General features: G+C 42.9%; 1 protein-coding gene and 1 pseudogene across 1 annotated transcript; both read left to right on the forward strand.

Annotated features, from left to right (window-relative positions):
- Nucleotides 1-14,393: 14,393 nt before the first annotated feature.
- Nucleotides 14,394-70,263, forward strand: LOC129813362 (estrogen receptor beta-like; annotated as a pseudogene).
- LOC129813364 (estrogen receptor beta-2-like) lies at nucleotides 70,024-95,665 on the forward strand. The gene is made up of 4 exons (XM_055865716.1): nucleotides 70,024-70,039; nucleotides 76,830-76,968; nucleotides 80,631-80,780; nucleotides 95,431-95,665. The coding sequence occupies exons 1-4, from the start codon at nucleotides 70,024-70,026 to the stop codon at nucleotides 95,663-95,665; spliced, it is 540 nt and encodes a 179-aa protein (XP_055721691.1).
- Nucleotides 95,666-144,179: the final 48,514 nt, after the last annotated feature.

Genomic DNA, 144,179 nt, shown 5'->3' on the forward strand with positions numbered 1-144,179 from the left:
TAACATGTTATACAATACATTTATGTTTTGTTCGAAAATGTGCAAATTTGAGGTATAAATCATAGTTTTACATTGCAGCTACCATCAAAAAGATCACCAAAGCAGCCAGAATAATTACAGAGAGCAACGTGAAATACCTAAATACTCATCATAAAACATTTTTGAAAAATACATGGTGTACAGCAAATGAAAGATAAACATCTTGTGAATCCAGCCAATATTTTCCGATTTTTTAAAGTGTTTTACAGCGAAAACACAATATATATTTATATTAGCTCACTACAGTAGCCAAACACACAACGTAATTTACTCCCCGCAAAAATAGCTTGCACAAAACCGACAAAATAGAGATAAAATTAATCACTAACCTTGAACAAATTCATCAGATGACAGTCTTATAACATCATGTTATATAATACATTTATGTTTTGTTCGAAAATGTGCATATTTAATGCTGCAAATCCTGATTATACATTGTGAATACGTAGCATTGATTCACCTGAATCTCCAGAGTTATTTTGGACTCTCACCTAATCTGACCAAAGAACTCATCATAAACTTTACATAAAAATACTTGTTGTATGGCAAATGAAAGATACACTGATTCTTAATGCAACCGCTGTGTTAGATTTTAAAAATAACTTTACCATAACATACAGCTTGCGTTATAGCGAGACAGCGCTCACCAAAACGGCGGAGAATAGGACTCAACATTTTACACAGAAATACGAAATAACATCATAAATGTTTTCTTACTTTTGTTGAGCTTCCATCAGAATGTTGTACAAGGAGTCCTTGGTCAGAATAAATCGTTGTTTGGTTTTAGAATGTCCATTTCTTCTGTCGAATTAGCAACCTTACCTAGCCATGTGGCGCGAACATGCCCATCAACTCTTGGCGCAAAGAACAGAAAATTCCAAAAGTCCCAATAAACGTTGAATAAACTGATAAAACTCGGTTGAAAAAACCTACTGTGTGATGTTATTATCACATGTATCAAATAAAATCAGAGCCAGAGATATTCGCCGTGTAAACCGAACGCTTTTCAGAAGGCAATGTCGAGGTCCGCGGCACGCATTGGTAGACAAAGAAAATTCCTGACCTGCCACTCCAAAGCTCTTGTTCGGCCTCAGATCAAGCTAGACACCCCATTCCACCTCCCACTGCCTGTTGACATCTAGTGGAAGGCGTATGAAGTGCATGCATATCGAGAAATAAAAGCCAGTTGAATAGGCAGGCCCTGAAACAGAGCCTCGTTTTCAGATTTTTCACTTCCAGTATGGAAGTTTGCTGCAAAATAAGTTCTGTTTTACTCACAGATATAATTCAAACAGTTTTAGAAACGTGAGAGTGTTTTTATTCCAATAGTAATAATACTATGCATATTGTATGATCTAGAAAAGAGTACGAGGCCGTTTCATTTGGGCACGATTTTGATGTAATGTCCTTAAAACAAGTCAAAATGAGGCTCAGTAGTGTGTGTGGCATCCACATGCCTGTATGACCTCCCTACAACGCCTGGTTATGCTCCTGATGAGATGGCGGATGGTCTCCTGAGGGATCTCCTCCCAGACCTGGACTAAAGCATCCGCCAACTCCTGGACAGTCTGTGGTGCAACGTGGCATTGGTGGATGGAACGAGACATGATGTCCCAGATGTGCTCAATTGGATTCAGGTCTGGGGAACGGGCGGGCCAGTCCATAGCATCAATGCCTTCCTCTTGCAGGAACTGCTGACACACTCCAGCCACATGAGGTCTAGCATTGTCTTGCATTAGGAGGAACCAAGGGCCAACCGCACCAGTATATGGTCTCACAAGGGGTCTGAGGATCTCATCTCGGTACCTAATGGCAGTCAGGCTGCCTCTGGCGAGCACATGGAGGGCTGTGCGGCCCCCCAAAGAAATGCCATCCCACACCATGACTGACCCACCGCCAAACCGGTCATGCTGGAGGACGTTGCAGGCAGCAGAACGTTCTCCACGGCGTCTCCAGACTCTGTCACGTCTGTCACATGTGTGTGTGAACCTGCTTTCATCTGTGAAGAGCACAGGGCGCCAGTCGCGAATTTGCCAATCTTGGTGTTCTCTGGCAAATGCCAAACGTCCTGCATGGTGTTGGGCTGTAAGCACAACCCCCGCCTGGGGACGTCGGGCCCTCATACCACCCTCATGGAGTCTGTTTCTGACTGTTTGAGCAGACACATTCACATTTGTGGCCTGCTGGAGGTCATTTTGCAGGGCTCTGGCAGTGCTCCTCCTGCTCCTTCTTGCACAAAGGCGGAGGTAGCGGTCCTGCTGCTGGGTTGTTGCCCTCCTACAGCCTCCTCCACGTCTCCTGATGTACTGGCTTGTCTCCTGGTAGCGCCTCCATGCTCTGGACACTACGCTGACAGACACAGCAAACCTTCTTGCCACAGCTCGCATTGATGTGCCATCCTGGATGAGCTGCACTACCTGAGCCACTTGTGTGGGTTGTAGACTCTGTCTCATGCTACCACTAGAGTGAAAGCACCGCCAGCATTCAAGTGACCAAAACATCAGCCAGGAAGCATAGGAACTGAGAAGTGGTCTGTGGTCACCACCTGCAGAACCACTCCTTTATTGGGGTTTCTTGCTAATTGCCTATAATTTCCACCTTTTGTCTCTTCCATTTGTACAACAGCATGTGAAATTTATTGTCAATCAGTGTTGCTTCCTAAGTGGACAGTTTGATTTCACAGAAGTGTGATTGACTTGGAGTTACATTGTGTTTTTTAAGTGTTCCCTTTATTTTTTTGAGCAGTGCATATATATTTTAGGCTACAAGCCTCAACTTTATGGCTTATCTGTACATGCGCCAATTAGCCTACACGGCAATCGCCAAATAATAATTTGGGAACAGGCAGAAAAAGTTACCGTCAATCCACAGAGGAAAAAAGACATTTTCCAAGTTTCATTCAATAAGACAAAAGCTGAGAAAGGAGAGTTGAAAAAAGAGAAGGCAGGGCCAGAAAAGTCATGTTTGGGAAAGATTTTATGAATTGATAAAATAGGATTATAGCAGCGCTGGCAATGTTATGTGTGATGATTATGAGGCGCTATGTTATGTGTGACGATTATGAGGCGCTATACAAATTCCACAGTCACAAGAAGGGACTTCAAGTAGGCCTATGCTATGTCAAAGGAACTGTAGCCTACTGTTCAGAGGGGTTAAATGGCAACTGAAATCTGTACACGGACTGTAGATCTATAACCTCTCACATAGCCTTAATAATAACTCCTGCAGACTTAAGCCATTCTTGCAGTAAATTATACACCAAATGTAGTCCAAATGTGGACTTGGGAACAGGAGTGGAAAAGTCTGATTTCTTTCTTTCTGCATCTTGAGATGGTGTCAGCATCATACAAGCTAATAGTATTTTAACCACATAAAATAGTCAGGTTTGTAGGCCTCCTTGCTCGCACACGCTTTTTCAGTTCTGCACACAAATTTTCTATGGGATTGAGGTCAGGGCTTTGTGATGGCCACTCCAATACCTTGACATTGTTGTCCTTAAGCCATTTTGCCACAACTTTGGAAGTATGCTTGGGGTCATTGTCCATTTGGAAGACCCATTTGCGATCAAGCTTTAATTTCCTGACTGATGTCTTGAGATGTTGCTTCAATATATCCACATAATTTTCCTTTCTAATGATGCTATTTTGTGAAGTGCACCAGTCCCTCCTGCAGCAAAGGACCCCCACAACATGATGCTGCCAACCCCGTGCTTCACGGTCGGGATGGTGTTCTTCGGCTTGCAAGCCTCCCCCTTTTTCTTCCAAACATAACGATGGTCATTATGGCCAAACAGTTCTATTTTTGTTTCATCAGACCAAAGGACATTTCTCCAAAAAGTATGACCTTTGTCCCCATGTGCAGTTGCAAACCGTAGTCTGGCTTTTTTATGGCGGTTTTGGAGCAGTGGCTTCTTGCTTACTGAGCAGCCTTTCAGGCTATGTCGATATAGGACTCGTTTTATTGTGAATATAGATACTTTCGACCCGTTTCCTCCAGCATCTTTACACGGTCCTTTGCTGTTGTTCTGGGATTGATTTGCACTTTTCGCACCAAAGTACCTTCATCTCTAGGAGACAGAATGCATCTCCTTCCTGAGCGGTATAACGGCTACGTGGTCCCGTGGTGTTAATAGTTGCGTACTATTGTTTCTACAAATTAACATGATACCTTCAGGCATTGATGAACCAGACTTGTGGAGGTCTACAATTTTTTTTCCGAGGTCTTGGTTGATTTCTTTTGATTTTCTTTTGATGTCAAGCAAAGAGGCACTGAGTTTGAAGGTAGGCCTTGAAATACATCCACAGGTACACCTTCAATTGACTCAAATTATGTCAATTAGCCTATCAGAAGCTTCTAAAGCCATTACATAATTTTCTGGAATAATCTGTCTGTAAACAATTGTTGGAAAAATTACCTGTGTCATGCACAAAGTAGATGTCCTAACCAACTTGCCAAAACTATAGTTTGTGACGTGGTTGAAAACGAATTTTAATGACTCCAACCTAAGTGTATGTAGTAAACTTCCAACATCAACTGTATTTGCTCTTTATCAAAAAACAGCAGGACTGACAGCCACTTAGCTGTTGTTGTCGGAATAATTAATGTGGTGGTCTTCCAACATGGCCACCAGGAGGTGTCGTACGTCAACTGCAAGCCCTCTATACACAGCAGATATTTCTATGTTACATGTTTAGTGTTAGTGGATTGAATACATATTTTTGCTCAGATTTACTTCCTGAAGTGTTTCCATTCCCCTTTCATATTGGCTATGATGGGACCAGAGTTTTTCTAATCAGGTCACCGGGTTTTAAAAAACTCTTGGAAAAACTTTTGGACTTCGGGAGGACGAAAACGCAGTCAGCCTGCAGCAACCTGTCACGCCCTGACCTTAGTTATCTTTGTTTTCCTTATTATTTTGGTTAGGTCAGGGTGTGACGAGGGTGGCATGTGTGTTTTTGTCTTGTCTAGGGGTTTTATATATCTATGGGGTTTTGGTATTGTATAGGGTTTATGTATGTCTAGGTGTGTGTAGTTAGTCTCGGCATATGTATGTTTATGGTGGCCTAGATTGGTTCCCAATCAGAGGCAGCTGTTGATCGTTGTCTCTGATTGGGGATCCTATTTAGGTTGCCATTTTCCAGTGTAGTTTGTGGGTTATTGTCTATGGTTAGTTGCCTGTGTCTGCACTTGTTTATATATAGCGTCACGTTCGTTTTGTTGTTTTGTATAGTTTGTTTAGTGTTTCTTCGTTAATAAATAGAAGAATGTTTTCACATCACGCTGTGCCTTGGTCTCCTCCATTCAACGAACGTGACAGAATAACCCACCAAACAAGGACCAAGCAGCGTGAAAGGGAGGAACAGCACTTGGTGGAAAAATGGACCCGGGAGAAGGATGAGTGGAAAACAACCTGGGAGGAAATAGAGAGGTGGTCGATCGATCCAGGGAGAGTTCCGGAGCCCGCCTGGGATTCAATGGAACAGTGCGAGGAGGGATACAGGAGAATGGAGGAACGGAGACGATATAAAGGTAGGCGGCTAGCACGGAAGCCCGAGAGACAGCCCCAAGATTTTTTGGGGAGGGGGTACATGAGGAGATTGGCTGAGTCAGGTAGGAGACTTAAGCCAACTCCTCGTGCTTACCGTGGGGAGCGTGTAACTGGTCAGGCACCGTGTTATGCAGAGATGCGCACAGTGTCTCCAGTGCGCTATTCTAGCCCGGTGAGCTCTATTCCAGCTCCTCGCATTGGCCGGGCTAAAATGAGCATCCAGCCAGGAAGGAGGGTGGATATCCTGCGCCGGTTTTAAATACTGTGTCTCCGGTGAGTCTACACAGCACAGTGCGTCCTGTGCCAGCGCCCTTTATTGAAAGTGCAAAAATAAACATCCAGCCAGGACGGGTTGTGTCAGCTCTACACTCCAGACCTCCAGGACGTCTCCACGGTCGCGTGTATCCTGTTCCTCCTCCCCGCACTCGCCCTGAGGTGCGTGTCCTCAGCCCGGTACTACCAGTTCCGGCACCACGCACCAGGCCTACAGTGCGCCTCCAGGGTCCAGTATGCCCTGTTCCTCCTCCCCGCACTCGCCCTGAGGTGCGTGTACCCAGCCTGGTACCACCAGTTCCGGCACCACGCACCAGGCCTACCGTGAGCCTCTAGGGTCCAGTATGCATTGTTCCTCCTCCCCGCACTCGCCCTGAGGTGCGTGTCCCCAGCCCGGAACCACCAGTTCCGGCACAACGCACCAGGCCTACAGTGCGCCCCGTCTGTCCTGAGCCGCCTGAGCCGCCCGTCTGTCCTGAGCCGCCTGAGCCGCCCATCTGTCCTGAGCCGCCTGAGCCGCCCGTCTGTCCTGTGCCGCCTGAGCCGCCCGTCTGTCCTGAGCCGCCTGAGCCGCCCGTCTGTCCTGAGCTGCCTGAGCCGCCCGTCTGTCCTGAGCCGCCTGAGCCGCCTAAGCCGCCCTTCAGTCAGGAGCCGCCTGAGCCGCCCTTCAGTCTGGAGCCGCCCCTCAGTTCTGAGCCGCCCCTCAGTCCTGAGCCGCCCCTCAGTCCTGAGCCGCCCCTCAGTCCTGAGCCGCTACTCAGTCCGGAGCTGCCACTCGGTCCGGAGCCGCCTTTCAGTCAGGAGCCGCCTGAGCCGCCCTTCAGGCAGGAGCCGCCTGAGAACCCTTCAGTCCGGAGCCGCCCCTTAGTCCTGAGCCGCCCCTCAGTCCTGAGCAGCCCCTTAGTCCTGAACCGCCCTTCAGTCAGGATCCCCTGAGCCCCTCAGTCCGGAGCTGCCCCTCAGTCCTGAGCTGCCCCTCAGTCCTGAGCAGCCCCTCAGTCCTGAGCCGCCCCTTAGTCCTGAACCGCCCTTCAGTCAGGATCCGCCTGAGCCGCCCTTCAGTCCTGAACCGCCCCTTAGTCCTAAGCCGCCCCTCAGTCCTGAGCCGCCCCTCAGTCCTGAGCCGCCCCTCAGTCCTGAGCCGCCCCCAATCCTGAGCCGCTCCTTAGTCCTGAGCCGCCCCTTAGTCCTGATCCGCCACTCAGTCCAGAGCTGCCACTCGGTCCGGAGCCGCTCTTCAGTCAAGAGCCGCCTGAGCCGCCCATCAGTCAGGAGCCTCCTGAGCCGCCCTTCAGTCCGGAGCCGCCCCTCAGTCCGGAGCCGCCCCTCAGTCCGGATCCGCCCCTCAGTCCGGATCCGCCCCTCAGTCCTGAGCCGCCCTTAGTCCCGAGCCGCCCCTCAGTTCTGAGCCGCCACTCAGTCCGGAGCCGTCCTTCAGTCCGGATCCGCCCCTCAGTCTCGAGCCGCCCCTCATTTTCGAGCCGCCCCTCAGTCCCGAGCCGCCCCTCAGTCCGGAGGCGCCCCTCAGTCTCGAGCCGCCCTTAATTCCGAGCCGCCCCTCAGTCCCGAGCCGCCACTCAGTCCTGAGCCTCCGCTCAGTCCTGAGCCGCCCCTCAGTCCGGAGCTGCCACTCGGTGCGGAGCCGCCCTTCAGTCCTGAGCCGCCACTCAGTCCGGAGCTGCCACTCGGTCCGGAGCCGCCCTTCAGTCCGGATCCGCTTGAGCCGCCCTTCAGTCAGGAGCCGCCTGAGCCGCCCTTCAGTCTGGAGCCGCCCCTCAGTCCGGAGCCGCCCCTCAGTTCTGAGCCACCCGTTAGTCCTGATCCGCCACTCAGTACAGAGCTGCCACTCGGTCCGGATCCGACCCTCAGTCCCGAGTCGCCCCTAGTCCTGAGCCGCCCCTCAGTCCTGAGCCGCCCCTCAGTCCTGAGCCGCCGCTCAGTCCTGAGCCGCCACTCAGTCCTGAGCCGCCCCTTAGTCCTGAGCCGCCACTCGGTCCGGAGCTGCCACTCGGTCCGGAGCCGCCCTTCAGTCAGGATCCGCCTGAACCGCCCTTCAGTCCGGAGCCGCCCTTCAGTCCGGAGCCGCCCCTCAGTCCGGAGCCGCCCCTCAATCCGGAGCCGCCCCTCAGTCCGGAGCCGCCCCTCAGTCCGGAGCCGCCCCTCAGTCCCGAGCCGCCCCTCATTCCCGAGCCGCCCCTCAGTCCGGAGGCGACCCTCAGTCCGGAGGCGACCCTCAGTCCGGAGTTGCCCGTCAGTCCGGAGGCGACCCTCAGTCCGGAGGCGCCCCTCAGTCCGGAGGCGCCCCTCAGTCCGGAGGCGCCCCTCAGTCCGGAGGCGCCCCTCAGTCCGGAGGCGCCCCTCAGTCCGGAGGCGCCCCTCAGTCCGGAGGCGCCCCTCAGTCCGGAGGCGCCCCTCAGTCCGGAGGCGCCCCTCAGTCCAGAGGCGCCCCTCAGTCCAGAGGCGCCCCTCAGTCCAGAGGCGCCCCTCAGTCCAGAGGCGCCCCTCAGTCCAGAGGCGCCCCTCAGTCCAGAGGCGCCCCTCAGTCCAGAGGCGCCCCTCAGTCCAGAGGCGCCCCTCAGTCCAGAGGCGCCCCTCAGTCCAGAGGCGCCCCTCAGTCCAGAGGCGCTCCTCTGTACAGTAGCGCCCTCTACGATGGTCTTCAGTCCGGGGCCCGCTGCGAGGGTCCCCGCTCCAGAGGTCAACGTCCAGCACCCGTAAGAAGGCCCACCCGGACCCTCCCCTTTAGTGTCAGGTTTTGCAGCCGGAGTCCGCACCTTTGGGGGGGTACTGTCACGCCCTGACCTTAGTTATCCTTGTTTTCTTTATTATTTTGGTTAGGTCAGGGTATGACGAGGGTGGCATGTGTGTTTTTGTCTTGTCTAGGGGTTTTATATATCTATGGGGTTTTGGTATTGTATAGGGTTTATGTATGTCTAGGTGTGTGTAGTTAGTCTAGGCATATGTAGGTCTATGGTGGCACAGATTGGATCCCAATCAGAGGCAGCTGTTGATCGTTGTCTCTGATTGGGGATCCTATTTAGGTTGCCATTTTCCAGTTTAGTTTGTGGGTTATTGTCTATGGTTAGTCGCCTGTGTCTGCACTTGTTTATATAAAGCGTCACGTTCGTTTTGTTGTTTTGTATAGTTTGTTTAGTGTTTCTTCGTTAACCTCTACTTCCTCACAAACCCGGGTCCGGGAGCACCCCCATCAGTAAAAAAAGCTGACTAGCATAGGCTAGCATAGCGTCACAAGTAAATAGTAGCATCTAATTATCATTAAATCACAAGTCCAAGACACCAGATGAAAGATACACATCTTGTGAATCCAGCCATCATTTCTGATTTTTAAAATGTTTTACAGGGAAGACACAATATGTAAATTTATTAGCTAACCACGTTAGCAAAAGACACCACTTTTTTTACTCCACCCTTTTCTTACTGCATCATTAGCTATCACAAATTCGACCAAATAAAGATATAAATAGCCACTAACCAAGAAACACTTTCATCAGATGACAGTCTGATGACATATGCTATACAATAAATATGTTTTGTTAGAAAAATGTGCATATTTCAGGTATAAATCATAGTTTACAGTTGCAGCCACCATCACAACTCTCACCAAAGCAACTAGAATAACTACAGAGACCATCGTGTATTAGCTAATTACTCATCATAAAACATTTCTTAAAAATACACAGCGTACAGCAAATGAAAGACACAGATCTTGTGAATCCAGCCAATATTTCAGATTTTCTAAGTGTTTTACAGCGAAAACACAATATAGCGTTATATTAGCTTACCACAATAGCAAACATCACAACAGCATTGATTCAAGCCAAAAATAGCGATAACGAATAAACCACCAAAATATATTAATTTTTTCACTAACCTTCTCATAATTCTTCAGGTGACAGTCCTTTAAATCATCATATTACACAATGCATATAGAGTTTGTTCGAAAATGTGCATATTTAGCGCCAAAAATCGTGGTTATACAATGAGAAAAGTAGCAAAGCTGCCCAGAAAATGTCAGGAGAAATCTTTGGAGAGGCACCTATTCTAATCAGTAACTATTCCAAAACTTGACTAAAAATACAGGTTGGACAGCAATTGAAAGACAAATTAGTTCTTAATGCAATCGCTGGGTTCCATTTTTAAAATTAACGTTACTTCAAAATACAGCGTGCGATAAAGCGAGGCTGCACTTCAATTAATGGCGGCTTATGCATTTGACATTTTTCAACAGAACAACGAATAGTCAGCATAAATAGTTCTTACTTTTTGATGAACTCTCATCAGAATCTTGGGAAAGGTGTCCTTTGTCCAAAAGAATCGTTGCTAGGTTGTATAACGTCCTCTTCAACGTTGCAATTAGCAGTAAACATTAGCATGAGAGAGAGAGATACCCAACCCCCTAGAAAGCCAGGAAATGAAATACCCGAAAATGGCAATATACTGACATAAACTGATATAATTCGGTTTAAAATAACAAGATTATGATGTCTTTAACTTCTTATGGCTGCAAGGGGCAGTATTGAGTAGCCAGTTAAATCGTGCACATTTCAAACGGCCTCGTACTCAATTCTTGCTCGTACAATATGCATATTATTATTACTATTGGATAGAAAACACTCTCTAGTTTCTAAAACCGTTTGAATTATTTCTCTGAGTGAAGCAGCACATTTCCTGACCAGGAAGTGGAATGTCAGAAATCGATGCTTTGTTCAACTTCATGCCTATACATGGGCAATGAACGTAAGAGTCTACGTACACTTCATACACCTTCCCCTGGTTGTCAAGAGGATGTGAGAGAAGAGATTTCATGTCAATCTTGGTCTGAGGTGGAATTAAAGCTCTTTGTATGACGTGACCGTCCATTTCCTGATTCTGGAGCTCGCGAAAGAGGACATGGATTTGCCTTCTGTTTAGCTGTCGTTATGGACGACTAACATCTCCGGTTTAGATTTTATTTGATACATGTGACCATATCATCGTAAAGTATGTTTTTTCAATATAGTTTAATCAGATTATTGAAATTTTTTCGGGAGTTTTGCCGTGTTCCGTTCTCTGACTTTGTTGACGTTGGAGAGATCCGTGTCACTTGGCAAGTGCCCATGCTAAATCAAGAGGGAAATTTGCCGTTCCAGATCCAAACAACGACTGTTCTGGACAAAGGACACCTTGTCCAACATTCTGACGGAAGATCACTAAAAGTAAGAAACATTTTATGATGCTATTTCTAATATCTGTCGCGCATGTGAACTGGTCGTCGGCGCCCAAGTGTTTCTGGCTATTGTGGCTACGCTAATATAACGCTATATTGTGTTTTCGCTGTAAAACACTTGATAAATCGGAAATATTGTCTGGAATCACAAGATGCCTGTCTTTCAATTGCTGTACACTATGTATTTTTCAGAAATGTTTTATGATGAGTATTTGGTTATTTGGCGTTGGTGTCTGTAATTTTTCTGTCTGCTTTCGGTGCAATTTCTGACTGTAGCTGCAATGTAAACTATGATTTATACCTGAAATATGCAAAAAAAAATAAAAAAACATATGCTATACAATAAATATGTTATCAGACTGTCATCTGATGAGGTTGTTTCTTGGTTAGTGGCTATTTATATCTTTATTTGGCCGAATTTGTGATAGCTACTGATGGAGTCAAAAACTGATGGAGTAATAAAAGTGGAGTCTTTTGCTAACGTGGTTAGCTAATAGATTTACATATTTTGTCTTCCCTGTAAAACATTTTAAAAATCGGACATATTGGCTGGATTCACGAGATGTGTACCTTTCATATGCTGTATTGGACTTGTTAATGTGTGAAAGTTAAATATTTAAAAAATATATCTTTTGAATTTCGCGCCCTGCACTTGAAGTGGCTGTTGTCATAAATGTACCGACGTCGGGCTTGCACGCCAAACAGGTTAAAGCCTATATCGATTAAAAACACAGCCGGAAATTTCTAAGATCTATAACCGATGGTTCTAGTACAATATACCAAGGTCCTCAGTGCGTCAGAGCGAAGAGGGAAAAGAACAGACACGTCTTTGCCAAGTGATTTATAACCTTTGAGATCTACGTAGAGACTCCATTTCAAGTCTCCCTATTCGCTAACATCCAGGGGAAGGCGTATGCAGTGCATCTCAACCAATAGAAGACAGGCAGATTTATACACAGGTCTCAGAACAGCCAGCAAAATTCTGCATTCTCACATACACATAGGAAAATTGCTCTAAGTCCAGTTATATTTCACTCACAGATATAATTCAAACGGTTTTAGAAACTAGAGAGTATTTTCTATCCAATAGTAATAATAATATGCATATTGGACGAGCAAGAATTGAGTACGAGGCAGTTTAATTTGGGAACATCATTATTACAAAGTGCTAACAGCTCCCCCTATTGACAAGAAGTTAATAAATAGAAGAATGTATTCACATCACGCTGCGCCTTGGTCTCCTCCATTCAACGAATGTGACACAACCTTGCACTTCATATTAATTATATTGTAATTATATTTTAAAGAAAGACAAGGGGGTTTCCTACACAGACAAAGAGAAAGCCGGTTTGCATATAGTCCTGTCTTACAGAACTGTAGGCCTAATAAAACATTTACTCACAGTCTGTGGCAGCTAGATAGCCTAATCAGCCCACATTTTATCCAATTCAAATTTCCTCACAAACAAATGGGCTATAAATACAAAACGTTACCGCTTCGTTTACCCTGATCAACTGTAGCCTACATTTGATCAGACTGAAAAATAGTCTGGCTTCCATGCAATACAGCATGTCAGATTGCTAATGTTTAGGTGTAGGCCTATAAGCTGCTACATTTATGTAAGAGTTTTTGCTTGTGTCTGCGAGTGATGTGTTCTAACGCTTGCAAGTAATACCAAAGGAAAGTGGAGTGCGCCTTTATATTTGTGCGTTGCATCGGCCCGCGCCGATTTTCGTGAATCTGATTTGGTCAAGACACACAAAGAGCCTGCAGCAGCACTCTGATGTGAAGAAGTGATTCAGTTTAAGAAAAAACGCACTTTGTCCCTCTTTTAACACTATACATCGATATATTTGATTAAACTAAAGCAAAAGTGTTGTGGTGCTGCCTTACCTGATTGAAAAGTGCTGTAGAAAATTCTTCCTCGCCACCTTTTCCGGCGGCCCTGACTGTGCTGTCCTCTACCTGTGCTGTTGGTAGCTGTGTTATTCACTTTGACACTGATTAACGTGTTGATGGCCTGTTTGTCCCAGCCTAATAATACAGTATTTACCTACAGTACATGTAAAAACTGAATACCTACATAAAAACTCCTTATGTTGCACTTAGTTCTATTATTTATATATGAGTATTGAACATGTTCTATTATTCAATATAAGTAGGCCTATAGACTTTGTGCAAACTTGGATTCATACCACATGGACAGTCCATTTTACGTGCTTCTCATCCATGTGACCCAGTGTTTTACCCCACATGCATAAAGTTAGGGCCATAACCTACGTCCAGTAAATCAAGGCAATGGCTAGCTACCTAGCCTGGCTTTTTTTTAGGCTACCATAGCCTGTTTTTTAATATCCAGCTGAACATATTGAACAGAGCAAAAATCTATCAAGTCAGTCACACACACACACACACACACACACACACACACACACACACACACACACACACACACACACACACACACACACACACACACACACACACACACACACACACACAGCATGTTTCTTGAGGTCTTCGTGGTGCAGAGGGTGTCACGCTGACCATAGAGAGCCTGTAATTCTGTATGTTGGTTAGGTCGGGGTGTGACTAGGGAGAGTCATTTAGGTAATTATATATCTATGTTGGCCTGGTATGATTCCCAATCAGAGGCAGCTGTTTATCGTTGTCTCTGATTGGGGATCATATTTATGCAGCCATTTCCCCTTTGTACTTTGTGGGATCTTGACTATGGATAGTTGCATGTTAGCACTATTGTTAGCTTCACGGTTCGTTTGAGTTTTATTGTTTTGTTTTGCTGTGAGTTTCACTTAGAAATAAAAATGTGGAACCCAGATCACGCTGCTCTTTGGTCCACTTATTATAACGATCGTGACAGAGGGAGATGTAACGTATGGACAATCTCGCCGATTCCAAGGATTATAACATTTAGGGGACAAATTAATAAATTCAGGGAATGAATTAATATATTGAGGGAATTAATAAAAACAAAACAGAGGGAACAAATAAAAAAAACCTGAGGGAACTGATTAGCCTGGCTGTTTTTTTTTCTTCGTCACCATGACTCCTAAGGGACTCCTTAAATTAATTCAAATAATGATCAAATAGATTTTGTATAGGAGGATGAGTGAAGATAACATTATTGTTGAGTGACTTGGTGTGCACTTTAGAATATCTATGTGGTATTTGAGTGTGACTCCATATCCACTTTCTCTATCCTGCTCTCTATCCCACTCTCCATCCCTCCCTCCATACTGCAGATGGACTTCTCTCTGACTGGGCCCAGTGAGCTATGCAATAGACATCAGCAGCAGCAGCCACAACTTCAGCCTAATGTTATCCCCAGCATGGCCTGTTTTCCTGGGAGTGGGACTGACACTTCTCCCCTGCTCCAGGTCCAGAAGGTGGGCTCCAACAAGGCCCCTGGACTCCTGCCCACTATTTACAGCCCCCTCAGTGGCATGGAGAGCTCCAGCCTCTGCATCCCCTCTTCCCACACAGGCAGCAGCCATGATTACAGCCCTGTAGCCTTCTACAACCACTCTACGCTGGGCTACAGCAGAACAACCATCTCCGACAAGCCCTCTCTGTGTCCCCCTCTCTTCTGGCCCCCGCATGACCACAGCCAGCACAACATGCCCCCGCTGACCCAGCACTGTCCCCAACCCTTGCTGTTCAGCAATCCCAACCAACACGCCCCCTTTGAAGAGCCTAAACCCCTCAACCTCACCACTAGCAGGTAGCCACGGTCTTCAAGCATCTGACAGTGACACACCTTCCGTTTGTATCTTTCAATCTTTACACCTGTCTTATTTGACCTTTGCTTGTCTCCTGTAACATCTTAGATGGGTAAACAAAAGGAGACAGCCTCTTAGCAAAACATAGGCAACCCATTTTGTAGTTTGTGTGTTAAACAGTGTGATGTTCCTTCTCATAGCTCTCCTCTCCACCCTACCAAGCTGCCGAGGAAGAACTTCTGTGCCGTATGTAATCACTACGCTTCGGGCTACCATTACAGCGTGCAGTGTTGTGAGGGCTGCAAGGCCTTCTTCAAGAGGAGCATCCAAGGTAGGACCACTAAGGGAGCTGTGTGGTGTCAGTACAGTGTCTCTGCCCTGGGAACTGGGGTCATGGTGTCCACTGCAGGGTCTGATCACTGTGTTCTCTGCTGAAACCTCATTATATCCTGTTTTGGATTATCTGCAGTAAATTATGTATTAATATGGTTCATGTAGGTCGATCAGATGTGATGTATACAATTCATGTAATATCTCTCAATGTCTAGCTCTATCTTTTCTAGGGCACAAGGACTACATTTGTCCTGGGACTAACCAGTGCACTATCAACAAGAACCTCCGTAAAATGTGCCGGTCCTGCCGCCTACGCAAGTGTTATGAAGTGGGCATGAAGAAGTGTGGTAGGCAGCCATCGTCCTTATCTACTCTCTCTCACTAGCTGGGTTGTGAAACCCAACCTCATGTAGTCAAATGTGAGCTGTGAGCCTGTGAGCTTGTAGAAGTATCTGTAGGAGTAAAATCCATCAGTTGTTTGTCTGTGCTGTTTTTCAGGTATGAGGCCGGAGCACTACAGTTTCATGGGGGCGAGGCACAGGCGTGTACCTCAGGGGCGGGGGGCACCAGGCAGGCTGGTGGGGGTCGGTGCCAGGGCCCAGTGGAATCTGGAGGGGGGGCTCCCTCTCCCTGCTGGAAGTGCACCACTCATCCCTGACCCCTGAACAGCTGATATCCTGCATCATGCATGCGGAGCCGCCAGAGATCTACCTGATGGAGGACCTAAAGAGGCCCTTCACTGAAGCCAGCATGATGATGTCACTCACCAAACTGGCCAACAAGGAGCTGTTCTTCATGATCAGCTGGGCCAAAAAGATACCTGGTGAGTGTGTGTGAGTGTGTGTGTGTGTGTGTGTGTGTGTGTGTGTGTGTGTGTGTGTGTGTGTGTGTGTGTGTGTGTGTGTGTGTGTGTGTGTGTGTGTGTGTGTGTGTGTGTGTGTGTGTGTGTGTGTGTGTGTGTGTGTGTGTGTGTGTGTGTGTGTGTGTGTGTGTGTGTGTGTGTGTGTGTGTGTGTGTGTGTGTGTGTGTGTGTGTGTGTGTGTGTGTGTGTGTGTGTGTGTGTGTGTGTGTGTGTGTGTGTGTGTGTGTGTGTGTGTCAGCTTGCGTGCAGCACATGTTCAAGGTTTGGTTGATGCCCCAAGTTTATATGTGAGATACAGTAGGTATGTCTAAAGAAAGAAAGACTACCTGGCTGACTGTAGACCCTTCACACCCTACCCTATTTCTATATCTACTAACTGTGATCAGTACTGTAGTAGTTGGCCCTTAGCCTTCTCATTAACCCACGTACTGCAGCCAGCCATATGGCTGTGTAGTCCTGAGGGACAGGAAATCACACAGGCTAGGAAGGAGTTACTCCTCTCCTCTCCTCTCTACCCTGCTGCAGAGCATTGTTCCCCCCTCACTCAGGGTTGTAGAAGTGAGCCCATCAGGTTCCCTCTCAGGGGAGATGTGTCTGAGTTCACACACTCTTTTGTCTGAAATGGGGCTTTGGGGGTTTGGTGACATAAGGAGATGTTAAAATGTGCTTGTATTGTCAGTTATAAAGAAGAAGAAAAACTCTACAGACTAGCTGTGCATTGTGGATTTGTTCCAGAGAGCACTGCAGTTTCATTTATGAAGGTGCCTCAGCATTCGGCTTTGTTCCAATATCCATCTGTCAGTACTTGTCCAGCTAAGACTGTTGTGCGCTTTAGGGTGTTCCTAGTCTGTCAGGGCTTTACTATGCATTTCATCTGTCCTTTATTAGTCCCTTTAAATGTAGGGAGTGAATGTTATTTATTTTAAAGGGTTACATGGAGAAAATCGAAACTCTGAAATAAAATGGATGGCCCTCCCTTCAGCAAAATATATTTTACCTAAACCCTCCCTGAACACTTCAAAAAACAAACAAGTGACCCTCCCATATACCCCAAATAATATTTAACACAAAGTGGATAGCAGAGAACATGTTTACCGTTTACCCTCACTTCTTGGACAGACCAGAGCCTTCGTCCTGTCAGCATTACATGGCAACGCTGGAATTTTGATAGCACACAGGGCTGCGAGCCAGAAGGTTGTTGGTTTGCAGACCACTTTGGACAAAAGTAAGGGTAGAAAGACCTCCTTCCTAGTAAAAGCATTGCATGAATCAATCATCGTATTTGCAGGTCCGAGAAAAAACTGCCTTTTAATTAAATGATATGTAATTTTACATATTAGTTGAATACATTTTTAATACCACACAAATGACCGAAATTACAGGCTAAGAATGGACAGAGATAGGCCTAGGTGTTTATCTTATCACATTTCTCCAATGCCAAATTAGTGTCTTGTTTGCAACGAAACTTTCCCTGTAATGAAATCTGAGAATCAATCAATCAAATGTATTTATAAAACCCTTTTTACATCAGCCGATGTCACAAAGTGCTATAAAGAAACCCAGCCTAAAACCCCAAACAGCAAGCAATGCAGATGTAGAAGCACGTGGCTAGGAAGTCGTTAGGAATCTGAGCATGGTACTTTCAAAAGTTAGGCCTGCCAATGCAGAAAAATGTAAGCTTTAACTGCTGGCCTCTCTTCTACCGTGGCTTAACCCAATGAGAGAATGTCACAAGTGTTTCCCTAAATGCTATCTGTGTTTAAATATCTTCTATTGTACAGAAAGTGAATAGCTTAATCATTTGATAGTGACATAATTAGATTACTTCCCTGAATGTCAAAGAAACAAAACAATGATATCCCCAAGTGCATCAGAGTCAAGTCTTTCCCGGGTATTTTACAGCTTGTTTCTAGCATAAAGCATTGCGGATCAAAGCAATGTTATAGACCACTTTATATAATCAGATCTGTTTAATTTTCTTCAAAATATTAAACTCTAAGGATCCGCCCCTTTTTTTCAATTTGGCCTAAAATGACATATCCAAATCTAACTGCCTATAGCTCAGGCCCTGAAGCAAGGATATGCATATTCTTGGTACCATTTGAAAGGAAACACTTTAAAGTTTGTAGAAATGTGAAAGGAATGTAGGAGAATATGACACAATAGATCTGGTAAAAGATAACACAAAGAAAAAAAGAAAAAAACGTTCTGTTGTATTTTTTTGTACCATCATCTTTGAAATGCAAGAGAAACGCCATAATGTATAATTCCAGCCCAGGTGCAATTTAGATTTTGGCCACTAGATGGCAGCAGTGTATGTGCAACATTTTAGACAGATTTTTATTTTATTTATTTTTTATTTAACCTTTATTTAACCAGGTAGGCTAGTTGAGAACAAGTTCTCATTTGCAACTGGGACCTGGCCAAGATAAATCATAGCAATTCGACACATACAAAAACACAGAGTTACACATGGAAAACAATGAACCATTGTATTTCTGTTTGAAATGTTGTATCAGGACTGCCCAAATGTGCCTAATTTGTTCATTAATAACTTTTCATGTTCAAAATTGTGCACTCTCCTCAAACAATAGCATGATATTATCTCACTGTAATAGCTACTGTAAATTGGACAGTGCAGTTAGATTAACAAGAATATAAGCTTTCTGCAAATATCAGATATGTCTATGTCCTGGGAAATGTTCTTGTTACTTACAACCTAATGCTAATCGCATTAGCCTACGTTAGCTCAACCGTCCCGTGGAATGGACACTGATCAGCTAACAAGGAGTAGGCCTGTGCTTTTTGACATTTTCTTTAATAAAAGGTAGGCCTATAGCATACCCTCTCATACCCATCAATATGAGTCTTGGTTTTTACAGCCCTTCACTGACACTGAGGTAGACTATTTAGTTAAAGAGTGCATGGTGGTGGGTGAAGGAATTGATATTGATATAGCAGCCTATCGCCTAATTCCGTCTGTCAAACATGTAGGCCTACCTCTTATTTCTTAAACAGCAAGAAATAGGCTCCTTCACAAAGCCCTCTTGTTAGTAAAGTGTAATGCAGCCTAGTTTTATTTACACCATCCCAACAGCTATCTTAGAAATAAAACTTTGCTCCCTGCTTCTCCAAGCATTCACTTCGTAGCCTATAGCACTCAACCTCAACTCTGAACCTCGAAGCCAGTTCCACTGCATTTTTTCATTGTTGCCTCTAATCAGGGACTGATTTAAACTTGGGACACCAGGTGGGTGAAATTAATTATCAGGTAGAACAGAAAACCAGCAGGCTCCGTACCTCGTAGGATAAGAAACACCTGTGCCTATAGGCTATGTATCATTTGATTGAGACCACACTAAATAGCCTATAGGCGGGGTGTGTTGAGTTCAATTGAATGTTTGTTACGTTGCATAATGGTTTGTACTGAAAGATATAAGATGGCGATCGGCAAATTCGGCATTGGTGGCAGCACTTTTTTAAAACTTTGTTTGTTTTAAACATCACTGGAAAAGAAATTTGGGAATGTGCGCAGTTGATTCAACAGCACGCATTCTAAACATATGAATCATCTAAAATGCAGCGATACTAGCTTTGGGCATGGGGTCAATGAAACTTACCTTTGCTGTCGGTGTGCTGTACCTGCGGGGATATGTGATCATCGAAGGTGGAGTGGGACCAGAGGACTCACCTACAGTGGTTGCTCCACTAAAAGTTTTGCTATTATGCTGCAGGACTGAGAGGTAATTTGTGGGTACCCAGTATGACTACTTCATTGCTCCAGACCAGCGCAAGGGGATGTTAGAGCACTGACTATGCGTTTGGGTCCTACTGTGTCTCTAACTGACAATGAATGGGTGAAATAAACCTAAATAGAAACTGATAATTATGCAGGACTTCAGTATTACTTATTAAAACTGTTGTTACACTAAGGTTTTTATTCCTTTTATTTTGCTCTTAATGTAGTACTGTAGCCCACTCCTGACCGGTCACATTGTACAGTGCCTGAGTGGCGCAATGGTCTAAGACACTGTAGGTTTTTGATTTCTTTCCCTCTAAAAACAGAAAAAAAATATTCTAAATAACAAACTGGCTTTATTTACAAATTAGTAACAATGTCTCACCCCATGTTCAAGACTGGCCTTTTCTCACAAAATTTACATTATTTGAAAACAAAATCATCTCCAAAATATTATTTTTTAAACAAAGCGAAAATTATTAATTTTGAATTCTTTAAAAGTCCCTTGGATATTCTCACAGATATATTATTAACCATGATATTAGCAGAACAATACCGTTCAAAAGTTTGGGGTCACTTAGAAATGTCCTTGTTTTTGAAAGAAAAGCAAATTTTTTGTTCATTAAAATAACATCAAATTGATCAGAAATACAGTGTAGACATTGTTAATGTTGTAAAGGACTATTGCAGCTGGAAATGGCTGATTTTGAATGAAATATCTACATAGGCGTACAGAGGCCCATTATCATCAACCATCACTCCTGATTAAAGAAGCAATAAAACTGGACATCTTTAGACTAGTTGAGTATCTGGAGCATCAGCATTTGTGGGTTCGATTACAGGCTCAAAATGGTCAGAAAAAAAACTTTCTTCTGATATTAATATTAATACATTAAATATATTAATATATTAAAATATTAAGTTCTGCTTTTCTGATGTATCAAATACTTATGTCATGCAATAAAATGCAAGTTAATTACTTAAATCATACAATGTGATTTTCTGGATTTTTGTTTTAGATTCCGTCTCTCACAGTTGAAGTGTACCTATGATAAAAAATTACAGAGCTCTACATGCTTTGTAAGTAGGAAAACCTGCAAAATCGGCAGTGTATCAAATACTTGTTCTCCCCACTGTATATTACTCTTACAGAATTTCCACGTGGGCGAGGATTTTGGAAATTTAATCAAAGCCTACTAGATGATAAATTGTTTAGAACTAGGACAGAAGAATTTATAACTGACTTTTTCAGACATAACATAGGTACAGCAGATCCCTGTATTGTATGGGACACTTAAGTGTGCCTTTAAAGGCAATGCAAATCAGTACTCTTCTATAAAACAAAAGCAATTTAGATCAAAAGAGTCCATATTATTAACAAAGGAAAATGAAGGACTAACAGTACAGTACAGGAAAAACAAAAAGAAATGGAGGCACTTATTCAAGAAAGATCCAGTGTAATATATTATACAAATAAAGCAAACTGGATGGAATATGGGGGAAAATGCACCAAATTATTTTTCAATCTTCAATATAGAAATGCTACCAATTTTTTTTAATTAAAACTTGTTACAAATGATGGAGTCACGCATGATTCACCAAATTATATTTTGAAAGAGGAAGTAAAGTACTTTAACAATATATTTTAGTTTCAGGCTCCTCCATCTCCACTATCTGAAACTAATTGTATGGATTTTTTCCCTAATAATAATGTAAAATTGACATCTGTACAGAAAGACTCATGTGAAGGCCAAATTACAGAGGAGGAAATGCTTGATGCAATTGGGGCCTTTAAAGATGGGAAAACTCCAGGGCTGGATGGCATACCAGTGGAAATATACAACACTTTTTTTGATATACTCAAAGGACCATTATTAGCTTGTTTGAACCACTCCTATATAAATGGTAGATTATCAGACACGCAACAAGAAGGTCTGATATCATTATTACTGAAACAGGACCCCAGTGGTATATACACTGCTCAAAAAAATAAAGGGAACACTTAAACAACACAATGTAACTCCAAGTCAATCACACTTCTGTGAAATCAAACTGTCCACTTAGGAAGCAACACTGATTGACAATAGATTTCACATGCTGTTGTCCAAATGGAATAGACAAAAGGTGGAAATTATAGGCAATCAGCAAGACACCCCCAATATTAGCAAGACACCCCCAAGACACTTCTCAGTTCCTATGCTTCCTGGCTGATGTTTTGGTCACTTTTGAATGCTGGCGGTGCTTTCACTCTAGTGGTAGCATGAGACGGAGTCTACAACCCACACAAGTGGCTCAGGTAGTGCAGCTCATCCAGGATGGCACATCAATGCGAGCTGTGGCAAGAAGGTTTGCTGTGTCTGTCAGCGTAGTGTCCAGAGTATGGAGGCGCTACCAGGAGACAGGCCAGTACATCAGGAGACGTGGAGGAGGCCGTAGGAGGGCAACAACCAAGCAGCAGGACCGCTACCTCCTCCTTTGTGCAAGGAGGAGCACTGCCAGAGCCCTGCAAAATGACCTCCAGCAGGCCACAAATGTGCATGTGTCAGCATATGGTCTCACAAGGGGTCTGAGGATCTCATCTCGGTACCTAATGGCAGTCAGGCTACCTCTGGCGAGCACATGGAGGGCTGTGCGGCCCCACAAAGGAATGCCACCCCACACCATGACTGACCCACCGCCAAACCGGTCATGCTGGAGGATGTTGCAGGCAGCAGAACGTTCTCCACGGCGTCTCCAGACTCTGTCACGTCTGTCACATGTGCTCATGTGCTCAGTGTGAACCTGCTTTCATCTGTGAAGAGCACAGGGCGCCAGTGGCGAATTTGCCAATCTTGGTATTCTCTGGCAAATGCCAAACGTCCTGCACGGTGTTGGGCTGTAAGCACAACCCCCACCTGTGGACGTCGGGCCCTCATACCACCCTCATGGAGTCTGTTTCTGACCGCTTGAGCAGACACATGCACATTTGTGGCCTGCTGGAGGTCATTTTGCAGGGCTCTGGCAGTGCACCTCCTTGCACAAAGGCGGAGGTAGCGGTCCTGCTGCTGGGTTGTTGGCCTCCTCCACGTCTTCTGATGTACTGGCCTGTCTCCTGGTAGCGCCTCCATGCTCTGGACACTACGCTGACAGACACAGCAAACCTTTTTGCCACAGCTCGCATTGATGTGCCATCCTGGATGAACTGCACTACCTGAGCCACTTGTGTGGGTTGTAGACTCCGTCTCATGCTACCACTAGAGTGAAAGCACCGCCAGCATTCAAAAGTGACCAAAACATCAGCCAGGAAGCATAGGAACTGAGAAGTGGTCTGTGGTCACCACCTGCAGAACCATTCCTTTTTTGGGGGTGTCTTACTAATTGCCTATAATTTTCACCTTTTGTCTATTCCATTTGCACAACAGCATGTGAAATTTATTGTCAATCAGTGTTTCTTCCTAAGTGGACAGTTTGATTTCACAGAAGTGTGATTGACTTGGAGTTACATTGTGTGGTTTAAGTGTTCCCTTTATTTTTTTGAGCAGTGTATATATATTTACCCCAAAAATATGGACGATTGGAAATGATGCAGACAATTACATTGGAAGCAACATTCTTTCCGCAATATTAGGCTGATCCACCCCTTAAAAAGAAAAAAAAGGAAAAGCAAAATAAATAAATACGCACACTCCCACATCCATTACATTGTATCTTAGTCTCAGGGATGAGATCATTCTCCTCAAGGCCAATAAATCCTCTTACCTTCCGGACTGGTCAGATTCACCCAACATTAGAACTACAACTAAATAAACAACGTTCAATGCTTAACAAACCCCAATGTTATAGTTTTTTGGGCTACAACACAAATATATAATTCTGACAAACAAAGTGGGACGTGTGTAATTTTGAGCCATAAACCTTTTGTTTACTGACAATTCAAAAGGTGCTTTGTCAGCAGTCAGTGTTTGATATGGCCAAAATTCAAAGTCAAACCTAAAAAAAAACAAATCAATAAGGAATTTAAAAATACAAGGACTGTATGTTTGAAGCAAACATTAATATCGGTATTATTGTATTTTCAGATAGCTCATAGATTTATGGGATGTCAACCTCTCAGCAAATTAAAGGGCGAAGATACTGTAATAAGAACACAGATGTCCCGCGTGCCCACACAACATGGGGATTCTTTAGATAAATAGCCCGGTACTGTAACCTACTCCCGACCGTCAAGTTGTACAACGCCATATTTTCTGTTCCAGCCTAACGGAAACCCAGAGGGTTTTATGTTTTTCTTGGAATAGAAACACCATAATATTAATCAAATCAAATTTCTTAAAATCAGTCCCATTGTCACGTTCCTGACCTATTTATGTTAGTTGTTATGTGTGTTAGTTGGTCAGGACGTGAGGTTGGGTGGGCATTCTATGTTATTTGTTTCTATGTTGGTTTTGGTTTGCCTGGTATGGCTCTTGATTAGAGGCAGGTGGTTTGCGTTTTCCTCTAATCAAGAGTCATATTTAGGTAGGGCATTCTCACTGTTTGTTGGTGGGTGATTGTCTCCTGTGTCTGTATGTATGTTCGTACCACATGGGACTGTAGCGTTTGTTTGTTTTGTTTCGTTTCGATGTCGTCTGTTTCCTGTACGTAAGTTTATGTTTAGTTATGTAAGTTTATGTTCAGGTTTCGTCAACGTCGTTTTCTTGTTTTGTAGTTTGGAAAGTGTTTTGTTTCGTTTCGTGTTGCCATCGCATTTATAATAAAGATGGCTTATTTCCCAAATGCTGCGTATTGGTCTGAAGATCCTTCTCTCCTCACCTCATCCGAGGATGAGGAGAGCACAAGCCGTTACAGAATCACCCACCACGCTAAGACCAAGCGGCAAGGGAAAATTAAACGGAGTAAGGGACAGGAGAGAAAGGAGCAATGGACATGGGATGATGTTTTGGACGGAAAGGGTTGCTTCACTTGGGAGGAGATCCTGGCTGGGAGGGATCGCCTCCCATGGGAACAGGTGGAGGCACTGAGGAGAGCAGAGGCTACCGGGGAGAGGAACCGGAGCTATGAGGGAACGCGTCTGGCACGGAAGCCGAAAAAGCCCGTAAGTAATTCCCAAAAATTTCTTGGGGGGGGGCTAGGAGGTAGTGGGCCAAGGGCAGGTAGGAGACCTGCGCCCACTTCCCAGGCTTACCGTGGAGAGCGGGAGTACGGGCAGGCGCCGTGTTACGCAGTAGAGCGCACGGTGTCTCCTGTACGAGTGCATAGCCCAGTGCGGGTTATTCCACCTCCCCGCACTGGTAGGGCTAGATTGAGTATTGAGCCAGGTGTCATGAGGCCGGCTCAACGCCTCTGGTCTCCAGTGCGTCTCCTCGGGCCGGCATACATGGCACCGGCCTTACGCATGGTTTCCCCGGTTCGCCTACATAGGCCGGTGCGGGTTATTCCACCTCCCCGCACTGGTCGGGCGACCGGGAGCATTCAACCAGGTAAGGTTGGGCGGGTTCAATGCTCAAGAGTGCCAGTACGCCTCCACGGTCCGGTATTTCCGGCACCACCTCCCCGCCCCAGCCTAGTACCTACAGTGTCTACACTACGCACTAGGCTACCAGTGCGTATCCTGAGCCCTGTTCCTCCTCCACGCACTCTCCTTGTAGTGCGTGTATCTAGCCCGGTGCCTCCAGTTCCGGCACCACGCACTAAGCCACCTGTGCGTCTCAGAGCCCTGAACACACTGTATCTTCTCCCCCTACTAATCCTGATGTGCTTGTCCTCAGCCCGGTGTCACCAGTGCCGGTACCTCGCATCAGGGATAGAGTAGGCTTTGAGAGTACAGTGTGCCCTGTCCCTGCTCCCCGCACTAGTAGGAAGGTGCTTGTCATTAGCACGGTGCCTCCAGTTCCGGCACCACGCACCAGGTCTACAGTGCACCGTATCCGGCCAGAGCCATCCGTCTCCCCAGCGCCATCTGAGCCATCCGTCTCCCCAGCGCCATCTGAGCCATCCGTCTCCCCAGCGCCATCTGAGCCATCCGTCTCCCCAGCGCCATCTGAGCCATCCGTCTCCCCAGCGCCGTCTGAGCCATCCGTCTGCCATGAGCCTGCAAAGCCGCCCGTCTGCCATGAGCCTGCAAAGCCGCCCGTCTGCCATGAGCCTACAGAGCCGTCAGCCAGACAGGAGCCGCTAGAGCCGTCAGCCAGACAGGAGCCGCTAGAGCCGTCAGCCAGACAGGAGCCGCTAGAGCCGTCAGCCAGACAGGGTCTGCCAGAGCCGCCAACCAGACAGGATCTGCCAGAGCCGCCAACCAGACAGGATCTGCCAGAGCCGCCAACCAGACAGGATCTGCCAGAGCCGCCAACCAGACAGGATCTGCCAGAGCCGCCAACCAGACAGGATCTGCCAGAGCCGCCAACCAGACAGGATCTGCCAGAGCCGCCAACCAGACAGGATCTGCCAGAGCCGCCAGAGAGCCATGAGCAGCCAGAGCCGTCAGAGAGCCATGAGCAGCCAGAGCCGTCAGAGAGCCATGAGCAGCCAGAGCCGTCAGAGCGCCGTGAGCAGCCAGAGCCGTCAGAGCGCCGTGAGCGTCGAGAGCCGTCAGCCTGCCATGAGCGTCGAGAGCCGTCAGCCTGCCATGAGCGTCGAGAGCCGTCAGCCTGCCATGAGCGTCGAGAGCCGTCAGCCTGCCATGAGCGTCGAGAGCCATCAGCCTGCCATGAGCGTCGAGAGCCGTCAGCCAGCCATGAGCGTCGAGATTCGTCAGTCAGCCATGAGCTGCCCTTCAGCCTAAAAAGGCTAGATACCCAGAACTGCCCATCAGTCCAGAGCTGTCTCTCTGTCCGGAGCTACCTTTCAGTCCGGAGTTGCCCCTCTATCCTGATCTCCCTCTCTATCTTTATCTACCTCTATATTCTTATCTATCCCTCTGTATTGATTTATCTCTCTGTCCCGGTGTTGTCCTTATTGGGTATGTTATTAAGAGAATTTTGTGGGAGAGAAAAGAGGGTGGACATTCTTGGAGGGAGGAAGTTAGGATGGATTATGGTGGGGTGGGAACCGCGCCCGGAGCCTGAGCCACCACCGTGGTTAGATGCCCACCCAGACCCTCCCCTAGTCCTTGTGCTGGTGCGTCCGGAGTTCGCACCTTGTGGGGGGGGTACTGTCACGTTCCTGACCTATTTATGTTAGTTGTTATGTGTGTTAGTTGGTCAGGACGTGAGGTTGGGTGGGCATTCTATGTTATTTGTTTCTATGTTGGTTTTGGTTTGCCTGGTATGGCTCTTGATTAGAGGCAGGTGGTTTGCGTTTTCCTCTAATCAAGAGTCATATTTAGGTAGGGCATTCTCACTGTTTGTTGGTGGGTGATTGTCTCCTGTGTCTGTATGTATGTTCGTACCACATGGGACTGTAGCGTTTGTTTGTTTCGTTTCGTTTCGATGTCGTCTGTTTCCTGTACGTAAGTTTATGTTTAGTTATGTAAGTTTATGTTCAGGTTTCGTCAACGTCGTTTTCTTGTTTTGTAGTTTGGAAAGTGTTTTGTTTCGTTTCGTGTTGCCATCGCATTTATAATAAAGATGGCTTATTTCCCAAATGCTGCGTATTGGTCTGAAGATCCTTCTCTCCTCACCTCATCCGAGGATGAGGAGAGCACAAGCCGTTACACCCATATACTTTATTCTTACAAAAAAAAAAAAAATCTCTACTACAGCCGATATTGAAGGCTATCAAATGCTTCTCAAAGATGCCCTCTGGTGGTCAAACTAGCACTAACTGGCATTAATGGTACCAGTGGTTGGCACTTAAATAAAGTGCCATAGAATTCTATGGCACCATGCAAACTGTGTTGCAGTATGCTGCAACTTTTATAGGACGAACCACTGTAGGATGGAGAGTGCACCAGATGAGGGGGGCTCCACAGTAGCGCAGAGGCGATAGACTGGGGATGCGGTGGTGTGGACAACGGGGCAGCGGAAGGTGGGCTGGCAATGCGTGAACATGGGGAGGGGTGCTCCATAGCGGCAGAGAGGCCACCAGAGGCAGTGCGCAGGGAGGCGAGTTACAAGTGGATCGAGAATTCAGCAAGGCCTTTGGGAAGAAAGGTTTACATTTTGTGCAATTAAATGTCTGAAGCTTACTACTGAAGATTGATGAGATACGCCTGTTGGTTCGCAAATCAGAGGTGGGTGTCTTATGTTTTACAGAGACATGGTTGGATTAATCTGTTTGTGAAATTGAGATGGACAATTATTCTGTCAGGAAGGATCGGAACGGTGATGAGATATGTGCCTTTGTTTATAACATTGCTTATAACATCAGATCTGATTTAATGATCTGGAGATTGTCTGGCTGGATATCTGCCTTCCCAAAACCAAGACGATTTTGTTGGGGGTGTGTTACAGTCCGCCCAATCAGAATGCATTCTATGAAGGTCTTGGAATTGTGTTGTCAAACTGTAATGATGTCTGCAAAAAGGATAGCCCAACCCACAATGTATTTATGCACTTCTGTAGATAATTTGCTCTGACCCAAATGATAAAGATCCCACCAGGATATGTGAAACAGTGCAAAGTTCGATTGACTTAATATTGGCGTCTGATAAATCCAAAATATCTGAGTAGAGTAATAGTCTATGGAATCAGTAATAATTGTATTACATTTTGCACAAGGGAGTTTTTAAAGATATATTTAAGTGTCACAAAACTGTTAGAATCGAAGACAAAAAAGAAACTGTGTTGAAATGTTTAGGGAGCAAGTGGGTAAAATTGACTGGTCACCTTTGCTGGGTAGTGTAGTTGTTGACCGTGTGAAGCCTTTAAATGTAGATTCCTTGAGGTGGTGAATGTGATGGCTCCCATTAGAGGGGTCAGAGTAGAGCAAAGATCTAGCCCATGGTTTAGTCATTAGATTCTAGAATCTATCAAAGCAAGGAATAAGGCCTTTAAGAAATGTAATAACTCTCAAGAGCAGCCTGATGTTATCCTATATAAATGTCACAGAAATGGATGCACAGAGCAGGATGGAGGAAGCTAAGAGGGGTTACTTTGCCGATAAAATCATTGAGAACAAAAATTACCCTGAAAAGCTTTGGAAATAATTTAAGGAACTAGGCTGTAGTAGTTCTACCAAAAACGAACTAAACAGTATTGGACTGAACATCAGAGGGGAGATGGTATATGAAAAAGAAGATTTGCCAATGATCCAACACTTTTGTTTCTGTTGCCAGCAGGCTGGTTAGCAAGCTGCTAGCAGACTTTACATGCTCCAAAGCCACAGGCCTGGATAATATTCCTGCACGTTTTCTTAGAGATTCTGCTGAGCAAATTGCCCCTTGTTTTACACATATAGGTCATCTCTCTGTTGAACATGGCATCTTTCCCAGGGACATGAAACAGTTTAAAGTTATAACTCTGTTTAATAAGGGGATAAAGTATGACCTGGGATTTATCCTCAGTATAACATCAACAATCCTGGAGAGAGCTGTACATTAGCTAATGTATGAATGTGTCAACAAACAAAGTCGAATGTATGATTTTGTGTCAGGGTTTGGAAAAACATAGTCCACTGATTCATGTCTACTTTACTTGACTGACATCATCAGGAAAGAGATTGATGAGGGAAAACTCTGCTGAATGGTACTGCTGGACCAACAGAAGACCGACGAAACAGTTAACCACTGTTTTCTCATTTCCAAACTGAAGGAACTGGGGTTTAGCAGTATCCCTCTAGGCTGGGTAAAGTCCTACTTGTCAAGTAGGGAGCAAGAGGTTAAAAGGTTAATGGTTTGTAATGGAAATTACCATCAAGGACTCAAGTCAATTAGTAAATGAACTGTATTACAGGTTGTTCAGAAGCTGCGCCAGGGGGCTGTCCCCGAGCACATTTTATGCTAGGACATGATTCATCCTCAGCACAAGGGAGGAGGTTTGGGTGCAAAAGAGAATGTGGAACAAGACACCTGCTGCTGATAAAGTTCTCAGAGGCTATTTCTGGGCGTTCACCCAAGCTCAAAGTTCTCTCTTAGTTATTGTCTGCTAAAGGGAACTAGTTATAAAAGGGAACTAGCACAAAGGGAACTAGTTATAAAATATGTCATGAAGCAAATATGTATTACATTATAGCAACCAATACATACAATCAAATAGCGAGGGTAAAAAAAAAATCCACCACAGGTTCACTGTCTCAGGCAAAACCAATGATTTGTGGTGAACCGCAGGGAGCGTGCTTGGGGGTCTTACTGTTTTTACTTTATATAAAGGATATGAAGATGCTTGTTCTTGCCGACTTTTCCTTTAAAACTTCTTATGGCTGCAGGGTGAATATTGAAAAAACTGGAAAATATGCGCACATTTTCAAACGGCCTCTGAAGAAATTTTTGATCTTCCAATATGCATATATTTACTACTATTGGATAGAAAACAGTCTATAGTTTCTAAAAACGTTTGAATTATTTCTCTCAGTTGAACAGAACCATTTTTACATCCCATTTCCTATCCAGAATTGAGATTTCCAAAATGCGACGTCTCTCTTTAAGACCTTGTCTATAAAAGGTCATGTAACTTAGGACCGTAGAAACACGTCACACGCCTTCATCTGGGTGTAATGCGGAAGTGAGAGAAGAAAGGAGTCGAATATCTCTTCCAGGGGCTGAACACAACATCATCTAGTGAGACCTGCGCAGTTTAATTTTTTTTCTGGGCGCGAGTTAGAACCTGGACTCGGCTCCTGGAATACGCTCGTTAAAGGTGAATATGACCTCTGGCTACGATATTATTTGATACATGTCACAAAATCATCCTAAAGTATGTTTTTCAATATACTTTAATTATATTATTGCAATTTATTCTGGACTTTAGACGTGATGCTTTGGAAGAATTTTTTGAAGAAGGAGAGGTAAGCGCCGCACGGCCATTGTGCTTGCTAAACCAAGAGGGAAATAGTTCGTTCTGGAACCCAACTAAAGACTGTACTGGACAATGGACCCCGTTACAACATTCTGATGGAATATCAACAAAGATAAGGACCCAATTTGGGATGCTTTTTCATATATCTGTCGAACTGTGCTATGCTAGCGCTTGACTAGAATCAATGCTGCCGTATGCTAGCTAATGTTGTAAGCTAATATAACGATATATTGTGTTTTCGCTGTAAAACACTTCAAAAATCGGAAATATTGGCTCTATTCACACGATATTTGTCCTTCATTAGCTATCCACCATATGTTTTTCTGAAATGTTTTATGAGGTGTAATTAGTAGTTGACGTTGGTGTCTGTATTTTCTCTGGCTACTCCCGTGTGATTTCAGACTGTAGCTATGATGTAGCTATGATGGGAGCAGTAATGTAAAACTGATTTATTGCTAAAATATGCACATTTTATGAACAAAACATAGATTTATTGTGTAACATGTTATAGGACTGTCATCTGAGGTAGTTTTTTCTAGGTTGTTTAGGTTGGTTCTAGGTTATTTAGGTTGGCTTGTGCATGCTACTTGAATCCTACTTGTGCTTCTCCTACTTGTCTGTCCTCTTTTTTATTTGGTGGTGAGCTAACATAAATATATGTGGTGTTTTCTCTGTAAAACATTTAAAAAATCGGACATGTTGGCTGGATTGACAAGATGTTTATCTTTCAAATGCTGTATTGGACTTGTTAATGTGTGAAAGTTAAATATTTAAAAAAAATTGATTTTGAATTTCGCGCCCTGCAGCTGAGCTGGATGTTGTCATAATTGTACCGGTGTCGGGCTTGCAGCCCAAGAGGATCACTCAACACTTCCGGTGTCTCATAAAAGTAAAACTGTTGGAGAGCATATTTAGCACACTTACTAACATTAGCAAATGGCTTGGAGATAATAAGCTACACTACTTGACCAAAAATATGTGGACACCTGCTCGTCGAACATCTCGTTCCAAGATCATGGGCGTTTAATATGGAGTTGGTCCCCCTTTTGCTGCTATAACAGCCTCCTATTTTCTGGGGAGTCTTTCCACTAGATGTTGGAACATTGCTGCGGGGACTTGCCTCCACATCAGTGCCCGACCTCACAAACATTAGCGAGGTCGGGCACTGATGTTGGGCGATTAGGCCTGGCTCGCAATCGGCATTCCAATTCATCCCAAAGGTGTTTGATGGGGTTGAGTTCAGGGCTCTGTGCAGGCCAGTCAAGTTCTCCCACACCAATTTTGACAAACCCTTTCTGTATGGACTTTGCTTTTTGCATGGGGGCATTGTCATGCTGAAACAGGAAAGGGCCTTCCTCAAACTGTTGCCATGCTGTGGCATTAAGATTTCCCTTCACTGGAACTAAGAGCCTAGCCCGAACCATGAAAAACAGCCCAAGACCATTATTCCTCTCCCACAGAACTTTAAAGTTGGCGCTATACATTCGGACAGGTAGCGTTCTCCTGGCATCCGCCAAAACCAGATTAGTCCATTGGACTGCCAGATGGTGAAGCTGCTCCAGTGTCCAATGGCGACGAGCTTTAAACCACTCCAGCGGACGCTTGGCATTGTGCATGGTGATCTTAGGCTTGTGTGCGACTGCTCGGCCATGGAAGCTCCCAACGAACAGTTATTGTGCTGACGTTGCTTCCAAAGGCAGTTTGGAACTCAGTAGTAAGTGTTGCAACTGAGGACAGCTTTTTTTTTTTTTTTTACATGCTACGCACTTCAGCACTCTGCGGACTCGTTCTGTGAGCTTGTGTGGCCTACCACTTTGCGGCTTCTAGAAGTTTCCGCTTCACAATAGCAGCACTTACAGCTGACCGGGGCAGCTCTACCAGGGCAGAAATTTGACGGACTGACTTGCTGGAAAGGTGGCATCCTACAGTGCCATGTTGAAAATCACTGAGCTCTTCAGTAAGGCCATTCTACAGCCAGTGTTTGTCTATGGAGATTGCATGGCTGTGTGCTCGATTTATACACCTGTCAGCAACGGGGTGTGGCTGAAATTGCCAAATCCACCAATTTGAAGGGAGGTCCACATACTTTGTGTATATATAGTGTATCTCTGGACTTAGGTAAAACTAAGGCAATTCTTTTTGGGTCCAGACCTAATTTTGTAGGTTCTCTGAAATCAGAGTGGAGTTAGGGGGTGAGGTGCTGATTACTAAAACCTTTGTTAGCTAGCAGGGATGCATCCTTGACAGTTGTGAGCATGGCCACTAAAGTGCTAGGGAAGGTTAATGCCAGGACTACATTTTTGGCTAGAAAGTCCAAGCTGCTTGATAAGGATTCCATGACAGTGCTAGCCACTGCCCTCATTCAATGCCATTTTGAATACACTAATACTTCCTGGTTAGGGGGCTTATATATGTTTCTGAAGGGGAAACTCAAAATAATTCACAATAAGCTCATCAGGGTAGTGTTGAAGGTGAGTCCACGTACTCACGGGCAGGAGCTGCTTTCAGGAACTCAACTGGATGCCTGTTGAGGCTAAGGTGTTCCAGATTATACTGGGTTTGGTTATCAGGAGTATTGATGATTCTGCGCCCAGATATCTAGCTGATTACTTTCCCCATGTTAGGGATGCACACAATCACAGTACCAGATCAGGTGATGCTAATGTGGGCTTATACAGGCTCAGGAGTAATGCTGGGAAAGATACTTTATTGTATACTGGAGTCTCAGAGGAATGTGTTGCCTCTAACCATAAAAACAACATCCTCTCTGGGCAAAAACAATTTGATGTCTTCTGTGTACCTTGCGATGCAACTGCAATGATATCATAGATGTTCTTCTTCGTTTTTAGGTTTTATTATCTCGCTGTAATACTGTTTGCAACCGTGTTGGATCTTACCTTGACGTCTTGTCTCAAGAGGACCAGAATGGAAATAAGTCCCAGACGTTATCGTGTATTATCCTCAATGATTTTACTCGTGTGCATGTATGGCTTTTCAAGTTTTGTGTGTGCTTGTTTATTTAAATGGTTGAATTAATAAACATAACTACATTTATATTGTGCGTCCAGTGTAGAATGAGAGATGGGGCATACGTCGATATACAATACCAGTCAACTACTACTACCTTCTACAAGGTTTATTTTTAATTTTTTAATTACTATTTTCTACACTGTAGAATAATAGTGAAGACATCCACGCTATGAAATAACACATAGAATCATGTAGTAATCAAAAATGTGTTAAACTAATAAAAATATATTTGAGATTCTTCAAAGTAGCCACCCTTTGCCTTGATGAAAGCTTTGCACACTCTTGGCAATCTCTCAACCAGCTTCATGAGGTAGTCACCTGGAATGCATTTCAATTAATCTGGCTCTGGCGTTCCGCCAGCGGAACTCCTCCCACATTCCACTGAAAAGGCAGAGCGCGAAATTCAAAAGATATTTTTTAGAAATATTTAACTTTCACACATTAACAAGTCCAATACAGCAACTGAAAGATACACATCTTGTGAATCCAGTCAACATGTCCGATCTTTTAAATGTTTTACAGCGAAAACACCACATATTAATGTTAGCTCACCACCAAATGCAAAAAAGCACAGCACAGGTAGCATGCACAAAGCCAACCTAACTAACCAAGAACCAACCAAACTAACCAACAAACAACTTCATCAGATGACAGTCTTATAACATGTTATTCAATAAATCTATGTTTTGTTCGAAAAATGTGCATATTTCAGGTATAAATCAGTTTACATTGCAGCTACAATCAGAAATTGCACCGAAAGCAGCCAGAATAATTGTCAGAGTCGTGTATATAGGTGGCAGGGAAGTCAGGCGCAGGAGAGTCAAACGGAGGGTAAAATGGAGTCTTTTAATGAAAGTCCAAATATATGCTCCATAACACTAATAAGAAACGAACAAACAAAATATGGGTACGAAGACCCGTCGCGCACCTATACACATAAAAAACAATACTAACAAGAAACAATCTCTGACAAAGACATGAGGGGAAAGAGGGTTAAATACACAAGAGGAAATGGATGGGATTGAAAACAGGTGTGTGGGAAGACAAGACAAAACCAATGGAAAATGAAAAATGGATCGATGATGGCTAGAAGACCGGTGACGCCGAACACCGCCCGAACAAGGAGAGGCAACGACTTCGGCAGAAGTCGTGACAGTACCCCTCCCCCCTGACGCACGGCACCGGCCTCAGGGACGACCCGGAGGGCGAGGTGCAGGGCGATCCGGATGGAGGCGGTGGAATTCTTTTAACATGGAAGGATCTAAAACGTCCTCCACCGGAACCCAGCATCTCTCCTCCGGCCCGTACCCCTCCCAGTCCACGAGGTACTGAAGGCCCCTCGTCCGACGTCTCGAATCCAAAATGGATCGAACAGAGTACGCCTGGACCCCCTCGATGTCAAGAGGAGGCGGAGGAACTTCACGCACTTCAGCCTCCTGGAGCGGGCCAGCCACCACTGGCCTGCGGAGAGACACATGGAACGAGGGGTTAATACGGTAATTAGTGGGCAGTTGTAACCTATAACATACCTCGTTCACTCTCCTCAGGACTTTAAACGGCCCCACAAACCGTGGACCAAGCTTCCGGCAGAGCAGGCGGAGGGGCAGGTTTCGGGTCGAGAGCTAGACCCTGTCCCCTGGTGCGAACACCGGGGCCTCACTGCGGCGACGGTCTGCGACAATTTTCTGGCGCCTTATGGCGCGCTGAAGGTGGACGTGGGCTGCCTCCCAGGTTTCCTCAGCGCGCCGAAACCAATTGTCCACCGCAGGAGCCTCGGTCTGGCTCTGATGCCAAGGAGCCAGAACCGGCTGATACCCTAATACACATTGAAAAGGAGTGAGGTTAGTGGAGGAGTGACGTAGCGAGTTCTGGGCCATCTCTGCCCAGGGCCGAACTTCGCCCACTCCCCCGGCCGGTCCTGGCAATAGGACTGCAAAAACCTGCCCACATCCTGGTTAACTCTCTCCACCTGCCCATTACTCTCGGGGTGAAAACCTGAGGTAAGACTAACCGAGATCCCCAGACGTTCCATGAACGCCTTCCAGACCCTTGATGTGAACTGGGGACCCCGATCAGACACTATATCCTCAGGCACCCCATAGTGCCGGAAAACGTGTGTAAACAGGGCCTCTGCAGTTTGTAAGGCCGTAGGGAGACCGGGCAAAGGGAGGAGACGACAGGACTTCGAAAACCGATCCACAACGACCAGGATCATGGTGTAACCCTGTGAAGGTGGAAGATCAGTCAAAAAATCCACCGGCAGGTGCGACCACGGCCGTTGAGGAACGGGTAAAGGTTGAAGCTTACCTCTGGGCAGGTGTCTAGGAGCCTTGCACTGGGCGCACACCGAGCAGGAGGAAACATAAATCCTCACGTTCTTGTCTAAAGTGGGCCACCAGTACCTCCCATCAAGACAGCGCATCGTCCGACCTATCCCAGGATGACCAGAGGGAGGAGGAGAGGGCTCTGCACGTGACGCCCGCTCAATGTCCGCGTCCAGCTCCCACACTACTGGCGCCACCAAACACGAAGCTGGGAGTATGGGAGTGGGATCCATGGACCGCTCCTCTGTGTCATACAGCCGAGACAATGCGTCTGTCTTGACGTTCTGGGAGCCTGATCTGTAAGTAAGGGTAAACACAAACGAGTGAAAAACATGGCCCACCTTGCCTGGCGAGGATTCAGTCTCTTCGCCTGCCGGATGTACTCCAGATTGCGGTGGTCAGTCCAGATGAGAAAAGGGTGTTTAGCCCCCTCAAGCCAATGCCTCCACGCCTTCAAGGCTTGTACGACAGCTAACAGCTCCCGGTTCCCCACATCATAGTTTCGCTCCGCCGAGCTGAGCTTCTTCAAAAAGAAAGCACAGGGGCGAAGTTTCAGTGGCACACCCGAACGCTGAGAGAGCACTGCTCCTATCCCAGCTTTGGATGCGTCCACCTCCACTATGAATGGCAAAGAGGGATCCGGATGAGCCAACACAGGCACCGAGGTAAACAGAGTCTTCAGTTGTCCAAAAGCCCTGTTCGCCTCAGCCGACCACTGCAAGCGCACCGGGCCCCCTTTTAGCAGTGAGGTAATGGGAGCAGCCACCTGACCAACACCCCGGATAAACCTCCGATAGTAATTGGCAAACCCTAAAAAACGCTGCACCTCCTTTACCGTGGTTGGAGTCGGCCAATTACGCACGGCTGTAATGCGGTCACTCTCCATTTCCACTCCTGAAGTGGAAATCCGATGCCCTAGGAACGAGATGGATTGTTGGAAGAACAAGCATTTCTCAGCCTTGACATATAGATCATGCTCCAACAGGCGACCAAGCACCCTGCGCACCAGGGACACATGCTCGGCGCGTGTAGCGGAGTATATCAGAATATCATCGATATACACCACTACACCCTGCCCATGCAGGTCCCTGAAGATCTCTTCTACAAATGATTGGAAGACTGATGGAGCATTCATCAACCCATATGGCATGACAAGGTACTCATAATGACCTGAGGTGGTGCTAAATGCCGTCTTCCACTCATCACCCTTCCGAATACGCACCAGATTGTACGCACTCCTGAGATCCAATTTTGTTAAGAAGCGTGCCCCGTTCATTGACTCAATAACTGTATTTATCAGAGGTAACGGGTAACTGTGATTTTTTTTTTTTTACCGTGATTTTATTGAGACATCGATAATCAATGCACGGGCGTAAACCACCATCCTTCTTCTTCACAAAAAAGAAACTCGAAGAGGCTGGTGAAATGGATGGCTGAATGAACCCCTGACGCAGGGATTCAGAGATATATGTATCCATAGCCACCGTCTCCGCTTGCGACAGGGGATACACGTGACTCCTGGGATATGCAGCGTCTACCAGGAGATCTATCGCACAATCCTCCCGTCGATGGGGTGGTAATTGAGTCGCCTTTTTACAGAAGGCAAGAGCCAAATCGGCATATTCGGGGGGAATGCGCATGGTTGAGACCTGGTCTGGACTTTCCACCGTAGTAGCACCAACGGAAACCCCTAAACACCTACCTGAGCACTCTCGCGACCACCCTGTGAGAGCCCTCTGTGACCAAGAAACAGTGGGGTTATGACAAGTTAACCAGGGTAGGCCTAGCACCACAGAATACACAGGAGAATCAATAGGGAAAAGACTAATCTTCTCCTTGTGACCCTCCTGCGTTATCATACACAAAGGTGCGGTGACCTCCCTGATAAACCCTGAACCTAATGGTCGACTATCTAAGGCATGAATAGGGAAAGGCATATCCACAGAAACAATAGGGATCCCTAAACTATGAGCTAAATCTTTATTAATGAAATTGCCAGCTGCGCCTGAATCTACTAGCGCCTTATACTGGGAATGCAGGGAAAAATCCGGAAAAGTGACAGAGACAAACATTAGTGCGACAGAGGGCTCTGGATGAGAATGGTGCCTACTCACCTGGGGTGATGCCAGAGTGCCCTGCCTGCCTTCTCTATTCCCAGAGGAACCAACCCGGCACCGACCAGCAGTGTGATCTCTGCGACCATAGATGGTGCTCGAGCGGGAACCCCCTCCGGTCTCCCTGCGCATCATCCCTCCCAATTCCATAGGTTCGGGAGAGAGGGTGCGGGAGGAAGGAACAACCAGACCCCGATCTAGACGTCCACGAGTAGCCAGCATGTTGTCCAGCCTGATGGACATGTCCACCAGCTGGTCGAAGTTGAGGGTGGTGTCTCTACAGGCCAGCTCCCGACGGACGTCCTCGCATAGACTACAGCGGTAATGGTCGATCAGGGCCCTTTCTCTCCATCCAGCGCCGGCAGCCAAGGTTCTAAACTCCAAAGCAAACTGCTGTGCACTCCTCGTCTCCTGCCTCAGATGATAGAGGCGCTCACCCGCCGCTTTGCCTTCGGATGGGTGGTCGAATAACATCCGGAAATGGCGGATGAACTCCTCAAAATGGTCTCTACACACAGCGCTGGCCCACTCCCGGGCTTTCCCGGTGAGGCATGAGACGAGGGCGCAACTCTTCTCACGGTCCGATGGTACTGGGGAGACCGTGGCCAGATACAACTTAAGTTTAAGGAGGAAACCCTGGCAGCCGGCAGTATCTCCGTTGTATCCAATGGGTAGGGGTAAATGGATTTTGTTCGGTTCAGGAGGGGAAAAAGTGTTCAAGGAATACCCTGGTTGTGGGAGTGGAGGCGCTGGAGAAACTCCCTGTCTCTCCCAGCGGTCCATATTCTGGACAATGCGATCCATGATTGCGCTCAAACATTCAATCTCCTCCGTTTGTTCCCGGACGCGTTCCTCCACCTCCATGAGCGTAGTGTCCTCTCCTGCTGACTACATATATTGGTCAGAGATTGTCAGAGTCGTGTGTATAGGTGGCAGGGAAGTCAGGCGCAGGAGAGTCAAACGGAGTGTAAAATGGAGTCTTTTAATGAAAGTCCAAATACATGCTCCATAACACTAATAAGAAACGAACAAACAAAAATATGGGTACGAAGACCCGTCGCACACCTATACTCATAAAAAACAATACTAACAAGAAACACTCTGACAAAGACATGAGGGGAAACAGAGGGTTAAATACACAATAGGTAATGGATGGGATTGAAAACAGGTGTGTGGGAAGACAAGACAAAACAATGGAAAATGAAAAATGGATCGATGATGGCTAGAAGACCGGTGACGTCGACCGCCGAACACCGCCCGAACAAGGAGAGGCAACGACTTCGGCAGAAGTCGTGACAATAATTACAGACACCAACGTCAAATACCTAAATACTCATCATAAAACATTTCTGAAAAATCGATCGTGTACAGCAAATTAAAGACAAACATATTGTGAATCCAGCCAATATTTCAGATTTTTTTAAGTGTTTTACAGCGAAAAACAATATAACATTATATTAGCTTACTACAATAGCCTACCACATTACCGCATTCATTCATCAAGGCACGTTAGCGATAGCAATAGGCACGTTAGCGATAGCGAATAAACCAGCAAGATATATCATTTTTGACTAACCTTGATAAGCTTCATCAGATGACAGTCCTATAACATCAGGTTATACATACACGTATGTTTTGTTCGAAAATGTGCATATTTAGAGCTGAAATCAGTGGTTATACATTGTGCTAACGTAGCATCTTTTTCCCACAACGTCCGGATATTTTTCTGACACTTTTTCTGACACACATATTCTGACCAAATAACTATTCATAAACATAACTAAAAAATACATGTTGTATAGGAAATGATAGATACACTAGTTCTTAATGCAATCGCCGTGTTAGAATTCTAAAAATAACTTCATTACGACATCCAGCTTAGCTATAGCACCCCAATAGTGGAACAAACTCCCTCACGACTCCAGGTCAGCGGAGTCAATCACCACCTTCCGGAGACACCTGAAACCCCACCTCTTTAAGGAATACCTAGGATAGGATAAAGTAATCCTTCTAACCCCCCCCCCCTTAAAAGATTTAGATGCACTATTGTAAAGTGGTTGTTCCACTGGATATCATAAGGTGAATGCAACAATTTGTAAGTCGCTCTGGATAAGAGCGTCTGCTAAATGACTTAAATGTAATGTAAATGTAAATGTAATGTATAGCGAGAGAGTACCCAAAAGCTGGGCGCAAACGACTAGTACAACATGTTCGACAGATATATGAAATAGCATCCTAAAATGGGTCCTACTTTTGCTGATCTTCCATCAGAATGTTGTACAAGGGGTCCTTTGTCGGGAACAATCGTTGTTTGGTTTAAGAAAGGCTTTTTTCCCTCTCGATTTAGCAAGCACACTTGCCAAGTGGCGCGAATCTCTCCATCGTCAACAAACTCAGAGAACGGAACACGGCAAAACTCCCGAAAAAAATTCAATAATCTGATTAAACTATATTGAAAAAACATACTTTACGATGATATTGTCACATGTATCAAATAAAATCAAAGCTGGAGATATTAGTCGTCCATAACGACAGCTTATCAGAAGGCAAATCCAGGTCCCTTCTCGCGCTCTTGTGAAAACAGGAAACTGGTGACACGTCATGCCAAGAGCTATTATTCGAGCCCAGATCAAGTTACACAATCAATTTCTTCTCTCACTGCTTGTCGGCATCTAGTGGAAGACGTATGAAGTGCATCTAAACAAATAAATATCAAGGACTTTAATAGGCAGCCCCTAAAACAGTGCATCGATTTCAGATCTTCCACTTCCTGTCTGGAAGTTTGCTGCCAAATGAGTTCTGTTTTACTCACAGATATAATTCAAACAGTTTTAGAAACTTGAGAGTGTTTTCTATCCAATAGTAATAATAATATGCATATTGTATGATCTAGAATAGAGTACGAGGCCGTTTAAATTGGGCACGATTTTTTCCCAAAGTGAAAACAGCGCCCCCTATTAAGAAGAAGTTTTAAGAGGCTCCTCTGTCCTCCACTCATTACCTGTATTAATCGCACCTGTTTGAACTTGTTATCAGTATAAAAGACACCTGTCCACAACCTCAAACTGTCACACTCCAAACTCCACTAGGATCAGCGTGCCGCTAGCGGCACACCCCCCCCCCCCCCACTGAAAAACCAGTGCCGCGAAATTCAAAGAAAATATATTTTTTAAATATTTAACTTTCACACATTAAAGTCCAATACAGCTAATGAAAGACACAGATCTTGTGAATCCAGTCAACATGTCCGATTTTTAAAATGTTTTACAGGGAAGACACAATATGTAAAGATGTACATCTATTACCTAAAAACACATTAGCATAATCCACCATCTTTTATTTGTCCACCAACACCAGTAGCCATCACCAATTCGGCTAAACTAAGATATTTATAGCCCCTAACCAACAAAAAAACTCATCAGATGACAGTCTGATAACATATTTATGGTATGGGATAGGTTTTGTTAGAAAAAAGTGCATATTTCAGGTAGATGGCATAGGTTACAATTGCACCCACCGTCACAAATGGACTAGAAAAACTACATTGAGCAACGTGTTTACCTACTTACTAATCATCAAACATTTCGTAAAAATACACAGCATACACGAATCGAAAGACACAGATCCTGTGAATACAGACAATATTTCAGATTTTCTAAGTGTCTTACAGCGAAAACACAATAAATCGTTATATTAGCATAGCACATAGCACATAGCAGCCCAGCATTGATTCTAGCCAAAGTGGGCGACAACGTCAACATCGCCAAAAATATATTAATTTTTTCACTAACCTTCTCAGAATTCTTCAGATGACACTCCTGTAACATCATATTACACAATCCATATAGAGTTTGATCGAAAATGTTTATATTTAGCCACCAAAATCATGGTTAGACAATGTGAAATGTAGCTCAGCTGGTCAGAAAATGTCCTTGCGCCACTTAGACAGTGATCTACTCTTATACATAAATACTCATAAACGTGACAAAAAAATATAGGGTGGACAGGGATTGATAGACAATTTAATTCTTAATACAATTGCGGAATTACATTTTTTAATTTATCCTTACTTTTCAATACAGTTTGCGCCAAGCGAAGCTACGTCAAAAAACATGGCGTCCTAAGCCACTAAAATGTTTCGACAGAAACACGATTTATCATAATAAAAATGTCCTACTTTGAGCTGTTCTTCCATCAGTATCTTGGGCAAAGGATCCTTTCTTGGGAGTAATCGTCTTTTGGTGGAAAGCTGTCCTCTTGCCATGTGGAAATGCCAACTGCGTTCGGGATGAACTGAAAGCGTGCCCAGCTATTCACAGCGTTAAAGAAATAAATGTCCCAAAATCGCACTAAACGGATATAAATTGCTATAAAACGCTTTAAATTAACTACCTTATGATGTTTTTAACTCCCATAACGAGTAGAAACATGACCCGAGTAATATTACCCCCTTCACTAATGCTTGGAACAGGTGCGGGCCGGTGTCCTCTAGGCGCATGACGCAGCTCCAAAAGAATGACTAGCCTCAGGGTTTTTTCATTTGTAGTGCCTGTGAACGCGCAATCGACCCCATTGAAATCGTCATCACGTAAAGGCATCCAGGGGAAGACGAAAGCAGTGTCTGTATAGTCATAGCAATAACAGTGCCCTTTTAACTGACTTCAGAACAGTGGCCAACATTTCTGAAATCTGACTCCATGTCAGGGAAATGCTGTAGAATGGGCTCTGTTCCACTTAGAGACAAAATTTCAACTCCTATAGAAACTATAGACTGTTTTCTATCCAATAATAATAATAATATGCATATTGTACGATCAAGGATTTTGTGGGAAGCCGCTTCAAAAATTACCCAATTAGCATAAATAGTCTCAACAGCGCCCCCATCCTCAACAGGTTAAGAAGAAGTTTTAAGAGGCTCCTCTGTCCTCCACTCATTACCTGTATTAAATGCACCTGTTTGAACTTGTTATCAGTATAAAAGACACCTGTCCACAACCTCAAACTGTCACACTCCAAACTCCACTATGGCCAAGACCAAAGAGCGTCAAAGGACACCAGAAACAAAATTGTAGACCTGCACCAGGCTGGGAAGACTGAATCTGCAATAGGTAAGCAGCTTGGTTTGAAGAAATCAACTGTGGGAGCAATTATTAGGAAATGGAAGACATACAAGACCACTGATAATCTCCCTCGATCTGGGGCTCCACGCGAGATCTCACGCCGTGGGGTCAAAATGATCACAAGAATGGTGAGCAAAAATTCCAGAACCACACGGGGGGACCTAGTGAATGACCTGCAGAGAGCTGGGACCAAAGTAACAAAGTCTACCATCAGTAACACACTACGCCGCCAGGGACTCAAATCCTGCAGTGCCAGACGTGTCCCCCTGCTTAAGCCAGTACATGTCCAGGCCCGTCTGAAGTTTGCTAGAGAGCATTTGGATGATCCAGAAGAAGATTGGGAGAATGTCATATGGTCAGATGAAACCAAAATATAACTTTTTGGTAAAAACTCAACTCGTCGTGTTTGGAGGACAAAGAATGCTAAGTTGCACCAAAATAACACCATACCTACTGTGAAGCATGGGGGTGGAAACATCATGCTTTGGGGCTGTTTTTCTGCAAAGGGACCAGGACGACTGATCCGTGTAAAGGACAGAATGAATGGGGCCTTGTATCGTGAGATTTTGAGTGAAATCCTGCTTCCATCAGCAAGGGCATTGAAGATGAAACGTGGCTGGGTCTTTCAGCATGACAATGATCCCAAACACACCTCCCGGGCAACGAAGGAGTGGCTTCGTAAGAAGCATTTAAAAAAAAAAAAAATTTAATTAAATTTTTAAAATTTTTATCCCCTTTCCCCCCAATTTTCGTGGTATCCAATCGCTAGTAATTACTATCTTGTCTCATCGCTACAACTCCCGTACGGGCTCGGGAGAGACGAAGGTCGAAAGCCATGCGTCCTCCGAAGCACAACCCAACCAAGCCACACTGCTTCTTTAACACAGCGCCCCTCCAACCCGGAAGCCAGCCGCACCAATGTGTCGGAGGAAACACTGTGCACCTGGCCCCCCTTGGTTAGCGCGCACTGCGCCCAGCCCACCACAGGAGTCGCTGGAGCGCGATGAGACAAGGAAATCCCTACCGGCCAAACCCTCCCTAACCCGGACGACGCTAGCCCAATTGTGCGTCGCCCCACGGACCTCCCGGTCACGGCCGGCTGCGACAGAGCCTGGGGGCAAACCCAGAGACTCTGGTGGCGCAGTTAGCACTGCGATGCAGTGCCCTAGACCACTGTGCCACCCGGGAGGCCCGTAAGAAGCATTTCAAGGTCCTGGAGTGGCCTAACCAGTCTCCAGATCTCAACCCCATAGAGAATCTTTGGAGGGAGTTGAAAGTCCATGTTGCCCAGCAACAGCCCCAAAACATCACTGCTCTAGAGGAGATCTGCATGGAGGAATGGGCCAAAATACCAGCAACAGTGTGTGAAAACCTTGTGAAGACTTACAGAAAGCGTTTGATCTCTGTCATTTCCAACAAAGGGTATATAACCTGTCTAGGATCAGCGTGGCGCTAGCGGCACACCCCCCCCCCCCCCCCCCACTGAAAAACCAGTGCCGCGAAATTCCAAAAAAATATTTTTTTAAAATATTTAACTTTCACACATTAAAGTCCAATACAGCTAATGAAAGACACAGATCTTGTGAATCCAGTCAACATTTCCGATTTTTAAAATGTTTTACAGGGAAGACACAATATGTAAAGATGTACATCTATTACCTAAAAACACATTAGCATAATCCACCATCTTTTATTTGTCCACCAACACCAGTAGCCATCACCAATTCGGCTAAACTAAGATATTTATAGCCCCTAACCAACAAAAAAACTCATTAGATGACAGTCTGATAACATATTTATGGTATGGGATAGGTTTTGTTAGAAAAAAGTGCATATTTCAGGTAGATGGCATAGTTTACAATTGCACCCACCATCACAAATGGACTAGAATAATTACAATGAGCAACGTGTTTACCTAACTACTAATCATCAAACATTTCGTAAAAATACACAGCATACACGAATCGAAAGACACAGATCCTGTGAATACAGACAATATTTCAGATTTTCTAAGTGTCTTACAGCGAAAACACAATAAATCGTTATATTAGCTTAGCACATAGCAATTAGCAGCCCAGCATTGATTCTAGCCAAAGTGAGCGATAAAAGTCAACATCGCTAAAAGATATTAATTTTTTCACTAACCTTCTCAGAATTCTTCCGATGACACTCCTGTAACATCACATTACAACATGCATATACAGTTTGATCGAAAATGTTTATATTTAGCCACCAAAATCATGGTTAGACAATGTGAAATGTAGACAAGCTGGTAAAGAAAAAGTCCTTGCGCCACTTAGACAGTGATCTACTCTTATACATAAATACTCATAAACGTGACTAAAAAATATAGGGTGGACAGGGATTGATAGACAATTTAATTCTTAATACAATTGCGTTATTACCTTTTTTAATTTATCCTTACTTTTCAATACAGTTTGCGCCAAGCGAAGCTACGTCAAAAAACATGGCGTCCTAAGCCACTAAAATGTTTCGACAGAAACACGATTTATCATAATAAAAATGTCCTACCTTGAGCTGTTCTTCCATCAGTATCTTGGGCAAAGGATCCTTTCTTGGGAGGAATCGTCTTTTGGTGGAAAGCTGTCCTCTTGCCATGTGAAAATGCCAACTGCGTTCGGGATGAACTGAAAGCGTGCCCACCTATTCACAGCGTTAAAGAAATAAATGTCCCAAAATCGCACTAAACGGCTATAAATTGCTATAAAACGCTTTAAATTAACTACCTTATGATGTTTTTAACTCCTATAACGAGTGAAAAGATGACCGGAGAAATATAACAGGCTAAACTAACGCTTGGAACAGGAGAGGGTCGGTGTCCTCCACGCGCGTTACGCAGCAAGAAAAGACTTGCTAGCTACAGGGTTTTTTCATTTGTAGTGCCTGTGAACGCGCAATCGACCCCATTGGAATCGTCATCACGTAAAGGCATCCAGGGGAAGACGTAAGAAGTGTCCGTATAGTCATAGCAATGACAGTGCCCTTTTAACTGACTTCAGAAGAGTGGCCAACATTTCTCAAATCTGACTCCATGTCAGGGAAATTGCTGTAGAATGGGCTCTGTTCCACTTAGAGACAAAATTTCAACTCCTATAGAAACTATAGACTGTTTTCTATCCAATAATAATAATAATATGCATATTGTACGATCAAGGATTTTGTGGGAAGCCGTTTAAAAAATTAGCCAAATTAGCATAAATAGTCTAAACAGCGCCCCCATCCCCAACAGGATAACAAAGTTTTGATATAAACTTTTGTTATTGACCAAATACTTTTTTTCCACCATAATTTGCAAATAAATTCATTAAAAATCCTACAATGTGATTTTCTGGATTTTTTTTTCTCATTTTGTCTGTCATATTTGAAGTGTACCTATGATGAACATTACAGGTCTCTCTCATCTTTTTAAGTGGGAGAACTTACACAATTGGTGGCTGACTAAATACTTTTTTGCCCCACTGTATATATCATAATAAGCAACTAATTAAAAAATACTGAAGAATATTGAAATTTTGTCAATTTCAGATTACATGACCCTCCCCTGGACTAGCATTGAAAAAGCATGACCCTCCCCCATTTTTCTCCCTTCAGAATACAATGAGCACTAACTGCCTCCACTTTCTTTTCATCTGTGTGTGTGTACTATAGGCTTTGTAGAGCTGAGTCTGACGTACCAGATACACCAGTTGGACAGTTGCTGGTTGGACGTGCTGATGCTTGGTCTGATGTGGAGGTCTATCGACCACCCTGGGAAACTCATCTTCTCAGCAGACCTAAAGCTCAACAGGTACACATTCCTGAATTTCACTACTAAGCTCCAGTAAGAATAAGATGAGAATGATGTTGGTTACAGTATCTTCGCCCTTTAAATTGCTGAGAGGTTGACATCCTATAAATCTATGAGCTATCTGAAAATACAATAATACCGATATTAATGTTTGCTTCAAACATACAATCCTTTTTTTATTTTTTATTTATTTATTTAACCTTGATTTAACCAGGTAGGCAAATTGAGAACACGTTCTCATTTACAATTGCGACCTGGCCAAGATAAAGCAGAGCAGTTCGACACATACAACAACACATAGTTACACATGGAGTAAAACAAACATATAGTCAATGATACAGTGAAAAAAAAATAAGTCTATATACAATGTGAGCAAGTGAGGTGAGATAAGGGAGGTGAAGGCAAACAAATATATGTATAAATAAATAAAAATATAAAAAGGCCATGGTGGCGAAGTAAATACAACACAGCAAGTAAAATAAAAACTAAAAACACTGGAATGGTTGGTTTGCAGTGGAAGAAAGCGCAAAGTAGAGACAGAAATAATGGAGTGCAAAGGAGCAAAATAAATAAATAAATACAGTAGGTAAAGAGGTAGTTGTTTGGGCTAAATTATAGATGGGCTATGTACAGGTGCAGTAATCTATGAGCTGCTCTGACAGCTGGTGCTTAAAGCTAGTGAGGGAGATAAGTGTTTCCAGTTTCAGAGATTTTTGTAGTTCGTTCCAGTCATTGGCAGCAGAGAACTGGAAGGAGAGGCGGCCAAAGGAAGAATTGGTTTTGGGGGTGACCAGAGAGATAAACCTGCTGGAGCGCGTGCTACAGGTAGGTGTTGCTATGGTGACCAGCGAGCTGAGATAAGGGAGGACTTTACCTAGCAGGGTCTTGTAGATGACCTGGAACCAGTGGGTTTGGCGACGAGTATGAAGCGAGGGCCAGCCAACGAGAGTGTACAGGTCGCAGTGGTGGGTAGTATATGGGGCTTTGGTGACAAAACGGATGGCACTGTGATAGACTGCATCCAATTTATTGAGTAGGGTTTTGGAGGCTATTTTGTAAATGACATCACCGAAGTCGAGGATTGGTAGGATGGTCAGTTTTACAAGGGTATGTTTGGCAGCATGAGTGAAGGATGCTTTGTTGCGGAATAGGAAGCCAATTCTAGATTTAACTTTGGATTGGAGATGCTTGATGTGAGTCTGGAAGGAGAGTTTACAGTCTAACCAGACACCTAGGTATTTGTAGTTGTCCACATATTCTAAGTCAGAGCCGTCCAGAGTAGTGATGTTGGACAGGCGGGCAGGTGCAGGCAGCGATCGGTTGAAGAGCATGCATTTAGTTTTACTTGTATTTAAGAGCAATTGGAGGCCACGGAAGGAGAGTTGTATGGCATTGAAGCTCGCCTGGAGGGTTGTTAACACAGTGTCAAAAGAAGGGCCAGAAGTATACAGAATAGTGTCGTCTGCGTAGAGGTGGATCAGAGAATCACCAGCAGCAAGAGCGACATCATTGATGTATACAGAGAAGAGAGTCGGTCCAAGAATTGAACCCTGTGGCACCCCCATGGAGACTGCCAGAGGCCCGGACAACAGACCCTCCGATTTGACACACTGAACTCGATCAGAGAAGTAGTTGGTGAACCAGGCGAGGCAATCATTAGAGAAACCAAGGCTGTCGAGTCTGCCGATGAGGATGTGGTGATTGACAGAGTCAAAAGCCTTGGCCAGGTCAATGAATACGGCTGCACAGTATTGTTTCCTATCGATGGCGGTTAAGATATCGTTTATGACCTTGAGCGTGGCTGAGGTGCACCCATGACCAGCTCTGAAACCAGATTGCATAGCGGAGAAGGTATGGTGGGATTCGAAATGGTCGGTAATCTGTTTGTTGACTTGGCTTTCGAAGACCTTAGAAAGGCAGGGTAGGATAGATATAGGTCTGTAGCTGTTAGGGTCAAGAGTGTCCCCCCCTTTGAAGAGGGGGATAACCGCAGCTGCTTTCCAATCTTTGGGAATCTCAGACAACACGAAAGAGAGGTTGAAAAGGCTAGTAATAGGGTAGGCAACAATTTCAGCAGATAGTTTTAGAAAGAAAGGGTCCAGATTATCTAGCCCGGCTGATTTGTAAGGGTCCAGATTTTGCAGCTCTTTTAGAACATCAGCTGACTGTATTTGGGAGAAAGAGAAATGGGGAAGGCTTGGGCGAGTAGCAGAGGGGAGGGCAGTGCTGTTGTCCGGGGTAGGGGTAGCCAGGTGGAAAGCATGGCCAGCCGTAGAAAAATGCTTATTGAAATTCTCAATTATAGTGGATTTGTCGGAGGTGACAGTGTTTCCTATCTTCAGAGCAGTTGGAAGCTGGGAGGAGGTGTTCTTATTCTCCATGGACTTTACAGTGTCCCAGAACTTTTTTGAATTTGTGTTGCAGGAAGCAAATTTCTGCTTGAAAAAGCTAGCCTTGGCTTATCTAACTGCCTGTGTATACTGGTTTCTAGCTTCCCTGAAAAGTTGCATATCACGGGGGCTGTTCGATGCTAATGCAGAACGCCATAGGATGTTTTTCTGTTGGTTAAGGGCAGTCAGGTCAGGAGAGAACCAAGGGCTATATCTGTTCCTGGTTCTAAATTTCTTGAATGGGGCATGCTTATTCAAGATGGTGAGGAAGGCATTTTTAAAAAATGTCCAAGCATCCTCTACTGACGGGATGAGATCAATATCCTTCCAGGATACCTCGGCCAGGTCGATTAGAAAGGCCTGCTCGCTGAAGTGTTTCAGGGAGCGTTTGACAGTGATGAGTGGAGGTCGTTTGACCGCTGACCCATTACGGATGCAGGCAATGAGGCAGTGATCGCTGAGATCTTGGTTGAAAACAGCAGAGGTGTATTTGGAGGGCAAGTTTGTTAGGATGATATCTATGAGGGTACCCGTGTTTACGGAATTGGGGGGGTACCTGGTAGGTTCATTGATAATTTGTGTGAGATTGAGGGCATCATGCTTAGATTGTAGGGTGGCTGGGGTGTTAAGCATGTTAAAATTTAGGTCGCCTAGCAGCACGAGCTCTGAAGATAGATGGGGGGCAATCAGTTCACATATAGTGTCCAGAGCACAGCTGGGGGCTGAGGGTGGTCTATAGCAGGCGGCAACGGTGAGAGACTTGTTTTTAGAGAGGTGGATTTTTAAAAGTAGAAGTTCAAATTGTTTGGGAACAGACCTGGATAGTAAAACAGAACTCTGCAGGCAATCTTTGCAATAGATTGCAACACCGCCCCCTTTGGCCGTTCTATCTTGTCTGAAAATCTTGTAGTTGGATGAAAATGTCAGAATTTTTGGTGGTCTTTCTAAGCCAGGATTCAGACACGGCTAAAACATCCGGGTTGGCAGAGTGTGCTAAAGCAGTGAACAAAACAAACTTAGGGAGGAGGCTTCTAATGTTAACATGCATGAAGCCAAGGCTATTACGCTTACAGAAGTCATCAAAAGAGAGCGCCTGGGGAATAGGAGTGGAGCTAGGTACTGCAGGGCCTGGATTCACCTCTACATCACCAGAGGAACAGAGGAGGAGTAGGATAAGGGTACGGCTAAAAGCTAAAAGCTATGAGAATTGGTCGTCTAGAACTTCTAGAGCAGAGAGTAAAAGGAAGTTTCTGGGGGCGATAAAATAGCTTAAAGGAATAATGTACAGTCAAAGGTATGGTAGGATGTGAATACAGTGGAGGTAAACCTAGGTATTGAGTGATGATGAGAGAGATATTGTCTCTAGAAACATCATTGAAACCAGGTGATGTCATCGCATATGTGGGTGGTGGAACTGTGAGGTTGGATATGGTATAGTGAGCAGGGCTAGAGGCTCTACAGTGAAATAAGCCAATAAACACTAACCAGAACAGCAATGGACAAGGCATATTTACATTAAGGAGAGGCATGCTTAATCGAGTGATCAATAAGGGTCCAGTGAGTAGAGGTTGGTTGGGGTCACGGCGATCCAGACAGCTGGCCGGGTAGATGGCTATCGGTAGCAAGATAGCATAGTATGGAAGTCTATTTGTAGATACCTCGTGCGTTTCCGTCGGTAGGTTAGTGGGGTTCCGTGTGGTAGAGGGGATCAATCCAAATTGGCAAAATAGATATAGTGACCCAAGAAAAAAAAAAATAATAATAATAATAATAATAATTGTTCGATATTCTTATTCAGATAGCAGCCGATGAGACAGCTAACGGTTAGCGGGCCCCAGATGAGCGTTCAGGTAATGTCGGGACGGAGGTGCCAGTTGGATAACTCCCTCGGGCAGATAACGTCGGCAGTCAGTCGTGAAGGCCCGGTGGGGCTCCGTATCTGCAGCAACAACAAAACAAAAACAAAAAAAACGGGTCCGGATAGGTGACTGTAGCCCAGGAATGGCTGATGGAACTCCTCAGCTGGCTAGCTCCGGAATGATTTGAGTTTGCTCCGGGATCGACGTAAGCCAATAGTCACACGGTTTGCAGCTAGCTAGCTGAGACCAAGACCAAGGCCATGGAGGAGTACATTGAGGACTTTCTGGCTGCTGGGAGCATTCATACTTTTGCGTCCCCTGCCGGCGCAGAGTTCTTCTTTTTGGGAAAAGAGGACAAGACCATGCGTCGATGTATCAACTACCGGGTCCTCAATGACATCACGGTGAAGTTGGACCTTCGGAATGCCTACCATCTAGTTCAGATATGCAAAGGAGACGAGTGGAAGACGGCCTTCAACACAGCTAGTGAACACAATGAGCACCTGGTCATGCCGTTTGGACTCACCAACGCTCAAGCAGTGTTCCAGGCCCTGGTCAATGATGTGCTCCATGACATGAATAGATCTCTTTTTGTCTATCTCAACGACATCCTTGTTTTCTCCCGTTCTGCTCAAGAACACGTCCTCCATGTCCGTCAAGTCTTTCAGAGCCTCCTAGAGAACTAGTTGTTTGTGAAAGCTGAGAAGTGCGAATTCCACCACTCCACTATCTCCTTTCTGGGATACATCATCACTGAAGGGAGTGTTCAGATGGTTCCTGAAAAGGTGAGAGTGGTGGTGGATTGGCCGCAACCTACATCCAGAGTGCAGCTGCAGCGTTTCCTGGGATTTGAACATTTCTACCGCCGCTTCATTCAGGCTACAGCACCCTGGCGGCTCCCCTCTCTGCACTCACTTCTCCTAAGGTGCTGTTCACATGGTCTCCAGCTGTTGACAGGGCGTTTTTGGACCTCAAGCGTCGGTTTACTATCGCCCCCATCCTCATCCGTCTGTCAGTTTGTGGTTGAGGTCAACGCTTCTGACATTGGAGTGGGGGCCGTCCTGTCCCAGCGGTCTGCCCAGGACCAAAAGCTGCATCCCTTTGCCTTCCTGTCCCATTGTCTCAACCCCGCTGAGAGAAACTATGGCGTAGGTAATCGGGAACTTCCGGCGGTCAAGATTGCATCGGAGTGGAGGCACTGGCTGGAAGGGGCGGAACATACATTTTTGGTGTGGACCAATCATAAGAATTTAGAATGCACTGCCAAGCGCCTTAATTCTAGGCAGGCCCGTTGGCCTGTCTATATGTGAGTGTGTGTCTATATGTGAGTGTCTGTAATACTTGTCTAAGGAGGTGCATGGCTTTTGAGTATAGTAGGTGTGCACATGTGCTGCTATATCTATTTGCCAATCTTTGAGTTTACATGTCTGAACTGTTACACAAGTGTACATGTCTGTGAGTGTGTGCTATACAATATGTATAATATGTCTCTTTCACTCTGTGTGTGACTGTGTGCTTGTAGAGAAGAGGGGAACTGTGTGAAGGGCATCATGATTATATTTGACAAGCTACTGGCAGCCACCACCAGGTTTCGAGAGCTGAATCTCCAGAGAGAGGAGTATGTCTGTCTGAAAGCCATGATCCTCCTCAACTCCAGTAAGTCAAATGATCAGTACTTCTGTACAGTGACATGTGGTGAGATCGGAGGCTAGGTAGGCACTGGCTATTATCAAAGCCAGATTTACTCACAAATAAACCTTGATGAAGCCCGAGTTCACCATACAACAGATAGCTCCAACATTCAGTGACATAGGCTATTAACCGAAATTGACAAACAATTTTCACTAAATGTAAGTACAGTACCACTGTAGCCAAGATACACAAGCAATAGCCTCCGATGGTGGCATATTTCATATCATCCGACAAAATGTATAACCAATAGGTGGCACTAAAATACCAATATAAGCACACATTTAATCCGAGTAGTTTGCAATGCAAACTCCTTAGCCTTTCAGAATGAATATAAAATTCTTCCAATGAACCGCATGCATCATGCACATACACACATGATAATAATAATAATAACATTGTGTGAAATATTATTATACACACACATATATAATAAATAAAGTTCTAACGAAATGTCCATATCAACAAAAAATGCAGTTCAAAAGATTAAAAGTGTCTCATCAAAACAAAATTCTAGCTTGATAAATCAAATGCATCAAAGGGATGTTGTCTATTTTTATGTTTCATGTTCATTCAACAGTAACCTAACCCGCAAATTGCAAAGTATTTAGGCTTAACTTTACTTGTAAATGAAGTCCATTCATCTGTCCTTCAGGGTGAACCTCTCTGTGAGAGCGTTGCAGGGCCAAGGATGACAAAATGATCAAACCTTGCTTTCATTTGAAAGCTACCATTGTCCAGAATGTTGTAAACCAGTCCTCATCTCTGATCGGCTGTCTGCTCTGGGTTGCTGTGTCTGTTAAGCCGAGATCCGATTATTTTCTGTTCCTTCCTCTGATGAAGGTCAGGAAGCAGAGCTATTGCTCTCCCTCTGAATTATACCAAGATTTCCTTAGAAATCCAACTCAGAAAATTGTTTGAGGTGCAGTATACTACCTATATGTGAGGTTGTTTTTGCTAGCTAGCTAGCGTTGTTCAGTTCAAAGGATGTGAGTGCCTAATTATGTACAGTGCATTCGAAAAGTTTTCAGACCTCTTGACTTTTTCAAATTTTGTTACATTACAGCCTTTTTCTAAAATTGATTAAATTGTTTTTTTCCCACAATCAATCTACACAAAATACTCCATAATGACAAAGCAAAAACAGGTTTTTAGACATTTTAGCAAATGTATTAAAAAGGAAAAAATTATCACATTTACATCTCAGTACTTTCTTGAAGCACCTTTGGCAGCAATTACGACCTCGATTCTTCTTGGGTATGGCAATACAAGCTAGGCACACCTGTATGTGGGTTTCGTTCTTCTCTGCAGATCCTCTCAAGCTCTGTCAGGTTGGATGGGGAGCGTCACTGCACAGCTATTTTTAGGTCTCTGCAGAGATATTCGATCGTATTCAAGTTCGGGCTCTGGCTGGGCCACTCAAAGGCATTCAGAGAATTCTCCCGAAGCCACTCCTGCGTTGTCTTGGCTGTGTGCTTAGGGTAGTTGTCCTGTTGGAAGATGAACCTTTGCCCCAGACTGAGGTCCCGAGCGCCCTGGAACAGATTTTCATCAAGGGTCCCTCTGTACTTTGCTCAGTTCATCTTTCCCTTGATCCTGACTCGTCTCCCAGTCCCTGTCCCTGAAAAACATCCCCACAGCATGATAATGCCACCGCCATGCTTCACCGTAGGGATGGTGCAAGTTTTCCTCCAGACGTGACACTTGGCAATCAGGCAAAATAGTTTAATTTTGGTTCATCAGACCAGAGAATCTTGTTCCTTTAGGTGTTGAATCCTAAATGTTGAGTCCTTTAGGTGCCTTTTGGCAAACTCCAAGAGGGCTGTTTTGTGACTTTTTACTGAGAAGTGGCTTCTGTCTGGCAACTCTACCATAAAGGCCTGATTGGTGGAGTGCTGCAGAGATGGTTGTCCTTCTGGAAGGCCAGCATCCCGGAGCCGCCTCTTCACTGTTGACGTTGAGACTGGTGTTTTGCGGGTACTATTTAATGAAGCTGGCTTCCAGTTGAGGACTTGTGAGGCATCTGTTTCTCAATCTAGACACTCTAATGTACTTGTCCTCTTGCTCAGTTGTGCAACGGGGCCTCCCACTCCTCTTTCTATTCTGGTTAGGGCCAGTTGGCGCTGTTCTGTGAAGGAAGCAGTACACAGCGTTGTAAGAGATCTTCAGTTTCTTGGCAATTTTTCGCATGGCATAACCTTCATTTCTCAGAACAAGAATAGACTGATGAGTTTCAGAAGAAAGGTCTTTGTTTCTGACCATTTTGAGCCTGTAATCGAACCCACAAATGCTGATGCTCCAGATACTCAACTAGTCTAAAGATGGACAGTTTTATTGCTTCCTTAAATCAGGACAACAGTTTTCAGCCGTGCTATTTCTGATCAATTTGATGTTATTTTAACCTGTCTAGGACTAGGGTGCCGCTAGCGGCACCCCCCCCCCCCCCCGCCCCCACTGAAAAGGCAGAGCCTCGAAATTCAAAAAATATATATTTTTTAAATATTTAACTTTCACACATTAAAGTCCAATACAGCTAATGAAAGACACAGATCTTGTGAATCCAGCCAACATGTCCGATTTTTAAAATGTTTTACAGGGAAGACACAAAATGTTAAGATGTAAATCTATTACCTAAAAACACATTAGCATAATCCACCATCTTTTATTTGTCCACCAACACCAGTAGCTATCACCAATTCGGCTAAACTAAGATATTTATAGCCCTTAACCAAGAAAAAAACTCATCAGATGACAGTCTGATAACATATTTATGGTATGGGATAGGTTTTGTTAGAAAAAAGTGCATATTTCAGGTAGATGGCATAGTTTACAATTGCACCCACTGTCACAAATGGACTAGAATAATTACAATGAGCAACGTGTTTACCTAACTACTAATCATCAAACATTTCGTAAAAATACACAGCATACACTAATCGAAAGACACAGATCCTGTGAATACAGACAATATTTCAGATTTTCTAAGTGTCTTACAGCGAAAACACACTAAATCGTTATATTAGCATAGCACATGTGCAAACATTACCCCAGCATTGATTCTAGCCAAAGAGAGCGATAACATAAACATCGCCAAAATATATTATTTTTTTCACTAACCTTCTCAGAATTCTTCAGATGACACCCCTGTAACATCATATTACAACATACATATACAGTTTGTTCGAAAATGTGCATATTTAGCCACCAAAATCATGGTTACACAATGACAAAGTAGCCCAGCTGGTGAGAAAATGTCCGTGCGCCATATTAGACAGTGATCTACTCGTATACATAAATACTCATAAACGTGACTAAAAAATATAGGGTGGACAGCGATTGATAGACAATTTAATTCTTAATACAATCGCGGAATTACATTTTTTAACCTGTTGAGGCTGGGGGCGCTGTTGTCACTATTTATGCTAATCGTGTAATTTTTGAAACGGCTTCCCACAAAATTCTTGATCGTACAATATGCATATTATTATTATTATTGGATAGAAAACAGTCTATAGTTTCTATAGGAGTTGAAATTTTGTCTCTAAATGGAACAGAACCCATTCTACAGCAATTTCCCTGACATGGAGTCAGATTCTTGACATTTTGGCCCCTGATCTGGAGTCAGTTAAAAGGCCACTGTTATTGCTATGAGTATACGGACACTGCTTAAGTCTTCCCCTGGATGCCTTTACGTGATGACGATTTGAATGGGGTCGATTGCACGTTCACAGGCACTATAAATGAAAAAACCCTGTAGCTAGCAACTCTTTTTTTGGTGCGTCACGCGCGTGGAGGACACCGACCCGCACCTGTTCCAAGCATTAGTGTTGGGAGTAATCTTTCTCCGGTCATGTTAAGACTCGTTATAGGAGTTAAAAACATCATAAGGTAGTTAATTTAAAGCGTTTTATAGCAATTTATAGCCGTTTAGTGCGATTTTGGGACATTTATTTCTGAAACGCTGTGAATCGCCGGGCACGCTTCCAGTTCATGCTGAACGCAGTTGGCATTTCCACATGGCAAGAGGACAGCTTTCCACCAAAAGACGATTAGACCCAAGAAAGGATCCTTTGCCCAAGATACTGATGGAAGAACAGCTCAAAGTAGGACATTTTTATTATGATAAATCGTGTTTCTGTCTAAAAATGTTAGTGGCTTAGGACGCCATGTTTTTTGACGTAGCTTCGCTTGGCGCAAACTGTATTGAAAAGTAAGGATAATTTAAAAAATGTAATTCCGCGATTGTATTAAGAATTAAATTGTCTATCAATCGATGTCCACCCTATATTTTTTAGTCACGTTTATGAGTATTTATGTATAAGAGTAGATCACTGTCTAATATGGCGCACGGACATTTTCTCACCAGCTGGGCTACTTTCCCCATTGTCTAACCATGATTTTGGTGGCTAAATATGCACATTTTCGAACAAACTGTATATGCATGTTGTAATGTGATGTTACAGGGGTGTCATCTGAAGAATTCTGAGAAGGTTAGTGAAAAAAATAATATATTTTGGCGATGTTGACGTTATCGCTCACTTTGGCTAGAATTAATGCTGGGGTAATGTTTGCACCTGTGCTATGCTAATATAACGATTTATTGTGTTTTCGCTGTAAGACACTTAGAAAATCTGAAATATTGTCTGTATTCACAGGATCTGTGTCTTTCGATTAGTGTATGCTGTGTATTTTTACAAAATGTTTGATGATTAGTAAGTAGGTAAACACGTTGCTCTATGTAGTTATTCTAGTCCATTTGTGACGGTGGGTGCAATTGTAACCTATGCCATCTACCTGAAATATGCACATTTTTCTAACAAAACCTATCCCATACCATAAATATGTTATCAGACTGTCATCTGATGAGTTTTTTTCTTGGTTAGGGGCTATAAATATCTTAGTTTAGCCGAATTGGTGATAGCTACTGGTGTTGGTGGACAAATAAAAGATGGTGGATTATGCTAATGTGTTTTTAGGTAATAGATGTACATCTTTACATATTGTGTCCTCCCTGTAAAACATTTTAAAAATCAGACATGTTGGCTGGATTCACAAGATCTGTGTCTTTCATTAGCTGTATTGGACTTTGATGTGTGAAAGTTAAATATTTAAAAAAAATGTTTTTTTTGAATTTCGCGGCTCTGCCTTTTCAGTGGGGGTGGGGGGGGAGTGCCGCTAGCGGCACCCTCAGCCTAGACAGGTTAAATTATCCTTACTTTTCAATACAGTTTGCGCCAAGCGAAGCTACGTCAAAAAACATGGCGTCCTAAGCCACTAACATTTTTCGACAGAAACACGATTTATCATAATAAAAATGTCCTACTTTGAGCTGTTCTTCCATCAGTATCTTGGGCAAAGGATCCTTTCTTGGGTCTAATCGTCTTTTGGTGGAAAGCTGTCCTCTTGCCATGTGGAAATGCCAACTGCGTTCGGGATGAACTGGAAGCGTGCCCAGCGATTCACAGCGTTTCAGAAATAAATGTCCCAAAATCGCACTAAACGGATATAAATTGCTATAAAACGCTTTAAATTAACTACCTTATGATGTTTTTAACTCCTATAACGAGTAAAAACATGACCGGAGAACTATAACAGGCTAAACTAACGCTTGGAAAAATAGCAGGTCGATGTCCTCCACGCGCATGACGCAGCTGGAAAGGAGCTCCTACCTACAGGGTTTTTTAATTTATAGTGCCTGTGATTGCGCAATCGACCCCATTCAAATCGTCATCACGTAAAGGCATCCAGGGGAAGACGTAAGCAGTGTCCGTATACTCATAGGAATAACATTGGCCTTAAAACTGACTCCAGAACAGTGGCAAAAATTTCTGAAATCTGACTCCATGTCAGGGAAATTGCTGTAGAATGGGTTCTGTTCCACTTAGAGACAAAATTTCAACTCCTATAGAAACTATAGACTGTTTTCTATCCAATAGTAATACTAATATGCATATTGTACGATCAAGAATTTTGTAGGAAGCCGTTTCAAAAATTACACGATTACCATAAATAGTGACAACAGCGCCCCCAGCCTTAACAGGTTAATGGACAAAAACTGATTTTCTTTCAAAAACAAGGACATTTCTATGTGGCCCCAAACTTTTGAACGGTAGTGTATATTTTGGAAGAGGTGTTGATCATCACTATTTGGCCCATATAGATCAATTAGCCAGATCTGGTTTTAGTCCAATAGCATATCAAAAATAATCCATCTTCCTTGAGGAACTGTTTGCACAGTTTGCACAATCGGATCAACATTTTTATTAATTAGTATAATTACCCCTTTTGATTTTCTTTGCCCATGACAAAAATATATTTCTCCCTCCCAGTTCTTTTCCCACCCAACCTCATCTATATTTGTAGGTTAAATCAATCAATAAAATGTATTTATAAAGCCCTTCTTACATCAGCTGACAAAGTGCTGTACAGAAACCCAGCCTAAAACCCAAAACAGCAAGCAATGCAGGTGCAGAAGCACGGTGGCTAGAAAAAACTTCCTAGGCCGGAACCTTCTTCATAGGCCGGAACCTAGGAAGAAACCTAGAGAGGATCCAGGCTATGAGGGGTGGCCAGTCCTCTTCTGGCTGTGCCAGGTGGAGATTATAACAGAACATGGCCAAGATGTTCAAATATTCATAGATGACCAACAGAGTCAAATAATAATAATCACAGTGGTTGTAGAGGGTGCAACAGGTCAGCACCTCAGGAGTAAATGTCAGTTGGCTTTTCATAGCCGATCATTATATCTCTACCACTCTTGCTGTCTCTAGAGAGTTGAACACAGCAGGTCTGGGACAAGGTAGCTAGTCCGGTGAACAGGTCAGGGTTCCATAGCCGCAGGCAGAACAGTTGAAACTGGAGCAGCAGCACGACCAGGTGGACTGGGGACAGCAAGGACTCATCAGACCAGGTAGTCCTGATGCATGGTCCTAGGGCTAAGGTCCTCCGAGAGAAAGGAAGAAAGAGAAAGAGAATTAGAGAGCATACTTAAATTCACACAGGACACCGGATAAGACAGGAGAAATACTCCAGATATAACAGACTGACCATATCCCCCGACACAAACTATTGCAGCAGGTAAAAATGTATTACTATTGTAACCAGTTCTTTATGTCCATTACATACAATACACATTTCATGTAGTCCTCATTATATCCTGTTTAATTCCGACAAAAAAGGATGAAGGAAAAAGGAACATAGATTCTAACGGCCGCTAATGACTGCAACTAAAAGTGAGTTTTAGGCATAACACTACCCATAAAGTCACACTTAAGTTTGACTTACAATCGACCCTGACATAGCCATGGCACGATAGCCAAGAATACATGCAGTACTGACAATCCAGAACAACCCACACACTTTTTGTTTTTATTGCAGGGTCATTGCTCTATCACCTCAGCTGTTTTACACCTAGGCCTATATCATTAGGATCAAGAATATAAAAGGTAGTGCAAATAGCTTATATAGAATAATAAACCAGGTCGCTCGAGCCCTGAACGCTGACGGCTGAGAGGCGTGGTACATCAGATTGTACACCACCGGCACGACAAAGCACTAATATTTACCGCTCTAACTATGCCGACAACCAGCCTCAATAGCAATAAGGCACCTCTCGCCACCTCTTGTGGTATATTGCCTACACACCACAGCCAAGGCCTGCATCCCGGCACGTCGTGTTGCGTCGTGCGTAGAACAGCCCCCAGACGCGGCATATTGGCCATTGTTTGTAGGACATTGTTTTTGCACCAGCAACAGTCATATTTATTACCATGGAGCTGCCCAAAATCACAGCTGGCGAGAAGGATGAGGAAATCCGCCGACTCCCATGCTTCACAGAATTCGGAGAACCTTTTATGGACGGGCAAGAGGAAGGATAACTTGAGGCCGTTGCTCCCGACGCTTGGTGCAGGCGTTCGACAGATGGAGAAGCCCTGCTCGATCCAGACCAGGGACGGAAGGTTGCCAACATTGACTTCGAAATTGTAGTAGTAGGCACTGCGGCCGCAGATACCCCCAGCGACGAAGGTGCAGGAAGATCAGGCTCCAGGACGGCGAAACTTTGTTGTTTGTATCTGCTCTCGTTGGGAGTATAGACTGCTTTGCGGGAGTCCGCAGTCTTCGGCTTCCATGGCTCGTGTTATGCCATCATCGTTGATTGCCTTGCTCCTCTTGCCGGGCTCCTTCGACTCTGCTATCAGACGGGGGAGCTCCGGGCAACACCGGCAAGTCGGATAACGACAAACGACAAGGCGGAGATGCATCCAACAAGCGTGAATGTCGTCCAGCCACCAGCATAGAAAATGTAAACATTCCACTCTTTTTTCCCCATTTTCTTACGTAGGCTGGAGACCTGCGTGATCAAGGAAGCCACCGTAAGCCTATAATTCTCGGCAAGTAGACCATTGCCGCATTGGAGTGATCTGGTTTGTCCCGAAACAAAGTGTAGTAGATTTAGCTTCTACAGTGCTTGAACCGTTCATTTATTTCTCCAGACAAAGATGGTTCCATTGCAAGACGTCATTAGCTTAATGGCTAGCAGCTTAGCGTCCCTGTCAAGCAGGCTTCCACCTGCATGTCAACTTCTTATGGCTGCAATCCTGTTAACCTGTTGGGGATGGGGGCGCTGTTTAGACTATTTATGCTAATTTGGCTAATTTTTGAAACGGCTTCCCACAAAATCCTTGATCGTACAATATGCATATTATTATTATTATTGGATAGAAAACAGTCTATAGTTTCTATAGGAGTTGAAATTTTGTCTCTAAGTGGAACAGAGCCCATTCTACAGCAATTTCCCTGACATGGAGTCAGATTTGAGAAATGTTGGCCACTCTTCTGAAGTCAGTTAAAAGGGCACTGTCATTGCTATGACTATACGGACACTTCTTACGTCTTCCCCTGGATGCCTTTACGTGATGACGATTCCAATGGGGTCGATTGCGCGTTCACAGGCACTACAAATGAAAAAACCCTGTAGCTAGCAAGTCTTTTCTTGCTGCGTAACGCGCGTGGAGGACACCGACCCTCTCCTGTTCCAAGCGTTAGTTTAGCCTGTTATATTTCTCCGGTCATCTTTTCACTCGTTATAGGAGTTAAAAACATCATAAGGTAGTTAATTTAAAGCGTTTTATAGCAATTTATAGCCGTTTAGTGCGATTTTGGGACATTTATTTCTTTAACGCTGTGAATAGGTGGGCACGCTTTCAGTTCATCCCGAACGCAGTTGGCATTTTCACATGGCAAGAGGACAGCTTTCCACCAAAAGACGATTCCTCCCAAGAAAGGATCCTTTGCCCAAGATACTGATGGAAGAACAGCTCAAGGTAGGACATTTTTATTATGATAAATCGTGTTTCTGTCGAAACATTTTAGTGGCTTAGGACGCCATGTTTTTTGACGTAGCTTCGCTTGGCGCAAACTGTATTGAAAAGTAAGGATAAATTAAAAAATGTAATAACGCAATTGTATTAAGAATTAAATTGTCTATCAATCCCTGTCCACCCTATATTTTTTAGTCACGTTTATGAGTATTTATGTATAAGAGTAGATCACTGTCTAAGTGGCGCAAGGACTTTTTCTTTACCAGCTTGTCTACATTTCACATTGTCTAACCATGATTTTGGTGGCTAAATATAAACATTTTCGATCAAACTGTATATGCATGTTGTAATGTGATGTTACAGGAGTGTCATCGGAAGAATTCTGAGAAGGTTAGTGAAAAAATTAATATCTTTTGGCGATGTTGACTTTTATCGCTCACTTTGGCTAGAATCAATGCTGGGCTGCTAATTGCTATGTGCTAAGCTAATATAACGATTTATTGTGTTTTCGCTGTAAGACACTTAGAAAATCTGAAATATTGTCTGTATTCACAGGATCTGTGTCTTTCGATTCGTGTATGCTGTGTATTTTTACAAAATGTTTGATGATTAGTAAGTAGGTAAACACGTTGCTCTAAGTAGTTTTTCTATTCCATTTGTGACGGTGGGTGCAATTGTAACCTATGCCATCTACCTGAAATATGCACTTTTTTCTAACAAAACCTATCCCATACCATAAATATGTTATCAGACTGTCATCTAATGAGTTTTTTTGTTGGTTAGGGGCTATAAATATCTTAGTTTAGCCGAATTGGTGATGGCTACTGGTGTTGGTGGACAAATAAAAGATGGTGGATTATGCTAATGTGTTTTTAGGTAATAGATGTACATCTTTACATATTGTGTCTTCCCTGTAAAACATTTTAAAAATCGGAAATGTTGACTGGATTCACAAGATCTGTGTCTTTCATTAGCTGTATTGGACTTTAATGTGTGAAAGTTAAATATTTAAAAAAAATATTTTTTTTGAATTTCGCGGCACTGGTTTTTCAGTGGGGGGGGGGGGGGGTGTGCCGCTAGCGCCACGCTGATCCTAGACAGGTTAACGGGATGATATGACAACAGCCAGTGAAAGTGCAGGGCGCCATATTCAAACAACAGAAATCTCATACTTAAAATTCCTCAAACATACAGTACATGTATATTATACCATTTTAAAGGTAATCTTGTTGTTAATCCCACCAAAGTGTCCGATTTCAAATAGGCTTTACAGCTAAAGCACTACAAACGATTATGTTAGGTCACCGCAAAACCACAGAAAAACACAGCAATTTTTCAGCCAAAGACAGGAGTCACAAAAAGCAGAAATAGAGATAAAATTAATCACTAACCTTTGATGATCTTCATATTTATATCCAAAAACCTCAGTTTACATTGGTGCCATGTTCAGAAATGCCTCCAAAATATCCGGAGAAATTGCAGAGAGCCACGTCAAATAACATAAATACTCATCATAAACTTTGATGAAAGATACATGTTTTACGTAGAATTAAAGATACACTTGTTCTTAACCTTTCGCGAGTATCTACCCCGGGTCCGGGAGCACCCCCCACCCCCCCCACACTGAGTAGCATCGCTAGCATAGCGTCACAATTAAATAGTAGCATCTAAATATCATTAAATCACAAGTCCAAGACACCTAATGAAAGATACAGATCTTGTGAATAAAGCCACCATTTCAGATTTTTTAAATGTTTTACAGGGAAGACAAAATATGTAAATCTATTATCTAACCACGTTAGCAAAAGACACCACTTTTCTAACTCCATCAGTTTCTTATTCCATCAGGTGCTATCACCAATTCGGCTAAACTAAGATATTGATAGCCACTAACCAAGAAAAAACCTCATCAGATGACAGTCTGATTACATATTTATGTTAGGATAGGTTTTGTTAGAAAAATGTGCATATTTCAGGTAGATATCATAGTTTACAATTGCACCCACCATCACAAATGGACTAGAATAAATACATAGAGCAACGTGTTTACCTAATTACTAATCATCAAACATTTCGTAAAAATACACAGCATACACTAATCGAAAGACACAGATCCTGTGAATACAGACAATATTTCAGATTTTCTAAGTGTCTTACAGCGAAAACACAATAAATCGTTATATTAGCATACCACATATGCAAACGTTACCAGAGCATTGATTCTAGCCAAAGAGAGCGATAACGTAAACATCGCCAAAATATATTAATTTTTTCACTAACCTTCTCAGAATTCTTCAGATGACACTCCTGTAACATCATATTACAACATACATATACAGTTTGTTCGAAAATGTGCATATTTAGCCACCAAAATCATGGTTAGACAATGACAAAAGTTGCCCAGCTGGTCAGACAATGTCGTGCGCCATATTAGACAGTGATCTAGTCGTATACATAAATACTCATAAACGCGACTAAAAAATATAGGGTGGACAGCGATTGATAGACAATTTAATTCTTAATACAATTGCTGATTTACATTTTTTAAATTATCCTTACTTTTCAATACAGTTTGCGCCAAGCGAAGCTACGTCTAACAAGATGGCGTCATAAGCGATTAACATTTTTCGACAGAAACACGATTTATCATAATAAATTGTTCCTACTTTGAGCTGTTCTTCCATCAGAATCTTGGGCAAAGAATCCTTTCTTGGGTCTAATCGTCTTTTGGTGGAAAGCTGTCCTCTTGCCATGTGGAAATGCCAACTGTGTTCGGCATGAACTGGAAACCTGCCCGGCGCTTCAAAGTGTCTCAGAAATAAATGTCCCAAAATGCGCACTAAACGGATATACATTGCTATAAAACGGTTTAAATTAACTACCTTATGATGTTTTTAACTCCTATAACGAGTAAAAACATGACCTGAGAAATATTACTGGCTACACTAATGCTTGGAAAAAGAGCAGGTCGGTGTCCACCGTGCGTCCGGTGCATCTGGAAAAGAGTTCCTACCTACAGGTTTTTTTCATTTATAGTGGCTGTGATTGCGCAATCGATACCATTCAAAGCGTCATCACGTAAAGGCATCCAGGGGAAGACGTAAGCAGTGTCCGTATCCTGATAGCGTTCACAGTGGCCTTTAAACTGACTCCAGATCAGGGGCCAAAATGTGTGAAATCTGACTCCATGTCAGGGAAATTGCTGTAGAATGAGTTCTGTTCCACTCAGAGACAAAATTCCAACGCCTATAGAAACTAGAGAGTGTTTTCTATCCAATAATAGTAATAATATGCATATTGTACGATAAAGAATTGAGTAGGAAGCCGTTTAATCTGTAATGCAATTATGCTAATGAGAAAACAGCACCCCCTGTAGTCGCAAGAAGTTAATGCAACCGCTGTGTCAGATTTCAAAAACACTTTATGGATAAAGCAAACCATGCAATAATCTGAGATGGTGGTCAGAAGAAAATGAAATTATCTGCCATGTTGGAGTCAACAGAAATCAAAAATAACATTATAAATATTCCCTTACCTTTGATGATCTTCATTAGAATGCACTCCCAGGAATCCTAGTTCCACAATAACTGTTTGTTTTGTTCGATAATTTCCATTATTTATGTCCAAGTAGCTACTTTTGTTAGCACGTTTTGTACACAAATCCAAACGCTCGTGCAGGTCCAGCCGAACGTCGGACAAAACCTTCAAAAAGTTATATAACAGGTCGAAGAAACTTGTCACACTAAGTATTGAATACATCTTTAGGATGTTGTTATCATAAATATTCAATAACGTTCCAACCGGAGAATTCCTTTGTCTGTAGAGAAGCAATGGAACGCAGGTTGCTATCATGTGAAATGCTCATGCCCAGAACCTGGCTCTCTGCCAGACCACTGACTCAAACAGCTCCCATCCGGCTCCGCATCACAGTAGAAGCCTCATTCAAGGTTCTACAGACTGTTGACATCTAGTGGAAGCCTTAGGAAGTGCAACATTACCAATATCCCACTGTGTATTCAATAGGGGCTGGGTTAAAAATCGACCAACCTCAGATTTCCCACTTCCTGTTTGGATTTCTTCTCAGCTTTTTGCCTGCCATATGAGTTCTGTTATACTCAGACATCAATCAAAGAAGTTTTAAGGTACATGAAAGTTCACATGTTCCAGAAGGCCTTTCTGACAAAAAACATTTGATTTAAAACATTGCGTTCAAATGGCTCTCCTGTGAAGTAGTGACCTGCGTCATATGCCTAGTTTACTGAAACGGGTCACAAATCTGACGGTCAGTAGCGGTGTTTGAGTAAAATCACTGAGGAAGCCACGCCAAGCCAGTAAAAAATACATATTACAACCTATGTTGTGATAATTGCGTTAGTTGCTCTATAACCCATTCGTTCATACGCGACATATACAATAAGGCCGTGATAACAAAAAGACAACAGTCACACATACCAAACAAATTTCTCTACACATACCTTTGTTTCATCACAAAACTGAGCATAATCTGTCTGGTGAAGTTCACAAAGCAAATATTGCATACAAACAGTTATCTCCTGCAGCATGGCCAAGCAAGTACATTTTTTTGACAGTTAACTTAACAACTACTGATTTACAACCACAGAGTTACCGCAAGTCAGCACAAAGACAACAGGAACATCGCTATTCCATCACTATTTCAACTTAAACATCATCAAATCAACAAGGCTATATATACAGTACCAGTCAAAAGTTTGGACACACCTACTCATTCATGGGTTTTCTTTATTTGGACTATTTTCTACATTGTAGAATAATAGTGAAGCCCTCAACTATGAAATAACACATATGTAATCATGTATTAACTTCTTGAGAATACAGGGGGTGCTGTTTCGCATTAGCATAATTGCCTCTACAGATTAAACTGCCTCTTATTCAATTATTGCTGTTACTATATGCATATAACCATATGCCATTGGATAGAAAACAAGCTATGGTTTCTAAAACCGTTCCAATTTTGTCTCTGAGTCAAACACAGGTCATTTCACAGCACTTTCCCTGAGCCAGAAGAAGATTGCAAGATGTGTATGCTCGCTTCAAAGCTCTGCCTATATATGGTCACGCGACCTATGACCCGAAACACACTTCCTTCTTCTTCCTCTGGGTGTCTGGAAGACGTCAGAGGAGAAATTTTTTGTTTATCTTGTACTGACGTGAAATAAGACCTATTTCTTTAGCGTGACCGACAACTTCCGGTTTCTGAGATGCGCGTTTTCAGAGGTGCCATTGTCTTTTGTTATGCTGACGTTACGGATGAAAACTATCTCCGTGTCGAAGTTTGTTTGATACATGTGACCATATCACCGTAATGTATGTTTTTTCAATATAGTTTAATCAGATTATTAGAATTTTTTCGGGAGTTTTGCCGTGTTCCGTTCTTTGAGTTTTTTAACTTTGGACATGGACCGTGCCAGTCGACCAGTACCCAGGCTAAATGAAGAGGGGAGGTTGCCATTGTGAATGGATTGAACGACTCATCAGGACTAAGGACACCTTGATCAACATTCTGATGAAAGACCAGCAATAGTAAGACCCAATTTACGATGTTATTTCATATATCTGTCGTGCATGTGAACTGGTCGGGCGCGTCCAGCCGGTTCTGGCTGGCCTGGTTATGCTAATTTAGCGATACATTTTGTTTTCGCTATAAAACATTTAAAAAATCTGAAATATTGTTTGGATTCACCAGATGTTGGGCTTTCAATGTCTGTACGCTGTGTATTTTTTCTGAAATGTTTTAAGACAAGTAATTAGTTATATAACGTTGGTCTCTGTAATTGTTCTAGCTGCATCAGCACTATATCAGATTGCAGCTGCAATGTAGAACTGTGATTTATACCTGAAAAATGCACATTTAAAAAAAAAAAACTATGCTATACCATAAATATGTTATCAGACTGTCATCTTATAAATTTGTTTGTTGGTTTGTGGCTATCAATATCTTAGTTTAGCCGAATTGGTGATAGCACCTGATGGAGTAAGAAACTGTTGGAGTAAGAAAATGGTGTCTTTTGCTAACGTGTTTAGCTAATAGATTTACATATTTTGTCTTCCCTGTAAACATTTAAAAAATCTGAAATGGTGGTTTTATTCACAAGATCTGTGTCTTTCATTGGGTGTCTTGGACTTGTGATTTAATGATATTTAGATGCTACTATTTAATTGTGACGCTATGCTAGCGATGCTAATCAGTGTGTGGGGGGGGGGGGGGGTGCTCCCGGATCCGGGTTAGGTACTCTGTAGAGGTTAACTAAAAAAGTGTTATATTTTATATTTGAGATTCTTCAAAGTAGCTACCCTTTGCCTTGATGACAGCTTTGCACACTCTTGGCATGTTTTGTAAACTCATGCTTAAGTTCAAGGTCTAAATACGCATAGAGAGAAAAGTGCATAAAAAGGTAATTATGGTCCATTTACATACACTTAACTCGGGTCGGTATTCCCCCCTAAATGAAAAGTCAGTTTACATGTGGTGTTTGTGTCCACCTGTAGACATATGTTCTACCTCTCCGGAGATGGCAGAGGATCTGGAGAGCAGGGGGAAGCTGCAGCTTCTGTTGGACTCAGTGACAGATGCCCTGGTGTGGGCCATCTCCAAACAAGGCCTGTCCTTCCAGCTGCAGTCAGCCCGCCTGACCCATCTCCTTATGTTGCTCTCAGACATCCGCCACGTCAGGTAGACTACAGCTACACCAGTTACAGCTATGTATCACTAGCAGCAAAAATAGCCTGCCTTAAGACTCTACTTAGTTACTATCTGTTCAGACATTCATCAACACTTTTTTGGATCAAAGTGACACACTTGTATGTTTTTAGTTGTTTGTCAAAACTACATTTCCATGCTCCTCCTCTCCACTGTCTCATTAGTGGCAAAGGCATGAAGCACCTCTCCGACATGAAGAATAATAATAGTGTGCAGGTCTCCGACCTGCTCTTGGAAATGCTCACCAACGGAAGCCGTATGTCCGCACCTCATGACCCCTCTAATCACGACCTCACCGTGCTCCCAGCAGCCCAAGCCCCTGCCACTACCCAGGTTCCAGCCTCTGCTGTGGACCCCCAGTTCCAGCCACATTCCCTACAGCCACCATCCCAAACACTTGAGAGCAGTAAATAAGCCAAACGCTTGAGAGCAGTAAGTAACTCATGAAGTTGGGTTAGCCACTGAAGACGTAGAATGTATATTTACCAATACTCCATGAATCATAATCCAATGTGTTCTCCTTCTCCAGGTACATCCACCCAGGGTGCTGGCCAGCTGAATACGTAAGTGAGAGGGATAGTGACAGAATACAGCGTGGGACATGGGTGGAGACTTCCTGAGACAGCACCCTACAGGGGTGACTGGACTGAACGAGAGGCCAGACTAGCACTAGGACAAGTGATGGATCTGACCGAAGTCCACTCTCTGGGACAGTGGACATCATTCTCAATAGACTGACAAAAACTGCAGAATGTGTCATTGTGAAGTAAATGTCAGTTTTATCATTTTCAGATTTTTGGGTCTATGGAACAAATATGATTTGTAACAGTGAATTGACGTATTTTTGATTAATGTATTTTTTGTGTGATTTCCTTATAAATATGTTTTTGGTAAGTGTACTTATGCATCTTGATCATGCTCTGTCCCTCCTGTAATGATTTGGTGCTTGTGCTGTTTATCTGATGTTCAATGTCAAAGCCATGTTTGTATTGATAGAAATGACAATCTCTGGATGTGGGTTATCGAGACATTTTAGACCTAATGGAATTTCAACCAAACATCTTAATAAAAGCAGCTGTAAAATATGAATGTAGTTATATTGACATGAGCACAGATCATGGAAAACAATGTAATTGTTAAGTAAAAATGACTTCAAACTATTCATCATCCATAAATAAGCATTAAAAAATACATCTAACACACCATTGTACATCTGTACACACCATTGTTTTCTCTATGTTCCATTGTACTACTGAGCAGTACAGAGTGACTTGACTATTTACACTAATAATGCATCAGTGTAAATTAATTGTTTTACACTGTTCGCTGATCAGTTCCATCTTGAATATTGTCGTGACTTTTCTTTCATTCATTTGATGACTGTTATTTGTGACTCACAACCTGGATTCGGTCTTATGTAGCAAAATTTGAAATTGTGTTTTTTACAGTGGATAAAAGTAGAAACTCAGAGCTACAAAATGGTATATTATAGACAGCATTGTTGAGGAACAATGGGAAAGTAATTCTGCTTTAAAAGTTGATAAACTTGTAAACTCACTTTTGAGAAAATGGCCTTTGAATGTTTTGGTATCTAGTGAAGAGCTCTTCTTTGTCTACACCCATTCAGTATCGTTCACACCCTCTTAAGCTTTAGACCCACCCATCTCGTTTCGCCCTCGGAGCGTTCAGAGTGCACACTCGACGCTCTGGCCGATGATTTGTTTACCTATGGATAACATGAAAGCAGCCTAACCAGCCCTGCTGGCAACAATTTCAGTACGCTTTTTTTGCAGACGTTTACTGACACCGGCCATATTCAACTCGTGTTATACACTTTAGCTTAACTTCTACTTCATCACAATCCCGGATCCGGGAGCACCCCCATCAGTAAAAAAGCTGACTAGCATAGCCTAGCATAGCGTCACAAGTAAATACTAGCATCTAAATATCATTAAATCACAAGTCCAAGACACCAGATGAAAGATACACATCTTGTGAATCCAGCCATCATTTCTGATTTTTAAAATGTTTTACAGGGAAGACACAATATGTATTTCTATTAGCTAACCACGATAGCAAAAGACACAACTTTTTTTTCCACCATTTTTTTCCTGCATAGGTAGCTATCACAATTTAGACCAAATAAAGATATAAATAGTCACTAACCAAGAAACAACTTCATCAGATGACAGTCTGATAACATATTTATTGTATAGCATATGTTTTGTTCGAAAAATGTGCATATTTCAGGTATAAATCATAGTTTTACATTGCAGCCACCATCACAAAATCTCACCAAAGCAGCTAGAATAACTACAGAGACCAACGTGAATTACCTAAATACTCATCATAAAACATTTCTTAAAAATACACAGTGTACAGCAGATGAAAGACACAGATCTTGTGAATCCAGCCAATATTTCAGATTTTTTAAGTGTTTTACAGCGAAAACACAATATATCATTATATTAGCTTACTACAATAGCCATCCACACAACAGCATTGATTCAGGCCAACAATAGCGATAACGAATAAACCAGCAAAAGATATACATTTTTTCACTAACCTTCTCAAACTTCTTCAGATGACAGTCCTATAACATCATATTACACAATACATATAGAGTTTGTTCGAAAATGTGCATATTTAGCGGCACAAATCGTGGTTATACAATGAGAAAAGTAGCCAAGCTGCCAACAATATGTCGGGAGAAATCTTGGGAGAGGCACCTAATCTAATCAGTAACTAATCCTAAACTTGACTAAAAAATACAGGTTGGAAAGCAAATGAAAGATACATTAGTTCTTAATGCAATCGTCGTGTGAGATTTTTAAAATTAACATTACTACGACATACAGCGTGCGTTAAAGCGAGACCGCACCGAAATATGAGTTTTACATTTTTCAACAGAACAACGAATTAACATCATAAATAGTTCTTACTTTTTGATGAGCTCCCATCAGAATCTTGGGCAAGTTGTCCTTTTTCCAAAAGAATCGTTGCTCGGTTGTAGATTGTCGCCTTCAACGTTGGAATTAGCAGTAAACATTAGCCATGTGGGCCAGACGTGCCCAACTCCCTAGAACGCAGCACAAATAAATACCCGAAAATCGCAATATACTGATATAAACTGATATAACTCGGTTTAAAATAACAACCTTATGATATCTTTAACACCTATATCGAATAAAATCAGAGCCGGATATATCTAAGGGCTATAACGGGAGCTTTCTAGAACGCCATCCTGAGGTCTGTCTTGCGTTATGGCGAAGGGAAGAAAGAGAGGACCCCACGTTGCCAGCCCATTTATAAGGCCTCAGATCTGCCTAGCAACTCCATTTCAATTCTCACTATTTGCTGACATCCAGGGGAAGGCGTATGCAGTGCATCTCAACCAATAGAAGACATGCAAATGAATAAACCGACCTCAGAACAGCCTGCAGATTTCAGATTTCTCACTTCCTCATAGGAAAATTGCTCCAACTCGAGTTCTGTTTTACTCACAGATATAATTCAAACGGTTTTAGAAACTAGAGAGTGTTTTCTATCCAATAGTAATAATAATATGCATATTGTACAAGCAAGAATTGAGTACGAGGCAGTTTAATTTGCGAACGAAATTATTAAAGTGCAAACAGCACCCCCTACTGAGAAAAGGTTTTAAATTAGCTTACCACAATAGCCAAACACACAAATGCATTTAGTATCAGCATAAGGTAGCGATCGCAAAAACCAGCAAAAAATATAAAACGAATCACTAACCTTGACCAACTTCATCAGATGACAGTCTTATAACATCAGGTTATACAATACACTTATGTTTTGTTCGAAAATGTGCATATTTAGAGCTGCAAACCGTGGTTATACATTGTGAATATGTAGCATCGATTCACCAGAATGTCCAGAGCTATTTTGGACACTCACCTAATCTGACCAAAGAACTTATCATAAACTTTACTAAAAAATACATGTTGGACAGAAAATGAAAGATACACTGGTTCTTAAACTCTAACGCCTCACAAACCCGGATCCGGGAGCACCCCCATCAAAAAAGCTGACTAGCATAGCCTAGCCTAAAGCCACAGGGATATCATATCATAAAATGTTCATGAAATCACAAGTCCAAGACACCAAATGAAAGATACACATCTTGTGAATTCAGCCAACATTTCTGATTTTTAAAATGTTTTACAGGGAAGACACAATATGTAAATCTATTAGCTAACCACGTCAGCAAAAGACACCACATATTTCAGGTATAAATCAGAGTTTACCATTGCAGCCACTATCACAACTCTCACCAAAGCGACTAGAATAACTACAGAGACCATCGTGTATTAGCTAATTACTCATCATAAAACATTTCTTAAAAATACACAGCGTACAGCAGATGAAAGACACAGATCTTGTGAATCTAGCCAATATTTCAGATTTTCTAAGTGTTTTACAGCGAAAACACAATATAGCGTTATAGTAGCTTACCACAATAGCAAACATCACAACAGCATTGATTCAAGGCAAAAATAGCGATAACGTATAAACCACCAAAATATATTAATTTTTTCACTAACCTTCTCAGAATTCTTCAGATGACAGTCCGATAACATCATATTACACAATGCATATAGAGTTTGTTCGAAAATGTGCATATTTAGCGGCACAAATCGTGCTTATACAATGAGAATAGTGTCCAAAACCTCAAGCAATCTGTCCGGCGCCATCTTGGAGAGGCCCCTATTCTAATCGAAAACTATTCATAAACTTGACAAAAAAAATACAGGTTGGACAGCAATTGAAAGACAAATTAGTTCTTAATGCAATCGCTGGGTTACATTTTTAAAATTAACGTTACTTCAAGCATACAGCGTGCGCTAAAGCGAGACCGCACCATAATTCATGGCGGAATTATAATTTGACATTTGCCAACATAAGTACGAATTAACAGCATAAAGACTGCTTACTATTTGTTGAGCTTCCATCAGAATCTTGGGCAAGGTGTCCTTTCTCCAGAACAATCGTTGCTAGGTTGGAGAATGTCCTCTTCCACGTTGCAATTAGCAGTAAACAATAGCATGAGAGAGAGAGATACCCAACCCCCTAGAACGCCAGAAAATGAAATACCCGAAAATCGCAATATACTGACATAAACTGATATAACTCGGTTTAAAATAACAACATTATGATGTCTTTAACACCTATATCGAATAAAAACCGAGCCGGATATATCTAAGAGCTAAAACAGGAGCTTCTAACACGACATGCCAAGATCCTCCCTGCGTCAGAGCGAAGAGTCAAAAGAGGGGACACCTCGTTTCCAAGCAATTTATAAACTTTCAGATCTGCCTAGAGACTCCATTTCAAGTCCCTCTATTCGCTGACACCCAGGGGAAGGCGTATGCAGTGCATCTCAACCAATAGAGGACAGGCAAATTAATAAACTGTTCTGGGAACAGTGAGCAGATTTCAGCATTTTCAAATCCTCATAGGAAAATTGCTCTAAGTCCAGTTCTGTTTCACTCACAGACATAATTCAAACGATTTTAGAAACTAGAGAGTGTTTTCTATCCAATAGTAATAATAATATGCATATTCTACAAGCAAGAATTGAGTACGAGGCAGTTTAATTTGGGCACTATTTTTTCCAATGGTGAAACAGCGCCCCCATATTGACAAGAAGTTAATGCAACCGCCGTGTTAGATTTGTAAAAATAACTTTACCATAACAAACAGCTTACGTTATAGCGAGACAGCGCCCGCCAAAACGGCGGATAATAGGACTCAACATTTTACACAGAAATACGAAATAACATCATAAATTGTTCTTATTTTTGCTGAGCTTCCATCAGAATCTTGTACAAGGAGTCCTTGGTCAAGAATAAATCGTTGTTTGGTTTTAGAATGTCCTTTTCTCCTGTCGAATTCGTGCCACAATGCTAGCCAATGTTGATGACGTTCCCAATTTCTCTCGACGCAGAGAACGGAAAACCCCAAAAGTCCCAATAAACGTTAAATAATCTGATAAAACTCGGTTGAAAAAACATTCTTTATGATGTTATTATCACATATATCAAATAAAATCATAGCCGGAGATATTAGCCGTGTATACCAAACGCTTATCATAAGACAATATGGAGGTGCTTTCCGCGCCTAGGTAGAGAAAGGAAATTCTGGACATGTCAATCCAAAAGCTCTTGTTCGACCTCAGATCAAGCTAGACACCCCATTCCACCTTCCACTGCCTGTTGACATCTAGTGGAAGGCGTATGCAGTGCATGCATATCCATAAATATAAGGCAATTCAATAGGCAGGCCCTGAAACAGAGCCTTGTTTTCAGATTTTTCACTTCCTGTCTGGAAGTTTGCTGCCAAATGAGTTCTGTTTTACTCACAGATATAATTCAAACAGTTTTAGAAACTTGAGTGTTTTCTATCCAATAGTAATAATAATATGCATATTGTATGATCTAGAATAGAGTACGAGGCCGTTTAAATTGGGAGCAATTATTAGGAAATGGAAGACATACAAGACCACTGATAATCTCCCTTGATCTGGGGCTCCACGCAAGATCTCACGCCGCGGGGTCAAAATGATCACAAGAATGGTGAGCAAAAATCCCAGAACAACACGGGGGGGACCTAGTGAATGACCTGCAGAGAGCTGGGACCAAAGTAACAAAGCCTACCATCAGTAACACACTACGCCGCCAGGGACTCAAATCCTGCAGTGCCAGACGTGTCCCCCTGCTTAAGCCAGTACATGTCCAGGCCCGTCTGAAGTTTGCTAGAGAGCATTTGGATGATCCAGAAGAAGATTGGGAGAATGTCATATGGTCAGATAAAACCAAAATATAACTTTTTGGTAAAAACTCAACTCGTCGTGTTTGGAGGACAAAGAATGCTGAGTTGCATCCAAATAACACCATACCTACTGTGAAGCATGGGGGTGGAAACATCATGCTTTGGGGCTGTTTTTCTGCAAAGGGACCAGGACGACTGATCCATGTAAAGGACAGAATGAATGGGGCCTTGTATCGTGAGATTTTGAGTGAAATCCTGCTTCCATCAGCAAGGGCATTGAAGATGAAACGTGGCTGGGTCTTTCAGCATGACAATGATCCCAAACACACCTCCCGGGCAACGAAGGAGTGGCTTCGTAAGAAGCATTTCAAGGTCCTGGAGTGGCCTAACCAGTCTCCAGATCTCAACCCCATAGAGAATCTTTGGAGGGAGTTGAAAGTCCGTGTTGCCCAGCAACAGCCCCAAAACATCACTGCTCTAGAGGAGATCTGCATGGAGGAATGGGCCAAAATACCAGCAACAGTGTGTGAAAACCTTGTGAAGACTTACAGAAAACGTTTGACCTCTGTCATTGCCAACAAAGGGTATATAACAAAGTATTGAGATAAACTTTTGTTATTGACCAAATACTTTTTTTCCACCATAATTTGCAAATAAATTCATTAAAAATCCTACAATGTGATTTTCTGGATTTTTTTTTCTCATTTTGTCTGTCATATTTGAAGTGTACCTATGATGAACATTACAGGTCTCTCTCATCTTTTTAAGTGGGAGAACTTATACAATTGGTGGCTGACTAAATACTTTTTTGCCCCACTGTATATATCATAATAAGCAACTAATTAAAAAATACTGAAGAATATTGAAATTTTGTCAATTACAGATTACATGACCCTCCCCTGGACTAGCATTGAAAAAGCATGACCCTCCCCCATTTTTCTCCCTTCAGAATACAATGAGCACTAACTGCCTCCACTTTCTTTTCATCTGTGTGTGTGTACTATAGGCTTTGTAGAGCTGAGTCTGACGTACCAGATACACCAGTTGGACAGTTGCTGGTTGGACGTGCTGATGCTTGGTCTGATGTGGAGGTCTATTGACCACCCTGGGAAACTCATCTTCTCAGCAGACCTAAAGCTCAACAGGTACACATTCCTGAATTTCACTACTAAGCTCCAGTAAGAATAAGATGAGAATGATGTTGGTTACAGTATCTTCGCCCTTTAAATTGCTGAGAGGTTGACATCCTATAAATCTATGAGCTATCTGAAAATACAATAATACCGATATTAATGTTTGCTTCAAACATACAATCCTTGTATTTGTACATTCCTTATTGATTCGTTTTTTTTAGGTTCTTGAGTTAAGTTTGACTTAGAATTTTGGCCATATCAAACTCTGACTGCTGACAAAGCACCTTTTGAATTGTCAGTAAACAAAAGGTTTATGGCTCTAAATCGTACACGTCCCACTTTGTTTGTCAGTATTATATATTTGTGTTGTTGCCCAAAAAACTATAACATTGGGGTTTGTTAAGCATTGAACGTTGTTTATTTAGTTGTAGTTCTGGTGTTGGGTGAACCTGATCAGTCCGGAAGGTAAAAGGATTTATTGGCCTTGAGGAGAATGATCTATATGGGGGTTTGTGTACCACTTGTCTATATGGGAGTGTGTGTACTAATTGTCTATATGTGAGTGTGCGTACTACTGGTCTATATGGGGGTTTGTGTACCACTTGTCTATATGGGAGTGTGTGTACTAATTGTCTATATGTGAGTGTGTGTACCACTTGTGTCGTGACTTTACTTTCATTAAGGCAACAGACAAAATCCTTTGTCCTCTCAGTGTGGAGGATTGGAATGTGTGAGTGGGCCCTATGGAGAATCTAACTCTAACAGTAACATGCAATAAATGGGTTTTGGGACATTATATTCCATCAGCCAAAATGGTGGTAATAACGATAGATGGAATATGAAAATGAATGTCATTTTTGTTATGTTATTAAAAGTTAAATGATGACGTTATAACGAAAACATTTTAACTTGAAGAGTTTCCATAATATGCACATGATGTTTACATATTGTACGTTGTGTGGAAAATGTCCAGATTAAAGAGAACGTTTTTGTAAAAGTGAACTGTGAAATTAGTTGTCTAAACTTGATTAGAGTACAATCTTGATGACTTGCCTCGTAACTACATACGCCCAGAGAACTTGCCATGAAGGCGGAAACACCCAATTCTACCCTGGGTTATAAAACATGTGAGTTAAGAATTTACACATCAGACTAGGTGACCACGTGCTGCAGCCAAGGTCCGAGTAGTCGCAATCCCAAAACACAACACAAGGTTTCAAGACGTTACTAGAGTAATTCCGTGTACTATCAGGCAGCATGTCACAACGGAGACCTCCCGGAAGCTCAGTAATTCCCTTGCCAGTGATGATTTTGTACAGCCTACCCCGGCTTCCCGAGAACCCCGCTTACCTCTTCCTGAGCGCTATGTTGGGGACCCTGGAAACTGCCGGGCGTTTCTTTCCCAGTGCTCCCTTATCTTTGAGCTGCAGCCCTCTTCGTTCCCTTCGGAGGTGAGGAAAGTATTCGATCATCTGGTGTCCGGGAGAGATGCGGCCTGAAAGCTACTTTGATTACGTCAAGAACCAACCCCGTAGTGTGGCAGACTAACGCACGTTGGCTGCCGAGAGTGCCTAGAACCCAGAGTCTCTGTTTGATATCTTTCTTCATGGACTATCCGAGGAGATTAAAGTTGAGCTCGCAGCTCGGTAGTTACTTCTGGACCTCGACTCCCACATAGCCTTAACAATACGGCTCGATGGACGTCTATGGGAGCGCAGGAGGGAGAGGAGGCCTGTTTCCGGCCCTACTCGTTCATCCAAGGCTACTTGCTCGCTCCCCGACGCCTGCGTTTCCGAGAGGATCCAAAGGCACTCGAGTCCCCTAAGGAAACATTGGTCACAAGTGACTCATTTTCTACTGTGCCTACGCAATGGGGCAGAGCTAGGTAAGAGTACTATGGTGGGTCATACTGGGAGTTTTCTTACTCCCATTACTCGTACTCTCCTCCATGTTATCCTGCTGTGGGGTGACCCATCTAAAGTGCTCATTGACTCTGGAGCTGAGTTTTATGGAAGCTACTCTGGTATCAGAGCTGGGTATCTCCACACAACTCTTCTCTGTTCCCATGGATGCCAGAGCACTGGACGGACGTACCATATGCAGGGTCCCTCATAGTACGGTGCCCATTAACCTGCGTGTGTCGGGTAATCACAGTGAGTCCACACAGCTTCTTCTCATTGAATCTCCCCATGCTCCTGTTGTTTTGTGATTCTCATGGCTCCAGAGGCACAACCTCGTTATTGACTGGACCACTGGTTCTATCCTGGGTTGGAGCCCGTTCTGCCACTCACAACACCGCCTTGTGTGTGGCTATATTCCCTGTCTGGCCCTGAGACCAAGGCCATGGAGGAGTACATTGAGGACTTTCTGGCTGCTGGGAGCATTCATACTTTTGCTTCCCCTGCCGGCGCAGAGTTCTTCTTTGTGGGAAAAGAGGACAAGACCATGCGTCCATGTATCAACTACCGGGTCCTCAATGACATCACGGTGAAGAATCGCTACCCTCTACCACTCCCCTCCTCGGCTTTTGAACCTCTCCAGGGGACAACCATCTTTTCCAAGTTGGACCTTCGGAATGCCTACCATCTAGTTCAGATATGCAAAGGAGACGAGTGGAAGACGGCCTTCAACACAGCTAGTGGACACAATGAGCACCTGGTCATGCCGTTTGGACTCACCAACGCTCAAGCAGTGTTCCAGGCCCTGGTCAATGATGTGCTCCATGACATGAATAGATCTCTTTTTGTCTATCTCAACGACATCCTTGTTTTCTCCCGTTCTGCTCAAGAACACGTCCTCCATGTCCGTCAAGTCTTTCAGAGCCTCCTAGAGAACTAGTTGTTTGTGAAAGCTGAGAAGTGCGAATTCCACCACTCCACTATCTCCTTTCTGGGATACATCATCACTGAAGGGAGTGTTCAGATGGTTCCTGAAAAGGTGAGAGTGGTGGTGGATTGGCCGCAACCTACATCCAGAGTGCAGCTGCAGCGTTTCCTGGGATTTGAACATTTCTACCGCCGCTTCATTCAGGCTACAGCACCCTGGCGGCTCCCCTCTCTGCACTCACTTCTCCTAAGGTGCTGTTCACATGGTCTCCAGCTGTTGACAGGGCGTTTTTGGACCTCAAGCGTCGGTTTACTATCGCCCCCATCCTCATCCGTCTGTCAGTTTGTGGTTGAGGTCAACGCTTCTGACATTGGAGTGGGGGCCGTCCTGTCCCAGCGGTCTGCCCAGGACCAAAAGCTGCATCCCTTTGCCTTCCTGTCCCATTGTCTCAACCCCGCTGAGAGAAACTATGGCGTAGGTAATCGGGAACTTCCGGCGGTCAAGATTGCATCGGAGTGGAGGCACTGGCTGGAAGGGGCGGAACATACATTTTTGGTGTGGACCAATCATAAGAATTTAGAATGCACTGCCAAGCGCCTTAATTCTAGGCAGGCCCGTTGGCCTGTCTATATGTGAGTGTGTGTCTATATGTGAGTGTCTGTAATACTTGTCTAAGGAGGTGCATGGCTTTTGAGTATAGTAGGTGTGCACATGTGCTGCTATATCTATTTGCCAATCTTTGAGTTTACATGTCTGAACTGTTACACAAGTGTACATGTCTGTGAGTGTGTGCTATACAATATCTATAATATGTCTCTTTCACTCTGTGTGTGACTGTGTGCTTGTAGAGAAGAGGGGAACTGTGTGAAGGGCATCATGATTATATTTGACAAGCTACTGGCAGCCACCACCAGGTTTCGAGAGCTGAATCTCCAGAGAGAGGAGTATGTCTGTCTGAAAGCCATGATCCTCCTCAACTCCAGTAAGTCAAATGATCAGTACTTCTGTACAGTGACATGTGGTGAGATCAGAGGCTGGGTAGGCACTGGTTATTATCAAAGCCAGATTTACTCACAAATAAACCTTGATGAAGCCCGAGTTCACCATACAACAGATAGCTCCAACATCCAGTGACATAGGCTATTAACCGAAATTGACAAACAATTTTCACTAAATGTAAGTACAGTACCACTGTAGCCAAGATACACAAGCAATAGCCTCCGATGGTGGCATATTTCATATCATCCGACAAAATGTATAACCAATAGGTGGCACTAAAATACCAATATAAGCACACATTTAATCCGAGTAGTTTGCAATGCAAACTCCTTAGCCTTTCAGAATGAATATAAAATTCTTCCAATGAACCGCATGCATCATGCACATACACACATGATAATAATAATAATAACATTGTGTGAAATATTATTATACACACACATATATAATAAATAAAGTTCTAACGAAATGTCCATATCAACAAAAAATGCAGTTCAAAAGATTAAAAGTGTCTCATCAAAACAAAATTCTAGCTTGATAAATCAAATGCATCAAAGGGATGTTGTCTATTTTTATGTTTCATGTTCATTCAACAGTAACCTAACCCGCAAATTGCAAAGTATTTAGGCTTAACTTTACTTGTAAATGAAGTCCATTCATCTGTCCTTCAGGGTGAACCTCTCTGTGAGAGCGTTGCAGGGCCAAGGATGACAAAATGATCAAACCTTGCTTTCATTTGAAAGCTACTATTGTCCAGAATGTTGTAAACCAGTCCTCATCTCTGATCGGCTGTCTGCTCTGGGTTGCTGTGTCTGTTAAGCCGAGATCCGATTATTTTCTGTTCCTTCCTCTGATGAAGGTCAGGAAGCAGAGCTATTGCTCTCCCTCTGAATTATACCAAGATTTCCTTAGAAATCCAACTCAGAAAATTGTTTGAGGTGCAGTATACTACCTATATGTGAGGTTGTTTTTGCTAGCTAGCTAGCGTTGTTCAGTTCAAAGGATGTGAGTGCCTAATTATGTACAGTGCATTCGAAAAGTTTTCAGACCTCTTGACTTTTTCAAATTTTGTTACATTACAGCCTTTTTCTAAAATTGATTAAATTGTTTTTTTCCCACAATCAATCTACACAAAATACTCCATAATGACAAAGCAAAAACAGGTTTTTAGACATTTTAGCAAATGTATTAAAAAGGAAAAAATTATCACATTTACATCTCAGTACTTTCTTGAAGCACCTTTGGCAGCAATTACGACCTCGATTCTTCTTGGGTATGGCAATACAAGCTAGGCACACCTGTATGTGGGTTTCGTTCTTCTCTGCAGATCCTCTCAAGCTCTGTCAGGTTGGATGGGGAGCGTCACTGCACAGCTATTTTTAGGTCTCTGCAGAGATATTCGATCGTATTCAAGTTCGGGCTCTGGCTGGGCCACTCAAAGGCATTCAGAGAATTCTCCCGAAGCCACTCCTGCGTTGTCTTGGCTGTGTGCTTAGGGTAGTTGTCCTGTTGGAAGATGAACCTTTGCCCCAGACTGAGGTCCCGAGCGCCCTGGAACAGATTTTCATCAAGGGTCCCTCTGTACTTTGCTCAGTTCATCTTTCCCTTGATCCTGACTCGTCTCCCAGTCCCTGTCCCTGAAAAACATCCCCACAGCATGATAATGCCACCGCCATGCTTCACCGTAGGGATGGTGCAAGTTTTCCTCCAGACGTGACACTTGGCAATCAGGCAAAATAGTTTAATTTTGGTTCATCAGACCAGAGAATCTTGTTCCTTTAGGTGTTGAATCCTAAATGTTGAGTCCTTTAGGTGCCTTTTGGCAAACTCCAAGAGGGCTGTTTTGTGACTTTTTACTGAGAAGTGGCTTCTGTCTGGCAACTCTACCATAAAGGCCTGATTGGTGGAGTGCTGCAGAGATGGTTGTCCTTCTGGAAGGCCAGCATCCCGGAGCCGCCCATATAGATCAATTATCCAGATCTGGTTTTGGTCCAATAGCATATCAAAAATAATCCATCTTCATTGAGGAACTGTTTGCACAGTTTGCACAATCGGATCAACATTTTTATTAATTAGTATAATTACCCCTTTTGAGTTTCTTTGCCCATGACAAAAATATATTTCTTCCTCCCAGTTCTTTTCCCACTCAACCTCATCTATATTTGTAGGTTCAATCAATCAATAAAATGTATTTATAAAGCCCTTCTTACATCAGCTGACAAAGTGCTGTACAGAAACCCAGCCTAAAACCCAAAACAGCAAGCAATGCAGGTGCAGAAGCACGGTGGCTAGAAAAAACTTCCTAGGCCGGAACCTTCTTCCTAGGCCGGAACCTAGGAAGAAACCTAGAGAGGATCCAGGCAATGAGGGGTGGCCAGTCCTCTTCTGGCTGTGCCAGGTGGAGATTATAACAGAACATGGCCAAGATGTTCAAATATTCATAGATGACCAACAGAGTCAAATAATAATAATCACAGTGGTTGTAGAGGGTGCAACAGGTCAGCACCTCAGGAGAAAATGTCAGTTGCCTTTTCATGGCCGATCATTCAGAGTTAGAGACAACAGGTGCAGTAGAGAGAGGGTCGAAAACAGCAGGCCAGGGACAAGGTTTGACGTCCGGTGAACAGGTCAGAGTTCCATAACAGCAGGCAGAACAGTAGAAACTGGAGCTGCAGCACAACCAGGTGGACTGGGGACAAGGCCGAGTATAGCCCACGAAGATCTCCCCAACGGCACGAACCCGAGTGGGGCGCCAACCCGGACAGGAAGATCACGTCAGAGACTCAACCCACTCGAGTGACGCACCCCTCCTAGGGACGGCATGGAAGAACACCAGTAAGCCAGCAAATAAGCCCCGTAATAGGCTTAGATAGAGGCAGAGAATCCCAGTGGAGAGAGGGGAACCTGCCAGGCAGAGACAGCAAGGGTGGTTCGTTGCTCCAGTGCCTTTCCATTCAGCTTCACACCCCTGGGCCAGACTACACTCAATCATAGGACCTACTGAAGAGATGAGTCTTCAAAGACTTAAAGGTTGAGATAGAGTCTGCGTCTCTCACATGGGTAGGCAGACCATTCCATAAAAATGGAGCTCTATAGGAGAAAGCCCTCCCTCCAGCTGTTTGCTTAGAAATTCTAGGGACAATATGAAGGCCTGCGTCTTGTGAGCGTAGCATACGTGTAGGTATTTACCGCAGGACCGAATCGGGAAAGATAGATAGGAGCAAGCCCATGTAATGCTTTATACGTTAGCATTAAAACCTTTAAATCAGCCCTAGCCTTAACAGGAAGCCAGTGTAGAAAGGCTATCACTGGAGTAATATGATCAAATTTTTTGGTTCTAGTCAAGATTCTAGCAGCCATGTTTAGCACTAACTGAAGTTGATTTGGTGCTTTATCCGGGTAGCCGGAAAGTAGAGCATTGCAGTAGTCTAATCTAGAAGTGACAAAGCATGGATTAACTTTTCTGCATCATTTTTGGACAGAAAGGTTCAGATTTTTGCAATGTTACGTAGATGGAAAAAAGCTGTCTTTGAAACAGTCTTGATATGTTCGACAAAAGAGAGATCAGGGTCCAGAGTAACGGCAAGGTCCTTTACAGTTTTATTTGAGATGACTGTACAACCATCAATATTATTTGTCATATCCAACAGAAGATCTCTTTGTTTCTTGGGACCTAGAACTAGCATCTCTCTTTTGTCCGAGTTTAAAAGTAACTGAAACACAGGCTTCCAGGGAGGGCAATTTTGGGGCTTCACCATGTTTCATCGAAATGTACAGCTGTGGATCGTACGCATAGCAGTGAAAGTTAACATTATGCTTCTGAATTTCATCACCAAGAGGTCAGATATATAGTGAAACAGTACAGGTCCTAAAACGGAACACCGGAATTTTCAGATGATTTGCCAGAGGACAAACCATCCACAGAGACAAACTGATATCTTTCCGACAGATAAGATCTAAACCAGGCCAGAACTTGTCCGTGAGACCAATTTTGGTTTCCAATCCCTCCAAAAGAATGTGGTGATCGGTGGTATCAAAGCAGCACTAAGATCTAGGAGCACGAGGATAGATGCATAGCCTTGGTCTGACGCCATTAAAAGGTTATTTACCACCTTCGAGTGCAGTCTCAGTGCTATGAAGGGATCTAAAACCAGACTGAAGCGTTTCGTATAAATTGTTTGTCTTCAGGAAGGCAGTCAGCTTCTGCGCAACAGCTTTTTCTAAAATGTTTTGAGAGGAATGGGAGATTTAATATAGGCTGATAGTTTTTTTATATTTTCTGGGTCAAGGTTTGACTTTTTCAATATTGGATTACTTTATTACTGCCACTTTTAGTGAGTTTGGTACACATCTGGTGGATAGGGAGCCGTTTATTATGTTCAACATAGGAGGGCCAAGCACAGGAAGCAGCTCTTCAGTAGCTTAGTTGGAACAGGGTCCAGTATGCAGCTTGAAGGTTTAGAGGCCATGACTATTTTCATCATTGTGTCAAGAGATATAGCATTAAAAAACTTGAGTGTCTTCCTTGATTCTAGGTCCTGGCAGTGTTGTGCAGACTCAGGACAACTGAGCTTTGGATAAATACGCCTGTCACGACTTCCGCCGAAGTTGGTCCCTCTCCTTGTTCGGGCGGTGTTCGGCGGTCGACGTCACCGACCTTCTAGCCATCGCCAATCCACTTTTCATTTTCCATTGGTTTTGTCTTGTCTTTCATCACACCTGGTTCCAATTCCACCAATACACATGCTGTGTATTTAACCCTCTGTTCCCCCCATGTCTTTGTCCGTAATTGTTTGTTGTAGTGCTTGTGCACGGTATGCTGGTATTACCGGGTTTTGTTTGACCCATTTATTGTATTATTCTGTTGACGGTGGTTTCTGGTTATTAAACACAACCGTTGTAAATCAGTTTCTGCTTTCCTGCGCCTGACTTCTCTGCCGCCAGTAACATCACATTACAACACCAATTTAAAGAGGAGTCCGTAATTTGCTTTCTAATGATCATGGAGTTATCATCAAAGAAGTTCATGAATTTATCACTTCAGAAGTGAAAGCCTGCTAGGATCTCATGAATTCATCACTGCAGAAGTGAAAGCCATCCTCTCTTGGGGAATCCTGCTTTTTAGTTAGCTTTGCGACAGTATCAAAAATAAATGTTGAATTGTTCTTATTTTCCTCAATTAAGTTGGAGTGAGTGCTCTTCGATACTACATGGTACTGTCTTTCCAAGCTAATCGGAAGATTTCCAGTTAGGTGTAGCGCCATTTCCAATTTTCTGGAAGAATGCCTCAGGGCTCGGGTATTTTCTGTATACCAGGGAGCTAGTTTCTTATGACAAATGATTTTTTGTTTTTAGGGGTGAGACTGCATCTAGAGTATTACGCAAGGTTAAATTAAGTTCTTCAGTTAAGTGGTTAACTGATTGTTGTACTCTGACGTTCTTGGGTAGGTGGAGAGAGTCTGGAAGAGCATCTAGGAATCTTTGGGTTGTCCGAGAATTTATAGTAAGGCTGTTGATGATCATTGGTTGAGGTCTGAGCAAATAATTTATTGCGATTGCAAACATAATAAAATGGTGATCCGATAGTCCAGGATTGTAATTACTGCATGTGCAACTCACATATATTTTAGGCTGTGTTACATATCATATCCATAGGGTAGGTCAAAGCATTACAAACTTTACATTATTAAGTGAGACAAGACGTTAACCTGTTTGGGCTGCAGGGGCAGTATTGAGTAGCCTGGATAAAAGGTGCCCATTTCAAACGGCCTCGTACTCAATTCTTGCTCGTACAATATGCATATTATTATTACTATTGGATAGAAAACACTCTCTAGTTTCTAAAACCGTTTGAATTATATCTGTTATAAAACAGAACTCATTTTGCAGCAAACTTCCTGACAGGAAGTGGAAAATCTGAAATCGATGCTCTGTTCTAGGGCCTGTCTATAAATGTCCTTGATATATATCAGTATACATGCACTTCATACGTCTTCCACTAGATGTCGACAGGCAGTGAGAGAAGAAATGGAGTGTATAACTTGATCTGGGGTCGAATAAAAGCTCTTTGTATGACGTGTCACCAGTTTCCTGTTTTCTGGAGCGCACGAGAAGGGACCTGGTATTGCCTTCTGTACAGCTGTCGTTATAGACGACTAATACCTCCGGCTTTGATTTTATTTGATACATGTGACAATATCATCGTAAAGTATGTTTTTCAATATAGTATTATTAGATTATTGAATTTTTTTCGGGACGTTAGGCGTGTTGCTTTGTCTGCGTATGTTCAGGAAGGAGAGCTTTGCGCCACTTTGCTAGCTTTCCGTGCTAATTGACTGGAGAACAGGACATTCTAAATCTAAACAACGATTGTTCTGGACAAAGGACCCCTTGTACAACCTTCTGATGGAAGATCATCAAAAGTAGGACCCATTTTATGATGTTATTTCATATATCTGTCGAACATGTGTACTAGTAGTTTGTGGCCAGGTTTTTGGCACGCTCTCGCCATAACGTAAACTGCATATCGTAATGAAGTTATTTTTAGAATTCTAACAAGGCGATTGCATTAAGAACTAGTGTATCTATCATTTCCTATACAACATGTATTTTTTAGTTATGTTTATGAATAGTTATTTGGTCAGAATATGTGAGTGTCAGAAAAATATCCGGACGTTGTGGGAAAAAGATGCTACGTTAGCACAATGTATAACCACTTATTTCAGCTCTAAATATGCACATTTTCGAACAAAACATAAGTGTATGTATAACCTGATGTCATAGGACTGTCATCTGATGAAGCTTATCAAGGTTAGTCTAAAATTATATATCTTTTGCTGGTTTGTTACGATCGCTAACTTTTGCTGCTGGGGAATGGCTTGTGTTTCTGGCTATTGTGGTAAGCTAATATAATGCTATATTGTGTTTTCACTGTAAAACACTTAAGAAATCGGAAATATTGGCTGGAATCACAAGATGCCTGTCTTTCATTTGCTGTACACCATGTATTTTTCAGAAATGTTTTATGATGAGTATTTAGGTATTTCACGTTGGTGTCTGTAATTACTCTGGCTGCTTCGGTGCTATTTCTGATGGTAGCTGTGATGGTAGCTGCAATGTAAAACTGATTTATAGCTCAAATATGCACATTTTTCGAACAAAACATAGATTTATTGAATAACATGTTATAAGACTGTCATCTGATGAAGTTGTTTGTTGGTTAGTTTGGTTGGTTCTTGGGTAGTTAGGTTGGTTTTGTGCATGCTACCTGTGCTGTGAAAAATGTCTGTCCTTTTTTGTATTTGGTGGTGAGCTAACATAAATACACGTGGTGTTTTCGCTGTAAAACATTTTAAAAATCGGACATGTTGGCTGGATTCACAAGATGTTTATCTTTCAAATGCTGTATTGGACTTGTTAATGTGTGAAAGTTAAATTTCTAAAAAATATATTTAGAATTTCGCGCCCTGCACTTGAGCTGGCTGTTGTCATAAGTGTACCGACGTCGGGCTTGCAGCCAGAAGAAGTTAACTTCTTCAGGCTGCAGGGTGAATATTGAAAAAACTGGAAAATATGTGCACATTTTCAAACGGCCTCTTAAGAAATTTTTGATTTTACAATATGCATATATTTACTACTATTGGATAGATAACAGTCTATAGTTTCTAAAAACGTTTGAATTATTTCTCTAAGTGGAACAGAACTATTTTTACAGCCATTTTCCCAGCCGAATTGAGATTTCCAAAATGCGATGTGGTTCTTTAAGACCTTGTCTATACAAGGTCATGACACTTAGGACCGTAGAAACACGTCATACGCCTTCATCTGGGTGTAATGCGGAAGTGAGAGTTGAAAGGAGTCGAATATCTCTTCCATGGACTGAATACCACATCTTCTTGTGAGACCTGCGCAGTTTAATTTTTTTTCCGGGCGCGAGGCAGAATCTGGACTCGGCTCCTGGAATCCGCTCGTTAAAGCTGAATATGACCTCTGCCTACGATATTATTTGATACATGTCACAAAATCATCCTAAAGTATGTTTTTTCAATATACTTTAATTATATTATTGCAATTTATTCTGGACTTTAGATGTCATGCGACGGAAGAATTTTTTGAAGAAAGACAGATTAGCGCCGCACGGCCGTTGTGCTTGCTAACCAAAGAGGGAAATATTTCGTTCTGGAACCCAACTAAAGACTTTACTGGACAATGGACCCCGTTACAACATTCTGATGGAAGATCAACAAAGATAAGGACCCAATTTGGGATGCTTTTTCATATATCTGTCGAACTGTGCTATGCTAGCGCTTGACTAGAATCAATGCTGCCGTATGCTAGCTAATGTTGTAAGCTAATATAACGATATATTGTGTTTTCGCTGTAAAACACTTCAAAAATCGGAAATATTGGCTCTATTCACACAATATTTGCTTTTCATTAGCTATCCACCATATGTTTTTCTGAAATGTTTTATGAGGTGTAATTAGTAGTTGACGTTGGTGTCTGTATTTTCTCTGGCTACTCCCGTCTGATTTCAGACTGTAGCTATGCTGTAGCAATGATGGGAGCAGTAATGTAAAACTGATTTATAGCTAAAATATGCACATTTAATGAACAAAACATAGATTTATTGTGTAACATGTTATAGGACTGTCATCTGAGGTAGTTTTTCTAGGTTCTTTAGGTTGGTTTTAGGTTATTTAGGTTGGCTTGTGCATGCTACTTGAATCATAATTCATACATCATAATCATAATCATACGTGTCTGTCCACTTTTGTATTTGGTGGTGAGCTAACATAAATATATGTGGTGTTTTCTCTGTAAAACATTTAAAAAATCGGACACGTTGGCTGGATTGACAAGATGTTTATCTTTCAAATGCTGTATTGGACTTGTTAATGTGTGAAAGTTAAATATTTAAAAAAAATAGCTTTTGAATTTCGCGCCCTGCACATGAGCTGGATGTTGTCATATTTGTACCGACGTCGGGAGAGCCCGCCTAACAGGTTAACTGTCAGGAGTTAATTGGACTTGACATGGGGAGAGTCATTGTGAGATGTTTTGAAAACTAAGGTGGGAAAATTGCTTTACAAACTTGTTCTGTACTGTGAAGTTAATCTGAATATGTTCTTCATATTATCACATAGGCAGCATGCCTATATATTCTCATATGTTTGTTCTGCTGTAGCCTACACTGATTTATTTGAAGTTACAATTTCCTATTTTTTATTTAACCTTTCTGGCGCAGGCGTTCCGCTAGCGACCCACCTCGACAACATCCGGTGAAATTGCAGAGCGCCAAATTCAAAATACAGAAATAGTCATAATAAACATTCATATAAAATACAAGTGTTATACATCGACTTAAAGATGGATTTCTTGTTAATCCAGAGGCATTGTCAGATTTCAAAAAGGCTTTACGGCGAAAGCATACCATGCGATTATCTGAGGACAGACCGCCGCTTACAAAAGAATACAAACATTTTACAACCAAGTAAAGGAATTACAAAAGTCAGAAATAGCGATAAAATGAATCACTTACCTTTGAAGATCTTCATATGGTTGCAGTTACAAGAGTCCCAGCTACACAATAAATGTTAGTTTTGTTCAATAAAGTCCCTCTTCATATCCCAAAAACGTTGTTTTGTTGGTGCGTTTTGTTCATTAATCCACTGGCTCCAAGGCGGTCAAAACATGCAGACAATTACATCCTAATAGTACCGGTAAAGTTTGTCGGAAAACATGTCAAAGGATGTTTATAATAAATCCTCAGGTTGTCAGTTGTCTAAATAATCGATAATATTTCAACCGGACAATAGCTTATTCAATAGAAAGGAAAAATAACGAAGAGCGCACAATCGGTCACGCGTGCCAACCAGCTCTTCATTCTTCCTCAGTCCACTGAGAAAAAGGGTCTCATTCTTCTTCATTTTTCAGAAAACAAGTCTGAAACAATGTCTAAAGACTGTTGACATCTAGTGGAAGCCATATGAAATGCAATCTGGGTCCTAACCCATTAGATACTGTATAGGCATTCAATTGAAAATACCCACATCAAAAGAATCCCACTTCCTGGATGGATTTTCCTCAGGTTTTCGCCTGCCATATCAGTTCTGTTATACTCACAAGAAGTTTTTAACTAGGCAAGTCAGTTAAGAACAAATTTACAGTGATGGCATACCAAAAGGCAAAAGGCCTCCTGCGGGGACGGGGCCTGGGATAAAAAAATAACAATAATTAACATACAATATAAATATAGGACAAAACACATGTCACAACAAGAGAGACAATACAACACTACATAAAGAGAGACTTAAGACAACAACATAGCAAGGCAGCAACACATGACAACACAGCATGGTAGTAACACAACATAACAACAAGATGGTAGCAACAGAACATGGTAGCAGCACAAAACATGGTACAAACATTATTGGGCACAGACAACAGCACAAAGGGCAAGAAGGTAGAGACAACAATACATCACACAAAGCAGCCACAACTGTCAGTAAGAGTGTCCATGATTGAGTCTTTGAATGAAGAGATTGAGATAAAACTGTCCAGTTTGAGTGTTTGCTGCAGCTCGTTCCAGTCGCTAGCTGCAGCGAACTGAAAAGAGAAGCGACCCAGGGATGTGTGTGCTTTGGGGACCTTTATGGCTGCAATCCCGCTAACGGGATCGATATGACAACAGCCAGTGAAAGTGCAGGGCGCCAAATTCAAACAACAGAAATCTCATAATGAAAATTCCTCAAACATACATGTGTTTTATATAATTTTAAAGGTGATCTTGTTGTTAATCCCACCAAAGTGTCCGATTTCAAATATGCTTTTCATTGAAAGCACTACAAATTATTGTGTTAGGTCACCACCAACTCAAAGAAAAATTCAGCCATTTTTCCAGCCAAAGAGAGGAGTCACAAATCGTAGAGATAAAATGATTCACTAACCTTTGATGATCTTCATCAGACGACACTCATAGGACTTCATATTACATAATACATATATGTCTTGTTCGATTAAGTTCATATTTATATCCAAAAACCTCTGTTTACATTGGCGCCGTGTTCAGAAATACCTCCAAAATATCCGGAGAAAATGCAGAGAGCCACGTCAAATAAAAGAAATACTCATCATAAACTTTGATGAAAGATACATGTTTTACATAGAATTAAAGATACACTTGTTCTTAATGCAACCGCTGTGTCAGATTTCAAAAAGCTTTACGGCAAAATACAATATTCAATTATCTGAAAACAGCGTTCAGCCACAAAAGCAAGCCATACAGTTACCCGCCCAAATTGTGCAGTCAAAAAATCTCATAAAAAGCATTAGAAATCTTCACTTACCTTTGCTGATCTTCGTCGGAATGCACTCCCAGGATTCCCACAAGAAATGTTTGTTTTGTTCGGTAATGTCCATCATCTATGTCCATAATAGCTATTTTTGTTGCGTGTTTGGTATACAAATCCAACATCAGGAAAGCGCGTTCACTAAAACCTGAAATGTCCAAAAGTTCCGTAACAGTCCGTAGAAACATGTCAAACGATGTATTGAATTAATCTTTAGAATGTTTTTAACATACATCTTGAATAACGTTCCAACCGGAGAATTACATTGACTTCAGATGAGCGATGGAACGGAGCTCCCTCTTATGTGAACGCACATGGTGAAAATATGGTCACCTCATGGCAGTGGTGACTCATTCCTGTCTCCTTCGGGACCCCCTTCACAATAGAGTCGTCAGACAAAGTTCTATTGACTGTTGACATCTAGTGGAAGCCGTAGGAAGTGAAAACTCATCCATATCTCGCTGTAATTTCAATGGGAGCTTGGTTGAAAATCTACCAGCCTCAGACAAAATCCAAACAGGAAGTGGAACTTCTCAGGATTCTGCCTGCCATATGAGTTCTGTTATACTCACAGACATAATTCAAACAGTTTTAGAAACTTCCGAGTGTTTTCTATCCAATAATAATAATAATATGCATATATTAGCTACTATGACTGAGGAGCAGGCCATTTACTCTGGGCACCTCTGTGCACCTTTCATCCAAGCTACTCAATACTGCCCCTGTAGCCATAAGAAGTTAACAGAATGTGACTGGCAGAACGGGTGTTGTATGTCGAGGATGAGTGCTGCAGTAGATATCTCAGATAGGGGGGTGTGAGGCCTAAGAGGGTTTAATAAATAAGCATCAACCAGTGGGTCTTGCGACGGGTATACAGAGATGACCAGTTTACAGAGGGGTATATAGTGCAGAGATGTGTCCTATAAGGAGCATTGATGGCAAATCTGATGGCCGAATGGTAAAGAACATCTTGCCGCTCGAGAGCACAGAGGAGTACCTGCCGATCGATAAATTATGTCTCCGTAGTCTAGCATGGGTAGGATGGTCATCTGAATCAGGGTTAGTCTGGCAACTGGGGTGAAAGAGGAGCGATTACGATAGAGGAAACCAAGTTTAGATTTAACTTTAGCCTGCAGCTTAGATATGTGCTGGGAGAAGAACAGTGCGCCGTCTAGCCATACTCCCAAGTACTTGTATGAGATGATTACCTCAAGTTCTAAACCATCAGAGGTAGTAATAACACCTGTGGGAAATGAGGCATTCTTCTTACCACATGACTTTTGCTTTGGAGTTGTTCAGAACAAGGTTAAGGGTAGAGAATCTTATTGGACACTAAGAAAGCTGAGTATACGACTGTATCATCTGCATATAAATGGATGAGAGAGCCTCCTACTGCCTGAGCTATGTTATTGATGTAAATTGAGAAGAGCGTGGGGCCTTGGATATTTGTGATATTTGTTTTACTGCTACATTGATGTCATGAAAATTATATGACATTCGGGTCTTGTAAGCCCCACAGCTGAGTATGTGTGCGTATGCATTTGGCTGGTGTCCTGCAGTAATGTCTAAAAATGTTGATATACACTGGTGTCTAGAAAATTAGGCTAAAAGAAATTCGGACTTGTGTAAGCCCCGCAGCTACAATCAAGTACATGGGCATACTGCAGTGAGGTCTAAAATGCTTTGAATGAATCAACACTGTGGAGAGTGCTGTCCATTTCACCACCATAGATAGTAGGCTACTTGGCTGTTTACTCTGTCTTCTTCAGCTGCTACATTGTGTTTGTCACTTTTCTTCTCAATGCTCGCTATGTGTTCCGTGACCTCCCGATTTATAAATTAAGCTCTGACTATAATCAACATAGTAATTCACATTTCCTGTTGCTGCAGGATTATTTTCCTTCTGTAGCAAACTGGCTCAAATTAAGATCTTACATCTGTAGTATGGCTAACAAAAAGATGAAAGAAATTACACATCATTATGAAGTGGAGTTTCATAACCCCGACTGTGGTAGGCCTGATCAACGGCGATGATGAGTCAGCCTACAGGGAGGAGGTCAGTGATCTGACAGTGTGTTGCAGGAGCATCAACCTCTCCATCAATGTCAGCGAAACCAAGGAGCTGATTGTGGACTACAGGAAACGGGGGGGGCGAGCACGCCCCATCCACATCAACGGGGCAGCAGTGGAGCAGGTAGACAGCTTCAAGTTCCTCGGTGTCCAAATCACTAAAGACTTAAAATGGTCCAAACACACACGGACAGTCGTGAAGAAGGCGCAACAGTGCCTTCAGGAGGTTGAAAAAGTTTGGCATGGGCCCTCAAATCCTGAAAAGTTTCTACAGCTATACCATTGAGCACATATTAACTGGCCGCATCACTGCTTTGTATGGCAATAGCACCGCCGTCGATCGCATGGCGCTACAGAGGGTTGTGCGGAATACTGGGGCCGAGCTCCCTACCATCCAGGACCTCTATATCCAGCGGTGTGAAAAGAAGGCCCGGAAAATCGTCAAAGACTCCAACCACACAAGCCATATTTTCTCTGCTGCCGCATGGCAAAAGGTACCAGTACATCAAGTCTGACACTAACAAGCTCTTGAACAGCTTCTATCCCCAAGCAATACGACTGACGAATAGCTAACAAAATAGCTACACAGACCGAGTTTACCTCGTATCTTTTATTGACCTTTTATTTCAGTATTTGCACTGTCTACGCACACTCACAGGGCCCTACACACTCACAGGGCCCTACACACTCACTGGGCCCTACACACTCACACACACGGTCAATCCAACACAAACACTTACTCCATCATTTGCTCACTAAAACATAATATGCACATATTTATACTGACTCTACACACCACCACACCCACTCACATGCAAGCTGCTGCTACTCTGTTGATCTTATATCCTGTTGCCTAGCCTCCTTACCCCAATACATATATACCTCCATCACTCCAGTATCACTGCACTTGCAAATATGGTATTGAAGCTGACTTTTTAAATATTTCCTGAATATAGTATGCTTACCTACTTTATTGTGTGTTTCTTATTATTCCTCGCGTTTTTTTCTTTCTAGTATTACATTTTTATTGATTTTTGCATTGTTGTATTTTGAGTTTGCAAGAAAGGCATTTCATTGTACTTGTGCATGTGACATTAAAACTTAACTTGAAACCAGATATTTATAAAACACTCACTATACTTGAGTGATTCACTGGGTATTTTTTCTTTACAGTTTGTAAACTTACTGTAACACCCCTGCTGACCGCCTTGAACCCTTTGTGGGTCAGTGACGACAGCACAGTCAGGGAGTTAGCCAGAGCCTCCCTCTTACTTGACCTACGGAGGAGGAAGGTCCCATTGGCCACGGACATTGAGGACAACTTCCTGCACTTCTGGAGGAAGGCCAACGGACAATTGGACACTCGTGCTGTGGGCTTTGGAGTCTGGTCAGACTGGCCGGACCTCAATGACCTGTGCAACCGGACTGGAGTAGAGCTCAGATGGACACGGACTCACTGTTAAGGTGATGCTGCAAGTTCAAACAGCAAAATATAATCTAGCACTCTGGTACCCTGGAAATAATGACATTTTGTATTCTACTTGAGTCAAATGTAATGGAGTCTGTTGCCCATATTGTGAATGGTTGCTATGCATACAAGGATTTGTACATTGTTAGACATGATCGCATTGTTGACCTGATAGTCAGCGAGGTGAGACAGGTACTCTCATCAACAGAATACACCAATAAACATTATTGTGTAAGTGGAAGCTGGTTTGATGTTGATGTGCTTTTCTGTGTGCCAAATACACCAGATGTTGTTGTGAGGGAAGGGCAGGGGGAGGTGCTCATTTTGGAAATGGGCTGCTCATTTGATGGCTACATGGAGCAGGTATTTGCCGACAAGCTTCTTAAATACCAGCCCCTCATGGCATGCTTGGACAGCCTCGGGTGTAGGTGCAAGCTGGTGGCGCTGATATTTGGCATGAACACCGGTAGGTAGCCTAGTGGTCAGAGTGTTGGGCCAGTAACCGAAAGGTGGATTGAATCCCTGAGCTGACAAGGTAAAAATCTGTCATTCTTCCCATGAACAATGCAGTTAACCCACTGATCTCCGATAGGCCGTAATTGTAAATAAGAATTTGTTCTTAACTGACTTGCCTAGTTAAATAAAGGTTCACATTTTTTTTCTAAGTGCGTGGCCTCTACTTTGAGGCCTGCCAAAAACTAGGGCAAAGCAGTTGGCTAGGTACTGCTCTGTTTCAGCTGTTGTGGGCAGCCTAGCTGTTTGAAGAAGGGGGTGCTTTCTGTACCCTTCAGTGCCACGCATACAGGGACCTTTTTTAATGTCAATTTGATTGGTGGTTTCAAATTCAAATAGTGTGCAATGTCCCCCATCCAAGCCCTGTTGTGCACCCATGATTCCACTGATGTATTCCGGACAGACCATCCAACTGTTTCATGAACGGCAAACTGATTGCACCGTATCACAACTTTACTTCACATATCACAGACTGACTTGGCATCTCAGGAGGAAACCACATGGAGGAAAATCGACAATGTAGAGCAGGGGTGTCAAACTCATTTCGCATCGTGGGCCACATACGGCCTAGGGAGATGTCAAGTGGGCCGGACCATTAAAATTATACCATACTCTGCTATAAATAACCAAAATATCATGTCTTTCCTTTGTTTTGGTGTAAAGAAGCACAAGAACATTAGGAAAAAATTGAAATTTAATGAACTACCCTTTTACAAAACATTTCATGAAACACCTCATATTTCCTTAGACAAATGTGCAATTTACTTTTATCATTCACAAATATGCATTGCAACTGATCCCACTGATTGTACAAAGGCACAAAACTTTAATTGGTACTGAAAAATATAGTAATGCACTTTAAGATTAAATGAGACTTTTAAAGAAAGGAATTTTTAAACCACTTACACATACGCATATAAAATCTAAATGTAATCCCTGCGTACACCTTACAAACTAAGGAGAGTGATTTTAAATGTGTAATGAAGAAAGTGTTCGCCTGTCCTGTAAATCTGTAAACTTCATACATGAAACATACATACACATACAATACATACTGAAAATTTATGGAGTTGTATGAACAGTAGAATTCCATCACACAACTCTGCTATAGTATTCCTCGTCAGGCTAATATTGGCAAAAGCTTGTCGCTTCTCGGGACATACAAGTTCAGCCGCCTTCATCATGCATCGTTTAACAAAGTCACCGTCGGAATACGGCTTCGATGCTAATGCTATTTCGCTAGCAATTAGGTAGCTGGCTTTTACCGCTGCTTCACTGACTTCTCGGCTCTGGATGAAAGTTGACTGCTGTTTCCTCAGACCCGCCAGCAATTCGTTAATCTTATCTCTTCTCAGTTGTCCTTGCAAGCCGTCATATTTTTCGCTGTGATGAGTCTCGTAGTGGCGTCGAATATTATATTCCTTCAATACCGAAACTTGTTGCAAACACACCAAGCACGAAGGTTTTCCGTGCATCTCTGTAAATAAATAGGACGTGGTCCATTTTTCTTTGAAAATTCTACACTCCTTATCTACTTTTCTCCGTTTGGATAACGACATTTTGGCTAATGAGGGTGTAGCGGAGAGGTAGAGACCAAGGTATTAACAACGTCGTAACAAGCAGCAGATGGCGCATTGATACCGTCTGCTGTTTTCAGTCTGTCTCAGTGATGCGGCTTGTCTTCTACTCTGATGGAAAGAGTGCGCCCCTTAGCGGATAATCCATGAATTGCAGCGAATTAAAAATATTAATTCCATGTCTTTTATGCATTTTTTCCACTTTCAAATTATCCTGCGGGCCTGATCGAACCTCCTTGGGGGCCGGTTCCGGCCCGCGGGCCGTATGTTTGACACCCCTGATGTAGAGGCTCAATGGCTCCCTCTACTGAAACCACATCCTGAGATCTCATCTCAGCTGATTTGTTTCTTGTACATTTATTTTAGTGATTATTCTTGACATTTAAATTAATCCTGCATGGAGAGTAATTCACAAGAAATATAGGTTGCAGAGGATTACATTGTTTCATCTCTGTGTTTGGTACCGTTCTAAAAATCACTTGCATCAGATGAGCTTCCTGGAAACATGGAGCAGACCAATTACATCCAGAATTATTCAGCAGACTACCAGACTGGTTGGTCTGGAGAACCCAGAACTGGAACAAAAAACAATCTCTTCGTCCACGGTGTCACACAGACAAATAGGTTGCTGGCCGCTCTCTAATTAGGCCTACAAGAGAGGCTACACTCTCAATGGGGACTCACTAAAAATAAAATAAAATTGTATTTGTCCGGTACACATATTTAGAAGATGTTATAATGAATGTAGAGAAATGCTTATGTTCCTAGATAAAACAGTGCAGTAATATCGAACAATACAAAACAATATAAATATATATGTATATGATGTCGTGTATAGACATTATGCCCAGTTTATGAGTAGAAACGGTGTGTGCAGCAGTAGTTATATAGGATGATTAGAATACAGCATATACATATGAAGTGGGTAAAACAGTATGTAAACATTATTAAAGTGACAAGTGTTCAATGACTATGTACAGTGCCTTCAGAAAGTATTCACACCCCATTACTTTTTCCACATTTTGTTGTGTTACAGCCTGTATTTAAAATACATTATTTAGAGATGTTGTGTCACTGGCCTACACACAATACCCGATAATGTCAAAGTGGAATTATGTTTTGAGACATTTTAAACATGAATTAAAAATGAAGAACTGAAATGTCTTGAGTCAATACGTAGTAAACCCCTTTTTCACAGCAAAGGGGTTTAGGATAAAAATACATGAAAAAGAACTAAGGGCAGGCAAGTTCAGGAGTAAAAATGTGCTTAACAAGTCACATAATAGGTTTCATGGACTCACTCTGTATGCAATAATAGTTTAAGATGATTTTTTCATGATTACCTCATCTCTGCACCTCACACATACAATTATCTGTAAGGTCTCTCAGTCGAGCAGTGAATTTAAAACACAGATTCAACCACAAGACCAGGGAGGTTTTCCAATGCCTTGCAAAGAAGAGCACCTATTGGTAGATAAAAATATATATAATTTGAAAGCAGACATTGAATATCCCTTTGAGCATGGTGAAGTTATTAATTACAATTTGGATGGTGTATTAATACACCCAGTTACTACAAAGATACAGGTGTCCTTCCTAAGTTGCCAAAGAGGAAGGAAGCCACTCAAGGATTTCACCATGAGGCCAATGGTGACTTTAAAACAGTTACAGAGTTTAATGGCTGTGATGAGAGAAAACTGAGAATGGATCAACAACATTGTAGTTACTCCACAATACTAACCTAAATGACAGAGTGAAAAGAAGGAAACCTGTACAGAATAAAACATATTCCAAAACATGCATCCTGTTCGCAATAAGGCACAAGTAAAATTGCAAAACATTTGGCAAAGAAATGAACTTCATGTCCTGAATACAAAGCTTTAAGTTTGGGGCAAATCAAACACAACATATCACTAAGTACCACTCCTCATATTTTCAAGCATGGTGGTGGCTGTATCATGTTACGGGTTGCCTTTCAACAGCTGTCACGCCCTGACCTTAGAGATCCTTATTTATTCTCTATGTTTGGTTAGGTCAGGGTGTGACTCGGGTGGGACAATCTATGTTTTCTATTTCTTTGTTGTTTTTACCTAGTGTGGTTCCCAATCAGAGGCAGCTGTCTATCGTTGTCTCTGATTGGGGATCATATAGTAGTTGTCATTTTCCGTTTGAGTTTTGTGGGGTGTTGTTTTCCGTTTAGTATCTGTGCCTGAAGGAACTGCTCGCTTTCGTTTTTGTATTCGTTATTTTTGTTTGAGTGATTCTTGACAATAAAGATCATGAACACTTTCCACGCTGCGCTTTGGTCCACTATTCCTTATGACGACAAGCGTTACAACAGCAAGGACGAGGGAGTTATTTTAGGATAAAAATACATGGAAAAGAACTAAGGGCAGGCAAAATCCTAGAGGAAAGCCTGGTTCAGTCTGCTTTCCACCAGACACTGGGAGACAAATTTACCTTTCAGCAGGACAATAACCTAAAACACAAGGCCAAATATACACTGTAGTTATTTACCAAGACGACAGTGAATGTTCCCGAGTGGCCTAGTTACAGATTTGGCTTAAATCAGCTTTAAAATCTAAGGCAAGACGGATGTCTAGCAATGTTAAACAACCAAGTTTACAGAGATTGATGAATTTAAAAAAAAGAATGTGCAAAAATTTTAAAATCCAGGTGCGCAAAGCTCTTAGTGACTAACCAGAAAGACTCACAGCTATAATCGTTGCAAAAGGGAATTCTAACATGTACTGACTCAGGGGTGTGAATACTTATGTAAATGAGATATAGCTGTATGTTTTAATCAATCCACCTTTGTTAACTCAAACATTATGCATTTAATTTGTTTAATCCCAGGATTTTTCTGATAATTAAAAAAAATGTGGGAGCAAAATCACACACTTAAGCCTCCAGATTCTCAAAAGAAACACTCATGATAGAAGATGTGTTACCAAAACAAAGGAAGACTATTAAAGAGTGTGTGTGTGCCCAAAATGTTTATTCATCTCCCAGAGAAAAATAGATGTTAGAGAAGATTTCTAGAAGACTGTATCGACCAAAATCCAACACTAGAGGGCAGCCTTTCCATACAGAAAATGAATATGTGTCGATACAGTTATTTCGGAAAGTATTCAGACCCATTGACCTTTTCAACATTTTATACATTACAGCCTTATCCCAACATGGATAAAAGTCAATTTTTTTCTCATCAATCTACACACAAACAAAAAATTTCTGCAGCATTGAAAGTCCACAAGAACACAGCGGCCTCCTGTCACGTTCCTGACCTATTTCTGTTAGTTTGTTGTATGTGTTAGTTGGTCAGGACGTGAGTTTGGGTGGGCATTCTATGTTTTCTGTTTCTATGTTGGTTTAAGGGTTGGTATGTCTCTTAATTAGAGGCAAGTGTTTTGCGTTTTCCTCTAATTGAGAGTCATATTTAGGTAGGTTGTTTCACAGTGTTCGTTGTGGGTGGTTGTCTCCTGTGTCAGTGTTTGTCGCACCATACGGGACTGTTCGGTTTGTTTTTTGTACATCGTCATTTTGTGTAGTCTATTTTTCCCTGTTCGTGCGTTCTTCGTGCTTATGTAAGTTCGTCGTCCAGGTCTGTCTACTCCGTTTGTTGTTTTGTTAGTTATAGTGAAGTTCGTGTTTTTTCGTCTTGTCTTTAAATAAATTATGTGTTCACAACCCACTGCGCCTTGGTTCCATCACTACTCCTCCTTTTCGGTTGAAGAAGAGGAGGACTACCGTTACAGAACCACCCACCAATCCAGAATCAAGCAGCGGTGTAATCAGAGTAAGGGACAGCGCAAGGAGGAGGAATGGACTTGGGACGATGTTTTGGACGATAAAGGTTGTTACACATGGGAGGAGATCCTGGTTGGAAGGGATCGCCTCGCATGGGAACAGCTGGAGGCACTGAGGAGAGCAGAGGCAACCGGAGAAGGGAACCGGCGTTATGAGGGGACGTGTCTAGCACGGAAGCCCGAAAAGCCAGTGAGTTCCACCCAAAAATGTATTGGGGGGGCTAAGAGGTAGTGGGCCAAGGGCAGGTAGGAGACCTGCGCCCACTTACCAGGCTAACCGTGGAGAGCGGGAGTACGGGCAGACACCGTGTTACGCAGTAGAGCGCACGGTGTCTCCTGTACGTGTGCATAGCCCAGTGCGGGTTATTCCACCTCCCCGCACTGGTAGGGCTAGATTGAGCATTGAGCCAAGTGCCATGAAGCCGGCTCTACATATCTGGCCACCAGTACGTCTCCTTGGGCCGGCTTACATGGCACCAGCTTTACGCATGGTGTCCCCGGTTCACCTACATAGCCCGGTGCGGGTTATTCCACCTCCCCGCACTGGTCGGGCGACGGGGAGCATTCAGCCAGGTAAGGTTGGGCAGGCTCGATGTTCAAGGGAGCCAATACGCCTGCACGGTCCGGTATTTCCGGCGCTACCTCCCCGCCCCAGGCCAGTACCACCAGTGCCTACATCACGCACCAGGCTTCCAGTGCGTTTTCAGAGCCCTGTTCCTCCTCCACTCACTCTCTCTATGGTGCGTGTCTCCAGTCCAGTGCCTCCAGTTCCGGCACCACGCACTGAGCTACCTGTGCGTCTCCAGAGCCCTGTACACACTGTTCCTTCTCCCCGTACTCGTCCTGATGTGCGTGCACTCAGCCCGGTGCCACCAGTGCCGGTACCACGCACCAGACAAATAGTACGTTTTGAGAGGCCAGTGTGCCCTGTCCCTGCTCCCCGCACTAGGCTTGAAGTGCGTGTCTCCAGTCCGGTGCCTCCAGTTCCGGCACCACGCACCAGGCCTACAGTGCGTATCAGCCGGCCAGAGTCTGCCGTCTGCCCAACGGCGTCTGAACTGTCCGTCTGCCAAGCGCCGCATGAACTGCCCGTCTGCCATGAGCCTACAGAGCCTTCCGCCAGACAGGAGCAGCCAAAGCCTTCCGCCAGACAGGAGCAGTCTGAGCCATCCGTCTCCGCAGCGCCATCTGAGCCATCCGTCTCCCCAGCGCCATCTGAGCCATCCGTCTCCCCAGCGCCGTCTGAGCCATCCGTCTCCCCAGCGCCGTCTGAGCCATCCGTCTGTCCCGAGCCATTAGAGCCGCCCGTCTGTCCCGAGCCGTCAGAGCCGATAGTCAGTCAGGAGCCGCTAGAGCCAGTCGTCAGTCAGGATCTGCCAGAGCCGCCAACCAGACAGGATCTGCCAGAGCCGCCAACCAGACAGGATCTGCCAGAGCCGCCAACCAGACAGGATCTGCCAGAGCCGCCAACCAGACAGGATCTGCCAGAGCCGCCAACCAGACAGGATCTGCCAGAGCCGCCAACCAGACAGGATCTGCCAGAGCCGCCAGCCAGCCAGGATCTGCCAGAGCCGTCAGCCAGCCATGAGCGTCCAGAGCCGTCAGCCAGCCATGAGCGTCCAGAGCCGTCAGCCAGCCATGAGCGTCCAGAGCCGTCAGCCAGCCATGAGCGTCCAGAGCCGTCAGCCAGTCATGAGCTGTCCCTTAGCCCAGAGCGGCTATTTATTCAGAACTGCCCCTCAGTCCAGAGCTGTCTCTCTGTCCGGAGCTGCCTTTCAGTCCGGAGTTGCCCCTCTATCCTGAGCTACCTCTCTATCCTGAGTTACCTTACTATCCTGAGCTATCCCTCTGTCCTGAGCTATCCCTCTGTCCTGAGCTATCCCTCTGTCCCGGTGCTGCCCCTGGTGTCGATGTTACCAAAAGGATTTAGTGGGGGTAAGATGAGGGTGGTCATTCATAGGGGGAAATGGAAGCTGGGATTGACTATGGTGGGGTGGGGACCTCGCCCGGAGCCTGAGCCACCACCGTGGTCAGATGCCCACCCAGACCCTCCCCTAGACTTTGTGCTGGTGCGCCCGGAGTTCGCACCTTATGGGGGGGGTTATGTCACGTTCCTGACCTATTTCTGTTAGTTTGTTGTATGTGTTAGTTGGTCAGGACGTGAGTTTGGGTGGGCATTCTATGTTTTCTGTTTCTATGTTGGTTTATGGGTTGCCTGGTATGGCTCTTAATTAGAGGCAGGTGTTTGGCGTTCCTCTAATTAAGAGTCATATTTAGGTAGGTTGTCTCACAGTGTTCGTTGTGGGTGGTTGTCTCCTGTGTCAGTGTTTGTCGCACCATACGGGACTGTTCGGTTTGTTTGTTCATCGTCATTTATGTGTAGGCTATTTTCCCTGTTCGTGCGTTCTCGTGTTTTATTGTAAGTTCGTATGTCCAGGTTTGTCTACTCCGTTTTGTTATTTTGTTAATTAGTCAAGTGTATTTCGTTTTCGTGTTTTTCCGTCTTTACTTTAATAAATATTATGTCTTCACAATCCGCTGCGCCTTGGTTCCATCACTACTCCTCCTTTTCGGTTGAAGAGGAGGAGCACCACCGTTACACTTTTGTTATTGACCAAATACTTATTTTCCACCATAATTTGCAAATAAATTCATTAAAAATCCTACAATGTGATTTTCTTTTCTCATTTTGTTTGTCATAGGTACACTTCAACTATGATAAATTACAGGCCTCTCTCATCTTTTTAAGTGGGAGAACTTGCACAATTGGTGGCTGACTAAATACTTTTTTGCCCCACTGTAAGTTAAATAATCTGTCTGTAAACAATTGTTGGAAAAATGACTTGTGTCAAGCACAAAGTAGATGTCCTAACCAACTTGCCAAAACTATAGTTTGTTAACAAGAAATGTGTGGAGTGGTTGAAAAACGAGTTTTAATGACTCCAACCTAAGTGTATGTAAACTTCCGACTTCAACTGTAAATACCTTTTCACTCCCTTCCTTTCCACATGGGCCCCATGTGGCCCCATGCGGCCCCATGTGGAAAGGAAGGGAGTGAAAAGGTATTTACAGTTGAAGTCGGAAGTTTACATACACTTAGGTTGGAGTCATTAAAACTCGTTTTTCAACCACTCCACACATTTCTTGTTAACAAACTATAGTTTTGGCAAGCCAGAGATTCTGAACAAAACCCGGTAAAAATCCAGACAGAGTGAAAATAACAGTTTACCAAGGACCCTGTTAATTCACTCACCTTCAAGAACTAGTCCCTTCTGTCTCAAGCAGGCTACACTGTCACCCTCAGTGATAAGCTACCAATAGCGGTATTGGTAGCTTATCACTGAGGGTGACAGTGTAGCCTGCTTGAGACAGAAGGGACTAGTTCTTGAAGGTGAGTGAATTAACAGGGTCCTTGGTAAACTGTTATTTTCACTCTGTCTGGATTTTTACCGGGTTTTGTTCAGAATCTCTGGCTAACATTTGCCTCTACTCACCCATCTTATGGTTAGTAGTCTGGGACACTGCCTAGTAGCAAATAGCCTCAGCCATAAAAGAAACGTCCCTTTTTCAGGACCCTGTCCTTCAAAGATAATTTGTAAAAATCCAAATAACTTCACAGATCTTCATTGTAAATGGTTTAAACACTGTTTCCCATGCTTGTTCAATGAACCATAAACAATTAATGAACCTGCACCTGTGGAACGGTTGTTAAGACACTAACAGCTTACAGACGGTAGGAAATTAAGGTTACAGTTATGAAAACGTAGGACACTAAAGAGGCCTTTCTACTGACTCTGAAAACACCAAAAGAAAGATGCCCAGGGTCCCTGCTCATCTGCGTGGAGGCATGATGACTGGCAATAAATTGCAATGTCCGTACTGTGAGACGCCTAAGATAGAGCTGCAGGGAGACAGGATGGACAGCTGATCGTCCTCGCAGTGGCAGACCACGTGTAACAACACCAGGAAGGCACAATCACTCCATCAGTGCTCAGACTGTCCGCAATAGGCTGAGACAGGCTGGACTGAAGGCTTGTAGGCCTGTTGTAAGGCAGGTCCTCACCAGACATCACCGGCAACAACGTCGCCGGACCAGACAGGACTGGCAAAACGTTCTCTTCACTGACGAGTCGCGGTTTTGTCTCACCAGGGGTGATGGTCGGATTCGGAATTTATCGTTGAAGGAATGAGCGTTACACCGAGGCCTGTACTCTGGAGCGGGAGCTCAATCTCATTGAGCTCGGGCCATTCCCCCCAGAAATGTCCGGGAACTTGCAGTTGCCTTGCTGGAAGAGTGGGGTAACATGTCACAGCAAGAACTGGCAAATATGGTGCAGTCCATGAGGAAGAGATGCACTGCAGTACTTCTTAGGGATAGGCGTCCCGATAGGCGTCCCGCTTCCGTTGAAACTGGAGGGCTCGCAATTCAAATAAATTATCATAAAAATTATGGATATTAAACATTTAGGTACATATAAGCGTCTTATATCAGTTGAAAGCTTAAATTCTTGTTAATCTAACTGCACTGTCCGATTGACAGTAGATATTACAGCGAAAACATGCCATGCGATTGTTTGAGGACGGCGCCCCACATCAAAATATTTTTCCATCGGCACAGGTTTCATAAATTCACAAATAGCGATAAAGTTTTCACTTACTTTTTGAAAATGTTCCTCTGATTTATCATCCAAAGGGTCCCAGCTATAACATGTAGTGTCATTTTGTTAGATAAAATCCTTCTTTATATCCGAAAAGTCAGTTTAGTTGGCGCCATCAATTTGAGTAATCCACTTGTTCAACATGCAGAGAAAGGAATCCAAAAATCTACCCCTAAACTTTGTTTCAACAAGTCAAAATACATTTCTATTTACTCCTCAGATACCCTAAAATGTAATCAAACTATAATATTTATTTCAGAAAGAAGTATGTTCAATAGGAAACCAATTTTAGCAGGTTCGTCCTGTCTTCATTGTGGGCGCAAACACGAATTTCCAAGACTGTGTCCCTGTATTAAAACTGATATTTCTTATTCGTTTTTTAAGTTACAAGCCTTGAACATAGACTGCTGACACCCTGTGGAAGCCATATAAATTGCATCCATGGAGCTAATATTCAGTATGACCTTATACTTGGCATTCTAAGAGCATGGTCTCTCTCAACAACAAAAATATTACGGTTGGTTTTTCTTTGGATTTTCTCCTACATTATTTTAACATTTCTACAAACTTCAAAGTGTTTTCCTTCCAATGGTACCAATTATATGCATATACGCTTCAGGGCCTGAGCAACAGGCAGTTTACTTTGGGAACATCATTCAGGCAGAAATTGAGAAAAAAGAGGCCTAGCCCTAAGAAGTTTTAATGCAGCTGGTGGCCACACCAAATACTGACTGTTACTTTTGATTTTGACCCCCCCTTCGTTCAGGGACACGTTATTCAATTTATGTTAGTCACATGTCTGTGGAACTTGTTCAGTTTATGTCTCAGTTGTTGAATCTTGTTATGCTCATACAAATATTTACACATGTTAAGTTTCCTGAAAATAAACGCAGTTGACAGTGAGAGGACGTTTCTTTTTTTCTGAGTTTAGTGTCACAGCTTTAAGAGTGCAATCAACAGATTTGGCTTGAGCTATGGCAAACCAAGAGAGTTAATCAAAACACAGCTTGTCTACTTTAAGTAGCATGTGAATCTACACCACTATCATAAGAGATAAGCTCTCAGCTGTTAATATAGGTTATTATGGAGCCTATAGCATGTGTTAGGGTGTGTGTGGGAACAATCCCAGTGAGTAAGCTATGTGAGGCTCTAGGCCCCCAGTGCAGAGCGTGACTGTGACATACACCTGCGGTCAGGTTACCTGCCTGCCGTCTTGGGAGTCTCTGGGTATTTGGCGTAGCTGAAGAGAGTGTACGGCACAGTCTGTTCCCTGCCGACACAGGGTGAGCCTCCCTCCCTCCCGATACTCACAGCCATTCTGGAGGCAGCCGGGGCAAGCCCAGGCATGCAAGCTGACCCTGTTGGAGATCTAGCCTCCAGAAGAATGTGTTTTTGTGTGTTCTTGTGTATGTATGTATGTATGTATGTATGTATGTATGTATGTATGTGTGTATGTATGTACGTATGTGTGTATGTGTGTATGTGTGTGTGTGTTTAGGCGTGAGTGAGAGACAAGGTTTATCTACACACAGTACCAGTCAAACGTTTGGACACACCTACTCATTCAAGGGTTTTTCTTTATTTTTGAAGATATCAAAACTATGAAATAACACATTTGGAATCATGTAGTTAACAAATCAAAAAATATTTTAGATTCTTCAAAGTAGCCAACCTTTGCCTTGATGCCAGCTTTGCATACTCTTGGCATTCTCTCAATCAGCTTCATAAGGTAGTCACCTGGAATGCATTTCAAATAACCTTGTTAAAAGGTGTGCCTTGTTAAAAGTTAATTTGTGCACTGTCTTTCCTTCTGAATGCGTTTGAGCCAGTCAGTTGTGTTGCGACAAGGTAGGGGTGGAATACAGAAGATAGCCCTATTTGGTAAAATACCAAGTCCATATTCTGGCATGAACAGCTCAAATAAGCAAAGAGAACCGACAATCCATCATTACTTTAAAACTTCTTATGGCTGCAATCCCATTAACGGGATCGATATGACAACAGCCAGTGAAAGTGCAGGGCGCCAAATTCAAACAACAGAAATCTCATAATTAAAATTCCTCAAACATACATGTATCGCATACCATTTTAAAGGGAATATTGTTGTTAATCCCACCAAAGTGTCCGATTTCAAATAGACTTTTCAGCGAAAGCACCACAAACGATTATGTTAGGTCACCACCAACTCAAAGAAAAATTCAGCCATTTTTCCAGCCAAAGAGAGGAGTCACAAAAAGCACAAATAGAGATAAAATTCATCACTAACCTTTGATGATCTTCATCAGATGACACTCATAGGACTTCATATTACACAATACATATATGTCTTGTTCGATTAAGTTCATATTTATATCCAAAAACCTCTGTTTACATCAAATCAAATAAAATGTTATTTGTCACATACACATGGTTAGCAGATGTTAATGCGAGTGTAGCGAAATGCTTGTGCTTCTAGTTCCGACAATACAGTAATAACCAACAAGTAATCTAACCTAACAATTCCACAACTACTACCTTATACACACAAGTGTAAAGGGATAAAGAATATGTACATAAAGATATATGAATGAGTGATGGTACAGAACGGCATAGGCAAGATGCAGTAGATGGTATAGAGTACAGTATATACATATGAGATGAGTAATGTAGGGTATATAAACAAAGTGGCATAGTTTAGTGGCTAGTGATACATGTATTACATAAAGATGGCAAGATGCAGAAGATGATATAGAGTACAGTATATACATATACATATGAGATGAGTAATGTAGGGTATGTAAACATTATATTAAGTGGCATTGTTTAACGTGGCTAGTGATACATTTTTACATAATTTCCATCAATTCCCATTATTAAAGTGGCTGGAGTTGAGTCAGTATGTTGGCAGCGGCCACTAAATGTTAGTGGTGGCTATTTCACAGTCTGATGGCCTTGAGATAGAAGCTGTTTTTCAGTCTCTCGGTCCCTGCTTTGATGCACCTGTACTGACCTCGCCTTCTGGATGATAGCGGGGTGAACAGGCAGTGGCTCGGGTGGTTGTTGTCCTTGATGATCTTAATGGCCGTCCTGTGACATCGGGTTGTGTTGGTGTCCTGGAGGGCAGGTAGTTTGCCCCCAGTGATGCGTTGTGCAGACCTCACTACCCTCTGGAGAGCCTTACGGTTGTGGGCGGAGCAGTTGCCGTACCAGGCGGTGATACAGCCCGACAGGATGCTCTCGATTGTGCATCTGTAGAAGTTTGTGAGTGCTTTTGGTGACAAGACGAATTTCTTCAGCCTCCTGAGGTTGAAGAGGCGCTGCTGCGCCTTCTTCACAACGCTGTCTGTGTGGGTGGACCAATTCAGTTTGTCCGTGATGTGTACACCGAGGAACTTAAAACTTTCCACCTTCTCCACTACTGTCCCGTCGATGTGGATAGGGGGGTGCTCCCTCTGCTGTTTCCTGAAGTCCATGATCTGCTCCTTTGTTTTGTTGACATTGAGTGAGAGGTTATTTTCCTGGCACCACACTCCCGGGGCCCTCATCTCCTCCCTGTAGGCTGAATTGTCATTGTTGGTAATCAAGCCTACTACTGTTGTGTCGTCTGCAAACTTGATGATTGAGTTGGAGGCATGCGTGGCCACGCAGTCATGGGTAAACAGGGAGTACAGGAGGGTGCTGAGCACGCACCCTTGTAGGCCCCCTGTGTTGCGGATCAGCGAAGTGGAGGTGTTGTTTCCTACCTTCACCACCTGGGGGGCGGCCCGTCAGGAAGTCCAGCACCCAGTTCCACAGGGCGGGGTTAAGACCCAAGGCCCCGAGCTTAATGATGAGCATGGAGGGTATTATGGTGTTGAATGCTGAGCTATAGTCAACAAACAGCATTCTTACATTGGTGTTCCTCTTGTCCAGATGGGACAGGGCAGTGTGCAGTGCGATGGCAATTGCATCATCTGTGGATCTATTGGGGCGATAAGCGAATTGAAGTGGGTCTAGGGTGCAAGTAAGTTAGAGGTGATATGATCCTTGACTAGTCTCTCAAAGCACTTCATGATGACAGAAGTGAGTGCTACGGGGAGATAGTAATTTAGTTCAGTTACCTTTGCTTTCTTGAGTACAGGAACAATGGTGGACATATTGAAGCATGTGGGGACAGCAGATTGGGATATTGAATATGTCCATAAACACTCCAGCCAGCTGGTCTGCATATGCTCTGAGGACGCTGCTAGGGATACTGTCTGGGCCGGCAGCCTTGCGAGGGTTAACACTCTTAAATGTAATACTCATGTCAGGCATGGAGAATGAGAGCCCACAGTCCTTGGTAGCTGGCCCCGTCTGTGGCACTGTGTTATCCTCAAAGCAGGCGAAAATGGTGTTTCGCTTATCTGGAAGCAAGATGTCTGTGTCCGCGACATGGCTGGTTTTCCCTTTGTAGTCCGTGATTGTCTGTAGACCCTGCCCCATACGTCTCGTGTCTAAGCCATTGAATTGCGACTCCACTCTGTCTCTGTTCTGACGTTTTGCCTGTTTGATTGCCTTTCGGAGGGAATAACAACACGTTTATTCCCAGTCACCTTGCCATGGTTAAATGCGATGGTTCGCGCTTTCAGTGTTGCGTGAATGCTGCCATCTATCCACTGTTTCTGGTTTGGGTATGTTTAATTAGCCACGGTGGGTACAACATCTCCTATACATTTCCTGATAAACTCAGTCACCGTATCCGTGTATTCATCGATATTGTTTTCAGAGGCTACCCGGAACATATCCCAGTCAGCATGATGAAAACAATCTTGGAGCATGGATTCCGATTGGTCAGACCTGAATTGTATAGTCCGTAGCACGGGGTACTTCCTGTTTGAGTTTCTACCTATAGGAAGGGAGGAGCAATATGGAGTCGTGATCAGATTTGCCTACAAGGGAGGGCCTTGTAGGCATTTCGAAAAATTGAGTAGCAGTGGTCCAATATTTTCTCAGAGTGAGTGCTACAGTCAATGTGTTGATAAAACTTTGGTAGCATTTTCCTGAGATTAGCTTTGTTAAAATCACTGTCTACAATAAATGCAGCCTTAGGATACTGTATTTGGTTTGCATGAAGTCCAGTGTAGTTCTTTGAGGGCCGTCGTGGTATCCGCTTGAGGGGAAATATACCCGGCTTTGACTATAACCGAAGAGAATTCTCTTGGGAGGTAATACGGCCGGCACTTGATTGCGAGGTATTCTAGGTCGGGTGAACTAAAGGACTTGAGTTTCTGTACGTTATTACAATCACACCATGAGTATTTAATCATGAAACATACACCCCCGCCCTTCTTCTTCCCGGAGAGATCTTCATTCATGTCAGCCCGATGAACTGAGAACCCAACTGTACAGACTCAGACAGTATATCCCGAGAGAGCCGTGTTTCCGTGAAACAGAGCATGTTACAATCCCTGATCTCTTTCTGGATGGAGATCCTAGCCCTGTGCTCAAACTTTATTATCCAGGGACTGATTATTAGCGAGTAATATACTCGGAAGCGGTGGGTGGTGTACGTGCCTCCTGCGTCGGACTAGGAGTCCGCTCTGAATACCTCTTCTCTACCGGTGGTGTTTTAGATCAGCCTCTGGAATCAGTTCAAAGAAAGTTGTATTACTGGTCGTAATGCTGGTAATGCTGGTGAGTTACTGCCGCTCTGATATCCAAAAGTTATTTCCGGTTGTGTGTATTCACACAAAACATTTTCTGGGCTAATAATGTAAGAAATAACACATAACAAAAACAAATGCTGTAAAGTTGCTTCGGAGCGATAAGCAGAGCTATCCTATCTGGGCTAATAATGTAAGAAATAAAACATTAAATAACACAGCAAAATTGCTTAGGAGCTAGAAGCACGGCTGCTCTATCTGTCTGCGCCAAAACGATCAAGCTCTATGATGAAACTGGCTCTCATGAGAACCACTATAGGAAATGAAGACCCAGAGTTGCCTCTGCTGCAGAGGATAAGTTCATTAAAGTTAACTACACCTCAGATTGCAGCCCAAATACATGCTTCACAGAGTTGAAGTAACAGACACATCTCAGCATCAACTGTTCAGAGGAGACTGCGTGAATCAGGCCTTCATGGTCGAATTGCTGCAAAGAAACCACTACTAAAGGACACCAATAAGAAGAAGAGCAATGGACATTAGACAGGTGGATATCTGTCCTTTGGTCTGATGAGTCCAAATATTTATTTTTGGTTCCAACCGCCATGTCTTTGTGAGACGCAGAGTAGGTGAACAGTTGATCTGTCACGCCCTGACCTTAGAGAGCCTTTTTATGTCTCTATTTGGTTTGGTTAGGGTGTGATTTGGAGTGGGCATTCTATGTGTTGTTTTCCATGTTTTTTTATTTCTATGTTTTGGCCAGGTATGGTTCTCAATCAGGGACAGCTGTCTATCGTTGTCTCTGATTGGAAACCATACTTAGGTAGCCATTTTTACCTCCTTTGAGGGTGGGTAGTTAACTTTGTTTGTCGCACATAGCCCTTAAGCTTCACGGTTGTTTTGTATTGTTTATTGTTTTTGTTGCTGTCATTTCTAATAAAAAGGAATATGTACGCTCACCACGCTGCACCTTGGTTCGCTTCTTACGACGTCCGTGACATGATCTCCGCATTTGTAGTTCCCACAATAAAGCATGGCGGAGGAGGTGTGATGGTGTGGGGGTGCTTTGCTGGTGATGCGTTCAGTGATTTATTTAGAATTCAAGGCACGCTTAAATCAAATCAAATTTCAAATCAAATCAAATGTATTTATATAGCCCTTCTTACATCAGCTGATATCTCAAAGTGATGTACAGAAACCCAGCCTAAAACCCCAAACAGCAAGCAATGCAGGTGTAGAAGCACGGTGGCTAGGAAAAACTTCCTAGAACCAGCATAGCTACCACTCTATTCTGCAGTCATTCGCCCTCCCTTCTGGTTTGCGCTTTTATTTTTTATTTAACATTTTTTTAACTAGGCATGTCAGTTAAGAACAAATTCTTATTTACAATGACGGCCTACCCCGGATGACGCTGGGCCAATTGTGTGGCACATTATGGGACTCCCAGTCATGACCGGATTTGAACCAGGTACTGCAGTGACGCCTCTTTATAAATACGTTTGATTGATTGACTGGTTTGGACCACAGAGTGAAGGAAAAGCAGCCAACAAGTGCTCAGCATATGTGGGAACTCCTTCAAGACTTTTGGAAGTATTCCAGGTGAAGCTGGTTGAGAGAATGCAAAAGAGTGTGCAGAGCTTAAGAATCTAAAATATTAAATAGTTTACTTTTTTGTTTACTACAATGTACCATATGTGTTATTCCATCGTTTTGATGTCTTCACTATTATTCTACAATGTAGAAAATAGTAAAAATAAAGAAAAACCCTTGAATGAGTAGGTGTGTCCAAACTGTGGCTATCCTCAAGTTTTGTGAGAAATACGCAGACTGAGACCTCTACTTTAAATCATGTTCACATGTTCATATTTACATGGACGCTTGTCTTCAATTTTTCAATGGGTCCTGTGGACTGAGTTACTGTAAGAAGCAGATTTGTTATAGATCTGTCATTTGCATTAAAAGCAAGTCTATGAAGCAGTAGATGTGTTCTATGTGCGCTATTTATAGTCTGCCTGTTCTTAAGTTTCATTTTTGCATCTTTTATTTTCGGTTTTGTATACCAGCTTGTATACCAGCTATACACCTGAAAATACAATATTTTTGGTTATTGTCACATAAACAGTGTCACGTCTACTCCGGCTCCTCCCCTCCGGGCGTTCAATGTTGCTGGTTTACTAACCACCGACCCTGGCATTCATCATTATGCACACCTGGCATTCATCATTATGCACACCTGGCATTCATCATTACGCGCTCCTACGCTACATCGACAGGCACATCTGGACTCCATCACTTCACTGATTACCTTTCCTATATCTGTCACTCCCTTAGATCCATTCCCCAGGCAGTATTGACTATGTGTTTCATGTCTGTGCTTTACTCGTGTATCTTCTACTGTGCCATGTTCGTTTATTAATAAACTCACCACCTGCACTTGCTTCCTAACTCCCAGTGTCCACGTTGTAGAATACTGCCTTATCAAATGGAAGCATCCGGACATCTCCCAGACGGTCAACCAACAAGGATACCTTCGCAGTCTTCAACGTCTCGAACATGCCCGAGAGGTGTTGCCTTCTACTAGCGGAGGATACTCTGCCACCAGTCGACCCAGCACATCAGTCCATTCAGCAGTCCGCCCAGGTCAGCGATGCTTGTTTGTCCCTCCTGGATAAATATGATGGAACCCCATCTAAATCCCATGGCTTCCTACTCCAGTGCTCCCTCTATTTTGCGCATCTGGTGGGAGCCCCCACCATGAGAGGTCCAAGGTTGCCACGGTTATTTCTCTGTTGACTGGGCGGGTGTTGGAGATGGGCTACGGCCATCTGGGAGAGAGGAGAGGAGGAGCTGGCTTCGTATGAGGGGTTCATGGCTCAGTTCAGAGGTATTTTTGATCATCCACCGGAGGGCAGAGAGGGGGTGAGCGCCTACTCCAACTACGGCAGGAAAACCAGACCGCTGCCTAACACGTGCTCACCTTCTGGACAGTAGCAGCATCCAGCGAATGGAATGAGCCGGTGCTCCGTACGCTATTCCGAAGAGGACTGCACAAGGAGGTCGAAACTGAACTGGCATGTCGTGATGACAACCTCTCTTTGGATGCACTCATCGCAATGGCCATCTGGTTGGATAATCTACTGGTCGGTACCCACATCGCTTCTCTCCCTCCCTCCGTGAACACTCTGTAGCAGAGCCTGAACCTATGGAGGTAGGGGTCACACGCCTCCCCGCGGCGAGCGATGCAGACGGAGACAGCTGAGGCTATGTCTCTATTGTGGTCCAGTACATCCCAACTCGGGATCCATGAGAGCCGAGGGATGGTCACGTGATCTTCCACCGCCTGGGGCAGGTGTGAGTATACCATATTCATCAGTTTCTGTTAACTTCTTGCGAATATAGGGGGTGCTGTTTTGACTTAGCATAAATCGGGCTCCAGATTAAACGGCTTCCTACTCAATTCTTGCTCGTACAATATGCATATTATTATTATTATTATTGGATAGAAAACACTCTCTAGTTTCTATAGCCGTTGGAATTTTGTCTCTGAGTGAAACAGAACTCCTTCTACAGCACTTTTCATGACAGGGAGTGAGATTTCAGAAATCTTTGCCCCTGTTCCCAGGTCGGTTGTAAAGTCCCTGTAAATGCTATGGAGAAACAAACACTGCCTACGTCTTCCTCTGGATGTCAGTACGTGGTGACGCTTTGAATGGAGTCTATTGCGCAATCAGGGCCTCTATAAAACACCAAAGACCGGAAGTAGCTTTCTTTTCCTGCCCGCGCCTGACGCACGATGGACATCGGACTTGCCTCCTTCCAAGCTGTTGTTTAGCCAGTAATATTTCTCCGGTCATGTTTTTACTCGTTATAGGTGTTAAAAACATCATAAGGTAGTTAATTTGAACCGTTTTATAGCAATTTATATCCATTTAGGGCGATTTTTATGGCATTTCTGTGTGATGCACTTTGAAGAGCTGGGCACTTTGACGGGACAAGAGGAGATCTTTCGACCAAAAGACGATTAGACCGGAGAAAGGATTCATTGCCCAAGATTCTGATGGAAGAACAGCTCATAGTAAGAACTATTTATGATGATAAATCGTGTTTCTGTCGAAAAATGTTAAACGCTTATGCCGCCATTTTGTTTGGTGTAGCTTCGCTTGGCACAACCTGTATTGAAAAGTAAGGATAATTTAAAAAATGTAATTCAGCGATTGCATTAAGAATTAAATTGTCTATCAATCGCTGTCCACCCTGTATTTTTTAGTCAAGTTTATGAGTATTTATGTATAAGACTAGATCACTGTCTAATATGGCGCCCGACATTTTCTGACCAGCTTGGCTACTTTTCTCATTGTCTAACCATGATTTTGGTGGCTAAATATGCACATTTTCGAACAAATTCTATATGTATGTTGTAATATGATGTTACAGGAGTGTCATCTGAAGAATTCTGAGAAGGTTAGTGAAAAAATTTATACATTTTGGTGATGATAATGCTATCGCTCTTTTTGCCGTGAATCAATGCTGGGGTAATGTTTGCACATGTGCTATGGTAATATAACGATTTATTGTGTTTTCGCTGTAAGACACTTAGAAAATCTGAAATATTGTCTGGATTCACAGGATCTGTGTCTTTCAATTAGTGTACGCTGTGTATTTTTAAGAAATGTTTTATGATTAGTAATTAGGTAATACACGTTGCTCTCTGTATTTTTTCTAGTCGAGTTGTGATGGTGGGTGCAATTGTAAACTATGATTTATACCTGAAATATGCACATTTTTCTAACAAAACATATGCTATACAATAAATATGTTATCAGACTGTCATCTGATGAGTTTTTTTCTTGGTTAGTGGCTATCAATATCTTTATTTGGCCGAATTGGTGATAGCTACTGATGCAGTAAGAAAATGGTGGAGTAAGAAAATTGTTGTCTTTTGCTAACAGTGGTTAGCTAATAGATTTACATATTGTGTCTTCCCTGTAAAACATTTTACAAATCAGAGATGATGGCTTGAATCACAAGATCTGTATCTTTCATTTGGTGTCTTGGACTTGTGATTTCATGAACTTTTTTTTTAATGATATCCCTGTAACTTTAGGCTAGGCTATGCTAGTCAGCTTTTGTGTTGGGGGGGGCTCCCGGATCCGGGTTAGGGAGGCGTTAGAGGTTAACTTCTTGCCACTAGGGTGGTGCCATTTCGACATAGTACAAATTCATCTCCAAATTAAACTGCCTCGTACTCAATTCTTGCTCGTACAATATGCATATTATTATTAGTATTGGATAGAAAACACTCTCTAGTTTCTAAAACCGTTTGAAATATGTCTGTAAGTGAAACAAAACTCGACTTAGAGCAATTCTCCTAAGAGGATTTGAAAATGCTGAAATCTCCACGCTGTTCCCAGACCTGTGGATAACTCTGACTGTCTTCTATTGGTTGAGATGCACTGCATACGCCTTCCCCTGGTTGTTAGCGAATAGGGAGTCTTGAAATGGCGTCTCTACGTAGTTCCCAAAGTTAATAAATTGATTGGGAACGAGGTGGCGCGTTTTTTCCACCTTCGCGCGGCGCAGTGAGGAGCTCGGGACGTTCTTTTGGAACCATCGGTTATAGATCTTAGACATTTCCGGCTGTGTTTTTATCCGATATAAGTGTTGAGGACATCGTAATGTTGTTATTTTGAACCGAATTATATCAGTTTATGTCAGTATATTGCGATTTTCGGGTATTTATTTCCTTGGCGCTGTAGGAATGTGGGTCTCTCTCTCTTTCGTGCTAATGTTTACTGGTAATTGCAACTCTGAAGAGGACGTTCTCCAACCTATCAACGATTCTTTTTGACAAAGGACACCTTTCCCAAGAATCTGATGAGAGTTCATCTAAAAGTAAGAACTATTTATGCTGATAATTCATTGTTCTGTTAAAAAATGTCAAATGCATGAAACGCCATTGCTTGCAGTGTAGCATTGTGTTATCGCAGCCTGTATTGCGCAGTAAGGTTAATTTTAAAAATGTAATTCAGCGATTGCATTAACTTCTTGCGACTACAGGGGGTGCTGTTTTCTCATTAGCATAATTGCATTACAGATTAAACGGCTTCCTACTAAATTCTTGCTCGTACAATATGCATATTATTACTGTTATTGGATAGAAAACACTCTCTAGTTTCTATAGGCGTTGGAATTTTGTCTCTGAGTGGAACAGAACTCATTCTACAGCAATTTCCCTGACATGGAGTCAGATTTCACACATTTTGGCCCCTGATCTGGAGTCAGTTTAAAGGCCACTGTGAACGCTATCAGGATACGGACACTGCTTACGTCTTCCCCTGGATGCCTTTACGTGATGACGATTTGAATGGTATCGATTGCGCAATCACAGCCCCTATAAAACAAAAACACGTGTAGGTAGGAACTCTTTTCCAGATGCGTCGGGCGCGCGGTGGACACCGACCTGCTCTTTTTCCAAGCATTAGTGTAGCCAGTTATATTTCTCCGGTCATGTTTCTACTCGTTATAGGAGTTAAAAACATCATAAGGTAGTTAATTTAAAGCGTTTTATAGCAATTTATATCCGTTTAGTGCGATTTTGGGACATTTATTTCTGAGCCACTGTGAATCTCTGGGCACCGTTCCAGTTCATGCCGAACGCAATGTGCATTTCTGCATGGCAAGAGGACAGCTTTCGACCAAAAGACGATTAGACCCAAGAAAGGATTCTTTGACCAAGATTCTGATGGAAGAACAGCTCAAAGTAGGAACAATTTATTATGATAAATCGTGTTTCTGTCGAAAAATGTTAGTGGCTTAGGACGCCATTTTGTTTGACGTAGCTTCGCTTGGCGCAAACTGTATTGAAAAGTAAGGATAATTTAAAAAATGTAATTCCGCGATTGTATTAAGAATTAAATTGTCTATCAATCGCTGTCCACCCTATATTTTTTAGTCACGTTTATGAGTATTTATGTATACGACTAGATCACTGTCTAATATGGCGCACGACATTTTCTGACCAGCTGGGCTACTTTTCTCATTGTCTAACCATGATTTTGGTGGCTAAATATGCACATTTTCGAACAAACTGTATATGTATGTTGTAATGTGATGTTACAGGAGTGTCATCGGAAGAATTCTGAGAAGGTTAGTGAAAGAATTAATATATTTTGGCGATGTTTACGTTATCGCTCTCTTTGGCTAGAATCAATGCTGGGGTAATGTTTGCACATGTGCTATGCTAATATAACGATTTATTGTGTTTTCGCTGTAAGACACTTAGAAAATCTGAAATATTGTCTGTATTCACAGGATCTGTGTCTTTCGATTAGTGTATGCTGTGTATTTTTACGAAATGTTTGATGACTAGTAGTTAGGTAAACACGTTGCTCATTGTAATTATTCTAGTCCATTTGTGACGGTGGGTGCAATTGTAAACTATGACATCTACCTTAAATATGCACATTTTTCTAACAAAACCTATCCTATACCATAAATATGTTATCAGACTGTCATCTGAGGAGGTTTTTTCTTGGTTGGTGGCTATCAATATCTTAGTTTAGCCGAATTGGTGATAGCTACTGGTGTTGGTGGACAAAGAAAAAAATGGTGGATTATGCTAATGTGTTTAGCTAATAGATTTACATCTTTATATATTGTGTCTTCCCTGTAAAACATTTAAAAAATCGGACATGTTGGCTGGATTCACAAGATCTGTGTCTTTCATTAGCTGTATTGGACTTTAATGTGTGAAAGTTAAATATTTAAAAAAAATATATTTTTTGAATTTCGCGGCTCTGCCTTTTCAGTGGGGGTGGGGGGGTGTGCCGCTAGCGGCACCCCGGGGCTAGACAGGTTAAAATAAAATTAAACTATTTAAAACGGAAAAGTGGTGCATGCATATGTATTCACCCCCTTTGCACCGAAGCCCCTAAATAAGATCTAGTACAACCAATTACCTTCAGAAGTCACATAATTAGTTAAATAAAGTGCACCTGTGTGCAATCTAAGTGTCACATGATCTGTCACATGATCTCAGTATATATACACCTGTTCTGAAAGGCCCCAGAGTCTGCAACACCACTAAGCAAGGGGCACCACCAAGCAAGCAGCCCCATAAAGACCAGGAGCTCTCCAAACAGGTCAGGGACAAAGTTGTGGAGAAGTACAGATCAGGGTTGGGTTATTAAAAATAAATATCAGAAACTTTGAATATCTCACAGAGCACCATTAAATCCATTATTAAAAAATGGAAAGAATATGGCACCACAACAAACCTGTCAAGAGAGGGCTGCCCACCAAAACTCACAAACCAGGCAAGGAGGGCATTAATCAGAGAGGCAACAAAAAGACCAAAAATAACCCTGAAGGAGCTGCAAAGCTCCACAGCGGAGATTGGCGTGTCTGTCCATAGGACCACTTTAAGCCGTACACTCCACAGAGCAGGGTTTACAGAAGAGTAGCCAGAAAAAAGCCATAGCTTAAAGAAAAAAAATAAGCAAACACATTTGGTGCTCGCCAAAAGACATGTGGGAGACTCCCAAAACATATGAAAGAAGGTACTCTGGTCAGATGAGACTAAAATGTAGCTTTTTAGCAATCAAGGAAAACGCCATGTCTGGCGCAAACCCAACACCTCTCATTACTCCGAGAGCACCATCCCCACAGTGAAGCATGGTGGTGGCAGCATCATGCTGTGGGGATGTTTTTCATTGGCACGGACTGGGAAACTGGTTAGAATTGATGGAATGATGGATGGTGCTAAACACAGAGAAATTCTTGAGAGAAAACTGTTTCAGTCTCCCAGAGATTTGAGACTGGGGCGGAGGTTCACCTTCCAGCAGGACAATGACCCTGAGCATAGTGCTAAAGCAACACTCGAGTGGTTTAAGGGGAAACATTTAAATGTCTTGGAATGGCCTTGTCAAAGCCTTGTCAATCCAATTGAGAATCTGTGGTATGACTTAAAGATTGCTGTACACCAGCGGAACTCATCCAACTTGAAGGAGCTGGAGCAGTTTTGCCTTGAAGAATGGGAAAAAATCCCAATGGCTAGATGTACCAAGCTTATAGAGACATACCCCAAGAGTTGCAGCTGTAATTGGTGCAAAAGGTGGCTCTTCAAGGTATTGACTTTGGGGGGGGGGGGGGGGTTGAATAGTTATGCACGCTCAAGTTCTGTTTTTTTTGTCTTATTTCTCCTTTTTTTCACAATAAAAAATATTTTGTGGTAGGCATGTTGTGTAAATCAAATGATACAACCCCCACAAAATCTATTTTAATTAAATGTTGTAAGGCAACAAAATAGGAAAAATGCCAAGGGAGGTGAATACTTTCGCAAGCCACTGTAATTATTGTAGGGACATGTGGCATAGGAGAAAAATTATCTTTAAGCAGCACCACTCAGAGGGGGGGTATGCGGTGTAGATATGTCCTGCACCAGAGGTGGCTTGGGAAAGAGAGATTTTAATCTAGAGACACTACAAAAATATGTGTCCTGGAACTAGTATGTGTTGTGAAACTAGTGTAGTGTAAAGAGGCTCTTGCACATTAGCTGTGTGTGTGAGGGAATACCCTCCTATTAGAATGGTCTGTGACTTACTAAAAACCTTTCCCAGTCAGAGGAACAAGGAAAACTCACGGAGAGTTAACACACCGGGTACTTTATTGCAATGGATGGGTATGGAAATGGAAATTGTTTTTTTTTACCCACGCACTCCATAAACACATACCAAATATCCACCTCTGATCTGCACTGAAAGGCAATGGCCAATGGGAGTCCATTTATAGGGATGCAAGAGCATGCATTGGGCCTGATTAGCCAGTGCAGGACCAGCTAAGATGCTCTTAGCCAATCAGAGGCTGCATGATCAGCTCATGTCCAGCATGTGGGTGACAGCTGATGGCTGAAACCATGGACTGTGCACTGATGGATATCTCCTCATTTAAGGAGAGCCAGATTCAGCCAGACTCAGAGGAGCCGAACATAAACAATTACATACACAAAACCTGTCCTGTAGCGCCCTCTGTAGGGAGAATTATCTACACTGTGTGTATGACATGATACTGTTCACACACAGGTGAACCAACACTCCATGCACACCTGTGACGTCTGCTCAGGTAGGAATGTATCTGTGAGCTAACAGAACGACTGGTACCTGTGAGGAACTAACTCATGGGGAGCTTCCTGTCTTATATAATGACCAATGTCTCATAAATCAATTAATACACAAGGCACCATTCTCTGGCATTGGGTCTTCAAAGCACCATTCTTTCAGCCTGTGATACAGAGTTAAGTGCACGTACACACACAGCCCGAACTGAAGACCTCTGTATTGGTCCACTAATGCAGGACTAGTAAAAGCCCAGTGCACTACTTTTGTTCAAAAATGTTAACTAAATGTATTTGAGTGTTTACCAGCATTTTGTAACTTGAGTCTGATAATTATCTGTACAAAACATTAATTCTGATAATACTTGTGGAATTTAAAAATACTTGCATGATATACAGTACCAGTCAAAAGTTTGACACACCTACTCATTCAAGGGTTTTTCTTTATTTTGACTATTTTACTCATTGTGGAATAATAGTAAAGACATAAAAACTATGAAATAACACATATGGAATCATGTTGTAACCAAAAAAGTGTTAAACAAATCTAAATATATAGTAGCCACCCTTTGCTGTGATGACCGCTTTGCACACACTTGTCATTCTCTCAACCAGCTTCATGAGGAATGCTTTTCCAACAGTCTTGAAGGAGTTCCCTCATATGCTGAGCACTTGTTGGCTGCTTTTCCTTCACTCTGCGCTCCAACTCATCCCAAACCATCTCAATTGGGTTGAGGTTGGGTGATAGTGGAGGCCAGGTCATCTGATGCAGCTCTAAATCACTCACCTTGGTCAACTAGCTCTTACACAGCCTGGAGGTGTGTTTGGTCATTGTCCTGTTGAAAAACAAATGATAGCCTTACTAAGCGCAGATTTCCACCGGTCTAATGTCCATTGCTCGTGTTTCTTGGCCCAAGCTAGTCTCTTCTTATTATTGGTGTCCTTTAGTGGTGGTTTCTTTGCAGCAATTTGAACATGAAGGCCTGATTCACACAGTCTCCACTGAACCGTTGATGTTGAGATGTGTCTGTTACTTGAACTCTGTGAAGCATTTATTTTGGCTGCAACTTCTGAGGTACAGTTATTAACTCTAACTTATCCTCTGTAGCAGAGGTAACTCTGGGTCTTCCTTTCCTGTAGCGGTCCTTATGAGAGCCAGTTTCATCATAGTGCTTGATGGTTTTTGCGACTGCCTTTGAAGAAACCTTCGAAGTTCTTGACATTTTCTGGATGTCAAAGTAATGATAGTAATGATGGACTGTCGTTTCTCTTTGCTTATTTGATCTTTTCTTGCCATATTATGGACTTGGTCTTTCACCAGATAGGGCTATCTTCAGTATATCACCCCTACCTTGTCACAAAACAACTGATTGGCTCAAACGCATTACGAAATAAAATAATTCCACAAATTAACTTTTGACAAGCCACACCTATTAATTAATAGAGAGATTGCCAAAAGTGTGCAAAGCTGTCATCAAGGCAAAGGGTGGCTGCTTTGAAGAATCTCAAATATAAAATATATTTTGATTTGTTAAACACTTTTCTTGTTACTACATGATTCCATGTGTGTTATTTCATAGTTTTGATGTCTTCACTATCTACAATGTAGAACATAGTAAAAATAAAGAAAAACCATTGAATGAGTAGGTGTGTCCAAACTTTGACTGGTACTGTATATATATTTTTTTCAGGGTTTGCTGCAGCACCATCAGCACCCCTACTTCCCGTGGCTATGCGTACAGACAGGTAAGGACTTTGTGTGGTTGTTTGTTATCAGTAGGAAGTGGGTCGACAAGAGAGAGGAAATGTTACTGGTTCCCGCCGTAACTCAGAAGGCACTAGTCAGTAAAGGGCTTGATGAATGGATCAGTAAAGAGTGGATTCGTCACTAACTGTAAACAAAGAGTAGTAGGTCTATCCAACAATTACAAGCTGTGCTTCAGTACTCTTTACATATGCAACGCGGTCGGAATCTCCCACTTAGAGTCAAAAGAGATCAGCGGAATCTGACATTTAGACCCAGTGATGTGGTTGGAAATAACAGCCTCCTACACATTGACTGAATCACTGTGGGAGTTATAGGGCTTCCACTGTATGTAAATCAGGGGATGGTTACTGCTGTAAAACTCCAGCTGTAGGCTAGGCACCACCATCTTAGGCCTCCAAAACCCATATGAATCCACTCCCTCCCAACCCCAGGCCCCTCTATGACTGATGACGGGGGGGACCCTAAAATAATTGCAACAAATGACACCTGGCAGTGGCCCAGAAGACATCAGCGGGCGTCTGCCAAGTCCCAGTGCCGGGCCAGGGGGGGCCTTTCATAAACACTGCAGGAATGACAGCCCCACCGAAGCCTGCGCTAAATTTAGCCCCCACACAGAAAGGTGATCGTGGGCAGAGAGACGACTGCTGTGGCAGGGGGGTGGGAGAGAATCTCCTTTTCCATTCATGTCATCATCGACAGATCCAGAACCAGGGGCAGACATGTCAAAGCTAGTGCGTGAGAGAATGTTAGCATGACACTATACTACTGTGTTGTCGTGAGATGTTCCTGACCACGTGACCTGACCAGATTTCCATGGCTATAATCATAATCAGTCAATCATGACAGTTTCCCTGTTACTGCATTGATCACACAGTCCAATCAAACTGGCTCTGACTCCCTGCCTCATACAGCATCATTGTAACTCTGAGAACAGGATGCTAAGGGTGGGGTCAGTGTCGACTTTAGTATGTACATCTTGGTGGGGCACACAAAAAAATACAAAAATATTTTGCATGCAAGCAAAACCACAACACAAAACTAGACAATACTTTAATTGCACTATAACAGTGACAAACAGTGCCCACAAACTGTTAGGGTCTACATAAAGCTGTCCCAACAGCAGAGTCCCAACAGCAGTCCCAACATCTTACCACTGCTACACCTGGCTGTCAGCGAAGCCTTGTCTAGCAGCGAAACAGTTCATTCATCCTCATTTACTGCCGTTTTAAAATTATAGCTGATATGGTTGACTTGTTTAAACAAATGTGGTTTCTTCTGACAATTGAGATGTACTAACTATGGCATAAGGGAACGACGAGCGGATAAGAGGCAAACTATAATTCCGATTAAGACATTAACGAGCGAGCTAGGATGGACGTTGTCAATATAACTATTTGTTCAGCACTTTTGAAATGTAAAGGGACAGAATTCAAAACATGGGCCATTCTTACAGTATTCTCCCTGTACACCAAGTCAGAACCATAGGATAATAATGAGGTCATATAAGCAGACAATGAAAGCTCTTACAATATTCTATGATTACATTTCTCTAAAACAGGCTATAGGCTATATGTGCACCACCAAGTCAGAACAGTAGGCGAAAGAGGGGAAAAGGAAACAAATTATTAGCATGAGGCACATGGGCTACTGACAGCTTACTAGACAACATACACTTAGAATTACTTTCTTAGCTATGGTATACATATCTCCCTGGCATATTACATAATTTATGCAGCAGCAGACAATACATTTTTGGACTCATCTTATTGTTCTCACTTCCTTCCAAACCACTCATTGTTGAATAGTCCAACTTGTTGTGTAATGTTTATGTCCAATGGCCGATGAGCACCGATACGGGCCAGAGATACCCAACTTCCTAAAACGTCACGAAAATAAATACCCGAAAATCGCAATATACTGATATAAACTGATATAATTCGGTTTAACTTCTTGGAACTATAGGGGGTGCTGTTCCGCATTAGCATATTTGTGTCTCCAAATTAAACTGCCTCGTGCTAAATTCTTGATCGTACAATATGCATATTATTGTTATTATTGGATAGAAAACACCTTCTAGTTTCTATAGAAGTTGAAATTTTGTCTTTGAGTGGTACAGAACAATTTCTACAGCACTTTTCATGACAGGGTTCAGATTTCAAATTTTTTTACCTCTGATCTGGGGTCTGTTTTTAAGGCGACAGTGAATGCTATGAAGAAACCGACACTGCCTACGTCTTCCTCTGGGTGTCTGTACGTCATCACGCTTTCAATGGAATCGATGGGATATTCACAGCCAGTATAAAAGACCAAAATGTATAGAGACCGCCCTTTCTCGTCGTGCGCCTGAAGCGTGAAGGGCATCGGACCTGCCTCGTTCCAAATCGTTTTCTAACCAGCAATATTTCTCCGGTCATGTTTTTACTCGTTTTAGGTGTTAAAAACATCATAATGTAGTTAATTTGAACCGTTTTATAGCAATTTATATCCGTTTAGTGCGATTTTGAGGAATTTATTTGTTGTGCACTCTGAAACTTTGGACACGTTTTGGGGTGTCGGTCGTTGGTGGTGGACATTTCGAAGGACAGAGGACATCTATCGACCAAAAGACGTTTATAACATAGAAAGGATACATTGCCCAAGAATCTGATGGAAGAACAGCTCAAAGTAAGCAATATTTAATATGATAAATCGTGTTTCTGTCGAAATATTTTAAACGCATATTTCGCCATTTTGTTTGGTATAGCTTCACTTGGCGAACCCTGTATTGAAAAGTAAGGATAATTTTAAAAATGTAAATCAGCGGTTGCATTAAGAACTAATTTGTCTTTCGATTCCTGTAAACCCTGTATTTTTTAGTCAAGTATATGATTAGCTATTAATTAAACTAGATCACTCTGAAAGATGGCGACCGACATTTTCAGGCTTGTTTTGCTACTATTTTCATTGTGTAACCACGGTTTTGTATGGCTAAATATGCACCTTTTCGAACAAACTGTATATGTATATTGTAAAATGATGTTACAGGAGTGTCATCGGAAGAATTCTGAGAAGGTTAGTGAAAAAATTAATATCTTTTGGCGATGTTGACTTTTATCGCTCACTTTGGCTAGAATCAATGCTGGGCTGCTATGTGCTATGTGCTACGCTAATATAACGATTTATTGTGTTTTCGCTGTAAGACACTTAGAAAATCTGAAATATTGTCTGTATTCACAGGATCTGTGTCTTTCGATTAGTGTATGCTGTGTATTTTTACGAAATGTTTGATGATTAGTAGTTAGGTAAACACGTTGCTCATTGTAATTATTCTAGTCCATTTGTGATGGTGGGTGCAATTGTAACCTATGGCAGCTACCTGAAATATGCACATTTTTCTAACAAAACCTATCCCATACCATAAATATGTTATCAGACTGTCATCTGATGAGTTTTTTTCTTGGTTAGGGGCTATAAATATCTTAGTTTAGCCGAATTGGTGATAGCTACTGGTGTTGGTGGACAAATAAAAGATGGTGGATTATGCTAATGTGTTTTTAGCTAATAGATTTACATCTTTACATATTGTGTCTTCCCTGTAAAACATTTTAAAAATCTGAAATGGTGGCTTTATTCACAAGATCTGTATCTTTCATCTGGTGTCTTGGACTTGTGATTTAATGATATTTAGATGCTACTATCTACTTGTGAAGCTATGCTAGCTATGCTAAACAGTGTGTGGGGGGTGGGGGGTGCTCCCGGATCCGGGTTTCTGAGGCAGTAGAGGTTAAAATAACAACATTATGATGTCTTCAACACCTATATCGAATAAAAACAGAGCCGGATATATCTAGGAGCTAATACGGGAGCTTCTAAAATGACATGCCAAGACCCTTCCTGCGTCAGAGCGAAGAGTGGAAAGATGGGACACTTCGGTTCCAAGCAATTTATAACCTTTGGGACCTACGTAGAAACTCCATTTCAACTCTCCCTATTCGCTGACACCCAGTGGAAGGCGTATGCAGTGCATCTCAACCAATAGAGGACAGGCAAATTAATACACAGGTCTCAGAACAGCCAGCAAAATTCTGCATTCTGACATACACAAAGGAAAATTGCTCTAAGTCCAGTTCTGTTTCACCCACAGATATAATTCAAACGGTTTTAGAAACTAGAGTGTTTTCTATCCAATAGTAATAATAATATGCATATTGTACGAGCAAGAATTGAGTACGAGGCCTTTTTGAAATGGGCACCTTTTATCTGGCTACTCAATACTGCCCCTTGAGCCCAAAGAGGTTAAGAACCAGTGTATCTTTCATTTGCCATACAACAAGTATTTTTATGTAAAGTTTATGATGAGTTCTTTGGTCAGATTAGGTGAGTGTCCAAAATATCTCCAAACATTCTGGGGAAATGTTGCTACGTATTCACAATGTATAACCATGATTTGCAGCTCTAAATATGCACATTTTCGAACAAAACATAAATGTATTGTATAACATGTTATAAGACTGTCATCTGATGAAGTTGTCCAAAGGTTAGTGATTCATTTTATATCTATTGCTGGTTTTTGCGAAAGCTACCTTTGCGGTGAATAAATGTCTTTGTGTGTTTGGCTATTGTGGTAAGCTAATATAATTCTATATTGTGTTTTCGCTGTAAAACACTTAAAAAATCGGAAATATTGGCTGTTTATCTTTCATTTGCTGTACACCATGTATTTTTCATAAATGTTTTATGATGAGTATTTATGTATTTCACGTTGCTCTCTAATTATTCTGGCTGCTTTGGTGCTATTTTTGATGGTGGCTGCAAAGTTAAACTATGATTTATACCTCAAATATGCACATTTTCGAACAAAACATAAATGTATTGTATAACATGTTATAAGACTGTCATCTGATGAAGTTGTTCAAGGTTAGTGATTAATTTTATCTCTATTTTGTCAGTTTTGTGAAAGCTACTTATGCGGTGGAAACATGGTGAAAATATGCGGTTGTGTGTTTGGCTATTGTGGTTATCTAATAGAAATACATATTGTGTTTTCGCTGTAAAACATTTTAAAAATCGGAAATGATGGCTGGATTCACAAGATGTTTATCTTTCATTTGCCTTTATTGGACTTGTGATTTCATGAAAATTATATTATATGATATCCCTGTCCCGTTAGGCTAGGCTATGCTAGTCAGCTTTTTTGATGAGGAGGATCCCGGATCCGGGAGGGTGATGAAGTAGAGGTTTTAATCTACCAATCGTGCCCAATTTCAAAAAGGCTTTACAGCGAAAGCACAACATATGATTATGTTAGTTCAGAGCCAAGTCAAAAAAACACACAGACATTTTTCCAGCCAAAGATAGGAGTCACAAAAGCAGAAATATAGATAGAATTAATCACTAACCTTTGATCTTCCTCAGATGACACTCATAGGACATCATGTTACACAATACATCTATGTTTTGTTCGATAATGTGCATATTTATATCCAAAAATCTCAGTTTACATTGGCGCGTTACGTGCAGTAATGTTTTGATTCCAAAACATCCAGTGTTTTTGCAGATAGCCACAGAAATCCCAGAAATACCCATAATAAACATTGATAAAAGATACAAGTGTTATTCAGAGAATTAAAGATAGACTGTCAGATTTCCAAAAAACTTTACGGAAAAAGCATAATTTGAGTACGGCGCTCAGAGCCCAATCCAGCCAAAGAAATAGTCGCCATGTTGGAGTCAACAGAAGTTAGAAATAACATGATAAATATTCACTTACCTTTGATCTTCATCACAATGCACTCCCAGGAATCCCAGTTCGACAATAAATGACTGATTTGTTCCATAAAGTCCATAATTTATGTCCAAATAGCCACTAGTTGTTAGCGTGTTCAGCCCAGTAATCCATCTTCATGAGCACTGCGTCCAGGCAAAACCTCAAAGTTCCGTTACAGGTCGTAGAAACATATCAAGCAATGTATGGAATCAATCTTTAGGATGTTTTTAACAAAAATCATCAATAATGTTCCAACCGGAAAATTCCATTGTCTGCAGCAAAGCATTGGAACGAGAGCTAACTCTGTCAGGAGCGCGCGGCACAAGCCTGAGACACTCTGCCAGACCCATGACTCATTCAGCTCCCATTCCCCCCTCCTTTATAGCAGAAGCCTGAAACAAGTTTCTAAAGACGGTTAACATCTAGTGGAAGCCTTAGGAAGTGCAACTTAGCCCCATAGACACTGTGTATTCGGTAGGCCAACATTTTTCTCATGTTTTTGCCTGTCATATGGGTTCTGTTATACTCACAGACATCATTCAAACAGTTTTAGAAACTTCATTGTTTTTTATCCAATACTACTAATAATATGCATATATTAGCATATGGGACAGAGTAGCAGGCAGTTTACTCTGGGCACGCATTTCATGCAAAAGTGAAAATGCTGCCCCCTGTCCCAAACAGGGTTTAAAGGGAAAAAAAAGCTTCTGCCAGCTTGTGTTGGGTAATTGCTGTTCTGATGTCTAGAAGTTATTTTCGGTCATAAGAGACAGTAGCAGCAACATTATGTACAGAATAAGTCAAAAAATGATTTACAAACAATGCAAGAAAACGAACAAAAAAACACATTCGGTTAGGAGCACGTAAAACGTCAGCCATATTCTCCGGGGCCTTCGCAGAGCTATTGAAGCGGAGTGGGAAAACATTCCACAGGCCACAATCAACTCTATGCAAAGGAGATGTGTCACGCTGCATGAGGCAAACGGTCATCACATCAGATACTGACTGGTTTTCTGATTCACACCCTTACCTTTTTTTTAAGGTATCTGTGACCAACATAAGCATATCTGTATTCCCATTCATGTGAAATCCATACATTAGAGCCAAGTTAATTTATTTAAATTTACTGATTTCCTTATGTGAACTGTAACTCAGTAAAATCTTTGAAATTGTTGCATATATATTTCTGTTCAGTGTAGATGAATTAAGCTCAAGATACCCCCCTACCTGCAGATGGTTTAGGGGGAGACAGGGAGTGATGAGTGGGGATTGGAGCTGGCCTGTGTAAGGATGTCCAGCCTGTCAAAGGCCAGTGTTGTCCATCATTCTGCTGCTGAACCTTTGGAACAGCTGGGATTCACACCTTCCTCCCGACAGACACACATCATCTTTATAGGTGGATATCTTTAGACTGGAGCTGCTTTTGAAGCGTGTCCAACTCACCAGCCTATTCTGTCTAGCCAGTAGGCCTAGGAGTCCAGCCTAGCACACAAGGACTGGCGCTATGATGACATGTCTCCTCCCTGATACTATCCTAGAGAGAGCCGGAGCGGCAGAGATGTGTTTGCGTCAAAGGCCTAAGAGTAAGACATCAGCATAAAATTGACTGAAAAACACTGTTCTTTGTTTCCACAGGGTGGGAAAACACAGGTCCTTACTTGTTTCGGACATCAAGGAAACTGCTTTAATGCTGATCATGTGTCAGGTAGATCTGGAGTTAGACAGCTGCTGGGATCAAATCAATTATGTCATACCCTGATACCGCAGCAGCCATATACACTGTTTGAGACTTAATAATCATAATACATAGTTCCTTCTTAAAGGCCCACTCCTTAATTTAAATGATACAAAAATTCTGGAAATATCAGTGGGCTTAATGTAAAAATAAAATAAAAAAAGTATTCCTGTATGAACTGTATGAGCATGAGTCTTGTTCTGAACCACCTAAAACATGTCATAATGACTGTGACTATACTGTGTCTATATGGATCTTCTGGCTATGTTCACTTTTTGATTTAGTAGATGTGAATGCTGTCATGGTGTGGGTTTTTCTACTGCAGGAATTCTCTGACATTTCTGGGTTATAGAAACAAATGGGCAGATCAGAACACCTTTGATTAAAATACCAACCCAGATGCTCAACATGTGGGGGTGGATTCTAATGATTGACTCAGAAAAAGCTAGATTTGTATCATCCCTTTAGTAAATATCTTCTTCCTTTGATGCTGTCAGTTATGACCTTTTAGCTGCTACTTGTGGGTTTTGATTAAATCCCTTCTCTAACATAGTCCAGCATGTACAGAAATGTACTCTGACAGTAGCAATATGGATTCCACACCTTACTGCAGAGTGAAAGTAATGTGTTGAGAGGGAGACAGAGCAGTGAGATAAAGAGAGGCACAGAGAAATAGACACAAGATGAGCAGCAGAGTGCAGTTTGTAAAAGAGCCTCACCATTCTCACGCTTGACTAGCTCTCCCATAATGACAGGCAATATGGGACTTAATCACGCATTAAGCCTTATTGTTGCACCTCCGGCCAACTGATGACACAGAGCTCAGTCAATCCGGTGGTCCTGAGCCAACCCCTCAGCCACTGGCCACTCCGGCCATCGCGCATGCAATTGGCATGATGTAAGGCCATCCCATCTCTGTGAGAGAGAGAGGCAGATATAGACAATGAGAAAGAGAGGGAGAGAGGTCAGAAAGTCAACATGTTCGTGCGACTGGGTGGCTGTCTGTGCAGCGTTCACTGAACTGGCGCTGACTAAAAGCTTGCTATGTCTGGACTGAAGCAGTTTAGGGCCATCACACATCGCTGGGCTTTTTAGGAAATGGATACAATATTGTTACCCTAATGCTTACTAAAATGTTAACAGCTAAATGTAGAAATATACTGACAAAACACTGTAAAACATATCATTTTAGTATATAATTTACAAAATGGATGCTCAAACACTTGTATCACATCATCAGTATTTGTATTATACATTCACATAATAGCTATACTTTCCCCCTTGGTAAAATACCCTAATATATTTTCTCCCAGTCGCAGTAAAACGTTTCAAGAAAATCCAGTCCATTTGTAATGAGGGATGAAGAAAGATATTGAGTTATGGCATTCCTCTATTGGTTGGGGCTTGTCTGTAATGATGTAGCCCAGGGCATAATGTGCATGTATGAGTCCTAGGCTGCATTATAAACACTTAGATCATGATTTTATAAAGTTAACAAGTGGCTGGAACTGTCTGCTGAACCAGGACCAGGTGGATTTTTCAAAAATATGTTTATATTTATCTTTTCTCACTGTTTACTGTGCTTGAAGTAAACTAGCCAGTTGATCACTTACAGTAGTCAGTGAGAGCTGCATGTTTTCCAATGCAGAAATTCTAAACCCTAGCACTGCTCTCAGACTGGGCTTTGATATAGAGAAGTGACTGGCTGCTTCACCAGGTAGATGTTATGTTGTTTCATACAGATGTTTTTCTAACAGGACGGGGGACTGACTGACATCTCTGACATGTGCCTTATGTACCGTACTGTACTGTTACTTTTCCTCCTGCCTAAAAATGCATACTCACAGGACATATGAATCAATGTCAACTATTCTGATGTAGGACCCTACCCTCTTATTACTGTACTAAATCACAGTTTTTTTCTCAGCATGAAAAGCCTGGAGCTGCAGGAGGACGCTCATCGTTTTGAGTCCTCCTCCCCAGACTTTGATGTGAAAGGTCTGGCAGAGGCGCCCTCGTTGCATTTCACGGGAGAATATTCAGTGTCAGGAACATCTGGGATTGCACTAAGTAGGGCTTACTTGGCAGGCGGTCATATTGACACCATCCTAACAACGCCTTTCATCTCTGTTTGAACCTGTGGATTCAACTCAAACCCTCCCTGGGCCATCACGGGAGGAGTCGTGGACCTGCCGCAAGCACAGACCAAGGTGTGGCAGCAGCTCCCTCTGAGATGAGGAGGAATCTCACTGAACCCAGCCTCTTTCCCTGTCCCACTATCCTTGAGAATCAGGCCTACATATTTCTCTCTCTACATACACACTATCTAGGATCCTCCCACCACTTTGAATTCCTACAATTATCACTCTTCTCAAGGCTAAATCTGGTGATGCCATTGAGAAATCCCTCCAATAAAAACGTAGTGCTCAGTTCATTTAAGCAATAACCAGCCGTTTTGTGGTAATAAGGTGATGTTATTTGAGACTGTGTTTATTATGATTGACAGTGAGAGGACCTTGTCCAACAGTAGCAGCTGTTTCATCATCCCGTGCCTGACTGCCTGAGTCTGGTCTTCCTGTGTGTGACTGTGATCTGTGCCAATGATCTGGGCAAAAATAGTTGTGTAGAGAGGGACTACTACGAGGAGTATCGTCGGGGAAAGTCATTAAGGCCTGGGTGGGTTCACGTCCGTGTATCTGGGTCATTGTGTTTAAAAGCAGCAACAGCAGGTCAGCAGATGAGAGAATACCTTGGCTACTCTGGTGCTGCATGAGATACACTGGCACTGGGCTAGCCCTCACTACGCTACCCTGGGTTAGTCTATTACTGACCCAGTCCCATGTGTTTACCTGATGTGGTCACTACATTACCCTGGATGATTCTATTACAGACCTGGGTTTGCTATTCATAGGGAAGAGGGTGTCATTTTGGACACACTACTGTTCCACTGACCACCACGACTGTGTTTACCTCATGTGGATACCCCTCACTCATGGGATCCTAGGAGATCCTGGAATGGGCAGTCCATTTTCCACCAGATGCATCTTCCTCCCGAACAGATTATCCAGCAGTGACACTGTGAGGAGGTTAGGAGGCTGGTTAAACTTTGAACAGACCAGATAATGCATCAGCTTTGTGATAATCATTGAAGTAACTGACATCAGAACACCATTACAGGCCAGTCATCTGATGCTCTGTTTTTGTGAGAAAGGATATAGCTCAGCTGCAGTCTTCACATTTGAAAAGTCAGATAATCATCACATACACCAGAATTGGAATGACAATGAGAAATTATCAAAACAAATTTTATTTGTTGCATACACATATTTAGCAGATGTTATTGCGGGTGTAGCGAAATGCTTGTGTTCCTAGCTCCAACTGTGCAATAATATCGAACAATACACAACAATACACACTAATCTAAAAGTAAAATAATGGAAATATAGAAATATTAGGACAAGCAATGTCGGAGTCCTAAGTATAGATCTATATATACAGTACATGTGATGGGACGTATAGCCATTACGGACAGCATGTGGATAGAATTTATAGTATATCCGAAGAATAGTGTACTGTATGTACATCAATAGTTGAATGAATAAATATGAAATGGGTAAAACAGTATGTAAACATTACTGAAGTGACCAGTGTTCCATGTCAATGTACATAGGGCAGCAGCCTCTAAGGTACAGGGATGAGTAACCAAATAGTAGCCGGCTAGAGACAGTGACTATGTTCAGGGCAGGGTACTGGGTGGAGGCCGGCTAGTGATGGCTATTTAACAGTCTGATGGCCTTGAGATCGAAGCTGGTTTTAAGTATCTCGGTCCAAGATTTAATGCACCTGTACTTACCTCGCCTTCTGGATGATAGCGGTGTGAACAGGCACATGGCTCGGGTGGCTGAGGTCTTTGATCTTCATGGCCTTCCTGTGACACCGGGTGCTGTAATGTCCTGAAGCGCAGGCAGTGTACTCCCGGTGATGCGTTGGGCTGACCGCACCACCCTCTGGAGAGCCCTGCAGTCGGAGGTGATACAGCCCTCAATAGTGCTTCTGGAAAACTTTGAGGTTCTTAGTGGCCAAACAGAATTGATTCAGCCTCCTGAGGTTAGAGGCGCTGTTGTGCCTTCTTTAACACACTGTCTGCGAGGGTGGACCATTTCAGATTGTCAGTGATGTATACACAGTGAAACTTGACGCTTTTCACCTTCTCCACTGTGGGCCCGTCGATGTGGAGGGGGTCATGCTCCCTTTGCTGCCACCTGAAGTCCACGATCAGCTCTTTAATTAAGTTGACGTTGGCTGAGAGGTCATTTTCCTGGCACCACTTTGCGTTAAATGCAAATTTCTCTGTCAGTTCACATATTCTTCTCTCACACACCCGGCTCCTAAAACCATAGACCATTGTTATTCTAACTTCCGCGACGCATATAAGGACCTCCCCCGCCTTCCCTTTGGAAAAGCTGACCACGTAAACTTAGGTATTGAGTGATGATGAGAGAGATATTGTCTCTAGAAACATCATTGAAACCAGGTGATGTCATCGCATATGTGGGTGGTGGAACTGAAAGGTTGGATAAGGTATAGTGAGCAGGGCTAGAGGCTCTACAGTGAAATAAGCCAATAAACACTAACCAGAACAGCAATGGACAAGGCATATTGACATTAAAGAGAGGCATGCTTAGACGAGTGATCATAAGGGTCCAGTGAGTAAAGGTTGGTTGGGGTCCCGGCGATTTCAGACAGCTATCGGTAGCAAGCTAGCATAGGATGGAGGTCTGTTTTTAGCCACCTCGTGCGTTTCCGTCGATAGATTAGTGGGGTTCCGTGTGGTCGGGGGGATCAATCCAATTGGCAAAATAGATATAGTTATAGTGACCCAAGAAAAATTGCCCGATAGACTTATTCAGATAGCAGCCGATAAGACAGCTAACGATTAGCGGGCCCCAGATGAGTGTTCAGGTCGCGACGGAGGTGCCAGTTGGATAACTCCCTCGGGCAGATAACGTCGGTAGTCAGTCGTGAAGGCCCGGTGGGGCTCCGCATTGGCAGTAAAACGGGTCCGGATAGGTGATTGTAGCCCAGGAGTGGCTGATGGAACTCTTCAGCTGGCTAGCTCCGGAATAACTGATGTTTGCTCTGGGATCGACGTAAGCCAATAGTTACACGGGTAGCAGCTAGCTAGCTAGCTAGCTGCGAAATCAAGGTGTAAATGTCCAGAGCTTGCGGTTGAAATCCGGGGATATGGTCCGGTAAATAGGTCCGGTATGTTCTGGTCTGAGTCGCGTTCTACAAAAGTGGCGATAGATTATCGAGCTAAAGGAATAGCTGATGACCACAAACCGTGGTTAGCTGAAATACTAACGTTAGCCAGTAAACTGGGTAGCTTCAGGTTTGCTTCTGGCTAGCTTCTGGTTAGCTTCTGGCTAGCTTCTATTGTGGATTTTCAAATTTGAGGTAAATAATATTTTTTGTTTTGTAATTGGTGAGGCGGGTTGCAGGAAAGCGTTTTGAAGTTGAGTTTTTGGAAAAGAAAATATATAAAAGATATATGAAGAAAGGTGTAAATATATATATATATATATATATATATATATACGGGACAAGACGAGGACAAAAGGACGTCTGACTGCTATGCCATCTTGGAAGAAAACCAAAGCATTTCGCTACACTCGCATTAACATCTGCTAACCATGTGTATGTGACAAATAAATTTGATTTGATTTTAGTAAATAAAATAAAATTGTATGTCACACGCGCCGAACACAACAGATGTAGACCTTACAGTGAAATGCTTACTTACAAGCCCTTAACCAACAATACTTTAAGAAGTTTTAAGAAAAAAAGTGTTGAGTAAAAAAATTGAAAATAAAAGTAACAAATAATTAAACAGCTGCAGTAAAATAACAATAGCGCAGAAAAATATACAGGGGGTACCGGTACAGAGTCAATGTGCGGGGGCACCGATTAGTTGAGGTAGTTGATTTAATATGTACATGTAGGTAGAGTGACTATGCATAAACCGAGAGTAGCAGGAACATAAAAGAGGGGTCTGGGTATCCCTTTGATTAGCTGTTCAGGAGTCTTATGACTTGGGGGTAGAAGCTGTTAACTTCTTATGGCTGCAGGGGCAGTATTGAGTAGCTTGGATGAATGGTGCCCATAGTAAACTGCCTGCTCCTCAGTCCCAGTTGCTAATATATGCACAATAGTATTGGATAAAAAACAATCTGAAGTTTCTAAAACTGTTTGAATGATGTCTGTGAGTATTACAGAACTCATATGTTAGGCAAAAACCTGAGAAGAAATCCAAACAGGAAGTGGGAAATCTGAGATTGGTCGATTCTCAACACAGCCCCTATTGAATACAGAGTGGGATATGGATCTGTTTGCACTTCCTACGGCTTCCACTAGATGTCAACAGTCTGTAGAACCTTGTCTGATGCCTCTACTGTAAAGTGGGGCTGAAGGAGACAGGAATTAGTCAGGTCTGCCATGCTCTGACCATGCGCGTTCACATGAGGGAGCTCTGTTCCATCGCACATCTGAGGTCAATGGTATTCTCCGGTTGGAACGTTATTCAAGATTTATGTTAAAAACATTCTAAAGATTGATTCAATTAATCGTTTGACATGTTTCTACTGACTGTTACGGAACTTTTTGACATTTCATCTGCTTTTAGTGAACGTGCTTCCTGACTTTGGATTTGTTAACCAAACACGTTAACAAAAATAGCTATTTGGACATAAATGATGGACATTACCGAACAAAACAAAAATTTCTTTTGGGAGTCCTGGGAGTGCATTCCGACGAAGATCAGCAAAGGTAAGTGAAGATTTATAATACTATTTATGAGTTTTGTTGACTGAACAATTTGGCGGGTAACTGTATGGCTTCCTTTTGTGGCTGAATGCTGTTATCAGATTATTGAATATTGTGCTTTTGCTGTAAAGCTTTTTGAAATCTGACACAGCGGTTGCATTAAGAACAAGTGTATCTTTAATCCTATGTAAAATATGTATCTTTCATCAAAGTTTATCTTCTCTATGGTAGGGGGCAGTATTTGGGATTTTGGATGAAATGCATGCCCAAATTAAACTGCCTGCTTCTCGGGCCCAGTAGATATTATATGCATATAACTGGTAGATTTGGATAGAAAACACTCTAAAGTTTCCAAAACTGTCTGAGTATAACAGAACTGATTTGGCAGGCGAAAACCTGAGAAAATCCATTCAGGAAGTATTTTTTTTGTTGGGTTTTGTAGTATTATTTTCAATGCCATTACAGTATCCATTGACTTAGGACTCAAATTGCCGTTTCTATGCCTTCTACTAGATGTCAACAGTCTTTAGAAATTGTTTCAGGCTTGTATTCTGAAAAATGAGGAAGTAAGAGCAGTCTGAATGAGTGGACCCTAAAGTGTCAGAGCTTTTTCATGCGCGAGACCAAGAGCGTGCCTTTGTTTACCTTTTAAATTGACGAAGTTATTGTCCGGTTTAAATATTATCGATTTATTTAGGCTAAAAACAAACTGAGTATTGAATATAAACATCGTTTGACATATTTCTATGAGCTTTACGGATACAATTTGGATTTTTTTGTCTTCCTGTTTTGACTGCGTTTGAGCCTGTGGATTATTGAAGAAAACGCACGAACAAAACTGAGGTTTTTGGATATAAAGAGACTTTATCGAACAAAAGGAACATTTATTGAGTAAATGAATGTCTGCTGAGTGCAACCATATGAAGATCATCAAAGGTAAGGGATTCATTTTATGTCTATTTCTGACTTGTGTAAGTGTTCTACTTGGCTGGTTCCTGTTTGTAATGATTTGTCTAGTGGGCTGTGTTCTCAAATAATCGTAAGGTATGCTTTCGCCGTAAAGCATTTTTTAAATCTGACACCGTGGTTGGATTCACAAGAAGTTCATCTTTAAACCTATGTAAAATATGTTTTGTTTTCTGAATATTTCGAATGAGTATTTCAGTATTTGAATTTGGCGCCCAGCAGTTTCACTGGCTGCTGAAGAGGTGGGACGCTAACGTCTCACGTACCCAAGAGAGGTTAAGATGAGTATTTATTTTATGTTGACGTGACTCTCTGCAATTTCTCCGGATATTTTGGAGGCATTTCTGAACATGGCGCCAATGTAAACTGAGGTTTTTGGATATAAATATGAACTTTATCGAACAAAACATATATGTATTGTGTAACATGAAGTCCTATGAGTGTCATCTGATGAAGATCATCAAAGGTTAGTGATACATTTTATCTCTTTCTGCTTTATGTGACTCCTGTCTTTGGCTGGAAAAATTGCTGTTTTTCTGTGATTTTGCGGTGACCTAACATAATCGTTTGTGGTGCTTTCGCTGTAAACGCCTATTTGAAATCGGACACTTTGGTGGGATTAGCAACAAGATTACCTTTAAAATGGTATAAAATACATGTATGTTTGAGGAATTTTAATTATGAGATTTCTGTTTGAATTTGGCGCCCTGCACTTTCACTGGCTGTTGTCATATCATCCCATTAACGGGATTGCAGCCATAAGAAGTTTTAAGAAGCCTTTTGGACCTAGACTTGGCGCTCCGGTATCGCTTGCCGTGTGGTAGCAGAGAGAACAGTCCATGACTAGGGTGGTTGGGGTCTGACAAGGCTCTCGATGGTGCAGCTGTAGAACCTTTTGAGGATCTGAGGACCCATGCCAAATCTTATTCAGTCTCCTGAGGGGGAATATGCTTTGTAGGCTTTGTCTCTTCATGACTGTCTTAGTGTGTTTGGACCATTATAGTTTGTTGGTGATGTGGACACCAAGGAACTTGAAGCTCTCATCCTGCTCTACCGTAGCCCCGTCGATGACAATGGGGGCTTGCTCGGTCCTCCTTTGACTGTAGTCCACAATCTTTGTCTTGATCACATTGAGGGAAAGGTTGTTGTCCTGGCACCACAGGGCCAGGTCTCTGACCTCCTCCCTATAGGCTGTCTCATCGTTGTTGGTGATCAGGCCTACCACTGCTGTGTCATCGGCAAACTTGATGATGGTGTTGGATGATAGAGTGCCTGAGGGGCCCCGTGTTGAGTATCAGCGTGGTGGATGTGTTATTACCTACACTTACAACCTGGGGGCGGCCCGTCAGGAAGTCCAGGGTCCATATGAAGAGGGAAGTGTTTAGTCCCAGGGTCCTTAGCTTAGTGATGAGCCTTGAGGGCACTATGGAGTTGAACGCTGAGGTGTAATCAATGAATAGCATTTTCACATAGGTGCTCCTTTTGTCCTGGAGGGAAAGGGCAGTGTTGAGAGCAATAGAGATTGCATCATCTGTGGATCTGTTGGGGCGGTATGCAGATTGGGGTTTCTGGGATAATGGTGTTGATGTGAGCCATGACCAGCCTTTCAAAGCACTTCATGGACTGTCTGCTAGAAACATGTTGGTATTAGACTCAGTCAGGGACAGGTTGAAAATGTCAGTGAAGACACTTGCTAGTTGGTCAGTGCTTGCTTGGAGTACACGTCCTGGTAATCCGTCTGGCCTGTTTAAAGTTCTTACTCACGTCGGCTACGGAGAGCGTGATCACACAGTTGCCCGGAACAGCTGATGCTCTCATGCATGTTTCAGTGTTACTTGCCTCGAAGCGAGCATAGAAGTAATCTAGCTTGTCTGGTAGGCTCGTGTCACTGGGCAGCTCGTGGTTGTGCTTCCCTTCGTAGTCTGTAATATTTTGCAAGCCCTGTCACATCCGATGAACTTCGGAGCCGGTGTGGTGCGATTTTGATCTTAGTCCTGTATTGACACTTTGCCTGTTTCATGGTTTGTCTGAGGGCATAGTGGGATTTCTTGTATGCTTCTGGGTCAGAGTCCCACACATTGAAAGCGACAGCTCTACCCTTTAGCTCAGTGCGGATGTTGCCTGTAATCCATGGCTTCTGAATGGGGAACATACGGTCACAACGTGCACTTATTGATGAAGCCAGTGACTGATGTGGTGTACTCATCAATGCCATTGGAAAAATCCCGGAACATATTCCAGTCTGTGCTAGCAAAACAGTCCTGTAGCTTAGCATCTGCTTCATCTGACCACGTTTTTATTGACTGAGTCACTGGTGCTTCCTGCTTTAGTTTTTCCTTGTAAGCAGGAATCAGGAGGATATAATTATGGTCAGATTTGCCAAATGGAGGGCGAGGGAGAGCTTTGTACGCGTCTGTGTGTGGAGTAAAGGTGGTCTAGAGTTTTTTTTTCCCTCTGGTTGCACATTTAACATGCTGGTAGAAATTAAGTAAAACGGATTTGAGTTTCTCTGCATTAAAGTCCCCGGCCACTAGGCGGGCCACCTCTGGATGAGCATTTCCCCATTTGCTTATGGCCGTAATACAGCTCATTGAGTGCGGTCTTAATGCCAGCATTGGTTTGTGGTGGTATATAGACAGCTACAAAAAATACAGATAAACTCTCTTGGTAAATAGTGTGGTCTACAGCTTATCATGAGATACTCTACCTCAGGCAAGCAAAACCTTGAGACTTCCTTAGATTTTGTGCACCAGCTGTTGTTTACAACATACATAGACTGCCACCCCTTGTCTTACAGTAACAGAGGCCGCTGTTCTATCCTGACAAAAAAGCTTAAACCCCGCAGCTGTATGTTATTCATGTCATCGTTCAGCCACGACTCGGTGAAACATAAGATATTACACTATTTTATTGTCCCGTTGGTAGGATATACGTTATCGTAGTTCGTCTATTTTATTATCGATTGATTGTACGTTGGCTAATAGGACCGATAGTAAAGGTAGATGACCCTCTCGGCGACGGCTCCTTTCAAGGCACCCGGACCTTCGTCCCCGATACCTCTGTCTCTTTCTCCTGCGAATTACTGGGATGAGGGCCTTGTCGGGCATCTGAAGTAAATCCTTCCTGTCCGACTCATTGAAGAAAAAGTATTCCTCCAGTACGGGGTAAGTAATCGCTGTCCTGATATCTAGAAGCGCTTTACGGTTATAAGACACGGTGACAGAAACATTATGTACAAAATAAGTTACAAATAATGCAAAAAAAACATACACAATAGCACAATTGGTTACGGGATCGTAAAACGGCAGACATCTTCTTCAGTGCCATTCTTGGGGTTGCAATCACAGCTAAAACGGTGTGATACTATGTGGAACGGATGAGGGTAACCTGTCTTGGACAGATACCCTTGACCGTAGCCAGTAACTCGTGGAATCTGGTGTTGACTTACATAATGAATGCTAGGAACACATACTGTACAGTGACATATACTGTACTGGGTGCCATTGGCTCCTTCTCTCCTCCCCCCTCTCCTCTCTCTCCTTTATTGTACTACCAAGTAGGTAAGTGATCCTGTGCTGTAAACACATGTGACTTAACTGATATCTGATCCTGGATTCCAGACATGTTTCCCATCCTTCCCAGACGACTGATGGGTTAACGATCACAGAACAGAACATATCAAACCATGGAGCATTGCAGTCCCTATGCAGCTGCATTACTGCCATCATGTAGTTTATATGTTACTAATGTAAAGCATTAGGGCAGATGAATGCACGCAAGGGACTTACCTTATTGGTGGTTCTGAATGGGAGTGTGCATGCAGGGGACTTACCTTATTGGTGGTTCTGAATGGGAGTGTGCATGCAGGGGACTTACCTTATTGGTGGTTCTGAATGGGAGTGTGCATGCAGGGGACTTACCTTATTGGTGGTTCTGAATGGGAGTGTGCATGCAAGGGACTTACCTTATTGGTGGTTCTGAATGGGAGTGTGCATGCAAGGGACTTACCTTATTGGTGGTTCTGAATGGGAGTGTGCATGCAAGGGACTTACCTTATTGGTGGTTCTGAATGGGAGTCTGCACGCAAGGGACTTACCTTATTGGTGGTTCTGAATGGGCGTCTGTAGATAGCCAATCAGCTACAGAAAGATGAAACCTATGGAAACAGCAGATTCAGCTCCATTGATAAAGTGAAAACACGTCAAATCAAATTCAGTTGAGTACAGACTTAACTGAATGACAAGAGACCTAATGAAATATGGATTTTTATTGAATAGTTTTCGGTAGACATCGTCTCTGAGGTATATTCCTCTGAGCCAGATGCTGATGGCAGATTGCTCTGTGGGGCAGCTGGTGGTGGGGCCTTCAGTTGGTGGTGATGGAAAATTGTTGGAAGACTGTCGCTGCATAACAGCAAGTAAGACAAGATTTAAGTTGACATATGAATACTCCCCTAGATTTATGCCCATTGGTTGAAAGAAAGGAAAGTGATTATTTCACGAGTGAGCCCATAGGTTAATCATCAAGCATGGTGGAATTGCCTTAGTGTGGCATGCTCATAGGCTGAAGTTAATAGATGAATGACATTCCGCACGCTTGCTAATAGTAAAGTAAAAGGAGAGACATGACCCTATGCTGACAAGGTAACATTATGGCACTACCATATAAATACCTGCTATGCTGACAAGGTAACATTATAAACACTACCATATACAGTAAATGCCTGCAATGCTGATGAGGTAAGACAAGCGATGTGAATTATATTGTGTTTACTAGATTAATTAAATGTGACAAGCCATTCAGACCAGCCTTCCCGATTGAACTTTCGTGAACTACATTTCAACACATTTCAATGTGTTTTCCAGTGCTAGAGCTTGCCATGTTGGCAAGAAGAATCGGGAGACAGAAGCAGGAATGTGTAATAGGGTTTTTTATTCCACCCAAAATGACGGCATGTCGTGTAAAGGCACGGGGACGAAGACCAAACAAACACGTACACAAAACACAGGGTTGAAACCCCAAACAAAAGAGCGAGGAGTACCTCGAATAAATAACACGCGCACGATGATTAACACACGGGACGAGACCCGGAATCATCTGTGCAATCCACAAGGGCACGAAAGCCCAAAACACACAGCACAGGTACTCACACACACCAACGGACATTGTAACCATAATCGACAGCCCAATGGAAACCAAAG

This window comes from Salvelinus fontinalis, chromosome 16, assembly GCF_029448725.1.
Source record: "Salvelinus fontinalis isolate EN_2023a chromosome 16, ASM2944872v1, whole genome shotgun sequence".
In the NCBI taxonomy this organism is placed as follows: Eukaryota; Metazoa; Chordata; class Actinopteri; order Salmoniformes; family Salmonidae; genus Salvelinus; species Salvelinus fontinalis.

Excerpts from the sequence above, each read along its gene's own strand:
- LOC129813364 (XM_055865716.1), top strand. Across the intron at positions 76,969-80,630 it reads GCAGACCTAAAGCTCAACAG|AGAAGAGGGGAACTGTGTGA; the intron begins GTACACATTCCT and ends GTGTGCTTGTAG. Across the intron at positions 80,781-95,430 it reads TCCAGTAAGTCAAATGATCA|TGACGACAGCACAGTCAGGG; the intron begins GTACTTCTGTAC and ends TTTGTGGGTCAG.